General features: G+C 42.3%; 1 protein-coding gene and 1 pseudogene across 3 annotated transcripts; both read left to right on the top strand.

The window, feature by feature from the left end:
* Positions 1–34,009: 34,009 nt before the first annotated feature.
* Positions 34,010–86,493, top strand: LOC311139309 (BAR/IMD domain-containing adapter protein 2-like 1). Of its 2 annotated transcripts, XM_084174188.1 has the most exons (15): positions 34,034–34,786; positions 35,934–36,009; positions 36,911–36,997; positions 51,251–51,312; positions 53,859–53,930; positions 55,597–55,731; positions 65,410–65,562; positions 71,008–71,163; positions 74,453–74,585; positions 75,292–75,511; positions 77,515–77,550; positions 81,639–81,698; positions 83,468–83,621; positions 85,501–85,541; positions 85,666–86,432. In XM_084174188.1, the coding sequence occupies exons 1-15, from the start codon at positions 34,736–34,738 to the stop codon at positions 85,736–85,738; spliced, it is 1,509 nt and encodes a 502-aa protein (XP_084030314.1). In that variant the 5' UTR covers positions 34,034–34,735; the 3' UTR covers positions 85,739–86,432. The 2 variants fall into 2 exon arrangements, with proteins under 2 accessions (XP_084030315.1, XP_084030314.1); XM_084174189.1 differs by lacking the exon at positions 77,515–77,550 and having other exon boundaries at positions 34,010–34,786; positions 85,666–86,493.
* LOC311129032 (chromobox protein homolog 8-like) lies at positions 43,962–45,140 on the top strand (annotated as a pseudogene). Its single transcript has one exon. The product of its transcript is annotated as a chromobox protein homolog 8-like (transcript).
* Positions 86,494–105,105: the final 18,612 nt, after the last annotated feature.

Below are 105,105 nucleotides of genomic sequence, written 5' to 3'. Positions count from 1 at the left end.
ATCTCTCTCTCTATCTCTCTGTGTGTCTCTCTCTCCCCCCCCCCCCCTCTCTCTCTCTCTCTCTCTCTCTCTCTCTCTCTCTCTCTCTCTCTCTCTCTCTGTCTGTCTGTCTGTCTGTCTGTCTGTCTGTCTGTCTGTCTGTCTGTCTGTCTGTCTGTCTGTCTGTCTGTCTATCTCTCTCTCTCTCTCTCTCTCTCTCTCTCTCTCTCTCTGTCTCTCTCTCACTATCCCTCTCCTTTCTCTCTCTCTGTCTCTCTCTCTAGTCCTCCCATGTGGGTCTGCTGGAGGTTCCTACAGAACTGTGTATCAGCAACCCCTACAGGCTGTCACCTGACCATGCTGTATGAGAACACCATGATACTGAACCACACCTTCACATCTTTAGGAGTCCACTGTCTGGACATCAGTGCCCGCAACGACATCAGCAAACTGCAGACCTCCTACAGCATCTTTGTGAGGAGAGATCGTAAGTCAGGTGTTATCATGTGGTCTGTGGAGATTTGGTCCACTTTAGTCACGCTAGGCTACAGTACAGTACAGCACACACTTTGTCCTCTCACTATCAATACAGTATAGACTGTTTGATATAGTACAAATTATCCATCTATTAGTACAGTGTCGCTCAGCAGTTCTGGTAGCACAAGGGGTTTTGATGATAATTTACCTCTTTAGATTTCATGGTTCTTCCTGTAATCTCAAACTGAACCGAGTGATAGTGTGTTCAGAGAAATGAAAAGACGTCAGTGGGACAGTGGCCAGGGTTGAGGAATGCAGCTAAGGAGTTCTGGAGGAGAGCAATTTAACGGTAGGACCCACACCCCATACTGTATATGTCTCCTGTGGTGAATTGATTTGTGGTGGATGGTACGGTTACAGAGGAGTTTCAGGAAGCTTGTGAACTCATTGTAATGCATAACAAATAGATTGTTTAAAACCAGAAGACTAAAATAATGATGAATGATGGTTTGTGTAAATAGGAACATGATTCAATGGTGCACAAAGTTAAGACAAGAGGAGACATGCTAATAATCATGTATGCAGACACTGGGGAGTATGACAGTTACTAATTGGGAGATAATTGTAAAAAGAAAATCAATTCTGCTTGCAGAACTTCTGACCAGTATTCAAGCTTGTCTAACTGCATCATGTAATAATGTAGAAAAACAGTTCTCTATTTGTCTCTTTATAGCCTCCATTAACCTGCTCTTCACCCTGACGTGTGCTGGGATCATCTTGGCAATCCTCGCCTTCATCACTGTTATAGCCTGTCGCACTAAGAATGGACACAACAACAAATCACCGGTAGGAGACTGACAGAGAGACTTGTTGAAAAATGTTAGGCCCTGTTTCAATACTCCTCCTAAAGAAATGAGGCTATTCTACAACGTGTCCACAAGGGGGTGATATATACCTAACAAATTGACTAACGATCAACTCCAAAAATTGTCCGTAGCCATAGAAAGCACTGTCAAGCGGTCAAGCGGTGTTATACTACTCGAGTACAGGACTCAGATTTGATTCAGACTCGAGTCACGATTCTCATGACTCGTGACTCGACTCGGACTCGACCAGTAGTGACTCGGACTTGGACTCGACCAGTAGGGACTTGGTTGTAGAAAATCTCTCTCTTTTGTATAATTCATCATACTAGCTACAACAGCAAATGTTAGATAGCTGTATTATCTAATCAGCCTTACAAAAGTGCAACATTGTAATGAAATGTAGCTTAAAAAGCACTACAATGGGCACTACAATGGGACTTGTGACTTGAGTATAAAGGACTCGGACTTGGATACGGACTCGAGGTTTACTGGAATCTACATCACTGCTGTCAAGTGATGGGAATTTGCACAGTGCATTTGTTCTTGTTCAATATGAAATTACTAAGAAATGTTCAGACAATGTAGCCCTATAAACACCAAAAAAACACTTGTGTGTCAGTGTAAATGTTTATATTTGTTTGTATATTTATTATTTTACAGATATCTAAGTCCAGTAACGCCACTTACTCCAGCATGGACATGGAACTACAGCCGCAACAGGACATCCCTGGTATCACTAGTGATATCTATGTGTCCAGGCCAAAGAAAGGAGAGGTCCAACCCCTTCTGCAGCACGGGACCAGATCTGTCGCCTACTCCTGCCGCATCTAGTCTTCATTTACACACTTTTGATTTGGGCTTTGTGTTGGACTGATTCAAGTCAAATGTTAATAGTTTGCTAAAAATGTATTTTTTGAGATGAATATATGTCACCAGTGACATTTAACTATTAATTGTCAGTGATATAATACCAATGTAGCTTACATTCCTCTGTCTGTGTGGATTCTATACTTACACTATTTTGCCTTTGATGATCCCATCCTCAGACCCAACCAAAATCCTGACCTCGAAAACTAAATATCCATCCAAGGGGTTTTAGAGCAGTGGTTCCCAAACTGTGTGTGTGTGTCTGTCATCAAGGCAATGTGTGGCTATTTGAAGAATCTCAAATATAAAATATATTTTGATTTGTTTAAAGAAATGTTGGTTACAATATGATTCCATATATCTTATTTCATAGTGTTGATGTCTTCACTATTATTCTACCATGTAGAAAATAGTAAAAATAAAGAAAAACCCATGAATGAGGAGGTGTTATAAAGCTTTTGACCGGCAGTGTATAATATATATTTTATTTTTTATAATGGACCTCAGTCCGGCTTTAAACTTACCCTTGAAAGTTGTAATAGTAGAATGCACAAGGTGCAATTTCTGAATTGGGTAGTGCATCATCAGTTCCTCTTGTCATGTTAGTCATTGTATACCTTAAAGAGCTATTTATAACTTGTCAGAAATGTCCAGATCAACTAGCCCATGTCAGCTAATGTTTTTTAGCTAGGTTTTTTTGCATATAGATATTGTTGTAATATTTTGTCAGTCAAATATCACATGAATACACATTAGACATGGCAAAATTTAAAGAATTGCAAGAAAATGTGCTTCAAAACGGCAAAATGTTCTTTGCCCCCTATGACAAAATGTGTAGAATTGCAGGAAATCATTGTTAGACTTGTTTTTAAATTCTCTCCACCAACAAGCGGGGTGTAAACAGTGTCCGCCATGAACAGTGCTTGTGCCCGTAGAAATTCCCCAATGCTGGAAGGGGGGCCCCGAGTGAAAAAAACATGTCTCAAAACACCAGTCTCAACGTCAACAGTGAAGAGGCGACTCCGGGATGCTGACCTTCTAGGCAGAGTTGCAAAGAAGTCCAGTGTCTGTGTTCTTTTGCCCATCTTAATCTTTTCTTTTTATTGGCCCGTCTGAGATATGGCTTTTTCTTTGCAACTCTGCCTAGAAGGTCAGCATCCCGGAGTCACCTCTTCACTGTTGACGTTGAGACTGGTGTTTTGCGGGTACTATTTAATGAAGCTGCCAGTTAAGGACCTGTGAGGTGCCTGTTTCTCAAACTAGACACTCTAATGTATTTGTCCTCTTGCTCAGTTGTGCACTGGGGCCTCCCACTCCTCTTTCTATTCTGGTTAGATCCAGTTTGCACTGTTCTGTGAAGGGAGTAGTACACAACTTTGTACGAGATCTTCAGTTTCTTGGCAATTTCTCGCATGGAATAGCCTTAATTTCTCAGAACAAGAATAGACTGACGAGTTTCAAAATAAAGTTATTTGTTTCTGGCCATTTTGAGCCTGTAATCGAACCCACAATTGCTGATGCTCCAGATACTCAACTAGTCTCAGGAAGGCCCGTTTTATTGCTTCTTTAACCAGCACAACAGTTTTCAGCTGTGCTAACGTAATTGCAAAAGGGTTTTTAATGATCAATTAGCCTTTTAAAATGATAAACTTGGATTAGCAAACACAACGTGCCATTGGAACACAGGACTGATGGTTGCTGACAATGGGCCTCTGTACGCCTATGTAGATATTCCATTAAAAATCAGCCGTTTCCAGCTACAATAGCCATTTACAACATTAACAATGTCTACACTGTATTTCTGATCAATTTGATGTTATTTTAATGGACAAAAAATGTGCTTTTCTTTCGAAAACAAGGACATTTCTAAGTGACCCCAAACTTTTGAACGGTAGTATATATCAAATAGAAAAATATATAAAAGAACAATTCATATTATTTAATGATTGTGGGTGCGTAACATGAAGTAGGCCTACAACTCAAGTTAGATTGTATTGTATCTGTACAATCTGTAGCTCAATTGGTGGAGCATGGCGCTTGTAACGCCAGGGTAGTGGGTTCGATCCCCGGGACCACCCATACGTACAAATGTATGCACACATGACTGTAAGTCATTATATTATTATTATATTATTGTAAGATACCATTCAAATAAATAACGTTGGTACCTTTGGTACAGTCGTGAGCAGCAAGTAGGCTACAGTCGTGTGCAGCAAGTAGACTACAGTCGTGAGCAGCAAGTATGCTACTGTCGTGAGCAGCAAGTAGGCTACTGTCGTGAGCAGCAAGTAGGCTACTGTCGTGAGCAGCAATTAGGCTACAGTCGTGAGCAGCAAGTAGGCTACAGTCGTGAGCAGCAAGTAGGCTCCAGTCATGAGCAGCAAGTAGGATCATGTCGTGAGCAGCAAGTAGGCTACTGTCGTGAGCAGCAAGTAGGCTACTGTCGTGAGCAGCAAGTAGCCTACAGTTGTGAGCAGCAAGTAGGCTACTGTCGTGAGCAGCAAGTAGGCTACAGTCGTGAGCAGCAAGTAGGCTACAGTCGTGAGCAGCAAGTAGGCTACAGTCGTGAGCAGCAAGTAGGCTACAGTCATGAGCAGCAAGTAGGATCATGTCGTGAGCAGCAAGTAGGCTACTGTCGTGAGCAGCAAGTAGGCTACTGTCGTGAGCAGCAAGTAGGCTACAGTTGTGAGCAGCAAGTAGGTTCCTGCCGTGAGCAGCAAGTAGGCTACTGTCGTGAGCAGCAAGTAGGCTACTGTCGTGAGCAGCAAGTAGGCTACTGTCGTGAGCAGCAAGTAGGCTACAGTCGTGAGCAGCAAGTAGGCTACAGTCGTGAGCAGCAAGTAGGCTACTGTCGTGAGCAGCAAGTAGGCTACTGTTGTGAGCAGCAAGTAGGCTACAGTCGTGAGCAGCAAGTAGGCTACTGTCGTGAGCAGCAAGATAAATATATAGAAATAACGGTGACAGATGTGGATTACCCAACATATACATGGATTTGGAGGACAATAACCAGTGTATAACATTGTAAATATAACAAGACTTCTTACTGACAACGACACTTTATTTATTTTTACTTTCAGCATTGACTTTCTTGGCATTCCATAAAAACATTTAGTAAATGAAATGAACATTTTCTAAAGATGTTGACAGGCAGTATCTCTAGGTAATACCCATCAGGACCGTTCCCTACAGTGTTACTGGCAGGTCTCATCTATCATCATAATTGGATCCAATCCTCTAAAACAGGAGTTCCCAAACTTTTTCACTCGGGCCCCCCTTCCAGCATTGAGGAACAAGCACTGTTCATGACACAAACTGTTCACACCCCTCTTGTTGGTGGAGAGAATCTAGCAAGTTTAAAGCTTTTTTCCTGCAATTCTACACATTTTGTCATGGGGTGCAAAGAAAATTTTGCAATTTTAAAGCAAGATTTCTTGCAATTCTATACATTTTGCCATGTCTAATGTGTATGAATGTGATATTTGAGTGACAAAAAAATTACACCTGGGCTTACCCCCAGGTGGTAAGGGTAGGTAACAACACATCTGCCACACTGATCCTCAACACGGGGGCCCCTCAGGGGTGCGTGCTCAGTCCCCTCCTGTACTCTCTGTTCACCCATGACTGCATGGCCAGGCACGACTCCAACACCATCATTAAGTTTGCCGACGACACAACAGTGGTAGGCCTGATCACCGACAACGATGAGACAGCCTATAGGGAGGAGGTCAGAGATCTGGCCGTGTGGTGCCAGGACAACAACCTCTCCCTCAACGTGACCAAGACAAAGGAGATGATTGTGGACTACAGGAAAAACAATAGGACTGAGCACGCCCCCATTCTCATCGACGGGGCTGTAGTGGAACAGGTTGAGAGCTTCAAGTTCCTTGGTGTCCACATCACCAACGAACTATCATGGTCCAACCACACCAAGACAGTCGTGAAGAGGGCACGACAAAGCCTATTCCCCCTCAGGAGACTAAAAAGATTTGGCATGGGTCCTCAGATCCTCAAAAAATTCTACAGCTGCACCATCGAGAGCATCCTGACTGGTTGCATCACCGCCTGGTATGGCAACTGCTTGGCCTCCGACCGCAAGGCACTACAGAGGGTAGTGCGTACGGCCCAGTACATCACTGGGGCAAAGCTTCCTGCCATCCAGGACCTCTATACCAGGCGGTGTCAGAGGAAGGCCCTCAAAATTGTCAAAGACTCCAGCCACCCTAGTCATAGACTGTTCTCTCTGCTACCGCACGGCAAGCGGTACCGGAGTGCCAAGTCTAGGTCCAAAAGACTTCTCAACAGCTTCTACCCCCAAGCCATAAGACTCCTGAACAGCTAATCATGGCTACCCGGACTATTTGCACTGCCCCCCCACCCCATCCTTTTTACGCTGCTGCTACTCTGTTAAGTATTTATGCATAGTCACTTTAACTCTACCCACATGTACATATTACCTCAACTACCTCAACTAGCCGGTGCCCCCGCACATTGACTCTGCAACGGTACCCCCCTGTATATATAGCCTCCCTACTGTCACTTTATTTTGCTTCTGCTCTTTTTTTTCTCAACACTTTTTTTTGTTGTTGTTTTATTCTTACTTTTTTGTTTAAAATAAATGCACTGTTGGTTAAGGGCTGTAAGTAAGCATTTCACTGTAATGTCTGCACCTGTTGTATTCGGCGCATGTGACCAATAAAATTTGATTTGATTTGATTTGATTTGATTAGCTGACATGGGCTATTTGATCTGGACATTTCTGACAAGTTATAAATAGCTCTCTAAGGTATGCAAAGATTAACATGACAAGAGGAACTGATGATGCACTACCCAATTCAGAAACACTTTGTGCATTCTACTATTACAACTGTCAAGAGTAAGTTTAAAGCTACATATATACAGTGGCTTGCGAAAGTATTCACCCCCCTTGACATTTTTCCTATTTTGTTGCCTGGAATTAAAATGGATTTTGGGGGGGTTTGTATCATTTGATTAACACAACATGCCTACCACTTTGAAGATGCAAAACTGCTCCAGCTCCTTCAAGTTGGATGGGTTTCCGCTGGTGTACAGCAATCTTTAAGTCATACCACAGATTCTTAATTGGATTGAGGTCTGGGCTTTGACTAGGCCATTCCAAGACATTTAAATGTTTCCTCTTAAACCACTCAAGTGTTGCTTTAGCAGTATGCTTAGGGTCATTGTCCTGCTGGAAGGTGAACCTCCGTCCCAGTCTCAAATCTCTGGAAGACTGAAACAGGTTTCCCTCAAGAATTTCCCTGTATTTAGCGGCATCCATCATTCCTTCAATTCTGACCAGTTTCCCAGTCCCTGCCGATGAAAAACATCCCACAGCATGATGCTGCCACCACCATGCTTCACTGTGGGGATGGTGTTCTCGGAGTGATGAGAGGTGTTGGGTTTGCGCCAGACATAGCATTTTCCTTGATGGCCAAAAAGCTAAATTTTATTCTCATCTGACCAGAGTACCTTCTTCCATATGTTTGGGGAGTCTCCCACATGGCTTTTGGCGAACACCAAATGTGTTTGCTTATTCTTTTCTTTAAGCAATGGCTTTTTTCTGGCCACTCTTCCGTAAAGCCCAGCTCTGTGGAGTGTACGGCTTAAAGTGGTCCTATGGACAGATACTCCAATCTCCGCTGTGGAGCTTTGCAGCTCCTTCAGGGTTATCTTTGGTCTCTTTGTTGCCTCTCTGATTAATGCCCTCCTTGCCTGGTCTGTGAGTTTTGGTGGGCGGCCCTCTCTTGGCAGGTTTGTTGTGGTGCCATATTCTTTCCATTTTCTAATAATGGATTTAATGGTGCTCCGTGGGATGTTCAAAGTTTCTGATATTTTTTTATAACCCAACCCTGATCTGTACTTCTCCACAACTTTGTCCCTGACCTGTTTGGAGAGCTCCTTGGTCTTCATGGTGCTGCTTGCTTGGTGGTGCCCCTAGCTTAGTGGTGTTGCAGACTCTGTGGCCTTTCAGAACAGGTGTATATATACTGAGATCATGTGACAGATCATGTGACACTTAGATTGCACACAGGTGGACTTTATTTAACTAATTATGTGACTTCTGAAGGTAATTGGTTGCACCAGATCTTATTTAGGGGCTTCATAGCAAAAGGGGTGAATACATATACACACACCACTTTTCCGTTATTTATTTTTTTGAAATTCTTGAAATATGTTATGTTTTTAATTTCACTTCACCAATTTGGACTATTTTGTGTATGTTCATTACATGAAATCCAAATAAAAATCCATTTAAATTACAGGTTGTAATGCAACAAAATAGGAAAAATGCCAAGGGGGATGAATACTTTTGCAAGGCACTGTATATATATCATACATACATATATACAGTTGAAGTCGGAAATTTACATACACCTTAGGCAAATACATTTAAACTCAGTTTTTCACAATTCCTGACATTTAATCCGAGTAAAAATTCCCTGTCTTAGGTCAGTTAGGACCACCACTTTATTTTAAGAATGTGAAATGTCAGAATAATAGTAGAGACAATTATTTATTTCAGCTTTTATTTATTTTATCACATTCCCAGTGGGTCAGAAGTTTACATACACTCAATTAGTATTTGGTAGCATTGTCTTTAAATTGTTTAACTTGGGTCAAACGTTTTGGCTAGCCTTCCACAAGCTTCCCACAATAAGTTGGGTGAATTTTGGCCCATTCCTCCTGACAGAGCTGTTGTAACTTAGGCAGGTTTGTAGACCTCCTTGCTCGCACACGCTTTTTCAGTTCTGCCCACATATTTTCCATAGAATTGAGGTCAGGGCTTTGTGATGGCCACTCCAATACCTTGACCTTGTTGTCCTTAAGCCATTTTGCCACAACTTTGGAAGTATGCTTGGGGTCATTGTCCTTTTGGAAGACCCATTTGCGACCAAGCTTTAACTTCCTGAATGAAGTCTTGAGATGTTGCTTCAATATATACACATCATTTTCCTTCCTCATGATGCCATGTATTTTGTGAAGTGCACCAGTCCCTCCTGCAGCAAAGCACCCCCACAGCATGATGCTGCCACCCCCGTGCTTCACGTTTGGGATGGTGTTCTTCGGCTTGCAAGCCTTCCCCTTTTTTCTCCAAACATAACGATGGTCATTATGGCCAAACAGTTCTATTTTTGTTTCATCAGACCAGAGGACATTTCTCTAAAAAGTACAGACTTAGTCCCCATGTGCAGTTGCAAACCGTAGTCTGGCTTTTTTATGGCGGTTTTGGAGCAGTGGCTTCTTCCTTGCTGAGCGGCATTTCAGATTATGTCAATATAGGACTCATTTTACTGTGGATATAGATACTTTTGTACCTGTTTCCTCCAGCATCTTCACAATGTCCTTTGCTGTTGTTCTGGGATTGATTTGCACTTTTCGCACCAAACTACGTTAATCTCTAGGAGATAGAACGCGTCTCCTTCCTGAGCGGTATGATGGCTGCGTGGTCCCATGGTGTTTATACTTGCATACTTTTGTTTGTACAGATGAACGTGGTACCTTCAGGCATTTGGAAATTGCTCCCAAGGATGAACCAGACTTGTGGAGGTCTACACATTTTTTTCTGAGGTCTTGGCTGATTTCTTTTGATTTTCCCATGATGTCAAGCAAAGAGGCACTGAGTTTGAAGGTAGGCCTTGAAATACATCCCATTGACTCAAATGATGTCAATTAGCCTATCAGAAGCTTCTAAAGCCATGACATCATTTTCTGGAATTTTCCAAGCTGTTTAAAGGCACAGTCAACTTAGTGTATGTAAACTTCAGACCCACTGGAATTGTGATACAGTGAATTATAAGTGAAATAATCTGTCTGTAAACAATTGTTGGAAGAATTACTTGTGTCATGCACAAAGTAGATGTCCTAACCGACTTGCCAAAACTAAAGTTTGTTAACAAAACATTTGTGGAGTGGTTGAAAAACAAGTTTTAATGACTCCAACCTAAGTGTATGTAAACTTCCAACTTCAAGTGTATATATTATTAATATTTTTGTGCGGTGGGACCTCCGCGCTCTAAAAACCCTTGGATGGATATTTAGTTTTCGAGGTCAGGCTTTTGGCTGGGTCTGAGGATGGGATCATCAAAGGCAAAATAGTGTAAGTATAGAATCCACACAGACAGAGGAATGTAAGCTACATCACTATTACATCACTGACAATTAATAGTTCAATGTTACTGGTGACATATATTCATCTCAAAAAATACATTTTTAGCAAACTATTAACATTTGACTTGAATCAGTCCAACACAAAGCCCAAATCAAAAGTGTGTAAATGAAGACTAGATGCGGCAGGAGTAGGCAACAGATCTGGTCCCGTGCTGCAGAAGGGGTTGGACCTCTCCTTTCTTTGGCCTGGACACATAGATATCACTAGTGATACCAGGGATGTCCTGTTGCGGCTGTAGTTCCATGTCCATGCTGGAGTAAGTGGCGTTACTGGACTTAGATATCTGTAAAAGAATAAATATACAAACAAATATAAACATTTACACTGACACACTTGAGTGGTTTTTTTTGTGTTTTTGGGCTAAATTGTCAAATCAAATCAAATCACATTTTATTGGCCACATGCGCCGAATACAACAGGTGTAGACATTACAGTGAAATGCTTACAATCAACCCTTAACCAACAATGTATTTATTTATTTATAAAAAAGTATAATAAAACAACAACAAAAAAATGTTGAGAAAAAAAGAGCAGAAGTAAAATAAAATAACAGTAGGGAGGCTATATATACAGGGGGGGGCGGTACCGGTGCAGAGTCAATGTGCGGGGGCACCGGCTAGTTGAGGTAGTTGAGGTAATATGTACATGTGGGTAGAGTTAAAGTGACTGCATAAATAATTAACAGAGTAGCAGCAGCGTAAAAAGATGGGGTGGGGGGGCAGTGCAAATAGTCCGGGTAGCCATGATTAGCTGTTCAGGAGTCTTATGGCTTGGGAGTAGAAGCTGTTGAGAAGTCTTTTGGACCTAGACTTGGCACTCCGGTACCACTTGCCGTGCGGTAGTAGAGAGAACAGTCTATGACTAGGGTGGCTGGAGTCTTTGACAATTTTGAGGGCCTTCCTCTGACACCGCCTGGTATAGAGGTCCTGGATGGCAGGAAGCTTGGAATCCGTCTAGCCCTGCGGCCTTTTGAATGTTGACCTGCTTAAAAGTCTTACTCACATTGGCTACAGAGAGCGTGATCACATAGTCATCCGGAACAGCTGGTGCTCTCATGCATGCTTCAGTGTTGCTTGCCTCGAGGCGAGCATATAAGTGGTTTAGCTCGTCTGAAAGTCTTGTGTCACTGGGCAGCTCGCGGCTGTGCTTCCCTTTGTAGTCTGTAATAGTTTTCAAGCCCTGCCACATCCGACGAGCGTCAGAGCCGGTGTAGTACGATTCAATCTTAGTCCTGTATTGACTCTTTGCCTGTTTGATGGTTCGTCGGAGGGCATTGCAGGATTTCTTATAAGCGTCCGGGTTAGAGTCCCGCTCCTTGAAAGCGGCAGCTCTACCCTTTAGCTCAGTGCGGATGTTGCCTGTAATCCATGGCTTCTGGTTGGGATATGTACGTACAGTCACTGTGGGGACGACGTCATCGATGCACTTATTGATGAAGCCAGTGACTGATGTGGTGTACTCCTCAATGCTATCTGAAGAATCCCGGAACATGTTCCAGTCTGTGCTAGCAAAACAGTCCTGTAGCTTAGCATCTGCGTCATCTGACCACTTTTTTATTAACCGAGTCACTGGTGCTTCCTGCTTTAGTTGTTGCTTATAAGCAGGAATCAGGAGGATAGAGTTATGGTCAGATATGCCAAATGGAGGGCGAGGGAGAGCTTTGTATGCGTCTCTGTGTGTGGAGTAAAGGTGGTCTAGAGTTTTTTTTCTTCTGGTTGCACATTTAACATGCTGGTAGAAATTAGGTAGAACGGATTTAAGTTTCCCTGCATTAAAGTCCTCGGCCACTAGGAGCACTGCCTCTGGATGAGCATTTTCCTGTTCACTTATGGCCTTATACAGCTCATTCAGTGCATCTAAGTTCATCTTAATGCCAGCATTGGTTTGTGGTGGTAAATAGACAGCTATGAAAAATATAGATGAAAACTCTCTTGGTAAATAGTGTGGTCTACAGCTTATCATAAGATACTCTACCTCAGGCGAGCAAAACCTCGAGACTTCCTTTATATTTGATTTTGTGCACCAGCTGTTGTTTACAAATATACACAGACCGCCACCCCTTGTCTTAATGGAGTCAGCCGTTCTATCCTGCCGATGTAGCGTATAGCCCGCTAGCTGTATGTTGTCCATGTCTTCGTTCAGCCACAACTCGGTGAAACATAAGATATTACAGTTTTTAATGTCCCGTTGGTAGGATAACCGTAATCTTAGGTCATCTAAATTATTCTCAAATGATTGAATATTGGCTAATAGGATTGATGGAAGAGGCAGTTTACTCGCTCGCCGTCGGATCCTTAAAAGGCACCTCGACCTACGTCCACGATATCTCCGTCTGTGCAAATCCCCATCAATTGACAGCAGTGATGTAGATTCCAGTAAACCTTGAGTCCAGATCCAAGTCCGAGTCCTTTATACTCAAGTCACGAGTCCCTTGGTAGTGCTAAAAGCTGCGGTCCAACCATTTTTTAAGAAAACTTTCATTACAATGTTTGCACTTTTGTAAGGCTGATTAGATAATACAGCTATCTAACAAACATTTGCTGCTCGCTAGTATGTTAAATTATGCAAAAGGAAGAGATTTTCTGAAAACAAAGTCACTACTGGTCGAGTCCAAGTCGAGTCATGAGTAATGAGAATCGTGAGTCGAGTCTGAGTCAAGTCTGAGTCCTGTACTCTAGTACTACAACACAGCTTGACAGTGCTTTCTACGGTTACAGCCAATTTTTGGAGTTGATCCTTAGTCAATTTGCTAGGTATAGATCACCCCCTTGTGGACACATTGTAGAATAGCCTCATTTCTTTAGGAGGAGTATTGAAACAGCGCCTAACATTCTTCAACAAGTCCCTCTATTAGTCTCCTTCCTACCTGTGGTTTGTTGTTATGTCCTTTCTTATGGCGACAAGCTATAACAGTGATGAAGGCGAGGATTGCCAAGATGATCCAAGTACACATGATGAAGAGCAGGATATTGGAGGCTATCAGAAGACAAAGAGAGAACTGTTTATCTACAGTATTCCATGATGCAGTTAGACAAGCTTCAATATTGGTCAGAAGTTCTGCAAGCAGAATTGATTTTCTTTTTACAATTATCTCCCAATTAGTAATTGTCATACTCCCCAGTGTCTGCATACATGATTATTAGCATGTCTCCTCTTGTCTTAACTTTGTGCACCATTGAATCATGTTCCTATTTACACAAACCATCATTCATCATTCTTTTAGTCTTCTGGTTTTAAACAATCTATTTGTTATGCATTACAATGAGTTCACAAGCTTCCTGAAACTCCTCTGTAACCGTACCATCCACCACAAATCAATTCACCACAGGAGACATATACAGTATGGGGTGTGGGTCCTACTGTTAAATTGCCCTCCTCCAGAACTCCTTAGCTACATTCCTCAACCCTGGCCACTGTCCCACTGATGTCTTTTCATTTCTCTGAACACACTATCACTCGGTTCTGTTTGAGATTACAGGAAGAACTATGAAATCTAAAGACGTAAATTATCATCAAACCCCTTGTGTTACCAGAACCGCTGAGCGACACTGTACTAATAGATGGATCATTTGTACTATATCAAACAGTCTATACTGTATTGATAGTGAGAGGACAAAGTGTGTGCTGTACTGTACTGTAGCTTCTGCCTAGCGTGACTAAAGTGGACCAAATCTCCACAGACCTCATGATAACACCTGACTTACGATCTCTCCTCACAAAGATGCTGTAGGAGGTCTGCAGTTTGCTGATGTCGTTGCGGGCGCTGATGTCCAGACAGTGGACTCCTAAAGATGTGAAGGTGTGGTTCAGTATCATGGTGTTCTCATACAGCATGGTCAGGTGACAGCCTGTAGGGGTTGCTGATACACAGTTCTGTAGGAACCTCCAGCAGACCCACATGGGAGGACTAGAGAGAGAGAGAGAGAGAGAGAGAGAGAGAGAGAGAGAGAGAGAGGGGGGGGGGGGGGATAGAGAGAGAGAGAGGGGAGAGCAAGAGAGGAGAGTGAGCGAGAGAGAGGAGAGAGAGAGAGAGGAGAGAGAGAGTGAGAGAGAATAAATGAGCTGATTATTTTATGTGTTATACATGTTTAGGATGTTGTATGTGTTAATTGTGTGGGCCTACTGAGAAATTGTACCCACCTTCCATCCACATGAACAGCCAGACTGTTGTTTCTGGAAACCTGGAATATCAAAGGGCTCTTCAACTCAATATTTCTGATGGCGTCTGGAAAAAAGCAGAGATATGCAATACACCTCAATTGTTGGCGACACTTGCTGTATGGTAGACCTAATGTGATATTTAAAAACGGATTTCACTAAATTAATGAGAGATGTCCTCTCAACATTGCCAAAACACACCATTTCAAACCAAATAATTATCAACAAAAATGTGGTATTCCGTCTACCTACCCAAAACTGTAAAATCCATGGTATATTCCCCAGTTAGTGTAGAGGTTTTGTTCATTTGGGCCCCGACTCTCAGCCGCAGAGTGTAGTTTCCAGAGGAGGAGTAGTTATAGTGCACAGACGGCTCCGATCCCTTTAGCACCTCTCTTACAAAACCAGAATATTGATTGATTATTTATTGGGCATAAATATTCACTGAGGACAACCCAGATATAACACGTTAAAGCAATTCCACTTGCTTCTAACGTGGTCCCTGATGGAATACATCCAACACTGACAAGACAATAGAAAACAACAGTAATCCCTACAGTAAAAAACAGCACCACACAACATCGAATAAATACATAAAGAAAAAATAAAACAACCACATAATATTTAAATGTATAGCCTTAACTATAAAAAGGATAACTACAAAACATATATTCGATGATAAACAGGCGAAGTCCACACAGGCCTACCCGTTGCCGAAGTCCCAGGTATAGGTGAATCTGGCGGTGCGTAAAGTGTTCCTTGGATCGAACAGTTCGAACTTGGTCTCGGTTGGAACCTCCGAGGCCAGCTCCTTGTCCCGCACGTAAGTTGCATTTCCTTCCCTCTGGATGAAGCTGAGCTTCCCTGCAATATTTTCTGAATCAAAAAGTGAAAAACATATGAGTTTACAATAAATTGGGTTAAAAATGTGTTGTATTGAAATAATGTTATTTATACGTAAAAGTAAACCTACCCAGATGGATCAAACCGTCAGTCGCGAGCCCCAGAATCTGGGGGCTCAGAATCAGTGGAAGTGACATCACGGCCAACGCAATAATATTTCTGAAATCATAAACCAGAAGTTCACAAAATGATGTTAAATGTTCTGTAATGTAATTCTGCTCATTAACCCAAATATTACACATACAACACATCATATTTACCGATACATTTGCGCTTGTCCGCTCACAGAAGAGGAAAATGGTGTAGGCTACTTCAGGACTAAGACATTTAGAAATGTGGACAGTCTTTAAATGGACAACCTACAGTAGATGCTTTGTCAGCCGGTACCAGCAAATTGTTCATGCTTTTTAAGTTTCCCAGATACATGTAAAAGCTTGAAATAATGTCTAACGCTTTTAACCATGTGCCTCAGATTACAAAGAGTTGTTGTGTTGTAAATCGCTGACCATGGTGGAGGTAGCAAAATTGATTTTCCTCAGTGAGTTTACGGCCCACATCAACAATGTGCTGGACACTTCTTAGTAATATGGCCAAAGCTATTTTTTCCTCCTACACTGAACAAAAATATAAATGCAACATGCAACAATTTCAAAGATGTTACTGAGTTACAGTTCATATAAGGAAATCAGCCAATTGAAAGAAATGTATTAGGCCCTAATTTATGGATTTCACATTACTGTGAAGACAGATATGCTACATGGCCAAAAGTATGTGGACACCTGCTCATCGAACATCTCTTTCCAAAATCATGGGCATTAATATGGAGTTGGTCCCCCCTTTGCTGATATAACAGCTTCCACTCTTCTGGGAAGGCTTTTCACTAGATGTTGGAACATTGCTGCGGGGACTTGCTTCAGCCACAAGAGCATTAGTGACGTCGGGGACTGATGTTGGGCGATTAGGCCTCGCTCTCAGTCGATGTTCCAATTAATCCCAAAGGTGTTTGATGGGGATTAAAGTCAGGGATCTGTGCAGGCCAGTCAAGTTCTTCCACACCGATCTTGACAAACCATTCCTGTATGGACCTCGCTTTGTGCATGGGGGCATTGTCATGCTGAAACAGGAAAGGGCCTTCCCCAAACTGTTGCCACAAAGTTGGAAGCACAGAATAATCTAGAATGTAATTGTATGCTGTAGCGTTAAGATTTCACTTCACTGGAACTAAGGGGCCGAGCCCGAACCATGAAAAACAGCCCCAGACCATTATTCCTCCTCCACCAAACTTTACTGTTGGCACTCTGCATTCGGGCAGATAGCGTACTCCTGGAATCCGCTAAACCCAGATTCGTCAGTCGGACTGCCAGATGGTGAAGCGTGATTCATCCCTCCAGAGAACGCCTTTCCACTGCTCCAGAGTTCAATGGCGGCAAGCTTTACAGCCGCGCTTGGCATTGCGCATGGTGATCATAGGCTTGCGTGCGGCTGCTCAGCCACGGAATTCCATTTCATGAAGCTCCCGACAAACAGTTATTGTACTGATGTTGCTTCCAGACTGCAGGAATGTCCAACAGAGCTGTTGCCAGAGAATTTAATGTTAATTTCTCTACCATAAGCTGCCTCCAATGTCGTTTTAGAGAATTTGGCAGTACGTCCAACCGGCCTCACAAATGCAGACCACGTGTATGGCATTGTGTGGGTGAGCGGTTTGCTGACGTCAATGTTGTGAACATGGTGCCCCATGTGGTGGTGGGGTTATGGTATGGGCAGGTATCAGCTACGGACAATGAACACAATTGCATTTTATCGATGTCAATTTTGAATTCACAGAGATACCATGATGAGATCCTAAGGCCCATTGGCGTGCCATTCATCCGCCGCCATCACCTCATGTTTCAGCATGATAATGCATGGTCCCATATTGCAAGGATCTGTACACAATTCCTGGAAGCTGAAAATGTCCCAGTTCTTCGATGGCCTGCATGCTCACCAGACATGTCACGCATTGAGCATGTTTGGGATGCTCTGGATCGACACGTACGACGGCATGTTCCATTTCCCGCCAATATCCAGCAACTTCGCACAGCCATTGAAGAGTGGGCCAACATTCCACAGGCCACAATCAACAGCCTGATCAACTGTGTGCGAAGGAGATGTGTCAGGATAAACGTGTATGCGGTGAACGAAGTCAAGCGCAGGACACCGAGAGACTGGCAGATGTACTTTACTAATAAACGTAATGAAAAGTACAAAACAACAAAACCTCCAAAACAGGGAGGAACAATAATCGTAATACACAGTCCTGCCGAAAACAAACGGAGAACAATCACAGACAACAAACGAATGACAGACAGGGGTTATAAAGGGAAACCATCAACACTAATGGGAAACAGGTGTACACAAAGCAGACCAATCTAGATGATTGCTGAAACCTAGATCGGTGGCAGCTAGTATTCCGGGGACGACGAACGCCGAAGCCTGCCTGAGCAAGGAGGAGGAGCAGCCTCGGCTAAATCCGTGACAGTACCCCCCCCTTGACGCGCGGCTCCAGCCGTGCGCCGACCCCGGCCTCGGGGACGGCCAGGAGGACGCGGAGCAGGGCGAGTCGGATGACTCCGGTGGAAATCCCTCAGCATGGAGGGGTCTAGGATGTCCCTCCTAGGGACCCAGCACCGTTCCTCCGGACCGTACCCCTCCCACTCCACAAGATACTGCAGGCCCCCCATCCGACGCCTTGAATCCAAGATGGAATGGACTGAGTACGCCGGAGCCCCCTCGATGTCCAATGGGGGCGGAGGAACCTCTCGTACCTCACTCTCCTGGATTGGACCAGCTACCACCGGCCTGAGGAGAGACACATGGAATGAGGGGTTAATGCGGTAATTAATTGGCAGTTGTAATCTATAGCATACCTCGTTCAATCTCCTCAGGACTTTAAATGGCCCCACAAACCGCCGACCCAGCTTCCGGCAGGGCAGGCGAAGGGGCAGGTTTTGGGTCGAGAGCCAGACCCGATCTCCCGGTGCATACACCGGAGCCTCACTACGGTGGCGATCGGCGCTCGCCTTCTGCCGCCTGATGGCCCGTTGCAGATGGACATGCGCAGCGTTCCATGTCTCCTCCGAGCGCCGAAACCACTCGTCCACCGCAGGGGCTTCGATCTGGCTCTGATGCCAAGGTGCCAGAACCGGCTGATAACCCAGCACACACTGAAAAGGCGTAATGTTAGTGGAGGAGTGACGGAGTGAGTTTTGAGCTATCTCCGCCCAGGGGATATATACCGACCACTCCCCCTGCCGGTCCTGGCAATAGGACCTCAGAAACCTACCCACATCCTGGTTAACTCTTTCCACCTGCCCATTACTCTCGGGGTGAAAACCTGAGGTAAGGCTAATCGAGACCCCCAGACGTTCCATAAACGCCTTCCAGACTCTAGAGGTGAACTGGGGACCCCGATCAGACACTATATCCTCAGGCACCCCGTAGTGCCGGAAGACGTGTGTAAACAGGGCGTCAGCAGTTTGTAGGGCTGTAGGGAGACCTGGCATAGGAATGAGACGGCAGGCCTTTGAAAACCGATCCACAACGACCAAGATCGTAGTGTTCCCCTGGGAGGGGGGAAGGTCCGTGACAAAATCCACCGATAGGTGCGACCACGGCCGTTGTGGAACGGGTAGGGGTTGTAATTTCCCTCTGGGTAGGTGTCTAGGCGCCTTACACTGGGCGCACACCGAGCAGGAGGAAACATAAACCTGCATGTCCTTAGCTAAAGTGGGCCACCAGTACTTCCCACTAAGGCAGTGCACCGTCCGACCAATACCAGGATGACCAGAGGAGGGTGACGTGTGAGCCCAATAGATCAATCGATCACAAACCTCGAGCGGCACGTACTTCCGATCCTCTGGACATTGTGGGGGAGTAGGATCGGTACGTAACGCCCGCTCGATGTCCGCATCAACCTCCCACACCACCGGTGCCACCAGACAAGACTCCGGAAGTATGGGAGTGGGCTCAATGGACCTCTCCTCTGTGTCATACAGTCGGGACAGGGCGTCCGCCTTAGTGTTCTGTGACCCTGGTCTATAGGTGAGTTTAAATACAAATCTGGTAAAGAACATGGCCCACCTTGCCTGGCGAGGGTTTAGCCTCCTCGCTGCCCGGATGTACTCCAGGTTACGATGGTCAGTCAAAATGAGAAAAGGGTGGTTAGCCCCCTCAAGCCAATGTCTCCACACCTTCAAGGCTTGGACTATAGCCAACAGCTCCCTGTCCCCCACGTCATAATTACGCTCCGCCGGACTGAGCTTCTTAGAGAAGAAGGCACAGGGGCGGAGTTTTGGTGGCGTACCTGAGCGCTGAGATAGTACAGCACCAATCCCAGCCTCGGACGCATCCACCTCGACTTGGAACGCCAAAGAGGGATCCGGATGTGCCAGCACCGGAGCCGAGGTAAACAGGTCCTTCAGATGTCTAAACGCCCTGTCCGCCTCAGCCGACCACTGCAGACGCGCCGGACCCCCCTTTAGCAGGGAGGTGATGGGAGCTGCTACCTGTCCAAAGCCCCGGATAAACCTCCGGTAGTAATTGGCAAAACCCAAAAACCGCTGCACTTCCTTCACCGTGGTGGGAGTCTGCCAATTACGCACGGCTGAAACGCGGTCAATCTCCATCTCCACCCCTGACGCGGACAACCGATGCTCCAGGTAGGAGATGGATTCCTGGAAGAACAGACACTTCTCTGCCTTCACATACAGGTCATGCTCCAACAGTCTACCAAGCACCCGACGCACCAGGGACACATGCTCGGCGCGTGTAGCGGAGTATATTAGAATGTCATCAATATACACCACTACACCCTGTCCATGCAAGTCCCGGAAAATCTCGTCCACAAACGATTGGAATACTAAAGGAGCATTCATTAAACCATATGGCATGACAAGGTACTCATAGTGACCCGAGGTTGTACTAAATGCTGTCTTCCACTCATCTCCCTCCCTAATGCGCACCAGGTTGTACGCGCTCCTGAAGTCCAATTTTGTGAAGAATCGCGCCCCGTGTAATGACTCCGTCATACTAGCAATCAGAGGGAGAGGATAGCTGTACTTGATTGTGATCTGATTGAGACCACGGTAATCAATACACGGGCGTAAACCCCCATCCTTCTTCTTCACAAAAAAGAAACTTGATGACACAGGGGAAGTGGATGGCCGTATGTATCCCTGTCCCAGAGATTCGGCGACATATGTCTCCATAGCCGCCGTCTCCTCCTGAGACAGAGGATACACATGACTACGAGGAAGGGCAGCGCCTACTTGGAGGTCTATCGCACAATCCCCCTGTCGATGAGGTGGTAATTGAGTCGCCTTCTTTTTACTGAAGGCGAGCGCCAAATTGGCATATTCAGGTGGAAGGTGCATGGGGGGAACTTGGTTCGGACTTTCCACCGTCGTTGCCCCTACGGAAACACCTACACACCGCCCGAAACACTGATCAGACCATCCCTTGAGAGCCCTCTGCTGCCGTGAAATGTTAGGGTAATGTGACATTAACCAGGGGAGTCCCAACACCACGGGAAAAGCAGGAGAATCCATCAAATACAGACTAATTAACTCCTCATGGCCCTTCTGCGTTTTCATCTTGAGAGGTGCTGTGACTTCCCTAATCAATCCTGACCCCAAAGGACGGCTATCTAGGGCATGGATGGGGAAGGGCACATCAACGGGTACAATAGGAATCCCTAACTTATAGGTGAACTGGCGATCTATAAAATTCCCAGCTGCGCCTGAATCTACTAGCGCCTTATGCTGGGAATGAGGAGAGACCTCGGGAAACATAACAGTAATACACATATGCGCACCAGAGAGCTCTGGGTGAGTTGGGTGCCTACTCATCAGTGCGCTGCCTACCGCCTCAAATCCCAGGAGACCCTCCCTAGCACCGACCAGCAGTGTGTCCTCTGCGGCCACAGTTGGTGCAGGGGACGGCCTCCCTCCTGGCCACTCTCCTGGTCTCCCTAGCACCAGCACCTCCGAGCTCCATAGGGGTCGGCTCGGAAGTGCTGGGGGATGGAATGGACGGCCCTGAATCCGGACGTCCGCGGGTAGCCAACAGGGTATCCAGGCGAATAGACATGTCCACCAGTTGGTCGAAGCTGAGTTGGTGTCCCTGCAGGCCAATTCCCGACGCACGTCCTCCCTCAGGCTACATCGGTAGTGGTCGATGAGGGCCCTCTCATTCCATTCCGCGTTGGCAGCCAGCGTCCGGAAGTCCAGCGCGAACTCCTGTGCGCTCCTCCTCCCCTGCCTGAGGTGGAATAGACGCTCACCTGCCGCCTTACCCTCTGGTGGATGATCGAAAACTGCCCTGAAGCGGCGGGTGAACTCCGCACAGTTGACATTAGCGGCGTCTATTCCCCCCCACTTGGCGTTGGCCCACTCCAGCGCCTTGCCGGACAGACAGGAGATGAGGGCGGACACGCTCTCGTATCCCGAGGGCACCGGGTGGATGGTTGCCAGGTAGAGTTCAACCTGGAGCAGGAAACCCTGACACCCGGCAGCTGTGCCATCATAAGCCCTCGGGAGCGAGAGCCGAATCCCACTGGACCCCGGAGGAGAAGCGATGGGTAATGCCGATGGTGGTGGTATCGTAGGAGGAGGTGTAGGCAGACCCCCTCTTTCCCATCGCTCCATAGTGCTCACCACCCGTTCCATGGCGGTGCCGAGAGCCTGGATCATGGCCGCTTGTTGTTCAATGCGTTCCTCCACTGATCCAGCTGGCACCGCCGCTCCTGCTGACTCCATGGAAGGTGTGTGATTCTGTCAGGATAAACGTGTATGCGGTGAACGAAGTCAAGCGCAGGACACCGAGAGACTGGCAGATGTACTTTACTAATAAACGTAATGAAAACTACAAAACAACAAAACCTCCAAAACAGGGAGGAACAATAATCGCAATACACAGTCCTGCCGAAAACAAACGGAGAACAATCACACACAACAAACGAATGACAGACAGGGGTTATAAAGGGAAACCATCAACACTAATGGGAAACAGGTGTACACAAAGCAGACCAATCTAGATGATTGCTGAAACCTAGATCGGTGGCAGCTAGTACTCCGGGGACGACGAACGCAGAAGCCTGCCCGAGCAAGGAGGAGGAGCAGCCTCGGCTAAATCCGTGACAAGATGTGACGCGCTGCATGAGACAAATGGTGGTCACACCAGATACTGACTGGTTTTCTGATCCACGTCCCTACCTTTTTTTTAAGGTATCTGTGACCAACAGATGCATATCTCTATTCCCAGTCATGTGGAATCCATAGATTAGGGCCTGATGAATTTATTTAAATTGACTGATTTCCTTATATGAACTGTAACAGTCAAATCTTAGAAATTGTTCCATGTTGAGTTTATATTTTTGTTCAGTAAAATTAGCTAGACCCTTGTTTGATGTAAGCTAAGGAAGCTGCTTGCATCTCAGTTATGAGTTCAAGTATTGAATATGACAACAGGATAGAGGCATACACAGAGAAATTACTGGACTGGTCCCCTGTGAATGACGCCTTTCATCGCTTCTGTGAACTCATTTTTAGATCATAGTGAGTAAGTATACTTTTGATGGCCATTGTCAAGTGTATAGGACCTAATATTAACTACTGGCTAATGGCGCTTAAAATGTGTAAGGGTTCTCTGCTTAAAAGCCAACACCTACAGGTGTGAAGTGGAATACAACATTAGTCGTGGTACGTCTCTAGGAAAAATAATTACAATGCCACCATTTTATATATAACAACGTTGTCTTCTCTAAGTATCCCAAACCGTATCGGAATCAAACACTGCGCTGCCTGAAGTGAGGCTGTCAAACTTCACCTTCTCTGTTTCCGTGGAGTGGGAGGCAGAAAAGGTGGTACCCGTGACTTCACGGATTTAGTCAAGCAATTTCGGTGCTTTGCTTTGCTTTTAGGTGGATCAACAACTCGGTATTGGCATATCGTTTTTAAATGTGAGCATGCTTTTCTCCTCGACAATACAACATCTGAGGGGGTGTGGCAGAAATCAAACCTCTTCCGCGGTAGAATACGCGTGCTTCCTCGCCGAAAGGAGGCTATCGAGAAGGGTAAGACCTTCTTCCTTCAGCTTACTAATGGATTGAGAGAAGGGTAAGACCTTCTTCCTTCAGCTTACTAATGGTTTGAGAGAAGGGGAGGAGCTTTTTCCTTTAGCTTACTAATGGATTGAGAGAAGGGGAGGAGCTTTTTCCTTTAGTTTACTAATGGTTTGAGAGAAGGGGAGGACCTTTTTCCTTTAGCTTACTAATGGATTGAGAGAAGGGGACCTTTTTCCTTTAGTTTACTAATGGATTGAGAGAAGGGGAGGACCTTTTTCCTTTAGCTTACTAATGGATTGACACACTCCACCACTTGACCACTTATCGGTGTCGGGTCACGGAGGCGAGAGGACGAGGAGAGAGGACGAAGGACTGACTTTTGTTCAAATGAGAAAAGGCCCCAGACCTAGCAGTGTGAAACTAGTCGGTCGACCATTCAGTGGTGGAAAAAGTACCCAATTGTCATACTTGAGTAAAAGTAAAGATACCTTCATAGAAAATGACCCAACATATACATGGATTTGGGGGACAATAACCAGTGTATAACATTGTAAATATAACAAGACTTCTTACTGACAACGAAACTTGATTTATTTTTACTTTCAGCATTGTCTTTCTTGGCATTCCACTAAATTATTTTGTAAATTAAATTAAAATGTTTTTAAGATGTTGGTGAGTCTGCAAAAAAAATCTTATGCAAGCTAAAGCTACCTGTCAATCAAGTCCTTTCATCTCAAAGACATTGTCATTAGTCATGAATTCATCTCTGTAGCCCTGACAGAAAGGTGGGTTTGGTGACAGCAGAGAGGAAGAGGCGAAGCCAGAGGGATAACTTGGCCCAAAATCTGTCTTCTCCAGCAGGTGGCGTTTATTTATTTTAAATTTTTTCGCTCACCAAGCAAGGTTTTTTGTATGGAGGTCAAAGAGAGTGTCGAATTTGGTTAACCAAAAATTGAATGGCTTATTTGCTACGTGTGGCTTATTTGATCGAATAGAGGTTTCGTAATGCTTAGGTTGTTACGACTGTACTGATATTAGTAGGATGTGACATAAAAAGCACCTTATATCAGAGTTCTGCCTGTTGTCACACGTGTATCTGCCCTCTCATTGGCTAGAATGGTCCTACTTGATCTCTTTTCCTCCAGACTTCCTTCCATTTTTGAAGACATTTATTTTCATTATTAGAGTGGCCAATGGAGTATCTGGTCAATATAATGGATCATCTGTGGTGACAGCCAGTATGGCTAGGTAATACCAATGATGTATATGAACACTGGATTGCTTATGCTATGTATTTGTCATTGAGAGGCTTTGAAGCCGCCGGTCAGCCATATTGGCACTCCCCTGTAGGTTCAGTCCTCCACAGGAATGTATGGAACTCTACAGTATATCAATTAAATGTTTAAAGGACAAAATGACATGTATTTAAATCTTTTTTGCTTGTAGTGGAGACAGTAACATAGGGATCTAATAATATTTAAAAGTATGCGATATGGTGTCTGTAATAGAATAAATGTGGCAAAACCTAATGTAGAAATATAATAAATGAATTTCTATAGCTTTCCAAAATTGTTTTTACAATGGTGGGGGAGTGCCAAAATGGAGGCACGGTGGCTTCAACACAGCGCCACCAATCAGTAATCTAGCGTATATATAAATCATTGAGTAATACCCATTAGGACCGTTCCCTACAGGGTTACTGGCAGGTCTCATCTATCATCATAGTGGGAACCACTGCTCTAAAACCCCTTGGATGGATATTTAGTTTTCGAGGTCAGTCTTTTCGCTGGGTCTGAGGATGGGATCATCAAAGGCAAAATAGTGTAAGTATAGAATCCACACAGACAGAAGAATGTAAGTTACATCACTATTACATCACTGACAATTAATAATTCAATGTTACTGGTGACATATATTCATCTCAAACCATACATTTTTAGCAAACTATTAACATTTGACTTGAATCAGTCCAACACAAAGCCCAAATCAAAAGTGTGTAAATGAAGACTAGATGCGGCAGGAGTAGGCGACAGATCTGGTCCCGTGCTGCAGAAGGGGTTGGACCTCTCCTTTCTTTGGCCTGGACACATAGATATCACTAGTGATACCAGGGATGTCCTGTTGCGGCTGTAGTTCCATGTCCATGCTGGAGTAAGTGGCGTTACTGGACTTAGATATCTGTAAAAGAATAAATATACAAACAAATATAAACATTTACACTGACACACAAGTGTTTTTTTGGTGTTTATAGGGCTACATTGTCTGAACATTTCTTAGTAATTCCATATTGAACAAGAACAAATGCACTGTGCAAATTCCCATCACTTGACAGCAGTGATGTAGATTCCAGTAAACCTTGAGTCCGGATCCAAGTCTGAGTCCTTTATACTCAAGTCACGAGTCCCTTGGTAGTGCTAAAAGCTGTGGTCCAACCGTTTTTTAAGATAGCTTTCATTACAATGTTTGCACTTTTGTAAGGCTGATTAGATAATATAGCTATTTTTCTAACATTTGCTGTTGTAGCTAGTATGTTGAATTATGCAAAAGAGAGAGATTTTCTGACAACTCAACTACTGGTCGAGTCCAAGTCCGAGTCAATACTGATCGAGTCCGAGTCACGAGTCATGAGAATCGTGACTTGAGTCTGAATCAAAACTGAATCGTGTACTCCAGTACTACAACACCGCTTGACAGTGCTTTCTACAGCTACGGACAATTTTTGGAGTTGATCGTTAGTCAATTTGTTAGGTATATATCACCCCCTTGTGGACACATTGTAGAATAGCCTCCTATCTTTGGGAGGAGTATTGAAACAGGGCCTAACATTCTTCAACAAGTCTCTCTGTCAGTCTCCAACCTGTGATTTGTTGTTGTGTCCATTCTTAGTGCGACAGGCTATAACAGTGATGAAGGCGAGGATTGCCAAGATGATCCCAGCACACGTCAGGGTGAAGAGCAGGTTAATGGAGGCTATAAGAAGACAAAGAGAGAACTGTTTTTCTACAGTATTACATGATGCAGTTAGACAAGCTTCAATACTGGTCAGAAGTTCTTGGTTACAATTATCTCCCAATTAGTAATTGTCATACTCCCCAGTGTCTGCACACATGATTATTAGCATGTCTCCTCTTGTCTTAACTTTGTGCACCATTGAATCATGTTCCTATTTACACAAACCATCATTCATCATTCTTTTAGTCTTCTGGTTTTAAACAATCTATTTGTTATGCATTACAATGAGTTCACAAGCTTCCTGAAACTCCTCTGTAATCGTACCATCCACCACAAATCAATTCACCACAGGAGACATATACAGTATGGGGTGTGGGTCCTACCGTTGAATTGCTCTCCTCCAGAACTCCTTAGCTGTATTCCTCAACCCTGGCCACTGTCCCTCTGACGTCTTTTCATTTCTCTGAACACACTATCACTCGGTTCACTTTGAGATTACTGGAAGAACCATGAACTCTAAAGAGGTAAATTATCATAAAAAGTCCTTGTGCTACCAGAACCGCTGAGCGACACTGTACTAATAGATGGATCATTTGTACTATATCAAACAGTCTATACTGTATTGATAGTGAGAGGACAAAGTGTGTACTGTACTGTACTGTAGCCTAGCGTGACTAAAGTGGACCAAATCTCCACAGACCTCATGATAACACCTGACTTACGATCTCTCCTCACAAAGATGCTGTAGGAGGTCTGCAGTTTGCTGATGTCGTTGCGGGCACTGATGTCCAGACAGTGGACTCCTAAAGATGTGAAGGTGTGGTTCAGTATCATGGTGTTCTCATACAGCATGGTCAGGTGACAGCCTGTAGGGGTTGCTGATACACAGTTCTGTAGGAACCTCCAGCAGACCCACATGGGAGGACTAGAGAGAGAGAGAGAGAGGGGGGGGGGGGGGGGGGGGGGGAGATAGAGAGAGAGAGAGAGGGGAGAGCAAGAGAGGAGAGCGAGCGAGAGAGAGGAGAGAGAGAGAGGAGAGAGAGAGTGAGAGAGAATAAATGGAGAGGAACAAACATCATTGTAAATCTAACCCATATTTATGTTTATTTATTTTCCCATTTGCACTTTAACTATTTGCACATTGTTACAACACTGTATTTAGACAGAATATGACATTTGAAATGTCTTTATTCTTTTGAAACCTCTGAGTGTAATGTTTACTGTTAATATTTATTGTTTATTTCACTTTTGTTTACTATCTACTTCACTTGCTATGGCAATGTTAACATACGTTTCCCATGCCAATAAAGCCCTTAAATTGAATTGAATTGAATTGAGAGAGAAAGAGAATAAATGAGCTGATTATTTTATGTGTTATACATGTTTAGGAGGTTGTATGTGTTCATTGTGTGGGCCTACTGAGAAATTGTACGCACCTTCCATCCACATGAACAGCCAGACTGTTGTTTCTGGAAACCTGGAATATCAAAGGGCTCAACTCAATATTTCTGATGGCGTCTGGAAAATAGCAGAGATATGCAATACACCTCAATTGTTGGCGACCAGTGCTGTATGGTAGACATAATGTGATTTTAAAAACGGATTTCACTAAATTAATGAGAGATGTCCTCTCAACGTTGCCAAAACACACCATTTCAAATCAAATAATTATCAACAAAAATGTTGTATTCCGTCTACCTACCCAAAACTGTAACGTCCATGGTATATTCCCCAGTTAGTGGAGTAGAGATTTTGTTCATTTGGGCCCCGACTCTCAGCCGCAGAGTGTAGTTTCCAGAGGAGGAGTAGTTATAGTACACAGACGGCTTTGATCCCATTAAGACCTCTCTTACAAAACCAGAATATTGATTGATTGATTGATTGATTGATTGATGGGGGGGGGGGGGGGGGGGGGGGGGGGTAATATGCACTGAGGACAACCCAGGGGATAACACATTAAAGCAATTCCACTTGTTTCTAATGTGGTCCCTGATGGAATACATACAACACTGACAATACAATAGAAAACAACAGTAATCCCTACAGTAAAAAACAGCACCACACAACATCGAATAAATAAATAACAAATAAAACAACCACATAATATTTAAATGTATAGCCTTAACTATAAAAAGGAAAACTACAAAACATATATTCGATGATAAACAGGCGAAGTCCACACAGGCCTACCCGTTGCCGAAGTCCCAGGTATAGGTGAATCTGGCGGTGCGTAAAGTGTTCCTTGGATCGAACAGTTCGAACTTGGTCTCGGTTGGAACCTCCGAGGCCAGCTCCTTGTCCCGCACGTAAGTCACATTTCCTTCCCTCTGAATGAAGTTAAGCTTCCCTGCAATATCTTCTGAATAAAAAAGTAAAAAATATATAAGTTTACTATAAATTGTGTTAAAAATGTGTTGTATTGAAATAATGTTATGCGTAATAGTAAACCTACGAAGATTGCTCAAACCGTCTGTCGCGACCCCCAAAACCTGAGGGCTCAGAATCACTGGAAGTGACATTACGACCAACGCAATTATGTTTCTGAAATCATAAACCAGAAGTTCACAAAATGATGTTACATTTACTGTAATGTAATTCTGCTTATTTGCCCAAATATTAAACATACAACACATCATATTTACCGATACATTTGCGCTTGTCCGCTCACAGAAGAGGAAAATGGTGTAGGCTACTTCAGGACAAAAAAATTGAGAAATGGGGAGAGTCTTCAAATGGACAACCTTTAGTAGATGCTTTGTCAGCCGATGCCAGCAAATTGTTCATGCCCTTTATGTTTCCCAGATATACATAATAGCTTGAAATCCTGTCCATGCGTTTTACCATGTGCGTCGGAATACAAAGAGTTGTTGTGTCTCGTGTGGCTCAGTTGGTGGAGCATGGCACTTGCAACGCTGTGGGTTCGATTCCCACGGAGGACCAGTACGGAAAATGTTTGCACTCACAATTGTATTTCGCTCTGGATAAGCGCGTCTGCTAAATGACTAAAATGTAAAGGTGTTGTAAGCCGCTGACGATAGTGGAGGTAGCACAATTGATTTTCCTCACTGAGTTTATGGCCCACATCAAAAATGTGCTGGACACCTCTTAGGAATGGCCAACGCTATCTTTTCCTCCTTTTTACCTAGAAAATCAAATGTCATTGGTCACATGCGCAGAATACAACAGGTGTAGACTTTACAGTGAAACGCTTACTCACGAGCCCATTCCCAACAATGCAGAGTTAAAAAGTAAGACAAATATTTGCTAAATAAAAAGGTAAATAATAACACAATAAAAACAATAACGAGGCTATATACAAGGAGTACCGGTAGCGAGTCAATGTGCAGGGGTACGAGGTAGTTGAGGTAATTGAGGTAATACATGTGGGCAGTGGCGGCTCCTGAAAAAATTCTCAGGAGGGGCAATTTTTCTGATGATTTAGGTGACCTACACACGTGCACGAGTCCGTGCACGCGATTCCAGATATCTTTACCTCTGAATAAACTGCCTTTATTATACCATATCCACCCTGTCCAAAGTCTCTACTTGGTCTCAGTTCTCCAGTAAACTTGTGATTATCAACAGTACACAACGGTAACAAACAATTGGGGGAACTCACGGGGCAGATAGTAACCACTTAAAAGGAAGCGATTCCCAAACCTTCCATAACAAAGCCATCACCTACAGAGAGATGAACTTGGAGAAGAGTCCCCTAAGTAAGCTTGTCCTGGGCCTCTGTTCACAAACACAAACAGACCCCACACAGCCCCAGGACAACAACAACAACAACAACAACAACACAATTAGACCCAACCAAATCATGAGAAAACAAAAAGAGAATTACTTGACACATTGGAAAGAACAAACAAAAAAACAGAGCAAACTAGAATGCTATTTGGCCCTAAACAGAGAGTACACAGTGGCAGAATACCTGACCACTGTGACTGACCCAAACTTAATGAAAGCTTTGACTATGTACAGACTCAGTGACCATAGCCTTGCTATTGAGAAAGGCCGCCGTAGGCAGACCTGGCTCTCAAGAGAAGACAGGCTATGTGCACACTGCCCACAAAATGAGGTGGAAACTGAGCTGCACTTCCTAACCTCCTGCCAAATGTATGACCATATTAGAGACACATATTTCCCTCAGATTACAGCGATCCACAAAGAATTCGAAAACAAACCCAATTTTGATAAACTCCCTTATCTACTGGGTGAAAAACCACAGTGTGCCATCACAGCTGCAAGATTTGTGACCTGTTGCCACAAGAAAAGGGCAACCAGTGAAGAACAAACACCATTGTAAATACAACCCATATTTATGTTTATTTATTTTCCCATTTGTACTTTAACTATTTGCACATTGTAACAACACTGTATATATACATAATATGACATTTGAAATGTCTTTATTCTTTTGAAACTTCTGAGTGTAATGTTTACTGTTAATATTTATTGTTTATTTCACTTTTGTTTACTATCTACTTCCCTTGCTTTGGCAATGTTAACACACGTTTCCCATGCCAATAAAGCCCTTAAATTGAATTGAATTGATAGTAAGGTCGCAATGACACAGAAAGCAGTTCAATGTCGGGGTACAGAGTCGCTCTCTTACCAGGATCGCGGTCCGCTCTGACCAGGGTGAAGGTGGCCGGCTCCACTTCTCTGTCCGGGACTCATCCAGCCAAGTCTCCCAGCTGTATTGGGATTCAGCTGCCAGCAGCGTTTTCATTATTTAGTCCGTTCGTAGCGGGTATGTACACGATCAACAAGATCAGTCCAAAACCAACCACTGGAAATCCATGGTTGGCAGAATGTTTGTAAACTAAGTCTACAAATTAAAAACATAAAATAACGCCGCACTGCAGGTCGCAACAGAGACGCTTCTAGCCGCCATTGTCTTAGTTACGTTCAACGTTACGTCACGTATGACGAAAGCGCGTAAGTGCAAGCCCACAGACACCCATAGAGAATGTATTGAAAGCTTTGAAATGTGAAAAAAATAGATTTTACATGACAGGCTATGAGAGACTTCTGGGCGATTTTCAACTTGACTGAAATCGCCCCAAAAACGGGCGGGGCCATTTGAAGCACGACTTTAGCCTGATTTGACATTTAGTGGCTGGCAGATCAGACGTGAACACTGATAACTGCTGTTGCCGTGATATAATTGATTAGAAAAAAAATCCCTTCCTTTTCCCGTTTGGCAGTGCGTCGCCCATATCGCCCTATTGAACAAGCCGTCCCTGCATGTGGGTAGAGGATAAATTGATTAGGCAATCAGGATAGATGATAAACAGAGTAAAGTGTGTCTATGTGCAAGTGTGTGTGTGGCGTCAATATGCATGCGTGTGTGTTTTGTGTGTGTGAGCGTATGTAGTGTGTGTGTGTGAGCATATGTAGTGTGTGTGTGTGTTGGAGTGTCAGTGCAGTATGTGTGTGAGTGTGGGTAGAGTCTAGTGAGCGTGCATAGAGCCAGTGCAAAACAATTAAGATAAATACATAAATGATAAAGGGGGTCAATGTAAATTGTCTGGATAGTCATTTGATTAACTGCACAGCAGTCTTATGGCTTGGGGGTAGTATAAGTTATTCAGGTGTCCTTTCGGGAAGAAGCTTCGTCGTGCCCTCTTCATGACTGTGTTTGTGTGTTTGGACCATGATAGGTCCTTAAAGATGTGGACACCGAGGAACTTGAAGCTCTCACTGTACACCTTAGTACTGTACATAGGACTGCCCTATATGATATAAAAATGCAAGCTTATGAAGTCAGCCATGTTCTATCTACTGCAGTAGATAATTGTATTTATTAGCTAGACCCTTGTTTGATGTAAGCTATATAAGCTGCTTGCGTCTCAGTTATGAGTTCAAGTATTAAATATGGCCACAAGATGGAGCCATACACAGAGAAATTACTGGACTGGTCCCCTGTGAACGACGCCTTTCATTGCTTCTTTGAACTCCTACGTCACACTAGGGATGAATTAATAATAATAATAATAATAATAATATGCCATTTAGCAGACGCTTTTATCCAAAGCGACTTACAGTCATGCGTGCATACATTTTTGTGTATGGGTGGTCCCGGGGATCGAACCCACTACCTTGGCGTTTCAAGCGCCGTGCTCTACCAGCTGAGCTACAGAGGACCAGAGGAATTAGTAATTTATTTTAGATCATAGTGAGTGAGACCACTTTTGATGGTCATTGTCAAGTGTATCGGACCTAATATGAACTATTGGATAATGGTGCTTAGTGCTGAGTGATTAGTGCTTTTTGAGGTCTGTTCGGTTTCGGTTCGATTATAAAAAAATAATCACGGTTTTCAGTTTCTATTTATTTTTTTAAACATTAAATGCACTATGCATTATGTGGTTTGAATGCAGTAACAACACAGAATACAACAATTAATAAAAGTTCCATGATGGTAGTGACTGCCCATTACTGCTCACTTATTAACCATCAGTTATTCACATTACTTTACTTTAATAAAATATATCAGTTGTTGTCTATATTACGTTTGTTTTATTTGATGACTTTATTATTTTATTCCAAGTCATCATCTCATCTCTATAGAGCTGCTGCCTATGCTGTCTGACAAAATCACTATTTTAGTAGTGCTTCAAAGTAAATATAACTGTTGAATACCAACTATCAATCACTTAGATCATGTATTTTCAGGTAGAGATAGCTCGCTATCAACAGCTTTCTATCACTCTTGATCTTGCATTCTTCTGACTTTTCTCTCCTGTCTGCCGGACACTAACCTAACATAACAGGCCTAAATTAAACACACAGACCGGCGCGCAATGGTTTATGGTCATTGTAGTTAATTACCCCGGTTTCTGCACTAAACTATGTGGATTTCTGGCCTGTTGGAAACTACAACTCCCTAGTACATCGCACAGTTCCGGCTGATCTGATTTAGCTCTAGAGAAACTAGGCAATGTGCGCATTGAGCTCACAGAAAAAACCCGAGGAAATGGAATTCAAATAATTGAACCGATGTGTAAAAGCCAAGGCCTACATGTGTGAAATGGAAAACAACATCAGTCAGGGTAGCCCTCTAGGAAAAATAATGACATGCCCATTCCATATAAAACAACGTTGTCTTCTCTCAATATCCCATACATTATATATACATTTTAGTAGACGCTCTTATCCAGAGTGCCTACATTATTTTTGTTTTATTTTTTTCATACTGGCCCCCCGTGGGAATCGAACCCACAACCCCATGCTCTACCAACTGAGCTACATCCCTGCCGGCCATTATAAATAAATAATAAATATGCCATTTAGCAGACGCTTTTATCCAAAGCGACTTACAGTCATGCGTGCATACATTTTTGTGTATGGGTGGTCCCGGGGATCGAACCCACTACCTTGGCGTTACACGCGCCGTGCTCTACCAACTGAGCTACAGAGGACCATTCCCTCCCCTACCCTGGATGACGCTGGGCCAATCGAGGCCGGATACGACAGAGCCCGGATTCGAACCAGGATCTCTAGTGCCTTAGACCACTGCGCCACTCGAGAGACATACAACGTACAACAACCAGCAATGAACCACAACATAATTAGGCCTAGAAGGTGTTTACATGAGACTGATGTCGATTGCCAAATGGGGGAGTGAATTGATTTTAAAGTAAGCCTATTGTGATTTAAATTAATCCGAATGCAATAACAAGAACCGCCCCGGGAGAGTGAGCCATAGTGAGCGCCCAACCCCTATTGCCAATTCCGAGTTGATGTCTACCTAAAAGCACAGCACCGAAAGCGCTTGACTCTTAGAGATCCTATTAAATTACTAGAGGGACTATGTCATCATAATCCCTCAAAATTCCAGAATGAGACTAAATGGGAGCCATCTTGGTCAGTGAGAAAGTTCTCATTCCTAATTGTATGGTTTGACTAAAGTCGTGACGTCTCGGATACCACGGTTTCTGCCTCCCGCTCCGCGGACACACAGTGAAGTTTGACAGTCTCGCTTCAGGCAGCGCAGCGGTTGATTCCGGTTTGTTTGGCCACCGGCGTACAGTTGCGCTTCTGTTCTCCGTGTACATGCAAGGTGTGACAAATGCCGGATGCCATCAAGCGTAAACTACTCCTGGAACAACTAAACAGCCCACCCTTGGATTTGAAAGGAATTATACAGACTTCGAGTGATTGACTTTGGTTTTTGGCTTGGTTTGGTTGTTTTTTGTTGTTCTATCTTGTAGAGAAAGAGAAATAACTGCCAACATGTCTAGGGATCATGACAATGTGAATAAACTGACCGAAAGTACATACAAGGTAAGCAGGCTTTTTGTTAGGCTATGTTCTCATCGTAGCTCCCCATTTCTCCACCTTCACCTTGACTTTATAACAACAGGGTTTCCAGTTGGCCAATGTCCATCGTCGCCTTTGGCAATAGCTGTAGGCTCCAATTGGCTTCAGTTTTAGGGCACAACCAGTTATTACTATAGGAGATACATGAACCCATTCCATAATATGGCCATAAACGTGCACAGTGCGTATCGTGAGAGCACGCGTACACGTGTGACTCGCCCGTGAGAGCGAAAAAGGGCAGTGAAATAGGCCTCTCCAAATAACTGAAAAAGCAAAAGATTTGTCAACTTAAAATATGGCCAGTAATCCATATCTTCTTATTAGTTAATCAATTATAAGGCCATTTGGTGTACTTGCGTCAAGCTTATCACATGCCCCAGCAAACCCCACCTGTTATGTACTCTGCAGGTGAAGTCGAAAGTGTCAGCAACATTAATTCTACATTGTTTATGACGTGCCACAGTTTCAAATGAAGAGAAACCTGCTTCTCTCTTTTTTTCATTTTTCTTGCTCTCTCTCTCTCACTCTCTCTCTCTTTCTCTCTCTCTCTCTCTCTCTCTCTCTGGCACGGTGCGAGTAGGCCTAATGCATACCTGGCAGTTAATTGTTCTGTTGAGGGTGTGCCTGGGGAATTGAAACAGGGACTCCAGTCCTAAACAACATTTTATTGTGGGCCATTTGAATACGAGGGGGATTGGGTTTGGTTCAGTCTGCCCTGTTGCTGCAAAAACTGTGTACAACTTCACTCCCACAAAGTTGTTAAGTGTGAAGGATCATGTTAATTATTAAAATGTTTTATTTCAGCTTGGACTTATTTATAGAATGAACACATAAACATTTACACCTTTATTTATGATGACATTGAGACAATCCTTTATTTGAACTTGTTTATTAGAAATGTCTGTGTATCCACTCCACAACAAGAGAATTGGCCATTGTTTATTAAAAGTCAGTTTTCCCACTGGACATTGGTATAATTTTTTTGTTTTTTTGTTTTGTTTTTATATGTTCAGAATAGTTACACTCACTGCCCCCTCTCTCTCAGAATAGTTACACTCACTGCCCCCTCTCTCTCAGAATAGTTACACTCACTGCCCCCTCTCTCTTGCAGAATGTAATGGAGCAGTTAAACCCAGGTTTGAGGAACCTGGTCAATCTGGGGAAGAACTATGAGAAATCTGTAGCCGGTAAGAACATGTTGATGTTTTCTACACAGTACAGCCAGATGAGGATGAGTCTGGTTCCTCTTAAGGTTTCTTCCTTCTAGGGAGTTGATCCTTGCCAGTTGCCACTGTGCTGCTGCTTGATCTTTGGGGATCTAGGCCCGGTTACATTTGGACATTTTAGTCATTTAGCAGATGCTCTTATCCAGAGCGACTTACACATAGTGCATTCATATTATGATAGCAAGGGGAGACAACCACATCTCACAGTTAGTTCATTCACCTTAAGGTAGCTAGGTGAGACAACCAGATATCACAGTTAGTTCATTCATCTTACGATAGCTAGGTGAGACAACCAGATATCACAGTTAGTTCATTCATCTTAAGATAGCTAGGTGAGACAACCACATATCACAGTTAGTTCATTCATCTTAAGGTAGCTAGGGGAGACAACCACATATCACAATTAGTTCATTCATCTTAATAAGATAGCTAGGTGAGACAACCACATATCACAGTTAGTTCATTCATCTTAAGGTAGCTAGGGGAGACAACCACATATCACAATTAGTTCATTCATCTTAATAAGATAGCTAGGTGAGACAACCACATATCACAGTTAGTTCATTTATCTTAAGGTAGCTAGGTGAGAAAACAGTCGTAGTAAGTTATCAGAAAAGTCAGTGCTAGTAGGAAAAGATAAGTGTGAGTGTTTTGGGATTTAGTCAAGAGACTCTGTGAAGAGGTTACTGGTTACTCTCACTTTGTGACAAATGTTGTTATAAACAAGGGTTATATGAACAAAATGTGATTTATTGTCCCGATATTTGGACAAAATTGAATTAGACCTCTCACATAATATATGGTATCTTGTAGAGATTGTGGAGATCCATTCATATGATTGTGTTTGTTTGTCTTCTCACAGTGATGACTCTTGCTGGGAAGGTGTACTTTGATGCTGTGTCAAAGATAGGAGAGACTGCTTCCGTGTCCCCTGTCTCCAGAGAATTAGGTAGGTTCACACACACACACACACACACACACACACACACACACACACACACACACACACACACACACACACACACAGAGTAATGCATCTGTCATTAGTCCTAGACACAGGTTGTTATTCCCTGTTAAAGTACTGCTGGAGACATTGAGATTACCCATTTTCCCAGGTTTTTATGATCCATTAAGTAGCTTCTTATGTTTGTCACCAGCCTCCATGATGGACTGCTGGGTGGAAAAGGACAACAAATGGCTTAATCTGTGTTCATGTCACACATACATTATCCTTATAGTGGCTGTTATCCACAGAAAAGGGTCAAATATAATGTATTTTTCATGATAATGTTGTCTATTCTGTAGTGCTATAGAACATTCTTAGCCTGGTAGCAGATCAGTTTGTTTTTCCAGCCAACTGAATATAACATTCCAAACTGGAACACCAAATATGTCCGGAACATTGGTTTAGAATGGGGAATGTCCATTTTATGAATTCTAATTCTGTCTGGAGCTGTTCCTATTCTATTTCTGTGTTTGCTCCTCTGCTGCTCAGACTGGCTTCAGTCAGCGAGACTGGCCACAGTCAGCGAGACTGGCCACAGTCAGCGAGACTGGCCACAGTCAGCGAGACTGGCCACAGTCAGCGAGACTGGCCACAGTCAGCAAGACGGTGTGAATTCTCTCACGCGTTACACAGAGCAGGGCAGCAAACAAACTGAACAAACAGACTGACAGAGGAGGACACTATTCCCACCATCACATCCCTCCCTCCCTCCTTCCATCTATCTATCCCTCCATCTGCTACCCTTCTCTTTTCTTCCCCTCACAGGGGCCAGAGTAAAGCTTGTATTGTTGTCAAGATAGAGGCTGAAATTGCTGCAGTTGTTGAGTTTGATGGATAACATTTTGAGTGTGACCCCTTGTTTGATTTTTGTTGTTGTTTGGAACATTTTCATGCTTGAAAATGTTGATGCTCCAAGATGTACTATTAAAACAAGACAGTGTGATCTCAGTAGACCAAACCTCATGTCTCAGTGTGACCTCAGTAAACCAAACCTCATGTCTCAGTGTGACCTCAGTAGACCAAACGTCATGTCTCAGTGTGACCTCAGTAGACCAAACCTCATGTCTCAGTGTGACCTCAGTAGACCAAACCTCATGTCTCAGTGTGACCTCAGTAGACCAAACCTCATGTCTCAGTGTGACCTCAGTAGACCAAACCTCATGTCTCAGTGTGACCTCAGTAGACCAAACCTCATGTCTCAGTGTGACCTCAGTAGACCAAACCTCATGTCTCAGTGTGACCTCAGTAGACCAAACCTCATGTCTCAGTGTGACCTCAGTAGACCAAACCTCATGTCTCAGTGTGACCTCAGTAGACCAAACCTCATGTCTCAGTGTGATCTCAGTAGACCAAACCTCATGTCTCAGTGTGACCTCAGTAGACCAAACCTCATGTCTCAGTGTGACCTCAGTAGACCAAACCTCATGTCTCAGTGTGACCTCAGTAGACCAAACCTCATGTCTCAGTGTGATCTCAGTAGACCAAACCTCATGTCTCAGTGTGACCTCAGTAGACCAAACCTCATGTCTCAGTGTGACTTCAGTAGACCAAACCTCATGTCTCAGTGTGATCTCAGTAGACCAAACCTCATGTCTCAGTGTGACTGCAAAAGTGACCTCTTTCTCTGAATTTACATCACAATGAATCTCATATTGATAAAACTATGAACATATTGCTATGAGTAACTTTCCCTCTTATAGATGCTTTGTAAGGGTTTTCGGTGATGGGATTGAATTTCACTCAATAGCTAAATAGAGTGCTAGAGCAGATTCTGCGTCAGTCAGTGAGTTTGGCACGTGGCATATACGTAGAATGGCTTCAAAATACCCTGTAGTAATAGGACAGCAGTAGAGGCTCCATGTCTCGACTAACTACCCACAGAAGCCCATGTTATCTCATGTTGTGTCATCTCAGGTTTCAAACCAATCCCTCAGTCTGTATTTCATCATATAGATAAGTACAGTATTTACATCCTTTTTGGATGAACAAAAGAAAATCAGCCTGTTTGGTTCCATAGCCTTTGTACAATGATAAGTGTAGGATCCTGTTTTTCTCGACCACATGACCTGACCAGGGGAAACTCTGACCCTACTTATAGGCTACAACTAGGGTTCAGAGTTTTCCCTTGTTTGTCCATGTAGTCAATAAATACTTAAGGCCCTAATAATAATAGATAACCAATAAGGGACAATATCTACCCAATATTTTAGCTCCATTCTGCCTGACGACGGGCCTGTGTGACTTCCTGATTGGTGCTGTGACATTGAGAAAGGTAAATGGTGTTGTTAACAAAGAGAACAATCAGCTTATCACAATGTGACTTGGCATTTTTTGATAAGGACATTATCGACTGCTAACCCCTAAGAGACATTCCTGAGTGCTTTCACTTCAAAGAAAACTGCTGGGGTTTCAGATGTTTTAGATGTGTGAAATCTGAAGGAAATAACTTTAAACAGAAAATCTGACATCTATTTATGTAGTCCTATCATTAACTTTTGTGTCACGCCATCCTCCCTCAACTCAATAGGAGATATGACTCCATGACTCCGTTCCGGCTCAAATTAATTAGTGACTCTATTGACTCCATTTTGGCTCAAGGGAATAGAGCAGTAGAATGACCTGGCTCCGCAAACAACAGGGGCAGAAAGAAACTGTGAAGGAGCCCAGACTGCCAGTCTCCTTCCTGGCATTCAGTGTCATGGAAAGACCTGATTGTTGTGAGAAACACACTGTCCATCTCTCATCACAAGGGAGCACATACAGTGTCTTCAGAAAGTATTCACACCCCTTGACTTTTTCCACATTTTGTTGCGTTACAACCTGAATTAAAAATTGATTAAATTGTGATTTTGTGTCAGTAGCCTACACACAATATCCCATAATGTCAAAATGGAATTATGTTTTAATAAATTTTTACAAATTAATTAAAAATGAAAAGCTGAAATGTCTTGAGTCAATAAGTATTCAACCCCTTTGTTATGGCAAGCTTAAATACGTTCAGGAGTAAAAATGGGCTTAACAAGTCACATAATAAGTTGCATGGACTCACTCTGTGTGCAATAATAGTGTTTAACATGATTTTTGAATGACTACTTCATCTCTGTACCCCACACATACAGATAATTTGTAAGGTCCCTCAGTCAAGTAGGGAATTTCAAACACAGATTCAACCACAAAGACCAGGGAGGTTTTCCAATGCCTCGCAAAGAAGGGCACCTATTGGTAGACGGGTACAAAAAAAAGCAGACATTGAAAATCCCTTTGAGCATGGTGAAGTTATTAATTACACTTTTGATGGAGTATCAATACACCCAGTCACTACAAATATACAGGGATCCTTCCTAACTCAGTTGCCAGAGAGGAAGGAAACTGCTTAAGGATTTCACCCTGAGGCCAATGGTGACTTTCAAACAATTACAGAGTTTAATGGCTGTGATAGGAGAAAACTGAGGATGGATCAACAACATTGCAGTTACTCCACAATACTAACCTAATTGACACAGTGAAAAGAAGGAAGCCTGTACAGAATAAAAATATTTCAAAACATGCATCTTGTTTGCAACAAGGCACTAAAGTAATACTGCAAAACAATTTGTCAAAGCAATTAACTTTTTGTCCTGAATACAAAGTGTTATGTTTGGGGCAAATCCAACACAACACATTACTGAGTACCACTCTCCATATTTTCAAGCATAGTGGTGGCTGCATCATGTTATGCGTATGCTTGTAATCGTTAAGGACTGGGGAGTTTTTCAGGATAAAAAAGAAGCAGAATGGAGCTAAGCACAGGCAACATCCTAAGGGAAAACCTGGTTCAGTCTGCTTTAAACCAGACAAATCTACACTGGAGTTGCTTACCAAGAAGACAGTGAATGTTCCTAAGTGGCAGAGTTACAGTTTTGAGTTAAATCTACTTGAAAATCTATGGCAAGACCTGAAAATTGTTGTTTAGCAATGATCAACAACCAATTTGACAGAGCCTGAAGAATTTTGAAAAGAATAATGGGCAAATGTTGCACAATCCAGGTGTGGAAAGCTCTTAGAGACTTACCCAGAAAGACTCTCAGCTGTAATCGCTGCCAAAGGTGCTTCTTCAAAGTATTGACTCAGGGGTGTGAACACTTATGTAAATTAGATATTTCATTTTCAATAAATATTTATAATTTCTCAAAACATATTTTCATTTTTATTTAATACATTTTGAATTCAGGCTGTAACACAACAAAATACTTTCTGAAGGCACTGTACTTTACATGTAATACTACTTCAGGGCTAGCTATCATAAAGTATCTCTAACTGGTTCATAGTATGTGTAGGGACATACGTTTTTCCAGGGAAAACTAGTCTAGGCGCTAAGTATGTATTTATCATTCTGGTGAGGGAATTTATGATTTAGCCCCCATCAGTGTTGTGCTTGTAGAATGTAAAATCATGTGTTTACTATTCATAGTACTAGCTGGCTTCTAATCATTGATTTCCTCTATTGGGAATAACAACACTAACACTGGTCTCTATGGGCTCGCATTACTGTACCACGGCACCTTCACAATAAATAGGCACGTTATCAAGGCCTGAGACGTTACTGAAGAAAGAATGGTGTGCTCCCCGCCCTTCCACCTTTTCTTCACAAGCTCTTTGTCAAAACCTCCAGCAAAATAGTTTAAAAAAATATTGAACCCGAGCTGTCACTGAGAAAAATGGTAAATGCGTCCAGAAATGTAGACTATTTCTTATTTGAGTGAGGACAGGAGGAACTCAGTAGGAGGTGCGTTGGCTTTTTCATTCTAATAGTGAGTTCAGTAAGTTGGTGACAGCTTTTTGGTTCAGAACGGAATGGATTTTACTGAAGGTGACATAGTGTTTTTTGAGGCTATGTTGAATTTCTAACCTGAGAGTTGGTGGTGTTTGATAGGAATGCTTAGGTTGCATCCCACTTCTCTGCTCTGCTGTCCATCCATCAGTTGTGTGGGAGACAATTCATCAACCCTCCTAGGACATGGCGTCAGTGTGAGTGTCAGGGATCCCAAACATTTTCCCCAAAGTGGGCAGAAATATGACCCTGCTCCTCTCTCTCTCCATCTCACACCAACTCTAGGAATGTGTTGTTCTCAGGATGGACACTTTGGTCCTGTTTGAATACTTAGAAAATTGATTATTCTCTTTCTACCTCCCTTGGAATGAACACCAGTGGTGGAAAAAGTACCAAATTTTCATACTTGAGTAAAAGTAAATTTATGTTAATAGAAAATTAGCTCAGTGTAGCTCAGTTGGTAGAGCATGGCGCCTGCAACGCCAGGGTTGTGGGTTCGATTCCCACGGGGGACCAGTATGAAAATGTATGCACTCACTAACTGTAAGTCGCTCTGGATAAGAGTGTCTGCTAAATGACTAAAATGTAAAATGACTCAAGTGAAAGTCACCCAGTAAAATACTACTTGTCTAAAAGTATTTGGTTTTAAATATACTTAAGTATCAAAAGTAAATGTAATTGCTAAAATATTATGGGATGTGTGGAATTAAACAGAGAGGGCAGTAGATGAAGTAGTCACTCTTAAAGGGAGTGCTCCTAATCTCAGCTTGTTACCTGTATAAAAGACACCTGTCCACAGAAGCAATCAATCAATCAGATTCCAAACTCTCCACCATGGCCAAGACCAAAGAGCTCTCCAAGGATGTCAGGGACAAGATTGTAGACCTACACAAGGCTCGAATGGGCTACAAGACCATCGCCAAGCAGCTTGGTGAGAAGGTGACAGCAGTTGGTGCGATTATTCGCAAATGGAAGAAACACAAAATAACTATCAATCTCCCTCGGCCTGGGGCTCCATGCAAGATCTCACCTCGTGGAGTTGCAATGATCATGAGAACGGTGAGGAATCAGCCCAGAACTACACGGGAGGATCTTGTCAATGATCTCAAGGCAGCTGGGACCATAGTCACCAAGAAAACAATTGGTAACACACTACGCCGTGAAGGACTGAAATCCTGCAGCGCCCGCAAGGTCCCCCTGCTCAAGAAAGCACATATACAGGCCCGTCTGAAGTTTGCCAATGAACATCTGAATGATTCAGAGGAGAACTGGGTGAAAGTGTTGTGGTCAGATGAGACCAAAATCGAGCTCTTTGGCATCAACTCGCCATGTTTGGAGGAGGAGGAATTCTGCTTATGACCCCAACAACACCATCCCCACCGTCAAACATGGAGGTGGAAACATTATGCTTTGCATTATGCTTTTTTTCTGCTAAGGGGACAGGACAACTTCACCTCATCAAAGGGACGATGGACGGGGCCATGTACCGTCAAATCTTGGGTGAGAACCTCCTTCCCTCAGCCAGGGCATTGAAAATGGGTCGTGGATGGGTATTCCAGCATGACAATGACCCAAAACACACGGCCAAGGCAACAAAGGAGTGGCTCAAGAAGAAGCACATTAAGGTCCTGGAGTGGCCTAGCCAGTCTCCAGACCTTAACCCATAGAAAATCTGTGGAGGGAGCTGAAGGTTCGAGTTACCAAACGTCAGCCTCGAAACCTTAATGACTTGGAGAAGATCTGCAAAGAGGAGTAGGACAGAATCCATCATGAGATGTGTGCAAACCTGGTGGCCAACTACAAGAAACGTCTGACCTCTGTGATTGCCAACAAGGGTTTTGCCACCAAGTACTAAGTCATGTTTTGCAGAGGGGTAAAATACTTATTTCCCTCATTAAAATGTAAATCAATTTGTAACTTTATTGACATGCGTTTTTCTGGATTTTTTTGTTGTTATTCTGTCTCTCACTGTTCAAATAAACCTACCATTAAAATTATAGACTGATCATGTCTTTGTCAGTGGGCAAACGTACAAAATCAGCAGGGGATCAAATACTTTTTTCCCTCACTGTATAGCCTATAAACGAGGTTGAAGTAAACATGGAGCTATCCGCTGTTGGAGAGCGAGTCTTCACGGCCGAGTCCATCATCAAACGACGCATAAGAAGAGGTCGAATGGAATACCTTGTGAAATTGAATGGCTGGTCTAAAAAATATAGCACCTGGGAACCGGAGGAAAACATTCTAGATGCGCGCCTCTTCGCTGCATTCGAAGAGAGGGAGCGTGAAAGGGAGTTATTTGGGCCTAAGAAGAGGGGACCGAAGCCAGAGACATTTCTGCTGTAGGCCAAAGCGAAAGCCACAGCAAAGACTTATGAATGCAGAAGAGAAATGCCAAGGGAGATTCGTGTTTCATACCCCGTTCCAGAGCCTATGATTACACCGAGAGCTTGAGAGGGACTAAGGGCTGTCGTGCCCACAATCTTCCCCCCTAGCACGGTCAACCGAGGAGAGAGCGTGAGGGTCAGACCACCAGAGCCAGGGAGAAGGCCGCGACCTGCGCCTTCGCCCTCATTCATGGCTGAGGAATTTGTCAACATCCCTAAAAAACGGGGATCTAAACCCAAGTTATGTTTACGATTCAACATAGAGCCAGACAGCTGTCCAACAGAGGAGCCCGCAAAGAGGAGTCGGTTAGAGGAGCAACAGGCCCCATACGGTCTGTCTAAAATGTCCAGACATTGTCATCATAAAGGCGAAATGTCTGAGAGAAGTGTCATCCAGTTGACGCGCAGGTTTCAAGAGGGAATGAGCATTGTGCCAAAATCAAACGATGCGCAAAGACGGGTGGGGACTGCGTCCCATCCTGGCACCCATAGCCACGACGGTAGACTCGTCCATAAGGCTAGACTCGATCACCAGAGCCGCAGGACTTTAGAATGCACCGGGGGCATGTCTATCCCACACCCCAAACTGAAGCATGTGTCCAAAAACCATTTCTGCGGAGCCAGTGACTCTTCTTCATCCATGCAACAGTCTAGGCCCATTGTCGTCGCCAAATCGCATGCATCGAGGAGTTCTGGAGAGCAGTCAGCGGTGTCTTGGAGGCCTCGTCTGGATAACGTTGAGAAGGTGGTGGTCACAGATGTGACAACAAACTTTTTGACAGTCACCATCAAAGAGAGCAGCACAGACAAAGGTTTTTTCAAAGATAAAAGATGACTTCATTTCAATATCTGCTTCACATAACATGACTAACAATGCAACAGCTATTTGTAAGAAGTTGGTAATCGCTTAATCATTATCATTTGTGATACATTTTCTATATCCAGAGTTGTATGTTTTAATATGTATTATGTCATAGTATTTAATGTAATAATGACCAAATTAAACATGTCTATATAGCCTATTTTAATATAATTTTTTGGTTAACTATTTCGTCTTTTCTATTTTCATTTAAACTTTTTAAATACATTCACAAAGTGCTACATTTCCTCACCTTCCAATGAGGCTATCAGTTAAGGCTGGTTTAAATGTGGTAGGCTATAGAGGTATAGGCCTAGGTCAGGCACATGTAATAGCTGTTATTTAATATAGCAATACAAACTTTCCCTAATGTTTCATGCCATTTTCTGTAAATGGTGAAAACTTGATTTTTTATGTAAAGTAGGCCTAATGTTAAAAAATATTTGGAAAAAACCTTCCATTATCAATAGCCTATTCTATGCAATAAATCGAGAGTATTCGTGTGAAAATGTATGTCAGATAAGGTTCAATGGACGATCTTTACCTAGAGTTAACAATTACCCTAACTGAAAAATGTATGCACTCACTAACTGTAAGTCGCTCTGGATAAGAGCGTCTGCTAAATGACTAAAATGTTAAATGTAGTCATTTAGCAGACGCTCTTATCCAGAGCGACTTACAGTTAGTGAGTGCATACATTTCCATACTGGCCCCCCGTGGGAATCGAACCCACAACCCTGGCGTTGCAAGTGCCATGCTCTACCAACTGAGCTACAGGGGACTATATACTTAAGTATCAAAAGTAAAAGTATAAATCATTAAGCAAACCAGATGGAATGATTTTCTTGTTTTTTAAATTTACAGATAGCCATGGGCACACTCCAACACCCAGACATAATTTACAAACGAAGCATTTGTGTTTAGTGAGTCCGCCAGATTAGATACAGTAGGGATGACTAGCGATTTTCTCTTGATAAGTGCGTGAATTGGACCAGTTCCCTGTCCTGCTAAGTATTCAAAATGTAACGAGTACATTATTTTATTTAGGAATGTAGTGAAGTAAAATTAAAAGTTGTCCAAAATATAAATAGTAAAGTACAGTACTATTATTTTTACTTAAGTACTTTACACCAATGGTGATCACTGATCTGACATGAATTAACGATTCTTTCACAGGGGGTGCAGGGATTTTTTAAAAATGACCCAATGTAGATTTTTTCTGGTTTTAATTTCGAGCATTTAAATGGTTGGCTATTTGTTAGTCAACTTGTCTATAATAAGATACATACAGCTTCTCTTCTGTCATAACTTATTGCCTGCCTAAAGCAGTGCTCAACAGATTAATGTAATAAATCAATAGAATGAATGCATCAATAATCTGACATCAGTAATGTTTTCTCTTTCATTCTGCTTTCTTGTGGAGTGAGGACATTTAGGGGCCGGGGAGAAAATGCAAGATCCTTTAAATGCAAAATGTCAAAATTACATCAGTTTCACCAGTTTTAAGGAAACAAAAAGCTGTGAAAATGATCAAACATGTTTCTGATAAGATTTCAGTTAATCTTGGATGCATTTATGTGGTTGAAATACTGTCAGCTTCTATGTAACAGTGTCAATCACTGAAAAGGATTGCGATCCCTAACCTAGCGTTCGCATTCTCTCAAGAGATGCTGAATTAAATAAATCATATTTCTCCACTCCTGTTTCTGAGTCAAATTTACATTTTGTGTACGATTTTACTGCATGAAATACTTAATTCTGCAGGAGGTAATATTATATTCCGCTACATGTTTGAGGTTATAGGCCTATAGTCAGTGTCTAGATTTCAGTTATTTACATTAACTTTAAAAGTGCGCAAACTAGGGGGTGCACCGCACCCTTACTTCTGCTGTCCTTGGAATCCATGCTTTCACCAATCTATCCAAAATGTTTAAATCTATGAGAGGGAGTGCACACTTCATAAAGACAAGTGAGCAAGTGAACACTTCCTAGGGAGAATGGTAGGGAGTCAGGAGACAGCCAGGGCCAATGGCTGCTCATTCACCCATGATGCCTCAGGCTTTCCGATCCTTTCCTTTCGCTCACCAAACAATCCCATGACCTCCCTAACCCCACACACCCTCCCTTGCCCCACACACTTGCTCTCTCCAGCATTTTTTTTAACCATGTCATTAACCTAATCTTCAAAGGACATACCCCAAACTATTTAATACAATTCCATATTGCATTCTGTCTCTTTTGTTCACTAAGCCTGTACTGTACAATACAACACAGAGACTGATATAGAACATATTATGTGATACATCCTTCTGGGAAATTTCTCCCTCACCCATCTCGTGACACATCGCTTAGCAAGTGCCAAATTATGGAATTCGGTATTTCGTAGTCTCTTCCTATGTCATTGTCAATACGTTTTATCTGCTTTTTTATCCCGTTTCTAAAGTCAGAGGCTCTAAACTCATGCCCTCCATGGGTGGGTTGCCTGAAGGATTGTCAATATGGATTGTCAATAGGACATTACTGTCCATGCCTAAGTTAGTCTATTATATCCACTGTCTACTGTGTGTGTGTGTGTGTGCACGCCGTGTGTGCACGTTAGCTCTATGGGCCTGGAGCTGAGTGCCACCGATCTCTGATTCATATCCATGTAATATCAGAGGACAAAGACTTCCAACCATGGCAACATCACAACACTCACTCTCCCTACCTTTCTTTGGAATGTGTGGCTTCAAGATTGCGATATCGTCGGCCGTGACTCAGATAGGTGTTGTCCATTTTGCGTCAGACTCTTGCTGTGACATGATCCTGTAAGATTTATCCTTATTGTTTTATGAGTGACGACTATCTCAAAGTACAGCGTTACTATCTCAAAACTTAAAATGTCACTGCTTTGGTCGCTGTGCATTAGATCCTGTGTGGCTCAGTTGGTAGAGCATGGTGCTTGTAACGCCAGGGTTGTGGGTTTGATTCGCACGGGGGACCAGTGCGAAAAAATACTATAAAAATGCTACTGTAAGTTGCTCTGGATAAGAGTGTCTACTAAAACATAAATGCACATAGCTCAGTCAACCATAGATACAATGGTTTGAGTTTACTTCAATGCTGTTAGTAATACCGGTATGTATTAATAACCTGAACAGATCACCTGTTGAAATCCATTGTAATTCGTCATCTTATAAAGTTATGTTTTTCAACACCATGTTTCCCTATTAGACTCTGATGAGGAAACGGCAGGTATACTGTTACCAGAGGCCTACACCGTTCATAAACTACATCACCTGGTAACAATGTGAAAGGTGTCGGGCATAGTTTTCTGTGCTATCAACACCACCATAAACCACAGAGGTTATAACACAGAGGTATAAGGATGTTTCTATAATAATGATCAAGTCGTTATTAAGTCACTGTAAAAACAGACATTATCACAATTAGACTATGGACACCACGTAACACTATCTGAAGACATCTGACACGGGGTGGTTTCACAAATGACCCACCACGAACAGACACAAAAAGTCAAGCTGTGAAGTCTTTGATTATAGTGGATGTAACTACGCTGAATGTAAGGCTAGTTTTATTAATTCTTATATTGTAGATGAAGCAGTGTTTGGAGATGTACACATACAGTTGAAGTCGGAAGTTTACATACACTTAGGTTGGAGTCATTAAAACTCGTTTTTCAACCACTACACAAATTTCTTGTTAACAAACTATAGTTGTGGCAAGTCGGTTAGGACATCTACTTTGTGCATGACACAAGTAATTATTCCAACAATTGTTTAAAGACAGATTATTTCGCTTATAATTCACTGTATCACAATTCCAGTGGGTCAGAAGTTTACATACACTAAGTTGACTGTGCCTTTAAACAGCTTGGAAAATTCCAGAAAATGATGTGGCTTTAGAAGCTTCTGATAGGCTAATTGACATAATTTGAGTCAATTGGAGGTGTACCTGTGGATGTATTTCAAGGCCTACCTTCAAACTCAGTGCCTCTTTTCTTGACATCAGGGAAAATCAAAAGAAATCAGCCAAGACCTGAGAAAAAAATGGTTCATCCTAGGGAGCAATTTCCAAACGCCTGAAGGTACCTCGTTCATCTGTACAAACAATAGTACGCAAGTATAAACACCATGGGACCATGCAGCCGTCATACCGCACAGGAAGGAGATGCGTTCTGTCTCCTAGAGATGAACGTACTTTGGTGCGAAAAGTGCAAATCAATCCCAGAACAACAGCAAAGGACCTTGTGAAGATGCTGGAGGAAACAGGTACAAAAGTATCTATATCCACAGTATAACGAGTCCTATATCAACATAACCTGAAAGGCCGCTCAGCACGGAAGAAGCCAATGCTCCAAAACCGCCATAAAAAAGCCAGACTACGGTTTGCAACTGCACATGGTGACAAAGATCGTACTTTTTGGAGAAATGTCCTCTGGTCTGATAAAACAAAAATAGAACTGTTTGGCCATAATGACCATTGTTATGTTTGGAGGAAAAAGGGGAACGCTTGCAAGCCGAAGAACACCATCCCAACCGTGAAGCACGGGGGTGGCAGCATCATGCTGTGGGGGTGCTTTGCTGCACGAGGGACTGGTGCACTTCACAAATAAATGGCATCATGAGGAAGGAAAATTACGTGGATATTTTGAAGCAACATCTCAAGACATCAGTCAGGAAGTTAAAGCTTGGTCACAAATGGGTCTTCCAAATGGACAATGACCCCAAGCATACTTCCAAAGTTGTGGCAAAATAGCTTAAGGACAACAATGTCAAGGTATTGGAGTGGCCATCACAAAGCCCTGACCTCAATCCTATAGAAAATTTGTGGGCAGAACTGAAAAAGCGTGTGCGAGCAAGGAGGCCTACAAACCTGACTCAGTTACACCAGCTCTGTCAGGAGGAATGGGCCAAAATTCACCCAACTTATTGTGAGAAGCATGTGGAAGGCTACCCGAAACGTTTGACCCAAGTTAAACAATTTAAAGGCAATGCTACCAAATACTAATTGAGTGTATGTAAACTTCTGACCCACTGGGAATGTGATGAAAGAAATAAAAGCCGAAATAAATCATTCTCTCTGCTATTATTCTGACATTTCACATTCTTAAAATAAAGTGGTGATCCTAACTGGATTAAATGTCAGGAATTGTGAAAAACTGAGTTTAAATGTATTTGGCTAAGGTGTATGTAAACTTCCGACTTCAACTGTATACCTATCTATACAGTATTATGAACAATACTATGTATCCTTTACTGGGTACACTATTAGAAAAAAGGGTTCCAAAAGGGTTCTTCAGCTGTCCCCATAGGGGAATCCATTTTGGGTCCAGGTAGAACCCTTTTTGGTTGCAGGTAAAACTATTTTGGTATAAGAGTGTGCAAAGCTGTCATCAAGGCAAAAATGGTGGCTATTTGAAGAATCTCAAATATCAAATATATTTTGATTTGTTTAACACTTTTTTGGTTACTACATGATTCCATATGTGTTTATTCATAGTTTTGAAATCTTCACTATTATTCTACCATGTAGAAAATAGTAAAAATAAAGAAAACCCTTGAATGAGTAGGTGTTCTAAAACTTTTGACCGGCAGTAAAGCCCCCTTTACTGGCTCAAATAGCCGACCAATCAGCCTGTTACCAACCCTTAGTAAAAAATGGTGTTTCACCAGATACAATGCTATTTTACAGTAAACAAATTGACAACAGACTTTCAGCACGCTTATAGGGAAGGACATTCAACAAGCACTTTCACAAATGACTGAGGATTGGCTGAGATAAAGTTATGATAAAAATATTGTGGGGGCTGTTTTGTAAGACTTCAGTGTGGCTTTTGAAATTATCGATCATAGTCTGCTGCTGGAAAAACGTATGTGTTATGGCTTTACACCCCCTGCTATATTGTGGATAAATGTGAGGAAAAAGGGTCATAGATGTGCTCAGCATCTATGATGCAATAGTTTCCCTTAGCCTGGTTGTCTTACAGTTTCTGCATTGATTCAACACTGATGTATCCTGGCCTTGCCCAATAAGACAACAGCATGTTAACTAAAGCGGATATAGACTAGCAGGACTGTGACTGGCACCCAGGCTAGATGTACCTTACCTGTGTATGATGTATGATCTGTTTTCTACAGGTGTGGTTCTGATGGAGATATCTGAGGTGCACAGGAAGGTTCACCTGGAGCTGGAGGAGAACGTATGTTACTGTCACTTCTTCTCTTTAGTAAAATAGTCATTATTGTCACAAACTCTGATGCGGATGTGGTGCGAATCAATAGCAGGACACAGGAGCTCAGTTAATCCAGACTTTACTAGAAAATCCAAAATGATAACACGGGTCAAACAACCCGGAGGCGAAACATACGCCACAGTGCGTAAAGTACTCCCAAACCGAACTGCGCTCGAACAATAGTGCGACGGTAAAACAAAGAGAGTCTAGCAAACAGCACTGCACCAAGCGACAGGAAAACAATTACACACAACACAAGACAGAAACCACGAGAACTTATAGGACACATAATCAACACTAAACATGAACAGGTGTACTAAACAGACCAAACCAATCAAACATAGAAAACAAAGAACGGTGGCAGCTAGTACTCCGGAGAGGACGACCGCCGAAGCCTGCCCGAACAAGGAGGAGGAGCAGCCTCGGCCGAAACCGTGACAATTATTCTTTTTTTGTTATGTAATTACCATTTTACCATCTAATTGCTCATTTAGTGGCAGACTGAAGTCAAGGGTTACCATTCTCTTTGACCTGCATTGTGTGTTCATGTCCACCCACATCCATAGGTCCTCTCTATGCCAACTCTCTCTTTCTCACTGTGACTAGTCATTAGCAGGCCTCCCTTATCCTCTAAACACGCCCAGAACACAACAAAGCCTAGAGAGAAATGCCACCTAGACACAAGACTGTTACTACTTTTTTTGTCTTTTAGACCAGGGATGGGCAACTGGCAGCCCGCGATCAATTCCCAGCCCCCCATAAGGCAGTTTTTCATTTGTTATGTCAGTCACTGATTGTCACTCAATTAGCCCATGTCAGCAAAAAAAATTATAGATTGGTTAATTAGTCCAGCGGCTAGCTATGTAAACTTAGTAATCATGGTCTAATTACCGGCCCGGGGGCCCCCGTTGATTTTGCTAGTCTCACTCACATATCATATTAAAACCTGCAAACATTTATCTCCACGCTATAAAATACAGAATTGCAGGAAATTAGCTGTAAAACAGCACATTTTCCTCTCCGCCCCATGGCAAAATGTGTAGAATTGCATGAAATTAGTTATAGAATTGCAAAATCTTCTCTTGTTGCCACATTGCAAAATGTGTAGAATTTCACTGAATTAACTCTAAAACGTAAAAATGTTCTCTCTTCTGTCAAGAAGGGTGTGCTAAAATGTTTTGCTTTCAATTTGATGGTGGTGGGGGCCCATCCCTGTTTTAGACCATTTCTTTCATCTTGTGTTCTCTTGGCATGTCTGTTCGGTCTGTTCGGTCTCTAGTTGAGACCAGGGGGTGAGAGGCTTGGCATACTGTAGGAAGGCAAGTGACTCTGGTTAGTGTCACTGGTGACAAGAGCAAGACAACTAGCTCTTAGACAGGATAATTTCCAATCACTCACAACGTCTAATTTACAATACTATACTTCAGTCAGGTAGTCTAGACTGAAACAGGTGCATTCTGGTGTTTCTTCAACTTATATCGTACTTCTTCTGTGTTTTTATTCTATTTTCTATTATCATCTATATTATTATTATCACTGCATTGTTGCAAAAGAGCACTCCAGGTAAGAATTTCACTGTATGCCTACTTTTTTACACCTGTTGCCTCCTGTGCACGTGGCGAATAAACGTTGAAACTTAACTGAATTTAAGACGATTTGAATGATGGATATTGCATTCTCTGGAGTGATGAATCACGCTTCACCATCTGGCAGACCGACTGACAAATCTGGGTTTGGCGGATGCCAGGAGAACACTACCTGCCCGAATGCATAGTGCCAACTGTAAAGTTTGGTGGAGGAGGAATAGTGGTCTGGGGCTGTTTTTCATGGTGCGGGCTAGGTTCCAGTGAAGGGAAATCTTAATGCTACAGCATACATTGACATTCTAGACGATTCTGTGCTTCCAACTTTGTGGCAACAGTTTGGGAAGGCCCTTTCCTGTTTCAGCATGACAATGCCCCCGTGCACAAAGCGAGGTCCATACAGAAATGGTTTATCAAGATTGGTGTGGAAGAACTTGACTGGCCTGCACAGAGCCCTGAACTCAACCCCATCGAACACCTTTGGGATGAATTGGAATGGTGACTGCGAGCTAGGCCTAATCAGCCAACATCAGTGTCTGACCTCACTAATGCTCTTGTGGCTGAATGGAAGCATGTCTCCGGAGAAATGTTCCAATATCTAGTGGAAATCCTTTCCAGAAGAGTGGATGCTGTTATAGCAGCAAAGGGGGGACCAACTCCATATTAATGCCCATGATTTTTGAATGAGATGTTCGTGTATCTGCAAGAGGGAAAGAAGGAGAAAGTAGTCAATGTTGAACTATTTGGATAGGTAGAAAAGACAGATCTGTTGTTGGAATTCCCCTCACTGAGAAAGCCAATGTCACTGCTACATTCCTCTGGCTCAGCCACACAACTGTTATCCTGATGTCACCATCTTGGTTATTATTGTCAAACGTTTATATTATTTTATATATTTGACTTGAACTAGATTGTTTCTTTTCTTTTCAGTTCAAGCAGTTCCACAAACAAATAATTTCTGAGCTGGAGAGGAAAACAGAGATGGATGTCAAATATATGACTGTAAGTACATTAACCACTGTAGGACCTTGGCAAGGGACAATCGAATAGTGTGTGAGTGTGTGTGTATGTAGGTGTCTACGTACAGTGCCTTCGGAAAGTATTCAGACCCCTTGACTTTTTCCACATTTTGTTACATTACAGCCTTATTCAAAAATGGATTAAATAAAAAAGAATCCTCAGCAATTTACACACTGTTGTAAATTCAATTGATTGGACATGATTTGGAAAGGCACACACCTGTCTATATAAAGGTCCCACAGTTGACAGTGCGTGTCAGAGCAAAAACCAATCCATGAGGTCGAAGGAATTGTCCGTGGAGCTCTGAGACAGGATTGTGTCGAGGCACAGATCTGGGGAAGGGTACCAGAAAATGTCTGCAGCATTGAAGGTCCCCAAGAACACAGTGTCCTCCATCATTCTTAAATGGAAGAAGTTTGGAACCACCAAGACTCTTCCTAGAGCTGGCCGCCCGGCCAAACTGAGCAATTGGGGGAGAAGGGCCTTGGTCAGGGAGGTGACCAAGAACCCGATGGTCACTCTGACAGAGCTCCAAAGTTCCTCTGTGGAGATGGGAGAACCTTCCAGAAGGACAACCATCTCTGCAGTACGCCACCAATCAGGCCTTTATGGTAGAGTGGCCAGACGGAAGCCACTCCTCAGTAAAAGGCACATGGCAGCCCACTTGGAGTTTGCCAAAAGGCACCTAAAGACTCTCAGACCATGAGAAACAAGATTATCTGGTCTGATGAAACCACGATTGAACTCTTTGGCCAGAATGCCAAGCGTCACGTCTGGAGGAAACCTGGCACTATTCCTACGGTGAAGCATGGTGGTGGCAGCATCAAGCTGTGGGGACGTTTTTCAGCGGCAGGGACTGGGAGACTAGTCAGGATCGAGGCAAAGATGAATGGAGCAAAGTACAGAGAGATCCTTGATGAAAACCTGCTCCAGAGAGCTCAGGACCTCAGACTGGGGAGAAGGTTCACCTTCCAATAGGACAACGACCCAAAGCACACAGCCAAGACAACGCAGGAGTGGCTTCGGGACAAGTCTCTGAATGTCCTTGAGTGGCCCAGCCAGAGCCAAGACTTGAACCCGATCAAACATCTCTGGAAAGACCTGAAAATAGCTGTGCAGCAACGCTCCCCATCCAACCTGACAGATTGAGAGGATCTGCAGAGAAGAATGGGAGAAACTCCACAAATACAGGTGTGCCAAGCTTGTAGTGTCATACCCAAGAAGACTCAAGGCTGTAATCGCTGCCAAAGGTGCTTCAACAAAGTACTGAGTGAAGGGTCTGAATACTTGTGTAAATGTGATATTTCAGTTGTTTTTATTTATAAATTAGCAAACATTTCTAAAATCCTGTTTTTGCTTTCTCATTATGCGGTATTGTGTGAAGATTGATGAGAGAAAAAAAACTATCAATTTTAGAATAAGGCTGTAACCTAACAAAATGTGAAAAAAGTAAAGGGGTCTGAGTACTTTCCGAAGGCACTGTATGCAGGTGTGTGAGTACACACTTAAACATGGTCTCCTATCCCCTCCTCAATATCCCCTATCCCCGCCTCAATATCCTCTCTCCCCTCCTCAATATCCCCTCTCCTTGCATTCAGTAAAAGTCCTCTCCATCGAACTTATCTTATCCTCTGTATCTCTCATCCAGGCCACATTCAAGCGGTACCAGTCAGAGCACAAAATAAAGCAGGACTCTCTGGAGCGCTCTCAGACGGACCTGAAGAAGCTGCGGAGGAAGAGCCAGGGAAAACAAGCCACCAAGTACGAGATCAAGGAGAACGAGGTGAGACTAGAACCAGATCTTAATTAATCAAGGAGTACGAGGTGAGACTAGAACCTGATCTTAATTAATCAAAGAGAACGAGGTGAAACTAGAACCAGATCTTAATTAATCAAGGAGAACGAGGTGAGACTAGAACCAGATCATAATTCATCAAGGAGAACGAGGTGAGACTAGAACCAGATCATAATTCATCAAGGAGAATGAGGTGAGACTAGAACCAGATCTTAATTAATCAAGGAGAACGAGGTGAGACTAGAACCAGATCTTAGTTAATGAAGGAGAACGAGGTGAGACTAGAACCAGATCTTAATTAATCACTGCAAAATGACCACAAAAATCCCAAACAGATACTGTATAGTATTTCACAAAAACAGAATCTTTTCAAACCTTGATTACATTGGGATACAATCACCTATACCTCTTTATTTATGAGTGGGAATATTTATTCCTAAATATATTCCTAAATTAAAATCACTTTCAGAAAACATGGGTGGCCAAATAAAATAACCTGAATTTGGCCCGCGGGCCACCTATTGGGGAACCCTGCCAAAGAGGATATCAAAGAAAGACGTTTATGAAGTTTGTCTTGAGAGTAAACCCAGGAAAAGTCATAGGCCCAGCTGGCTCCTTGATCTTGCCACACACCACAAGGAGGAAAAACCGTACATAAAAGTGAGAGGGTGGAAGGGAAATGAATACTAAACAATGTGCAGTATCACCACACCTATAGCTGTGGGCAGATTCTTTGTGTTAATGTCAAGTTGAGTGCCGTCACTGCCATGTCCCTTCGCATAAAACGAAAGGGATCAAATGCCTCTCATCACATTAGAATGGACAGTGTGTTTTTGTGAATGTGGGGAGTGGGAGCACTGTACACTCTAGCGTGAGGATTGTGCTCTCAAGTGTTGACTGGCCAAGGGTACAGCCCACTCTGGAGTATGAAGTGTGCACTTAGGAGTTGGTAGTTGGTCTGGAGTTGGTTGGTAGGATACACTCACTGACAGGCTTCACAGGGTGTAGTGGGACTGGGAAAGGGTGAAGAGTTTATACATTTAAAAATGTCCCCTTAAGTAGTGGTCCTCTGTAGCTCAGCTGGTAGAGCACGGCGCTTGTAACGCCAAGGTAGTGGGTTCGATCCCCGGGACCACCCATACACAAAAATGTATGCATGCATGACTGTAAGTTGCTTTGGATAAAAGCGTCTGCTAAATGGCATATTATTATTATAAGTAGAGTAGACTTGGAGTAGCTCAGTTGGTAGCGCATGGCGTTTGCAATGCCAGGGTTGTGGGTTTGATTCCCACGGGGGGCCAGTATGAAAAATGTATGCACTCACTAACTGTAAGTCGCTCTGGATAAGAGCGTCTGCTAAATGACTAAAATGTAAAATGAGTGGTGTCGGGTAGCATATTTAGCCACTAACAGTAATCAGAGAATGCACAGTAATAGTCTTCCTAACCAAATACTTCTTTATTAAATCAATAGGACAAGGTGAGAGATGGGGCCTTGGAGATGCTGTCTGTTGCTGAAACCCACTCTGGTTTGATACAAGGCTGCCTGTGCAATAAGTCCTCTTCCACTCCTGCTTTATTGACCGGTTTAATCGGCCCGATGTTGATAAGTGTCAGTGTGTGAGCTGTGTTTATTTTTAGCAAGGGGCTCAATATATTGAGCTGCAACACATGTTCTATTATTATTCTGACTGAAATCCCAGAAGCACTAGCTAACTGGGGGTTTGGAAGAGGAGAATATTGTCTCTCTCTATCCCAGAAGCGCTAGCTAACTGGGGGTTTGGAAGAGGAGAATCTTGTCTCTCTCTATCCCAGAAGCGCTAGCTAACTGGAGGTTTGGAAGAGGAGAATCTTGTCTCTCTTTATCCCTGAAGCGCTAGCTAACTGGAGGTTTGAAAGAGGAGAATCTTGTCTCTCTCTATCCCAGAAGCGCTAGCTAACTGGAGGTTTGGAAGAGGAGAATCTTGTCTCTCTATATCCCAGAAGCGCTAGCTAACTGGGGGTTTGGAAGAGGAGAATCTTGTCTGACTCTATCCCAGAAGCGCTAGCTAACTGGGGGTTTGAAAGAGGAGAATCTTGTCTCTCTCTATCCCAGAAGTGCTAGCTAACTGGAGGTTTGAAAGAGGAGAATTGTGTCTCTCTATATCCCAGAAGCGCTAGCTAACTGGAGGTTTGGAAGAGGAGAATCTTGTCTCTCTCTATCCCAGAAGCGCTAGCTAACTGGAGGTTTGGAAGAGGAGAATCTTGTCTCTCTATATCCCAGAAGCGCTAGCTAACTGGAGGTTTGGAAGAGGAGAATCTTGTCTCTCTCTATCCCAGAAGCGCTAGCTAACTGGAGGTTTGGAAGAGGAGAATCTTGTCTCTCTATATCCCAGAAGCGCTAGCTAACTGGGGGTTTGGAAGAGGAGAATCTTGTCTGACTCTATCCCAGAAGCGCTAGCTAACTGGGGGTTTGGAAGAGGAGAATCTTGTCTCTCTCTATCCCAGAAGTGCTAGCTAACTGGAGGTTTGGAAGAGGAGAATCTTGTCTCTCTATATCCCAGAAGCGCTAGCTAACTGGAGGTTTGGAAGAGGAGAATCTTGTCTCTCTATATCCCAGAAGCGCTAGCTAACTGGAGGTTTGGAAGAGGAGAATCTTGTCTCTCTCTATCCCAGAAGCGCTAGCTAACTGGAGGTTTGGAAGAGGAGAATCTTGTCTCTCTCTATCCCAGAAGCGCTAGCTAACTGGAGGTTTGGAAGAGGAGAATCTTGTCTCTCTATATCCCAGAAGTGCTAGCTAACTGGAGGTTTGGAAGAGGAGAATCTTGTCTCTCTCTATCCCAGAAGCGCTAGCTAACTGGAGGTTTGGAAGAGGAGAATCTTGTCTCTCTATATCCCAGAAGCGCTAGCTAACTGGGGGTTTGGAAGAGGAGAATCTTGTCTCTCTCTATCCCAGAAGCGCTAGCTAACTGGAGGTTTGGAATAGCATAATTTTGTCTCTCTTTATCCCTGAAGCGCTAGCTAACTGGAGGTTTGAAAGAGGAGAATCTTGTCTCTCTCTATCCCATAAGCGCTAGCTAACTGGAGGTTTGGAAGAGGAGAATCTTGTCTCTCTATATCCTAGAAGCGCTAGCTAACTGGGGGTTTGGAAGAGGAGAATCTTGTCTGACTCTATCCCAGAAGCGCTAGCTAACTGGGGGTTCGGAAGAGGAGAATCTTGTCTCTCTCTATCCCAGAAGTGCTAGCTAACTGGAGGTTTGGAAGAGGATAATCTTGTCTCTCTATATCCCAGAAGCGCTAGCTAACTGGAGGTTTGGAAGAGGAGAATCTTGTCTCTCTCTATCCCAGAAGCGCTAGCTAACTGGAGGTTTGGAAGAGGAGAATCTTGTCTCTCTATATCCCAGAAGCGCTAGCTAACTGGAGGTTTGGAAGAGGAGAATCTTGTCTCTCTATATCCCAGAAGCGCTAGCTAACTGGGGGTTTGGAAGAGGATAATCTTGTCTCTCTCTATCCCAGAAGCGCTAGCTAACTGGAGGCTTGGAATAGGAGAATTTTGTCTCTCTTTATCCCTGAAGCGCTAGCTAACTGGAGGTTTGAAAGAGGAGAATCTTGTCTCTCTCTATCCCAGAAGCGCTAGCTAACTGGAGGTTTGGAAGAGGAGAATCTTGTCTCTCTATATCCCAGAAGCGCTAGCTAACTGGGGGTTTGGAAGAGGAGAATCTTGTCTGACTCTATCCCAGAAGCGCTAGCTAACTGGGGGTTTGGAAGAGGAGAATCTTGTCTCTCTCTATCCCAGAAGTGCTAGCTAACTGGAGGTTTGGAAGAGGAGAATCTTGTCTCTCTATATCCCAGAAGCGCTAGCTAACTGGAGGTTTGGAAGAGGAGAATCTTGTCTCTCTCTATCCCAGAAGCGCTAGCTAACTGGAGGTTTGGAAGAGGAGAATCTTGTCTCTCGATATCCCAGAAGCGCTAGCTAACTGGAGGTTTGGAAGAGGAGAATCTTGTCTCTCTCTATCCCAGAAGCGCTAGCTAACTGGAGGTTTGGAAGAGGAGAATCTTGTCTCTCTATATCCCAGAAGTGCTAGCTAACTGGAGGTTTGGAAGAGGAGAATCTTGTCTCTCTCTATCCCAGAAGCGCTAGCTAACTGGAGGTTTGGAAGAGGAGAATCTTGTCTCTCTATATCCCAGAAGCGCTAGCTAACTGGAGGTTTGGAAGAGGAGAATCTTGTCTCTCTCTATCCCAGAAGCGCTAGCCAACTGGGGGTTTGGAAGAGGAGAATCTTGTCTCTCTATATCCCAGAAGCGCTAGCTAACTGGAGGTTTGGAAGAGGAGAATCTTGTCTCTCTCTATCCCAGAAGCGCTAGCTAACTGGAGGTTTGGAAGAGGAGAATCTTGTCTCTCTATATCCCAGAAGTGCTAGCTAACTGGAGGTTTGGAAGAGGAGAGTCTTCTCTCTCTCTCTATTCAATTTCATGATCTCTTCTTAATGGCTTCTTCGTTGTAATCTTGTTGTTAACCATCTTTGTTTCAGCATGTATATTATATTTGCCTATGAATGGCACCATTTAAAAAGAAGGCTGTAATCTAGTCTGATATTGGTAAAACTAATAGACAGTAATGTATTGTGGCTTGCTATGTGGACAGAAACTCCCTCCTCTTATGTAGTGTGAATGGTTTGTCACTGTCCTATGAATATGATACCTGTTGATTAGATAAGGGCCAACCCATACACACTTAGTAGACCCATACACATGTATCAGACTGTATTTAGTTTTGATCTACTGTGATCTACTGTGATCTAATGTGGTTCAGTTGAAATGGATAGAAATGGATGAAAAAGAAAACAACCTGCTCACTCCAAAGTAATGCATAAATACCTTTTAATAGAAAGATGAAGTAGCATGGATCTGTAATGGAATTTCCCCACATCTGTATTTTTCAAACCTCTACAGGAGAGCACACCTTACACCGGTTTTAAGGTCTCTGCACTGGCTGCCTGTGAGTTTTAGAATTCATTTTAAGATTCTTCTATTGGTTTTTTAATCAATCCACGATTGTGCACCCCAATACATATCAGACATGCTTTTAAGTTATGTACCCAGTAGGTCCCTCAGGTCCTCTGGCACTGGCCTTTTAACTATCCCAAAGCCTTGGACCAAGAGGCATGGAGAGGCAGCCTTTAGTTACTATGCCCCCAGCCTCTGGAATAGCCTGCCAGAGAACCTGAGGGGGGCCGAAACTGTGGACATATTTAAAAGAGTTCTTAAAACAAACCTTTAGCTTTGCTTTTCCTTAGGGTGCTTTTTAGTCATTCAGTTTTTATAGTTATTATTTTGTATTTTCTGTCCTCTTATGTTTGTGTAGTAAATATTTCCGTTTTTATTTTCATTGTTTTTATTAGTTTTTTTCCTTTGAAGCACATTGCGTTGCATTCCATGTCTGAAATGAATAAAGCTTGATTTGATTTGATTTGCTGCAACACCTGAGCTCAATTCATTCTCTCTCCGTATGTCTGTCACTCTCTCTTCCTCCCCTCTCTCTTTCTCAGTCTTCCAGTCTTCTCAGTCTTCCAGTCTTCTCAGTATTCCAGTCATCTCAGTCTTCCGGTCATTTCAGTCATACAGTCTTCTCAGTCTTCCAGTGATTGTTTGCAGTAGAAATGAAGCTTCATAGTTTAGGCAGCGTGGCCCCATCATTAGGGGAAGAGAGAGAAAGAGAGTGAGAGAGAGAGAACTAGAGAGGCTACACATTTAAAGGAGGGTCTGTGACTCCACCGCGAAACAAGAACCCTAGAGACTAATCGTCTTTCACTGTCATCATGACAACTGGAAAAAGGGGAGAGAGGGGAGGAGGGGAGGAGGGTGAAACAGAGGGTGAGAGTTGTTTCAAAGAGGAACTGAGCTTTGTCTGTGTGTGATCAGTTCCGTGGTCTGCTCTGTTAAGGTGTTTCAATACTGAGTCAATCCCTGGGAAGGCGGGTGTACTGCGTCCCAAATGGCACCCTATTCCCTATATAGTGCACTACTTTTGACCATACACTACATTGGGAAAAGGGGGCCATTTGGGATGCAGACACAGGTTCATTCTGCAGAGTTATTGATAGGGATGATGGATTAACAACAGGGGATGAGATGGAGACAGACAGAGCAGGGACTTTGATTAGAAATCTCATTATTCAACATAAGCTCAAACGTGACCTGAACAGTTAAGCAAGCCGCTTTTTTCTGAGCATGCAATTACAACCTTACTGAATGGTTTAACAGTCAGTCTCCTCATCAGTACCCTTACGGAAAGAACACATGATTTAACATGGAATATCGTGTTTTTGGAACACTTTATATGTGATGATATTTCACATATGGATTTTCACAAGTAATCACATAACCTTCCACATCTGGATTCACGTGAGAATGTCACATTCGTTTAAGGATGGGTCAGACCAAGGCGCAGCGTGATATGCATACATGTTTATTACAACGATAAACACACAAACAAAACAACAAACCAACGAAACGTGAAGTCCTCAGGCTAAACACAAAACAAGCCTCTACACGGAACAAGATCCCACAACTAATGATTGCCAATATGCTACTAAAGTATGATCCCCAATCAGAGAGAATGAGCGACAGCTGCCTCTGATTGGGAACCACACCCGGCCAACATAGAAATACACAACCTAGAATAAGAACATAGAAAATACAACATAGAACTCCACCCCCTGACTCAACATACTAGAGTCCCATAAGTCAGGGCGTGACAGAGAATTCAAACAAACACACACAGTGTTTTAACATACATATTTGACACACTTTATTGTGTATGTTTATTTACAAAGTAATTATTATTCAACATGTTCTTACCTGGGATTTGAACCCACAACCTCTTGGTTCACAGCATTCCGATCTTCCTGCTACGCCACCATGTCTGTATCAGTAACTGATTTCACCTGTATTCCTACACTTTAGACTTTAAATACATCTCAGCGTTGTTGAAAATACACTCAAGAAAAACTATTATATTTATCATAATGATTCAGGAGTAACATTAAAACAGAATAATATGCCCCACCAACATTAGACAACTATACAAAAAACCCTCAAATTGCTGAAATAAGTAAATAAAATCAATGATGAGAGAATAGTCAGAATAACTGATAACTAAAATAGCAGTGCAGATGGCACTCTGTTGCTAAGTGCAGAGATGTACTATAGGTAATGAATGTTTAGGGGGATGCTACAGACTTGATGGTGCAGCAGATCAGCATACCTCAAATCCCAGGTCATAGTTTAGCAGAACAGTGATAACACATGGAATATTTGGGGGCATGGTCTAACATCTGTTGTATTTCTGCCAACCGTCAGTGGAACTGTTGTACCTGTTTAAGTGGTTTTATGTTGAACACCTCTTTTAAAATTGTCAGATCTGCAGTCTTTGTAAGAACTTGTGACAATCAAGAGCTGTACTGTTAAGAGGTTGCTGAACATTTTCCAGTAGCTTAATGGCAGTGTGTTCACAGGAAGGTAATTATTAAATTTCAATAACTTAGTGTTAACTACAGTAGTTAGAGGTGGGTTATTGTAAAATGCAAAGGAACTTACTGTAGCTGATCCATCACACTCACTGTCCTTACCGTCTGGCAGGAAAGTGTGTATTACAATTACAGGTTCACTACTATAAGGAATTATTGTATGTTTCTTTGGAATCACATACAGTTTTGTCAGCCTTTACCTGACTGTGTAGAAGCTTAATGTTTATGAACACATTAACTGGGATGACATTCCCACTCATGGGAGACCAAAAAGAGCTAGCTGAAAGCCACGCCTCGAATAAGCCACGCCTGCAATCTTCTGATAGGCTGCCGCTGTTACAGTATGCTGACAATCAACAATTGATGTGCATGTTGTCAACAGAAGAGTCAGTGAAGGCACAGTAGGTTACTGGCAAGGAGTGCTAGTGGCAGCAAGTGTCCTGTAGGTTACAGGCAACATTTTTCCAGTAAGTTGTGACTTTTACAATAACTTACTGACAAGTAGTTTCCAGTTAAGAAATGACAAAATCACAGCAACTTCTGGCAACAAGTTGACATTAAGTTATTGTAAAATGCACAAAAACCTCTTCCCAGTGCAGCTCATTACTGACATATTCTCTTACAAAGTTTGCAGAACACACAGTGTCAAAGGAGGTGCTCTACTTGCATGGGCATAACCATCAAACACGTAAACTGAGGGTTGGCACAAATACACATATAGTTGACCACGCCCCCCAAATATGCTAAGGAGCCCAACAGTACATTGCCCCCACCTATCAACGCGCAGTGATGATCGTACCTTATATTCAAAATATTGGGTAGAAAAATGTCCCATTATAATTACAAGGTACCAAACTGTATCGTGTGAGTACCGTGTGAGTTCATATTTGTATACCCCAGGGAACAACACTGTAGCATAACCTAACCATACCCTTATTTTTCAGTATGTTCCAAGCAATTAGTATGAACCTGGTGGCACTGCAGAAACTTTGACGCACTTCCCACCAAGAGGTTGTAAGTTCAAATCCCTAAAGATTTGTGTCCTTGAGCAGTGCTAGTTTTACGTTGGTGTTGATAATTTGACAATTATTTACTTGATTCTGGGCAGCTTTTAGCAAAGTGCAGAAATGCATTCTTGCCAATAGGTCTGTGGCCATATCTCTTTCATGCTCACAGATCTTGTGGTGTAGCTGTACTGTAGCAGGACATTACAGGTTGCTAGTGACCAAGAGGTTATGAGTCCCAACTGTGGTCACAGTACAATATTTTTATTTACTTGATTTTTACTGCAACTTTAGGCAAAGTGCAGAAATGTATTCTTGCCAATCTCCATTATGTCCACAGGAACTTCAGGTAGCTAGCAACCAAGAGGCTGTGAGTTCAAATCCCAAGTGAGGTTGAGTCCCAAGTAATCAGCATACAGCAGCATAATGTCCATTAACATTAATACCTTAATTTAGCTGTAAAAATACAGTAACTAGTTGTAGATTTTTACCACAACTAGACAAAAACCTCCAGAGGACCATGACACAATGTTCTAAAAACGTCCTTGGGGATGTCCCTGGAATAAACCCAGGAACTAGACGAAACCTACTGGGGACCATTACTGTTTAAATGTAATGAATGTCAATTATGCCTTTCAATGTAAAATATTCTAAATGACATTTGTCACCTGGGTTTTCACGTGCTCAAATGTTGTCACAGTAATATAGTGTAGTGTCATATGTTGAGATTTTGCATCCCCATGTTGTCACATTTATTTCACAGAGATCATGTTCTCATGTGTTATTACATGTTGCTTCACATGTTGTCACATGTTATCACATTCATTTCACATTAAATCACGAGATCACGTGTTCACGTGAAATTCATGTGTTTTTTCCGTAAAGGGTATTTGGAGACAATCTCAGACATATACTGTTAACAGTAATGACCTGTCCCCCCCTCCCCCAGTATCTAACCCTAAATGACCTGTCCCCCCCCAGTATCCAACCCTTAATGACCTGCCCCCCCCCCCCCCAGTATCTAACCTTAATGACCTGTCCCCTCCTTCTCCCCCTAGTATCTAACCCTTAATGACCTGTCCCCCCCCAGTATCTAACCCTTATTGACCCCCCCCCCTTTACTGACCTGTCTCCCTCCCCTCCTCTTCCCCTCAGTGTATGGCGACCATCTCGTCACGGCAGAGTGACATGCAGAAGTTCATCGCTGACGGCTGCAGAGAGGCTCTCCTGGAGGAAAAGAGACGATTCTGCTTCCTGGTCGACAAACACTGCACGTTCTCTTACCATGTCACCGCCTTCCACGAGAAGGTACTGCAGTACTGCACGGATGGGTCATTTAGTTAACCTTTAGTTAACCTTTAATTCTTTAGTTAACCTCTAGTCCTTCAGTCCTTTAGTTAACCTTTAGTTCTTTAGTTAACCTTTAGTCCTTTAGTTAACCTTCAATCCTTTAGTTAATCTTTAGTTCTTTAGTTAACCTTTAGTTAACCTTTAGTTAACCTTTAGTTATTTAGTTAACCTTTAGTCCTTTAGTTAACCTTTAGTTAACCTTTAGTTAACCTTTAGTTATTTAGTTAACCTTTAGTCCTTTAGTTAACCTTTAGTTAACCTTTAGTTATTTAGTTAACCTTTAGTTATTTAGTTAACCTTTAGTCCTTTAGTTAACCTTTAGTTAACCTTTAGTTCTTTAGTCCTTTAGTTCAACTTGAGTTAACCTTTAGTCCTTTAGTTAACCTTTAGTTATTTAGTTCTTTAGTTCTTTAGTTAACCTTTAGTCCTTTAGTTAACATTTAGTCCTTTAGTCCTTTAGTTAACCTTTAGTCCTTTAGTTAACCTTTAGTTATTTAGTTATTTAGTTAACCTTTAGTCCTTTAGTTAACCTTTAGTTATTTAGTTAACCTTCAATCCTTTAGTTAACCTTTAGTTAACCTTTAGTTATTTAGTTAACCTTTAGTCCTTTAGTTAACCTTTAGATAACCTTTAGTTAATCTTTAGTTATTTAGTTAACCTTTAGTTATTTAGTTAACCTTTAGTCCTTTAGTTAACATTTAGTTAACCTTTAGTTATTTAGTTAACCTTTAGTCCTTTAGTTAACCTTTAGTTAACCTTTAGTTCTTTAGTCCTTTAGTTCAACTTGAGTTAACCTTTAGTCCTTTAGTTAACCTTTAGTTCTTTAGTTCTTTAGTTCTTTAGTTCTTTAGTTCTTTAGTTAACCTTTAGTCCTTTAGTTAACCTTTAGTCCTTTAGTCCTTTAGTTAACCTTTAGTTAACCTTTAGTTAACCTTTAGTTAATCTTTAGTTATTTAGTTAACCTTTAGTTATTTAGTTAACCCTTAGTCCTTTAGTTAACCTTTAGTTAACCTTTAGTTATTTAGTTAACCTTTAGTTATTTAGTTAACCTTCAATCCTTTAGTTAACCTTTAGTTAACCTTTAGTTATTTAGTTAACCTTTAGTCCTTTAGTTAACCTTTAGTTAACCTTTAGTTAACCTTTAGTTATTTAGTTAACCTTTAGTCCTTTAGTTAACCTTTAGTTAACCTTTAGTTATTTAGTTAACCTTTAGTTATTTAGTTAACCTTTAGTCCTTTAGTTAACCTTTAGTTAACCTTTAGTTCTTTAGTCCTTTAGTTCAACTTGAGTTAACCTTTAGTCCTTTAGTTAACCTTTAGTTATTTAGTTCTTTAGTTCTTTAGTTAACCTTTAGTCCTTTAGTTAACATTTAGTCCTTTAGTCCTTTAGTTAACCTTTAGTCCTTTAGTTAACCTTTAGTTATTTAGTTATTTAGTTAACCTTTAGTCCTTTAGTTAACCTTTAGTTATTTAGTTAACCTTCAATCCTTTAGTTAACCTTTAGTTAACCTTTAGTTATTTAGTTAACCTTTAGTCCTTTAGTTAACCTTTAGATAACCTTTAGTTAATCTTTAGTTATTTAGTTAACCTTTAGTTATTTAGTTAACCTTTAGTCCTTTAGTTAACATTTAGTTAACCTTTAGTTATGTAGTTAACCTTTAGTCCTTTAGTTAACCTTTAGTTAACCTTTAGTTCTTTAGTCCTTTAGTTCAACTTGAGTTAACCTTTAGTCCTTTAGTTAACCTTTAGTTCTTTAGTTCTTTAGTTCTTTAGTTCTTTAGTTCTTTAGTTAACCTTTAGTCCTTTAGTTAACCTTTAGTCCTTTAGTCCTTTAGTTAACCTTTAGTTAACCTTTAGTTAACCTTTAGTTAATCTTTAGTTATTTAGTTAACCTTTAGTTATTTAGTTAACCCTTAGTCCTTTAGTTAACCTTTAGTTAACCTTTAGTTATTTAGTTAACCTTTAGTTATTTAGTTAACCTTCAATCCTTTAGTTAACCTTTAGTTAACCTTTAGTTATTTAGTTCACCTTTAGTCCTTTAGTTAACCTTTAGTTAACCTTTAGTTAACCTTTAGTTATTTAGTTAACCTTTAGTCCTTTAGTTAACCTTTAGTTAACCTTTAGTTATTTAGTTAACCTTTAGTTATTTAGTTAACCTTTAGTCCTTTAGTTAACCTTTAGTTAACCTTTAGTTCTTTAGTCCTTTAGTTCAACTTGAGTTAACCTTTAGTCCTTTAGTTAACCTTTAGTTATTTAGTTCTTTAGTTCTTTAGTTAACCTTTAGTCCTTTAGTTAACATTTAGTCCTTTAGTCCTTTAGTTAACCTTTAGTCCTTTAGTTAACCTTTAGTTATTTAGTTATTTAGTTAACCTTTAGTCCTTTAGTTAACCTTTAGTTATTTAGTTAACCTTCAATCCTTTAGTTAACCTTTAGTTAACCTTTAGTTATTTAGTTAACCTTTAGTCCTTTAGTTAACCTTTAGATAACCTTTAGTTAATCTTTAGTTATTTAGTTAACCTTTAGTTATTTAGTTAACCTTTAGTCCTTTAGTTAACATTTAGTTAACCTTTAGTTATTTAGTTAACCTTTAGTCCTTTAGTTAACCTTTAGTTAACCTTTAGTTCTTTAGTCCTTTAGTTCAACTTGAGTTAACCTTTAGTCCTTTAGTTAACCTTTAGTTCTTTAGTTCTTTAGTTCTTTAGTTCTTTAGTTCTTTAGTTAACCTTTAGTCCTTTAGTTAACCTTTAGTCCTTTAGTCCTTTAGTTAACCTTTAGTTAACCTTTAGTTAACCTTTAGTTAATCTTTAGTTATTTAGTTAACCTTTAGTTATTTAGTTAACCCTTAGTCCTTTAGTTAACCTTTAGTTAACCTTTAGTTATTTAGTTAACCTTTAGTTATTTAGTTAACCTTCAATCCTTTAGTTAACCTTTAGTTAACCTTTAGTTATTTAGTTAACCTTTAGTCCTTTAGTTAACCTTTAGTTAACTTTTAGTTAATCTTTAGTTATTTAGTTAACCTTTAGTTATTTAGTTAACCTTTAGTCCTTTAGTTAACCTTTAGTTAACCTTTAGTTAATCTTTAGTTATTTAGTTAACCTTTAGTTATTTAGTTAACCTTTAGTCCTTTAGTTAACCTTTAGTTAACCTTTAGTTATTTAGTTAACCTTTAGTTCTTTAGTTAACCTTGTCTTAAAGGTAGAATCAGTGATATGGCATCATCATACACAGCGAGGAGAATTCCTACTTAGTCACATCAACAACAACAGACACTATTGGTTGTCCTAGATTTGTGCCCTCCCTTGCGGCATCATGCCCACCTTGGGGCTTAAATGGCTGCTCCTCCCAACCTGGCCATATAAGTCACTGGTTACCAGTGTTGGGATTAAAATGGATTACATTTTTATTTTTTTTCTCTCATCAATCTACACACAATAACCCATAATGACAAAGCAAAAACAGGTTTTTATAATGTTTTGCTAATTTATAAAAAATAAAAAATGGAAATATGACATTTACATAAGTATTCAGACCCTTTACTCAGTACTTTGTTGAAGCACCTTTGGCAGCGATTACAGCATCGAGTCTTCTTGGGTATGATGGTACAAGCTTGGTACACCTGTATTTGGGGAGTTTCTCCCATTAATCTCTGCAGATCCTCTCAAACTCTGTCAGGTTGGATGGGGAGCGTGGCTGCACAGCTATTTTCAGGTCTCTCCAGAGATGTTAGATCGGGTTCAATCCCAGGCTGTGGCTGGGCCACTCAAGGACATTCAGAGACTTGTCCCGAAGCCACTCCTGCGTTGTCTTGGCTGTGTGCTTAGGGTCGTTGTCCTGTTGGAAGGTGAACCTTCGCACCAGTCTGAGGTTCTGAGAGCTCTGGAGCAGGTTTTCATCAAGGATCTCTCTGTACTTTGCTCCATTCATCTTTCCCTCGATCCTGACTAGTCTCCCAGTCCCTGCCGCTGAAAAACATCCCCACAGCATGATGCTGCCACCACCATGCTTCACCGTAGGGATGGTGCCAGGTTTCCTCCAGATGTGACGCTTGGCATTCAGACCAAAGAGTTCCATCTTGGTTTTATCAGACCAGAGAATCTTGTTTCTCATGGTCTGAGAGTCTTTAGGTGCTTTTTGGCAAACTCCAAGTGGGCTGCCATGTGCCTTTTACTGAGGAGTGGCTTCCGTCTGGCCACTCTAGCATAAAGGCCTGATTGGTGGCGTACTGCAGAGATGGTTGTCCTTCTGGAAGGTTCTCCCATCTCCACAGAGGAACTCTGGAGCTCTGTCAGAGTGACCATCGGGTTCTTGGTCACCTCCCTGACCAATGCCCTTCTCCCCCGATTGCTCAGTTTGGCTGGGCGGCCAGCTTTAAGAAGAGTCTTGGTGGTTCCAAACTTCTTCCATTTAAGAACGATGGAGGCCACTGTGTTCTTGGGGACCTCGTCACAATCCTGTCTCGGAGCTCTACGGACAATTCCTTTGACCTCATGTCTTGGTTTTTGCTCTGACATGCACTGTAAACTGTGGGACCTTATATAGACAGGTGTGTCTTTCCAAATCATGTCCAATCAATTGAATTTACCACAGGTGGACTCCAATCAAGTTGTAGAAACATCTCAAGGATGATCAATGGAAAGAGGATGCACCTGAGCTCAATTTCGAGTCTCATAGCAAAGGGTCTGAATACTTATGTAAATAAGGTATTTCTGTTTTTTATTTGTAATACATTTGCAAACATTTCTAAAAAAAACTGTTTTCGCGTCGTCATTATGGGGTATTGTGTGGTGATTGCTGAGGATTATTTTTTATTTAATGCATTTTAGAATAAGGCTGTAACGTAACAAAATGTGGAAAAAGTCAAGGGGTCTGAATACTTTCCGAAGGCACTGTATACTGTAGGCTTACATCTGTACAGATTTAATGTATTTTCATTCAGTATCTTTCTCTCGAGCCACCAGTTCTGGTTATAGACCGCACGTACACAGACCCATAGAGATGTATAGAGGGCACACTTGCCACTAGACGGGAAATCCCTCTATGGGCTTTGCTATCACAGAAGCAATCAATGGCAAAGATCAGAGGTGCACCCTCTATACCTTTCTATGGGCAGCAGCTGTCATGACATTTCTCCAAACAGCCTTTCTCCGCTTGCTTGAGAACTGCTCGAGAACTAAATGAGGAAACAAGTCGATATCGGATCATGGAATCACCCACCCGGTAGAGAAATGATTCTGAAAGTACATTGTTTGACAAAGTAACTGTAGTAATATTACCCAATTTGAAAAAGTAACACGTGACTTTACTCCATTACTCGTAAAAGTAACGCGTTACCCCCAACACTGCTGGTTATGAATGCTTTATAAGCTTTATTATGCCTTTATAACCTGTCTGTGTCTATCTGTAGGCCAAAGAGCTGCTGGCAGTGAAGCTGCCCAGCTGGCAGGATACATGCAAAGATGCCACCAAGGTCCCCGACACAGTATTGACCATGCTAGAGGGGCTCCGCACCCCCGTGTCTGGGACCCCAGAAGCCTCTCCTCTCGTCGAACACTACAACAGGGTGAGTGGGACGTCAGATTGTGATGTTATGGCAGTTATTACATTGTTGTTACAATATTATTACAAGAGAAGGACAACATATAATCATTCACCTCTTTGCTTGGTTTCAAGACTTGCCTCTTCTCATAAATGTGACCGACTGGCTCGATTCGGTCTTACAGTTGAAGTCGGAAGTTTACATACAACTTAGCCAAATACATTTAAACTCAGTTTTTCACAATTCCTGACATTTAATCCTAGTAAAAATTCCCTGTCTTAGGTCAGTTAGGATCACCACTTTATTTTAAGAATGTGAAATGTCAGAATAATAGTAGAGAGAATGATTTATTTCAGCTTTTATTTATTTCATCACATTCCCAGTGGGTCAGAAGTTTACATACACTCAATTAGTATTTGGTAGCATTGCCTTTAAATTGTTTAACTTGAATCAAACGTTTTGGGTAGCCTTCCACAAGCTTCCCACAATAAGTTGAGTGAATTTTGGCCCATTCCTCCTGACAGAGCTGGTGTAACTGAATCAGGTTTGTAGGCCTCCTTGCTCGCACATGCTTTTTCAGTTCTGCCCACACATTTTCTATAGGATTGAGGTCAGGGCTTTGTGATGGCCACTCCAATACCTTGACTTTGTTGTCCTTAAGCCATTTTGCCACAACTTTGGAAGTATACTTGGGGTCATTGTCCATTTGGAAGACCCATTTGCGACCAAGCTTTAACTTCCTGACTGATGTCTTGAGATGTTGCTTCAATATATCCTCATAATTTTCCTTCCTCATGATGCCATCTATTTTGTGAAGTGCACCAGTCCCTCCTGCAGCAAAACACCCCCACAGCATGATGCTGCCACCCCTGTGCTTCACGGTTGGGATGGTGTTCTTCGGCTTGCAAACACCCCCTTTTTCTTCCAAACATAACGATGGTTATAATGGCCAAACAGTTCTATTTTTGTTACATCAGACCAGAGGACATTTCTCCAAAAAGTACGATCTTTGTCCCCATGTGCAGTTGCAAACCATAGTCTGGCTTTTTTATGGCGGTTTTGGAGCATTGGCTTCTTCCTTGCTGAGCGGCCTTTCAGGTTATGTCGATATAGGACTCATTTTACTGTGAATATAGATACTTTTGTACCTGTTTTCTCCAGCATCTTCACAAGGTCCTTTGCTGTTGTTCTGGGATTGATTTGCACTTTTCGCACCAAAGTATGTTAATCTCTAGGAGACAGAACGCGTTTCCTTCCTGAGCGGTATGACGGTTGCGTGGTCCCATGGTGTTTATACTTGCGTACCATTGTTTGTACAGATGAACGTGGTACCTTCAGGCATTTGGAAATTGCTCCCAAGGATGAACCAGACTTGTGGAGGTCTACAATTTTCTTTCTGAGGTCTTGGCTGATTTCTTTTGATTTTCCCATGATGTAAGCAATGAGGTACTGAGTTTGAAGGTAGGCCTTGAAATTCATCCACAGGTACACCTCCAATTGACTCAAATGATGTCAATTAGCCTATCAGAAGCTTCTAAAGCCATTACATCATTTTCTGGAATTTTCCAAGCTATTTAAAATCACAGTCAACTTAGTGTATGGAAACTTCTGACCCATTGGAATTGTGATACAGTGAATTATAAGTGAAATAATCTGTCTGTTAACAATTGTTGGAAAATTACTTGTGTCATGCACAAAGTAGATGTCCTAACCGACTTGCAAAAACTATAGTTGGTTAACAAGAAATGTGTGGAGTGGTTGAAAAACAAGTTTGAATGACTCCAACCTAAGTGTATGTAAACTTCCGACTTCAACTGTATGTAGAAACATTTGAAATTGTGTTTTTTACATTGGATAAAAGTAGAGACTCAGAGCTAGAAAATTGTATATCATACACTACAGTTGAGGAACAATGGGAAAGTAATTCTGCTTTGAAAGTTGATAAACTTGTAACCCCACTTTTGAGAAAATGGCCCTTGAATGTTTTGGTACCTTCTGGAGAGCTCTTCTTTGTCTACACCCATTCAGCATTATTCACACCGTCTTAAGCCTTAGCCCCACCCATCTCTTCAAGGGTTCACATGTGAGGCCATGTGAGGCCGTTAACTGGCTAGCCAGTTCAAATAATGACCATATCATATAGCTGAGAACATCTTAACTTTAGCTAATTTGTATTCATTATTACAGGAAAATAAACTCACAAGTTAATGGCAAGCTAATTACAGAAAATAGCTTACAGTTGTGAGTGTGACGAAATAAAAGCAGGGCATTCTACCGGATAATTTTAGAACTTGGACACTGTCTTGTTGGCCTAACGTTATATTCTAATTTGACTTTTGTGCAGGTCATGTTGTTTTTCACATTACCGTCTCTGGTAAACACACACTATATCAAATAAAATCTAAGTTGATTTGTCACATGCACAGGATACAGAAGGTGTAAACGGTACAGTGAAATAGTGGAGTCTTTTGTTTAGACATGTAGCTAGCTAGCTAACTAAACAATGAACTCATAACGTTACTACCCTGCATGAATCTGCAGGTAGCTAAAGCTAACCAACTAGGTTCAGTGTTAGCTAGCTAGTTAACATTAGGCTATAACTAGCAATGAAAATGACTTTTTGAGAAAATTAGAAACGTATAATGTCTGAAAATATAGCTAGCTAGACTCTCTTACCAATATACATAGATGGACGCTTCTCCCATTCTGTCACGGATGCCATAGTTCTCCATAGTTTGAAGATGCAATCAAACGCCAGAATTTTCTCCATCTCCTTAGCTATCATACTCTGCTTCCACCAGGCATTCCACTGATTTCACAACTCGGTTCTCCAGAAAGTGGAGAACATTAGCAACACTTTTGCAATTCTTCGTGATATCTTTCAAAAAAGCCACGTTAGAAAGGATTACCTACACACATACTGAGCAGCTTATGTTATAGACAGAAGCGTGCTACATGGCAGACCAACCCAAACTCATCTGTCGGCATGTCCAGCCCAACCATTATCTCAGCCAATCATGGCTAGTGGGAAGGTTCCTGTCTTTTTCCGTGGCTAAACCAACTATGCTCGTAATTTAACAATTGTATTCATATTTACAGATGGCATACACGTTTTTTATTAAGGCAGATGAAAGTTCCAGAAGGAATTTCCGCCCCCAAAAAACTCATTTTGATCAAAAATAAATGTTTATGTTCAAGTAGTGACGCGCAACATACGCCTAGTTTCCTGAAACTAGTCACAAATGGTATTTGCTCTTTTAGATGCATTGCATGTACTGTGACTTTCATGTTTTATGTTTTCCTCTGTCCTCAGAACAACGGGGACTCGATGGTTCCCCCACCAGCCCCCCAGCTGAAGGCCCAGATCAGTCCACTAGCTAACATGTTCAACCAGTACGTCCCCCACGCCTCCATCACATCCACATCTACATCAGACCACATCTCAGGTACTACTGCAGCTTCAGTCTTTGGATTGAAGTTTGAATGTGTGTAGTTGTGTGTGTAGTTGTACTCTGTATCAAAAATGTGAAAATATAACATGTTTTGGTAGCTGTTAGTTTATACAGAGATGATGTTTAGCTTTACAGAGTCCCATACCTCTTTCCCCATGTAAGTATGCTGCCTTTCGTAATCTGATCTATACAAATTGATTAAAAAGATGACAAATATAAAATGTAGTGGCTGTCCTAATCTACATGTAATCTCTTGTTTGGGAATATTTGATATTGTGCACTGGGGCATTATTGAGTACGTCTGCTCGACAGAATATATACAGACATCTTAAAAGAAGGTTCAGGGCGGCATCTTAATTCCCTTCAAGGTGTGATGCATGTATTCTGCTAATGTATCTGTTCTTACTTCATCTAGCATTTGTTCTCCATATCTTCTCTTATTGAATGTCTAAATTATACAGAAGATTCTGCTGCAAAACCAATTCCCCTCTTTACTGATGCAATAGTTGTTCTCCGTGTGGCCATTTAGACCAGGGTTATAAATCACTAGCTATAAGCCATGTCTCCTTCCTCCCCAATATACTTATCCATGTATCATTTTGAACTCTGCTATTGTAAATATCAAATGTTTCAGAGAGTACTTGCTGTCTTTCTGAAATTTGATAATAAAAAATATTGAACTTGAACTTTGACCTTCCAGACCAGGGCAGTATGGAGGACAGTGGCAGCCTGTCTCTGGGGTCAGTGTCGATGGGTTCTGTCCTGAACGTGGGCAGGAAGCCACGGGTCAGGACCATCTTCCCCCACACGGCCGGCAAAAACGACACACTCCTGTCCTTTGACGACGGTGACATCATCATACTGCTCATCCAGGAGGAGAAGGACGGATGGCTATACGGGGAGCTGGAGAAGACCCGGCAGTAAGTCACTTTATGAAGCATTATTACGCCTTTATAAACGCTTATTAGCCTGGAGAAGACCTGGCAATAAGTCACAATTTACTGGTTATTAAGGGTTTATGAGGCTTTATGAAGCTTTATTACACATTTATGAAGGCTTATTGATCTGGCAGTAAGTCACTGTGTATTAAGAGTCTTTTTTTTGTTCTTTTTTGTTTAAAATATATTTTATTTATCTATTTTTTGGGGGGGGGGGGGTGGTAGATCAGCTTAATATTGCAGATAGATTGTAACTTCCATCAATGTAATTGTCTGCATCACTTCCAATCCCCCATGTTTTTTATATATATACTCCCCTTTATTACTTTTCAACCCCGCCATCCTTTCCCTACTTGGGGTAAATTAGTAAACAAAAATGCCCAGGCCTCTACTTCCAGCCTATACTTACTATCTACACCTTATGGACACAGTCCATTTTACAATAATTATATTTAATTTGTTTTTGCTCCTGAACTTCTTCTACTCTCAACCTCTCCGATCATTTTCATGATGTCCATCCGATTTGCTTCTATATGCCATAAAGCTCCCAACATACAACCTATATACTTATTATGGACACAGTATGCTTACATTATTAGTTATCTTGTTATTACAGTGAGGGTAAAAAGTATTTGATCCCCTGCTGATTTTGTACGTTTGCCCACTGACAAAGAAATGATCAGTCTATAATTTTAATGGTAGGTTTATTTGAACAGTGAGAGACAGAATAACAACAAAAAAATCCAGAAAAACGCATGTTTAAAATGTTATAAATTGATTTGCATTTGAATGAGGGAAATAAGTATTTGACCCCCTCTCAATCAGAAAGACTTCTGGCTCCCAGGTGTCTTTTCTACAGGTAACGAGCTGAGATTAGGAGCACACTCTTAAAGCGAGTGCTCCTAATCTCAGTTTGTTACCTGTAGAAAAGACACCTGTTCACAGAAGCAATCAATCAATCAGATTCCAAACTCTCCACCATGGCCAAGACCAAAGAGCTCTCCAAGGATGTCAGGGACAAGATTGTAGACCTACACAAGGCTGGAATGGGCTACAAGACCATCGCCAAGCAGCTTGGTGAGAAGGTGACAACAGTTGGTGCGATTATTCACAAATGGAAGAAACACAAGGACAACTTCACCGCATCAAAGGGACGATGGACGGGGCCATGTACCGTCAAATCTTGGGTGAGAACCTCCTTCCCTCAGCCAGGGCATTGAAAATGGGTCGTGGATGGGTATTCCAGCATGACAATGACCCAAAACACACGGCCAAGGCAACAAAGGAGTTGCTCAAGAAGAAGCACATTAAGGTCCTGGAGTGGCCTAGCCAGTCTCCAGACCTTAATCCTATAGAAAATCTGTGGAGGGAGCTGAAGGTTCGAGTTGCCAAACGTCAGCCTCGAAACCTTAATGACTTGGAGAAGATCTGCAAAGAGGAGTGGGACAAAATCCCTCCTGAGATGTGTGTAAACCTGGTGGCCAACTACAAGAAACGTCTGACCCAACAAGGGTTTTGCCACCAAGTACTAAGTCATGTTTTGCAGAGGTGTCAAATACTTATTTCCTTCATTAAAATGTAAATCAATTTATAACATTTTGGACATGCGTTTTTCTGGATTTTTTTGTTTGTTTTTCTGTCTCTCACTGTTCAAATAAACCTACCATTAAAATTATAGACTGATCATGTCTTTGTCAGTGGGCAAACGTACAAAATCAGCAGGGGATCAAATACTTTTTTCCCTCACTGTATTTGTTGTTATTTGTTATTAGTCCCATCCTTCAACTCCATTCAATACCTCCCATCTATCTCAACACCATCCATATAGGATTTCTATTTGTCGTATCTATTTCAACCGTACTGTGATGTTTTACAAAAGTTCTGAACCTTTCTATTCTCATTGATTCTACAGATTGTGAATTAAAAATAAACATTTTTGCTAAAAGTATTATTATATTATTGATCGCTTGACTATGACTTTTCAGATCACCCAGTAATGCTATCTGCAAGGTTAGCTCCAGGTAAATATTGCAATCCTTTAGCCATTCCTGGACCTGTGTCCAAAAACAAGCTACAAATGGACAGAACCAAAACAAATGATCTAATGATTCTGTCTCTTCACAGCAAAATCTGCAGAGCTGGGAAGATTGTATCCCCCATATAAATAACATTCTATTGGTAGCAAGAATTTTATATAATAATTTAAATTGAAAGATTCTAATTTTTGAATCTGGTGTCGTTTTGCGTGTCAGTTCATAAACACTATGCCATGGGATCGGTACGTCAAAAATCTCTTCCCAACTATTTTGCAATTTATATGGGACGGCTGTCAATCCTTTGGTCCTTAAGTGAAACTGATATACTTTTTTATTTATCACAGTTTTCCTTAACCAATTATGTTCTTTAATGCAAGGCCGACAGACAGGTTCCTTACTTTCTCCCCCTTCCACTTTCCTCTTCCACTTTTGCGGTAAGGCTGCAATTATTTGGTTGTAATTTTGGGTAGAGCAGACATTTCCATATGTTTTTGTTAGCTGCATGTGCGACATAACTCCACCAGTCCTACCGATGATATAATTTACGAAGATTATACCTTTTTTAAACATTCTGTCAAAAAATAAAGGTTTTTTGTCAATTAGTATATTTGAATTTAACCACAATATTTGTTGCATTATTTGTTCTGTAGTTTCTGGAGGATTAAATTGAAATTGCGGAGTATAGTGATATTTGGGAGATGATTTCCTTTTCAAATAAGTTTGTTTTCAGAGTTTGTTAAACTTTAGTACACTTTTGCAAAGATTTATTACACCTTTATTACATCCTAATTAAGGCTTATTACATCACTGGGGCCAAGCTTCCTGTCATCCAGGACCTATATACTAGGCGGTGTCAGAGGAAGCCCCAAAAAATTGTCAAAGACTCCAGTCAGCCAAGTCATAGACTGTTCTCTCTGCTACCGCACGGCAAGCGGTACCGGAGCGCCAAGTCTAGGTCCAAAAGGCTCCTTAACAGCTTCTACCCCCAAGCCATAAGACTGCTGAACAATTAATGAAATGGCTTCTAGTTCTGACAGTGCAGCAATACAGTGGGGAAAAAAAGTATTTAGTCAGCCACCAATTGTGCAAGTTCTCCCACTTAAAAAGATGAGAGAGGCCTGTAATTTTCATCATAGGTACACGTCAAGTATGACAGACAAAATGAGAAAAATATATCCATAAAATCACATTGTAGGATTTTTTATGAATTTATTTGCAAATTATGGTGGAAAATAAGTATTTGGTCAATAACAAAAGTTTCTCAATACTTTGTTATATACCCTTTGTTGGCAATGACACAGGTCAAACGTTTTCTGTAAGTCTTCACAAGGTTTTCACACACTGTTGCTGGTATTTTGGCCCATTCCTCCATGCAGATCTCCTCTAGAGCAGTGATGTTTTGGGGCTGTCGCTGGGCAACACGGACTTTCAACTCCCTCCAAAGATTTTCTATGGGGTTGAGATCTGGAGACTGGCTAGGCCACTCCAGGACCTTGAAATGCTTCTTACAAAGCCACTCCTTCGTTGCCCGGGCGGTGTATTTGGGATCATTGTCATGCTGAAAGACCCAGCCACGTTTCATCTTCTATGCCCTTGCTGATGGAAGGAGGTTTTCACTAAAAATCTCACGATACATGGCCCCATTCATTCTTTCCTTTACACGGATCAGTCGTCCTGGTCCCTTTGCAGAAAAACAGCCCCAAAGCATGATGTTTCCACCCCCATGCTTCACAGTAGGTATGGTGTTCTTTGGATGCAACTCAGCATTCTTTGTCCTCCAAACACGACGAGTTGAGTGTTTACCAAAAAGTTCTATTTTGGTTTCATCTGACCATATTACATTCTCCCAATCCTCTTCTGGATCATCCAAATGCACTCTAGCAAACTTCAGACGGGCCTGGACATGTACTGGCTTAAGCAGGGGGACACGTCTGGCACTGCAGGATTTGAGTCCCTGGCGGCGTAGTGTGTTACTGATGGTAGGCTTTGTTACTTTGGTCCCAGCTCTCTGCAGGTCATTCACTAGGTCCCCCCGTGTGGTTCTGGGATTTTTGCTCACCGTTCTTGTGATCATTTTGACCCCACGGGTTGAGATCTTGCGTGGAGCCCCAGATCGAGAGAGATTATCAGTGGTCTTGTATGTCTTCCATTTCCTAATAATTGCTCCCACAGTTGATTTCTTCAAACCAAGCTGCTTACCTATTGCAGATTCAGTCTTCCCAGCCTGGTGCAGGTCTACAATTTTGTTTCTGGTGTCCTTTGACAGCTCTTTGGTCTTGGCCATAGTGGAGTTTGGAGTGTGACTGTTTGAGGTTGTGGATAGGTGTCTTTTATACTGATAACAAGTTCAAACAGGTGCCATTAATACAGGTAACGAGTGGAGGACAGAGAAGCCTCTTAAAGAAGTTACAGGTCTGTGAGAGCCAGAAATCTTGCTTGTTTGTAGGTGACCAAATACTTATTTTCCACCATAATTTGCAAATAAATTCATAAAAAATCCTACAATGTGATTTTCTGGATATTTTTTTCTCAATTTCTCTATCATAGTTGACGTGTACCTATGATGAAAATTACAGGCCTCTCTCATATTTTTAAGTGGGAGAACTTGCACAATTGGTGGCTGACTAAATACTTTTTTCCCCCACTGTATCTAGCAAGTAATATCTAACAGTTCCACAACAAAAACCTAATACACACCAATCTAAGTAAAGGAATGGAATAAGAATATATAAATATATGGATGAGCAATGTCATTATCAGAGTGGCATAGGCTAAGATGCAATAGATAGTATAGAAGACAGTATATACAAATTAGATGGTTAATGCAAGATATGTAAACATTATTAAAGTGGCATTATTAAAGTGGCCAGTGATTTTCAAGTCTGTATGTAGGCAGCAGCCTCTCTGTGCTAGTGATGGCTGTTTAACAGTCTGGTGGCCTTGAGATGGCTGTTTTTCAGTCTCTCGGTCCCAGCTTTGATGCACCTGTACTGTCCTCGCCTTCTCGATGATAGCGGGGTGAACAGGCCGTGGCTCGGGTGGTAGTTGTCCTTGATTATCTTTTTGGCCTTCCTGTGACATCGGGTGCTGTAGGTGTCCTGGAGGGCAGGTAGTTTGCCCCCGGTGATGCGTTGTGCAGACCGCACCACCCTCTGGAGAGCCCTGCGGTTGTGGGCAGTGCAGTTGCCGTACCAGGCAGTGATACAGCCCGACAGGATGCTCACAATTGTGCATCTGTAAAAGTTTGTTAGGGTTTTAGGTGACAGGCCAAATTTCTTCAGCCTCCTGAGGTTGAAGAGGCACTGTTGCGCCTTCTTCACCACACTGTCTGTGTGGGTGAACCATTTCAGTTTGTCAGTGATATGTACGCTGAGGAACTTAAAACTTTTCCACCTATTGTTAAATCAATTGTGTCTGTGCTATTTAGAATAGTATTTCAGAAGACGAGGTGTGGGTAATTGAATAGTGTTTCAGAAGACGAGGTTTGGGTTATTGTGGTGAGGCCACAGAGACTGATGGCTCAAAGCCAACTTAGTAATTATGTGTGCATGCTTTGATGGCTGGTCTACGGTTGTATCTCCCTCCTTCTAGCTGTTCATTAAAGTCATTAGTGCTCATATGTAGGTCAAAGATGAGAGAGAGAGAGAGAGAGAGAGAGAGAGAGAGAGAGAGAGAGAGAGAGAGAGAGAGAGAGAGAGAGAGAGAGATTGGGAATGAAAGCTTTTAATGTTAAGTTATCAGTGACCGCTTGTCAAGAACATGGACTTGGAACAGCCAAGTAAACAGAGAAATGTTGTTTCTTAGCAACCCATTTAATATTAGTATAATATTTGAGATGATAAAGAATTCTATTTTTACTCACTTGGAAACAATTTCTGTATTTCTCATCTTGAAACAGTGTTTTCGAAGCGAATCTATCATATGTTTGATAATCGCAATGTGTGTTTGACATGCCTTCAGGGATATTTGGCTTACTTCAAGTGAGGATAACTGTTTTATTAGGTATGATGTTATTCATTGTTGTTTTATTGGGCTAATATTTTAATATTTTGGTATGTTTGTGTTTGTTTCAGGCGGGGATGGTTTCCCTCATCTTACTGCCGACCTTACAATGAACCTCTGATCTCCAACAGGTAAGACACATATAGCTACAGTGAGGGAAAAAAGTATTTGATCCCCTGCTGATTTTGTACGTTTGCCCACTGACAAAGAAATGATCAGTCTATAATTTTAATGGTAGGTTTATTTGAACAGTGAGAGACAGAATAACAGCAAAAAAATCCAGAAAAACGCATGTCAAAAATGTTATAAATTGATTTGCATTTTAATGAGGGAAATAAGTATTTGACCCCCTCTCAATCAGAAAGATTTCTGGCTCCCAGGTGTCTTTTATACAGGTAACGAGCTGAGATTAGGAGCACACTCTTAAAGGGAGTGCTCCTAATCTCAGTTTGTTACCTGTATAAAAGACACCTGTCCACAGAAGCAATCAATCAATCAATCAGATTCCAAACTCTCCACCATGGCCAAGACCAAAGAGCTCTCCAAGGATGTCAGGGACAAGATTGTAGACCTACGCAAGGCTGGAATGGGCTACAAGACCATCGCCAAGCAGCTTGGTGAGAAGGTGACAACAGTTGGTGCGATTATTCCCAAATGGAAGAAACACAAAAGGACTGTCAATCTCCCTCTGCCTGGGGCTCCATGCAGGATCTCACCTTGTGGAGTTGCAATGATCATGAGAACGGTGAGGAATCAGCCCAGAACTACACGGGAGGATCTTGTCAATGATCTCAAGGCAGCTGGGACCATAGTCACCAAGAAAACAATTGGTAACACACTACGCCGTGAACGACTGAAATCCTGCAGTGCCCGCAAGGTCCCCCTGCTCAAGAAAGCACATATACAGGCCCGTCTGAAGTTTGCCAATGAACATCTGAATGATTCAGAGGAGAACTGGGTGAAAGTGTTGTGGTCAGATGAGACCAAAATCGAGGTCTTTGCCATCAACTCAACTCGCCGTGTTTGGAGGAGAAGGAATGCTGCCTATGACCCCAAGAACACCATCCCCACCGTCAAACATGGAGGTGGAAACATTATGCTTTGGGGGTGTTTTTCTGCTAAGGGGACAGGACAACTTCACCGCATCAAAGGGGCGATGGACGGGGCCAGGTACCGTCAAATCTTGGGTGAGAACCTCCTTCCCTCAGCCAGGGCATTGAAAATGGGTCGTGGATGGGTATTCCAGCATGACAATGACCCAAAACACACGGCCAAGGCAACAATGGAGTGGCTCAAGAAGAAGCACATTAAGGTCCTGGAGTGGCCTAGCCAGTCTCAAGACCTTAATCCCAATGAAAATCTGTGGAGGGAGCTGAATGTTCGAGTTGCCAAACGTCAGGCTCGAAACCTTAATGACTTGGAGAAGATCTGCAAAGAGGAGTGGGACAAAATCTCTCTTGAGATGTGTGCAAACCTGGTGGCCAACTACAAGAAATGTCTGACCTCTGTGATTGCCAACAAGGGTTTTGCCACCAAATACTAAGTCATGTTTTGCAGAGGGGTCAAATATTTATTTCCCTCATTAAAATGCAAATCAATTTGTAACATTTTTGACATGCGTTTTTCTGGATTTTTTTGTTGTTATTCTGTCTCTCACTGTTCAAATAAACCTACCATTAAAATTATAGACTGATCATGTCTTTGTCAGTGGGCAAACTTATAAAATCAGCAGGAGATCAAATACTTTTTTCCCTCACTGTATATGATGATCTTATGATATTGCTTACACCTACCCTCTCAAATCTATACGGGGCTTTCATGAATTGTCTAGAAACAAGGTTATTTTGGACCAGGTAAAGTTCTAATGTTTGTGTGTCTGTGTGTATCTGTCTGTCTAAAGTTTGGGGACACCGGTGCGTCATCTGAGTGTGGCCAGTCTTCCGGAACAGGAAGAGGAGGAGCCTGTTCTGCTGCCGCCACCAGACTACAGTGACAGGACAGGGAGTAGCCCTGTCAGCCTTGTCAGCGCCTCCACACCCTCACCCAAAAAGATGGTCAGAACCAAGTCATCCCTTCCACATTCTCACCTAACAATACAGTCAGCAGCTCACCTTAAAGTGATAGTTCAGCCTAAAATCACAGTTTGTTGGACTCATTTCAACATTAAACCATCTACGAGGTCTCTGAAACGTCTGAACAACTTTGATTTTGATGTTGTCTATCAGCACACATGCTGGGAAACGGTCCCCTTGGGGTGAACGTTAAACCTCCACCCTCCTCAGGTTTATTGTTGGCTGACCTAACGTGTAAGACATTTTATTTGTGTATTTTCACCTGGGCTAGTTAGGGATGGACTCCCACCACCAAGCACACATTAAGCTGGGTTATGACAGAAACGGGGCCTAAATGTCTTGATGCTACCACTGATAACTGAGAGAGAGAGAGAGAGAGAGAGAGAGAGAGAGAGAGAGAGAGAGAGAGAGAGAGAGAGAGAGAGCGCTCTCGAAAAATGTAAATACATTTAAAAAATGCTCCCTGCCCGTTTTGTCTCTGTGCAGGAATGAAGGAGGGAGGAAGAGAGGGAGAGAAGGAAGGATGGAGGACAAGGGGGATATAGGCTCATCCACACAGCTTCAATTAGAACCTGCACTGTGTCAGCTGGTTTGAGGATGAAGTAATCATGGTGTACAGAGCTATAGGCCCTCTCTCGTCCATCTCTCTCTCTCTCTCTCTCTCTCTCTCTCTCTCTCTCTCTCTCTCTCTCTCTCTCTCTCTCTCTCTCTCTCCTCTCATTGCCCTTGTGTGCTGGAACTGCTGCCTCAGGGCTTTGAGAGAAATACACTGCTGTTAAGGATGCTATGGTAATAGAGTAGGCATCCCCCCCTTCCTCACCTCTCACACCTCTTCTCCCCCTTGCCCCCTCATCTGCTCTCCCCCTTCCTCACCTCTCACCCCTCTTCTCCCCCTTGCCCCCTCATCTGCTCTCCCCCTTCCTCACCTCTCACCCCTCTTCTCCCCCTTGCCCCCTCATCTGCTCTCACCCTCTCCTTCCTAGAAGTCCCATCCTTTCTTGCTCCCCTCCCTCCTCTCTCAATTTCTTCCATATCCCCCCCCCCCCCCCCCCCCCTTTCATTTGATCATGTGATTGTGGAGAGGTGACTTTGCTTGTCGCTGACAGATAGTTTAATGGTCCCTGACGTAAGCCACTCTCTGGGGCCTCTCCCATAGCTGCCCATTCACCCTCACTCCTGGACACTGTCTGCCCTCTAGTGTAGTGATTGTGTTAGGGCAGGGTTTATGTTCTGGAATAGGTTGAGGAGGCCAACAGGATAATTCCTTTGCAGTGCAAAAACTAAATTCTCTGAAAGTGACCCAGGTGTTATCTGTTTACTCTGACCATTGGTGTATGTATTCAATCTATTCTGCTGATTGATAACAGCCCCTGTTAGATTGGATCTTCAAAACATCAGATAAGGATAGAAAACAAACACTACTTACTTTCTGAGAGTGCAGGTAATTGTTGGTTCAATAGATACACGCTTATACATCCTAAATGACCTTATACATAGCTACGTAATCAGTTAACCATCTGTTTTAAAACTATCTTCATCACACTCGCTTGCTTGGGGTTTTGATAAGATTTCCATCTACTCAGAGAAGAGGTGTGCTGTGTGTTGGCCTTTCTAGACATTCTAGATTCCTGACACCCAGCATGAGGTTATGGTACACTCCGTCTCCATACGTCCCAGAGTTCTTCACTGAGGCGTGATACAATGACTGTGTGTGTTGATAGTTGACATCCTCATCCAACCTGTCTGACTAGAGACAACCTTTCACACTCACAGCTGCAGGGGGACAATGCAGCATGTAGTAAATATACACAGCATGTATCTGGACTTTTAAGTGTTTCTCTTTCTTTCTTTTTGTAAACAGATCTCTCTACCCAATGAGGTTGGGAAGACTCCCTTTCTGGGGTATGTTATATAATAACTCTGTTGTAACTCTATAACCTATCACATTGATTTTGATGAGAAATTTGGAATGTACAATTATAATAAGGATCTCACATATGACAATGTTTTTAAAAATATTTTCCAGAGGTGGGAATCCCTTTGCTACTGTCAAACTGAGACCTACAGTGACCAATGACAGATCAGCACCCAACGTCTAATAACCAGAGATCAGCTTGGGACCTTTGCACCACCAACACTCCAGAATCACAACCCAACAAGATGTCCAGATAGCATGGATTCTACTCTGCTTCAGCAAACCAGCTCCATTGTGGCCAGCTCCATTGTAACCAGCCCCATTGTAACCAGCTCCATTGTAGCCAGCTTCATTGTAACCAGCTCCATTGTAGCCAGCTCCATTGTAACCAGCTCCATTGTAGCCAGCTCCATTGTAACCAGCTCTATTGTAGCCAGCTCCATTGTAACCAGCTCCATTGTAGCCAGCTCCATTGTAGCCAGCTCAATTGTAGCCAGCTCCGTTATTGCCAGCTCCGTTGTAGCCAGCTCCGTTATTGCCAGCTCCGTTGTAGCTAGCTCCGTTGTAACCAGCTCCGTTGTAGCCAGCTCCGTTATTGCCAGCTCAATTGTAGCCAGCTCCGTTATTGCCAGCTCCGTTGTAGCCAGCTCCGTTATTGCCAGCTCCGTTGTAGCTAGCTCCGTTGTAACCAGCTCCATTGTAGCCAGCTCCATTGTAGCCAGCTCCATTGTAACCATCTCCATTGTAGCCAGCTTCATTGTAACCAGCTCCATTGTAACCAGCTCCATTGTAGCCAGCTCCATTGTAAAACAGAGCAGTGAAGTGACAATGATTATGGGCAGTGCTGAAACAGAATAAAATCCAGGCTACATTCCCTGACTCTTTAGCGTTCAGATTGTTATTTTAATAAATATATATACAGTCGCTAGTGAAAGTCTATACACCCTTTGCAGAGTCTTCATAGTTTGTTGGCTTAAAATGTAATCTACAACGGGAATTAATGTTTTTTCTACTGACCTACACAACCTACTTCACATTTTCAGACTGAAATAAAAATTATACAACACCCCCAACCCCCAACCCCCCCCCCCCCCCCCCCCCCCACACACACACACACACATACACACATACACACATACAACAACAAACAACTACACGAAGATGTCTTGATTGTGTATGTCTTCACACCCCAGAGTTAATACTGTGTGGAAGCACCTTTTGTAGCCATTACAGCTGTGAATCATTTTGAATAAGATTCTACCAACTTTGTTGTACTATTAGGGCAACATTTATCCATTGTTTTTGCCAAATTGCTCAAGCTCATTAAATTTGGTTGGGAATCATTGATGGACAGCAATATTCAAACCTTGTCTCTGATTTTCAAGCAAATTTAAGTCAGGATGGAGAGTGGCCCACTCAGGAACACTCAACACCTCTTGGAAAACCATTCTGGAGTCTTTGGCATTAACATTTGTGTAATTGTTCTGCTAAAAAATTAAATTCTATCCCAGAGTTAGGTTTCCAGAAGACTGAGGCAGGGTTTCCTCTGACTTTTTACCTGGGCTTTGCTCCTTTCATATTTATTTTGATCGTGACAAACTCCCCAGTCCCTGCCGGTGACAAGCATACCCATAACATTAGTTATAATATGATAATTTACAGAGCTTGAGCAATTTTGACAATAACAATGGATATATATTTCCCTAAGAGTTGTGGAAAGTTGGTAGAATCTTATTCAAAATGATTCATAGCTGTATTGGCTGCCAAAGGTGTTTCCACCAAGTATTAACTCTTGAGTGTGACGAAATATGCAATCAAGACTTCTTAGTAGTTTTTTTAACATTTTGAACACTTTCTATAATTTTCCTTTCACTGAAAATGTGGATTAGGTTGTGTACATCGGTAGGAAGGCACAATTATTATTCTTTTTTTAAATTATTTTTTACAAAATGTGAAGGCTGTGCAAAGGGTGTGTAGACTTTCAATAGGCACTGTATTCTGTCTGTAGTAGTTGTGGGAATGAGGGACAGAGATACTAGTTGGGGAAAGAAGGGCTCAATTGTTTGCCATATTTATTTTTTCATTATTACGTAACCATTTCTCAATGGGGAGGCTACTATTTATGCATACATTTTAAACACATTCTTAGATATATCATTTTTAAAATTAATTTAATCATAAAGAAGTCTACTCAGCCCCCACTAAGTGTATTGAGTGTAAACCGTGAGAGTTTATGGAAGAATTAATATAGCTAATGTAAGTTATGTTTAAAATGAAAATAAGTGATTTTTGATTAGCCATAGACTACTAAATGAATGTATGCTGAATGGGGAATGGATTGACATATGGACTCTGCTATGCTATTTCTTCATAGTTTTAAAAGTAAAAACATTTCATACTTGTTTAAAGGTTCATGATGTTTATAAAGTTGTAGGGAGACAATTTATCTTTGACTTTTTCATGTTAAGCTGAAGGTTGTGTGTATACAAATACACAATTGTTGTAAATCACAATAACATTGTTATTGGTAGAAATACCGTATGAACCATGCAGTATACAGTATATCAAAAGAGTATAGGTTTTTCTCTTCCTTCAGTGTAGAGTAATTCATGATACATACTGCTGTCCTTGATAATTAATGATTACCAAATAAGTTAACTCTTCTATCTCTGTTCAGATACTGATGTGTATTCTGTCATTCTCTAAATATGACAAGGAAACAGCTTTACCATGGTGTTCTGTAGACTAATGTAATGTTATCTCACAGTAAAACAGGATAAACCTTACATGGTCTTAATTCATGTATTGTCTTTACAATGTACTGCCATAACCTACTGTATATCTGTATGAAGACTGTATAACTGACAATGTTGTATGTCCCTTAGTACATGAGATGAAATTGAGAATTTGGTTGTCTTTTATTGAATTAGTCATTTTTATTTTATATTGAACGAATGAGTAGGCTACCATTCTTTCCTTTAAGTTATGTTAATTTGATTACCATAAACACTCACATAAATGTCTAAATAAAGATGTCTATGTTTACCACTACAGTCAGTTTACACTGATACTTTGTCAGGTCATAGGACACATTTAGAAGGAAAAGCATGAGACAACACTGAGGGATTGTCAACAGGACATTACTGTCCATTATGTCCACTGTCTACTAGAGGTTATACATTTACATTTTAGTCATTTAGCAGACGCTCTTATCCAGAGCGACTTACAGTTAGTGAGTGAATACATTTTTATTTTATTTTTTCATACTGGCCCCCCGTGGGAATCTAACCCACAACCCTGGCATTGCAAATGCCATGCTCTACCAACTGAGCTACATCCCTGCTGGCCATTCCATCCCCTACCCTGGACGATGCTGGGCCAATTTTGCGCCGCCCCATGGGTCTCCCGGTCGCGGCCGGCTACGACAGAGCCTGGATTCGAACCAGGATCTCTAGTGGCACAGCTAGCACTGCGATGCAGTGCCTTAGACCACTGCGCCACTCGGGAGACCCATATATCCTGTGTGTGTGTGTGTGTGTGTGTGTGTGTGTGTGTGTGTGTGTGTCTGTCAGTTTGGTTGTCTGTCTGGGGATGTTGGGACAAAGGCCAATTTCTGTTCTGACCAAATTGACTTTTACATTTTGGCAATTTAGCAGACGCTCTGATCCAGAGCAACTTAAAGGCGCTGGTCATTCCAATGTCTGCATTGGCCGTGCAGCATTCACAGTGCATTCGGAAAGTATTCAGACCCCTTGACTTTTTCCACATTTTATTACTTTACAGCCTTATTCTAAAATTGATTAAATACATTTGATTCCTCAGCAATCTACACACAATACCCCATAACGATAAAGCGAAAACTGGTTTTTAGAAATTTCAGCAAATTGATAGAAAATAGAAAACAGAAATACCTTATTGACATAAGTATTCAGCCCCTTTGCTATGAGACTCGAAATTGAGCTCAGGTGCATCCTGTTTCCATTGATCATCCTTGAGATGTTTCTACAACTTGTCTACCTGTGGTAAATTCACTTGATTGGACATGGTTTGGAAAGGCACACACCTGTCTATATAAGGTCCCACAGTTGACAGTACATGTCAGAGCAAAGTCATGACCAAGTCATGAGGTCGAAGAAATTGTCGGTAGAGCTCCGACACACGAGCCTACCAGATGAGCAAAACTACTTCTATGCTCGCTTCGAGGCAAGCAACACTGAAGCATGCATGAGAGTATCAGCTGTTCCGGACGACTGTGTGATCACGCTCTCCGTAGCCGATGTGAGTAGGACCTTCACAAGGCCGCAGGGCCAGACGGATTATCAGGACGTGTACTCCGAGCATGCGCTGACCAACTGGCAAGTTGATAGATTAATTATTAATGACTAATTATTACACCCTGAAACTGTGTGAAATGTGTTAGAATGTGTGAGTGTAGGACCAGTAAAGATTATGTGAGTAAGAGTTAGGCCAGACAACAAAGGACAAGGAGAACTGTCTACAGGCAACTGAGAAACCAAGATAACTGAGGAATTTAGGGAGGAGAGAAACTGTTAGGCTTGGAAAAGTGTGTGTGTGAACTGATGGTCAGGAGAGCAATTATAAAGTGGAAAACTACAGCCTGCCTAAAGAGGGGAGGGATTTTTGTATGACGTATGAGTATAAAAGATGGACTCTGAAATTGTGATGGCAGAATTATCAATGAATAAATATCTCTGACTATGCAGACCGGGACTCTGTCCATTTCTTGATTTGGGGAGACGCACAGAGACACTGAAATAGTTTGTTAAATAATTCACATAACAGCTTGGTCCTTCGAGAGCCGGAATCCAATACCTGCCTCTGTCATTCCAGGTAACTCTGAAAACCGTCGACGGGCGAATGATACATTCGTAAATAGAAAGTCCTGCCCTTTGACATTAAGGGTTAAGACAGGCCAGAGGACACCTGATTAATGACAGAGACGGTGACGGAATCCAAACCTACATTGAATCTCGGCTGCAAGGATAAGGTCAGTAGTCTTTATTCATTACTTGGTGAAATTGATTTGAGAACTTGCTAAAATAATGATTGAGGGTAACGTCATAATTTAAAGTAGCAAATCGATCAATGTGTAGCCATTTTAAGTGAAATGTTGGTGGGTCCGTAACGATTCACGGTAAAAGGCCATTACCAAAAGAAACTACCCGGTGTTGAAATAGAAGTAACTGTTAAAAGTACACCTAAGGGATGTAACCTGTAAGAGATTATAGAACAGTCAACAAATAATCTGGGTTAAACAAATACAAAAAGTACACCAGAAGGAATTAAAATAGCATGTGTGAGAAATAGAATATTAGTAAAGTCAAAAGTCACAAACAACTGTAGATTTTGCCGTAACTCTATCCGTTTCATGAAACTGGAGCCTTACAAACTCCGGGTTACCAATGGTGTTAACCAATAATCATGTAAGGTTGTATACGTGTGAGACCTAATATTTGCTCAAAAGTCACATCTATGAATAATTCCAGGTGGTTGTATAGAGAAGAGGGAGAACCCATTCCTGTTGTATGAGACTGTCAGGAATTATCAAGATTACATTGTGGGGATAAATTCCTCCGTAGAGTATGAGATAATTCTGGGGGACTAGTCAAGACTACATATACAGGAAGGGGTGGTTCCAGGTGGTTGTATAGAGAGGAAGTAAGTAATTATAATTGACTATTTTGAGGAAGAAACATATAAGAAATTAATTAAAGATCGTATAAATCATTAAAAGCAAAATTGTCAAATTATTTAATACCTAACAACTCAGTTAAAGTGACAAAAACAATTATTAGAGAGTTGGAAGTAATCTAAATTCAAATAAAGGTGAGATTCGGGAATTTGGTAAAAGCCATAAAGTAATTGTTCAAAGTTTTGGGTATAGGACGATCAAAGAGTCCTGCCAATATGGGAAGCAAACCCTCCAAGGAGGTCCCGGGGTCAACCAGAGATGAGAGATTTATGGAATCCAGGGATAGAAGAAATCTCCATTATGTAACCAGGTGGAGGGAGAGGTATGGTTTTGAGGGACGTCTGGATGCAGATAAACTCGAATCCATGCTTAAACAGATACATAAGGTGTGTAAAGGAGAAAGAAGCAGTGAGAGAGAGAGAGAGAGAGAGGTCTAAGACAGAACCCACAGCTCCCCCTGTAGAAAGGTCTAGATCAAGACTATACACCTCCCTGGCAGATCAGGCCTGGAGGAATAAATCCAGACGATGAGGTGGTAGTGGTGAGGGGAAGGGTGCCACAGCAGGCTGCCATTTTGGAGTTTCCACCCCCTTACCAGAACCAAGGGGAAGCTGAGGGAGCACAGAGGGGGGTTGAGGATAAGGCAAAGGAAGATAGTACAGTTGAGGTTCTAAGGAAATGTTTGGAATAACAGCAGCAACCCAATTGGTCATTGCAGAAATTAGAAAGAGAGAGAGAGAGACGGAAAGAGAAGGCTAAGAAAGTAACTAGAGTACTAGGGTACAATAGGGGGTTCAAGGGACCGAAGGGTGGAAGACCCAGGTCCCTGAGGAGACTTGAACCCCACAAAGGTCCAGTTAGGAGCTGAGCTCAGGAGGGAGGGAGTCATTATGAGTCAGGAGATGAGAGAGTAAGAGGGGGCCAGTACCCAACTGATAGCCTTACCTAATCTATTGGCAGGGAATGAAGGGGCCCCAGCAACCTTAGATGTATACAGTAATAATAATAATATGCCATTTAGCAGACAGGCCATGAACACAGAGGACGTGGCCAGAGCGGTAGAAGGAATGACCACCCCAAAACAGGAATAGTAAGGTTTGGGCTGCCATTAGAGGGCAGTGGGTTTCAGGGGATGCCCAGAGGGCACTTTTGCCATGGGCCAATCACGGAGAGTATGTTGGGAAAATAACTGAATTGTGTAATAGCCTCAGAGAACATTACCATCGTCATGCAGACTTCTCTAAAGTACATGAGTGTAAACAAGAGGATAGTGAGACTGTCAGCCAGTACTTAGAGAGAGTTAAAGATGTGTTTAACGCAAACAGTGGCATACCCGAACCAGACCAGAGACAGGGGAATGATACGCCCTACCATCAGCAATTAAAAATATAGTGTTCTTCAGTGGAATGAGACCAGAGATAAGCATGACCATTAAAAATACTTTGATAGGGTGGAGAAAAGCACAGCAACACATTTTGAGGTTAAAAGGTTTGCAGTTTACCAAGAGCAGATTGGGAGAGACCTTAAGGGAGTGCCAACTCTCGGGGAGATAGTGAGGCCAGAACAAAGGAGCAGTGTCCTGGAAATCACAGTCTGTTTTGTTTTTTTCAGTTCTGCTGGGAGTATATTTGATGATGGGGATTTGTGTTGAATGAGAGGCTAGAGACTTCATAAAATAATAATTGGAATAATAATTATATATTAACTTGCTCACCCAAACGTAGACATACGTCATGGGTGAGACATAATTAATATAATATTGTACAAAGCCAATTTAGGGTTTCCATTAAGGAACGTCAATCACTACATTGGATATTAATACTATGGAGATAAATTCAATATATGCTGGTCAACTTCGGCATGTGTTTGGTGTTATTAGTAGCCTACTTAGAAAGGACAGTTACCTATATCTGCTGTATTCTAAACAATGACAGGTTGGGGGTTTCATAAGAGGTGGCTATAATTTTAGTTGATAACAGAGGTAATTAGATTTGAGAAATGTTGAAAAGTAATGTTAGATGGAAAGTCAGCAATAGAGGATAGAGATTGTACAGGGTTTCCTGTGTGAAAAAAAAAGTAATAGAAATTGGGTGATGAGAAATGTTGAATTGCATTGTTTAAGCAAGAATGGCATTAAATTCATGCTTTCTAGTTATGTGTATGCAAATATGTTATTCGTTTTTGGTGGTGTGTGGATAGAATTGACTAATGCCAGGATTTAGTAAACGAAGCAGAGAGATGTAGTGAGAGCAGTGGAAGGGATACCACACCCTAAGACGGGGGTACACCAGTTCAGAAGAGATATGGAAGGGCTGACCGCCAGCTTTAAGCTGAATACAGGGGAACTAGAGAGGGCAGTCAGACAGATAGTGTTAAAGGACTGGGCGGCAGTGAGAGGAAACTGGGTTCCCGGAGATGGGAATGCGCCGGTTCTAGAGTGGGCAGAAGGAGGGGCTTATGGAGATAAATTGGCACAACAATGTGATAATCTGAGAGAATATTATCACAGACATGTCGACTTCTCCAAAGTCCATGAGTGTAAACAGGGAGACAGTGAGACTATTAGTCAATACCTAGGAGAGAAGAGAGGTTACGGTAGCAAAGACAGACAAGAAGGAAACGGTAATAGTGGAGACAGGAGTGAGTGGATGTGTTACAATTGTGACAAAACGGGACATTTTGCTAGTGAATGTGAGGAACCGTGTAGTTACTGTGCAAGGAAAGGGCACCAGTTAAGAAAATGTAGGCAGAAGGGGAAGAGAGAAATCAGGAGTCCTCATGACCTGGCTATTTTGGTTTGTTGTTTTTTAATTGGGGTTTTCAAATAAAAAACAACACACCTAGTATGATGTTTATAAAGCCTTGTTATTTTAATTTTAGGGGGTTTTCAACAGGTCAAAGGTGATAAGTCTTAAAGGAGCACACACAGTGTATTTTATGGAGTTTTTCTGTTTTTACTGAGTTTAGGGTATACATGATTTCTTATGAGAATAAATGTCATGAGGACTTAATGAACACTTGGGATAAGTAACATTTATGAAATATTTAGAATGATGGTAATGTTTAGTATACTATGGGATGGAACAGTTCGTTGAATGATTTCAATTGCCTCTGAACTCTGTTTTGACTTTCTGGTGTTAATTGATCATCCACACTGGTAAATTCTAAAGGCATGAGAGGAGGACTTTAAGATAGTTTATTTTACCAAGTTGAGGGTAATTTATAGTACTGTGAAAAGTGTGAAGAAATTTATAATTTGGTAATAATATATATGATTCGAACCATAAAATAACAGAAGAGAGAGAGAGCTTTCCCTGAATGAGGGATACCTGTTGCTAGTAAATTGTACTAATCTTGGATTACTTTTACGGGATAGAAGTAAGTTGAGGTATTATCAAATGTTGTCAGCAGGGTTAAAACACTTCTCTGGTCCCAGTCAGCTGTCAAAAGAGGAAGTTTCGATAGATAGAGATCTACTTATAGAGAGCTACAGTAGGGCCCCAATTAAGGAAGTTCACAGATGGGTGAAGCAAGGCGCAGTAAATAAGGAAGGAATATGGGTCAAAGACAGCTTACCAATTCTCCCGAAATTACTGTTTAGATATGCTGCAATATTGACACACGGGCAGACCCATGTGTTAACGGGAGGGATGGATGGTAGAGCAGAATAGACAACACTTTGTTGCATATGGGATTACTAATTATAAAAATAAAATAAAACCTTTGTTCAAGATGTGTTATCTGTGCTCAAAATAATCACCAGGGCAGACAAAGGGCACCTCAGGGTGAGTATCCTCCGGCTAAGTACCCCTTCCAGCAATTGGAAATTGATTTTATAGAGTTATCACGGAGTGAAGGGAAGAAATTTAGAGTAACCCCAGATAAAGATGGGTTATCCCCCTTTGAGGAAGTGTTTGGAAGACCTTACAGAATGTCACAGTTGGCAGGACCAGAACAGGCAGACATAGAACTAGAGAATACACTAGCAGAACACATGAGAAAATTGTTCATTAACCGTATGTCTAAGAATTTGTGTCCTACAGGAGAATTAAAGGAGAAGGTGATTCATAGTATATAACCTGGAGACTGGGTGTGGATCCAATCGTTGAGGAAAAAGGATTGAAAGCAGTCACACTGGGAGGGACCATACCAAGTCCTATTGGTATCTGCCTTCGCTATAAGAATAGCTGAGAGAGCCACTTGGGTCCACGTTACCCACTGCAAAAAGGTAGGCCCACATACCAACACCGTTGAACACACACAGAGTTAAAGAGAAGAACTGAACTACTAGGGTTCGGGGGTAAACTCTGTTAACGAAGAAACCCTACCCCGACCTTTCATCACTGTGGGGTGTTTATAGAGGTGTGGGTATGGGGAAGTACCAGGCAGGTGGGTCAGGGACAGGATTGGGATGGCGGTTTTGGGGATTTTGGGGGACTCTGAGCTGCATCATCATGTTAACCATATTATGGATTAATCCAGGTCAACCTAAACAGGGAAATGATGCACTGATTCGATCTCGAAGAAATACTGAAACCAAGAAAGACTGTTGGGGGAATTATTATTTTAATAGTTAAAGTCAGTTTAGGACAAGATGGGGGATTCAAGATACCATTCGACTTCTCCCATGAAGAGATAGGAGGTTTTCGGGGCTTTGGTAAGAAGGGGGCGTGTACAAGAAAGTTAGGTTCTAGAAGGTATGGTAAATACATTTGCACTGGGGAACGCTCATGTCCTTGGGCAAGGGTGTTTAAACATACCTGGGGAACATACTATGAGAATGGAATAGACGCAGTACACCGATGGGGAATTAAACAAACCCATGATAAATGTAAAACGGAACTGGTGATAACGGTAAAGTCAATTATGCAAGATGACATAGCAAAGAACTATTGGGCCTGTGTTGATGATTTCGGGGCAGATATATGTTTGAGGTTCATTTTTCAGGAGAGAAATGAATCTTCCACCCCCGAGACAGAACAGCAGGTAGATCTAATGTTATCACCAGAGGTATCAATAAATAGTCTAATACCCCGTGGAAGGCCCTCAGAAGGAATCCTAAATAGCACTAAACCACCAAGGGTAGAATATTTCCTCTTGCAGGAAATGAACCAAGAAGAGGTAGAAGGAATTTCAAATGAGAACTTCTGGGTAAGGTGGATGAACTACACAGCTAGGGCGTTGGGTCAAACTAATTGTTATGCCTGTTCAACAGGTAGGCCAACCCTTGTAACTGCACCTATGCCTCAGACCATGTTCTCTTGTGTGATAGATTTGGGATCAAACCAAACCTCACCTAATTGTTCTGATATTAAAATAACCACTCTTAAAAAGGATAATACTAAGGCACCCCAATTCACCATGAACCCCAGAGATTATCAATGTTATAGATACCAAAGTAATGCGAATCACAGATCAAATTGGAGAAAGGTTTACAACAACGTTTTTCTGGTGGGTTACAATTGATAAAAATGTTGACTGGATTAATTACATCTACAAAGGTTTGTTAATTAGACAAGGGATGCAGTGAAGAGAATCTCAGGCCAACTATCCGCCACCTCACTCATGACCTGCAGAATAGTTTGGTTCTCGAAATGCTTTTAACTGAGCAGGGCGGAGTTTGTGTTCTGTTTGGATCTATGTGCTGTACTTTCATCCCCAACAATACAGCACCGGACGGGTCCGTGACCAAAGCTTTTCAGGGACTCACCACGCTGGCGAACGAACTGGCCGAGAACTCTAGTATTGATAGCTCCCTAAACGGTTGGTTTGATCAAATGTTTGGTAAATGGAAAACTATTGTTGTAACTATTTTAGGCGCGGCAATCGCGTCTATGGGTATGCTTGTTCTTTGTGGATGTTGTCTTATTCCCTGTGTCCGAGGATTGGTGAGCAAGGTGTTGGAGAATGCAGAATCACAGCAGATGGTGAGATACGGCCCAATCCCGGAAGAAAATGACCCACCAGGCTTCGTGGAGGATGACGACTATTCAGATAGTTTGAGACTGGATGAAACTTTTCTTAGTTCTAATGTGTGAAGCAGTGAAAATCTGACGAAGAACTGTGACTGGATGTTTTCCTAGAACTATAAATCTCTAGTTTAAAAGTTATTGTAATGATATTTTGTGTATTAAAGCCTTGTTTTAAGTATGATGTACTAGTTAACCAATGTTGCAGGATGTGATGAAGCAAATGTTCTTCACTATAGGCTTAGACTGTTGTTTCCAGATAGTGGGTAAACAGCTTAGGTACCATTGCTAAAGAGTAACGTTACGCTTTTAATCATGGGGTAACCCTGATGAACCTGTATTGAATGAGACAATCTTTAATGTTTTTATATGCAAATCAACTTATATGCTTCAATGTGTGTGATTCATTTCTATAACAACATATATTTTGGGTGGATTGATAGATTCATTATTAATTATTAATTATTACACCCTGAAACTGTGTGAAATGTGTTAGAATGTGTGAGTGTAGGACCAGTAAAGATTATGACATTGTGTTACTATTTAGCAATGTGAGTAAGAGTTAGGCCAGACAACAAAGGACAAGGAGAACTGTCTACAGACAACTGAGAAACCAAGATAACTGAGGAATTTAGGGAGGAGAGAAACTGTTAGGCTTAGAAAAGTGTGTGTGTGAACTGATGGTCAGGAGAGCAATTATAAAGTGGAAAACTACAGCCTGCCTAAAGAGGGGAGGGATTTTTGTATGACGTATGAGTATAAAAGATGGACTCTGAAATGGTGATGGCAGAATTCTCAATGAATAAATATCTCTGACTATGCAGACCGGGACTCTGTCCGTTTCTTGATTTTGGGAGACGCACAGAGACACTGAAATAGTTTGTTAAATAATTCACATAACACAAGTATCTTCACTGACATTTTCAACCTGTCCCTGACTGAGTCTGTAATACCAACATGTTTCAAGCAGACCACCATAGTCCCTGTGCCCAAGAACATTAAGGTAACCTGCCTAAATGACTACCGACCCGTAGCACTCACGTCTGTAGCCATGAAGTGCTTTGAAAGGCTGGTCATGGCTCACATCAACACCATTATCCCAGAAACCCTAGACCCACTCCAATGTGCATACCGCCCCAACAGATCCACAGATGATGCAATCTCTATTGCACTCCACACTGTCCTTTCCCACCTGGACAAAAGGAACACCTACGTGAGAATGCTATTCATTGACTACAGCTCAGCGTTCAACACCATAGTGCCCTCAAAGCTCATCACTAAGCGAAGGACTCTGGGACTAAACACCTCCCTCTGCAACTGGATCCTGGACTTCCTGACGGGCCGCCCCCAGGTGGTAAGGGTAGGTAACAACACATCTGCCAAGCTGATCCTCAACACGGGGGCCCCTCAGCGGTGCGTGCTCAGTCCCCTCCTGTACTCCCTGTTCACCCATGACTGCATGGCCAGGCACGACTCCAACACCATCATTAAGTTTGCTGACGACACAACAGTGATAGGCCTGATCACCGACAACGATGAGACAGCCTATAGGGAGGAGGTCAGAGACCTGGCCATGTGGTGCCAGGATAACAACCTCTCCCTCAACGTGATCAAGACAAAGGAGATGATTGTGGACTACAGGAAAAAGAAGAGGACCGAGCACGCCCCAATTCTCATCGACGGTGCTGTAGGGGAGCAGGTTGAGAGCTTCAAGTTCCTTGGTGTCTACATCACCAACAAACTATCATGGTCCAAACACACCAAGACAGTCGTGAAGAGGGCACGACAAAGCCTATTTCCCCTCAGGAGACTGAAAAGACTTGGCATTGGTCCTCAGATCCTCAAAAAGTTATACAGCTGCACCATCGAGAGCATCCTGACTGGTTGCATCACCGCCTGGTATGGCAACTGCTCGGCCTCCGACCGCAAGGCACTACAGAGGGTAGTGCATACGGCCCAGTACATCACTGGGGCCAAGCAGGACCTCTATACCAGGCAGTGTCAGAGGAAGGCCCTAAAAATTGTCAAGACTCCAGCCTCCCTAGTCATAGACTGTTCCCTCTGCTACTGCACGGCAAGCAGTACCGGAGCACCAAGTCTAGGTCCAAAAGGCTTCTTAACAGCTTCTACCCCCAAGCCATAAGACTCCTAAACAGCTAAACAAATGCCCCCCCCCCCCCTTTTTTTACGCTGCTGCTACTCTCTGTTTATTATCTATGCATAGTCACTTTAACTCTACCTCAATTACCTTGACTAACCTGTGTCCCCGCACATTGACTCTGTACCGGTACCCCCTGTATATAGCCTCACTGTTATTTTACTGCTGCTCTTTAATTATTTGTTATTTTAATTTTTTACTTATCTATTTTTTACTTAACACTTATTTTTCTTCAAACTGCATTGTTGATTAAGGGCTTGTAATTAAGCATTTCACTGTAAGGTCTACACCTGTTGTATTCAGCGCATGTGACAAATAAAATTTGATTTGATTTGAGACAGGATCGTATCGAGGCACAGATCTGGGGAAGGGTACCAGAAAATGTCTGGTCCCCAAGAACACAGTGGCCTCCATCATTCTTAAATGGAAGTAGTTTGGAACCACTAACACTCTTCCGCCGCCCGGCATAACTGAGCAATCTGGGAATAAGGGCCTTGGTCAGGGAGGTGACCAAGAACCCGATGGTCACTCTGACAGAGCTCCAGAGTTCCTCTGTGGAGATGGGAAGCGTCACATCTGGAGGAAACCTGGCACCATCCCTACGGTGAAGCATGGTTGTGGCAGCATCATGCTGTGGGGACATCTTTCAGCGGCAGGTACTGGGAGACTAGTCAGGATTGAGGGAAAGATGAACGGAGCAAAGCACAGAGAGATCCTTGATGAAAACCTGCTCCAGAGTGCTCAGGACCTCAGACTGGGGTGAAGGTTCACCTTCCAACAGGACAACGACCCTAAGCACACAGCCAAGACAACACATGAGTGGCTTTGGGACAAGTCTCTGAATGTCCTTGAGTGGCCCAGCCAGAGCCCGGACTTGAACCCGATCTAACATCTCTGGAGAGACCTGAAAATAGCTGTGCAGCTACGCTCCCCATCCAACCTGACAGAGCTTGAAAGGATCTGCAGAGAAGAATGGGAGAAACTCCCCAAATACAGGTGTGCCAAGCTTGTAGCATCATACACAATAAGTCTTGAGGCTGTAATCGCTGCCAAAGTTGCTTCAACAAGGGTTTGTTTTTGCTTTGTCATTATGGGGTATTGTATGTAGATTGATGAGAATAATAAAAAACAAATCCATTTTAGAATAAGGCTGTAACTTAACAAAATGTGGAAAAAGTAAAGGGGTCTGAATACTTTCCGAATGCACTGTAGGGTGATACGGCCTCTGCAGAAGTCAGGGCATTCATACTTCTTGAGCTTCGCGGAGCAGCTAGAGCTGTTGTGAAGAAAGTTGTCAAGGAAGTGAGTTTGTGTTTGAGACTTCCCGCGCTCACCTACCGTCAACCAATCATGTCAATGAGGAGCTAAACATTGCCCTCCGCATTGTTACAACATTTGAGAGGCGCACGGCGATGCGGTACAGAGCTCAATTTGGCCTCTGTGTGCCTCCAGAGGCTTCGCAATTGCGTCACACCATACATATGCGCCTCCGCCCACATTTTCGGATCAAGCATAAATTGGCTCTTACATTCAGTGCAAACCACACATCACAGTCATTGTAAGTAAAACTTTCCTCAATAAACCAGCTATCAGCTAAATCAGTGCTGGTAAGGAAAGACAAGTACATTATTTATTGTATTCTATGCTATTCTCCAATGCTATCATACCTTGTACTGCGCTTTAATAACTCAACTACTAGCGTTGCCTACTGGACAAATTCAGCCATTGGTTCATTTGGTGCAGCAGCCAATCTGCGTTTACAGTGAAACCCAACTCTTCCTGTTTCGGATTAGGAAACGATCGCAATGTAAATAGAGACAGTAGTGGTTATCGTGAAATCACTGTATATTCAATCTGATATGCCGAATGAATTGCAGTGATTTGCGTGAACTGCCATACGGTTTATGAGAGGGAGCACAAGGTAAGTGATGACCTATTGCTAACTTGCTAGCTATTTAATTTCTGGTTTTGCAGTGGTAAACCACGTCATGTCATTCAGATATGCGGTTGTAGATTTTCAGCTATATTATGCAAAAATAGCAATCTACCTGCGATAAGTTTAGCTGGCTACTACTAGTTTAGAGTGCTTTATAAACCAACGTAAACCTAGCTATATGTCACTTAGCCAAATTGTACCAGCTACAATGTATCCATGTTGATCATTCACTGCGCTATTACAATGTAACAAACGTTATTAATTTGCCACAGTATTCTCGCAACGAGTTACAATGTTGCAGTTTGCTTGGTGGGTGACAGTTGTAGCTAAACAGACTGTCGAGTCAAGTGGGCGATTAAAGATCATATCTCAACTTGGCGTTGCAAACGCCATGCTCTACCAACTGACCTACATCCCTGCCGGCCATTCCCTCCCCTACCCTGGACGACGCTGAGGGTTGTGGGTTCGATTCCCACGGGGGGCCAGTATGAAAAATGCAAAAATAATGTATGCACTCACTAACTGTAAGTCGCTCTGGATAAGAGCGTCTGCTAAATGACGTAAATGTAAATGGTTAAGGCAGTACACAGAGGTCTCTCTCTCTGACTACATCAATTTATTGATTGCTTGTGACAGGGGCTACGCCTTTGAAGAGCATCACCTGCTCTAGGCATTGCATAATATATACAGGAAGCAAAAGAGAGGAGGAGTGTTAGTTTAATAGAAAAACCCTGCAAATCACCATTATAAAGTTATTCATTTACATCATTTAGCAGACACTCTTATCCAGAGCGACTTACAGAAGCAATTAGGGTTAAGTGCCTTGCTCAAGGGCACATCGACAGATTTTTCACCTAGTTGGCTTGGGGATTAGAACCAGCGACCTTTCGGTTACTGGCACAACGCTCTTAACCACTAAACTACCTGCCACCCCTTGATAAACATCATACAATATTTCTGTTATGCCACATAGACTATGATGTAATGAGCACATTGTTGAGAATATGAGGCAGTGATGAAGACTCGTGACCCAGTCTACCTGAGATGTAGTTTAAAAAGTGTAAACAAAGCACTGTTGTATTAAAGCTTCACTATGCAGAAATCACTCCGCCATTTCCTGGTTGTAAAATTCTAATAGTTTGACTAATCTTTTCCATAGACAAAAATATTTTATTTTCAGCTGTTTTAATCTGGTGTTCAGATTACATAGAACAGATCTACCACTTCTTAGACTTGCTTTCAATGAGAATGACATATCTATAACTCACATTTCTATGTGAATTTGGTCGGGTCGCCCCAAAAGTTAACCAGGGTTATTATTGTAACCTCACAGCATGATCCCTTAATCCCAACAACAACATACAACAGTGCCCCTAGTGCGGTGGTTCCCAACAACAAGATAGAACGGTGCCCCTAGTGCAGTGGTTCCCAACAACAAGATAGAACAGTGACCCTAGTGTGGTGGTTCCCAACAACAAGATAGAACAGTTCCCCTAGTGCAGTGGTTCCCAACAACAAGATAGAACAGTGACCTTAGTGCGGTGGTTCCCAACAACAAGATAAAACAGTGACCCTAGTGTGGTGGTTCCCAACAACAAGATAGAACAGTGCCCCTAGTGCGGTGGTTCCCAACAGAAAGATAGAACAGTGCCCCTAGTGTGGTGGTTCCCAACAACAAGATAGAACAGTGACCCTAGTGTGGTGGTTCCCAACAACAAGATAGAACAGTTCCCCTAGTGCAGTGGTTCCCAACAACAAGATAGAACAGTGACCCTAGTGCGGTGGTTCCCAACAACAAGATAGAACAGTGACCCTAGTGTGGTGGTTCCCAACAACAAGATAGAACAGTGCCCCTAGTGCGGTGGTTCCCAACAGAAAGATAGAACAGTGCCCCTAGTGTGGTGGTTCCCAACAACAAGATAGAACAGTGCCCCTAGTGCGGTGGTTCCTAACAGAAAGATAGAACAGTGCCCCTAGTGTGGTGGTTCCCAACAACAAGATATAACAGTGCCCCTTGTGCGGTGGTTCCCAACAACAAGATAGAACAGTGACCCTAGTGCGGTGGTTCCCAACAACAAGATATAACAGTGCCCATGGTGCGGTGGTTCCCAACAACAAGATAGAACAGTGACCCTAGTGCGGTGGTTCCCAACAACAAGATAGAAAGGTGCCCCTAGTGCGGTGGTTCCCAACAACAAGATAGAAAGGTGCCCCTAGTGCGGTGGTTCCCAACAACAAGATAGAACAGTGACCCTAGTGCGGTGGTTCCCAACAACAAGATAGAACAGTGACCCTAGTGCGGTGGTTCCCAACAACAAGATAGAACAGTGACCCTAGTGTGGTGGTTCCCAACAACAAGATAGAAAGGTGCCCCTAGTGCGGTGGTTCCCAACAACAAGATAGAAAGGTGCCCCTAGTGCGGTGGTTCCCAACAACAAGATAGAACAGTGCCCCTAGTGCGGTGGTTCCCAACAACAAGATAGAACAGTGACCCTAGTGCAGTGGTTCCCAACAACAAGATAGAACAGTGACCCTAGTGCGGTGGTTCCCAACAACAATATAGAAAGGTGCCCCTAGTGCGGTGGTTCCCAACCTTTTTCATTTACTGTACCAACAACGGAATTTTGCTCTGCCCGGAGTACCCCTGAAGTACCCCCTCATGTGCATTTTACCAATAGGCCTATGACTCTTCTCAAGTACCCCCTGTGGATAGGTCCTAGTACCCCTGGTTGGGAACCACAGCCCTAGTGCAGTGGGCAAGGAATAGGACAGGATGAAGCTGCCATGGCTTACACACTGATATAAGGTCAGGTTGGCTTTTTACCCCCAAATGGATAGACTTGGGTTGGGGGAGATTATCTTAAAGCTGTGACTGCCTGCTACAATCAAAGGGACAAAGAGACAATATACACTGAGTGTACAAAACATTAGGAACACCTGCTCTTTCCATGACATAGACTGACCAGGTGAATCCAGGTGAAAGCTATGATCCCTTATTGATGTCACCTGTTAAATCCACTTTAATCAGTGTAGATCAGGGTTCCCCAACTGGCGGACCGCGGGCCAAGGTGGTTTTATTTGGCTCCCCAAGTTTTCAGAGCAAAGAATGTGTATAACCTAACTTTTTTTTATTGTTTTATTGTTGGGCATAAAATACTGTTAAAACACCAGGAAATCAGCTCCAAGTTATTTGAATTTAAAAAATCAGTTCCCAAGTATTCCCACGCGTCGTATACAAATTATGTTTTAGGCAAATATTATATCTGTTTGATCCCCCACCATCCGCTCAAGAAAAAATCGGCCTACAGCTGAATCTAGTTGATGATCTCTGGTGTAGATGAATGGGAGGAGACAGGTTAAAGAAGGATTTCTAAGCCTTGAGACAATTGAGACATGGATTGTGTATGTGTGCCATTCAGAGTGTGAATGGGCAAGACAAAATATTGAAGTGCCTTTGAACGAAGTATGGTAGTACCAGGGGCACTGGTTTGTGTCAAAAACTGGTGCTGGGTTTTTCACACTCATACAGTTACCTGTGTATATCAAGAATGGTCCAACACCCAAAGGACATCTAGCCAATTTGACACAACTGTGGAACGCTTTCAATACCTTGTAGAATCCATACCCCGACGAATTGAGGCTGTTCTGAGGGCAAAGCGGGATGCAACTCAATATTAGGAAGGTGTTCCTAATGTTTTGTACACTCAGTGTATTTCCTTAGTAGTGTGTGCACTGTGCAGATGGTATATGGCCCATAAAAATAGAGTCAGACACT

This window comes from Coregonus lavaretus, assembly GCF_964263955.1.
Source record: "Coregonus lavaretus genome assembly, chromosome: 1".
Lineage (NCBI taxonomy): Eukaryota > Metazoa > Chordata > Actinopteri > Salmoniformes > Salmonidae > Coregonus > Coregonus lavaretus.
The sequence above is the reverse complement of the archived record's forward strand: the minus strand, read 5'-3'. Positions and strand labels throughout refer to the sequence as shown.

Coding starts and splice junctions, on each gene's coding strand:
- LOC311139309 (XM_084174188.1), top strand. CDS start 34,736: ATGTCTAGGGATCATGACAATGTGAATAAACTGACCGAAAGTACATAC. Junction 53,931..55,596: donor TGGATGTCAAATATATGACT/GTAAGTACATTA, acceptor TCTCTCATCCAG/GCCACATTCAAGCGGTACCA. Junction 55,732..65,409: donor ACGAGATCAAGGAGAACGAG/GTGAGACTAGAA, acceptor TCTTCCCCTCAG/TGTATGGCGACCATCTCGTC.